Raw genomic sequence first — 124,548 nt, forward strand, 5'->3', positions numbered from 1 at the left:
AGATCAGATGAAACCAAAAAGCACAGAAATACACATGCTCCACTGTTGAAGCAGGAAAAAAACACAGTGAACACTTTCATAAGAAGAGAGTTGGTGGGGTTGGACTTGTGGCTTGAATGTTTGTTTGTGCTTATTTGCATCTTGATTGAGAGAGAGAAAGAGAGAGAAACAAGTTACAAACAAGTGCATAGGCCTAAAAGTAAGAGAGTGATTGAATTAAAAAATTGATAGTGCTTGACTTTTTTTTTTCAGTTTTATCCAGGCAATGATTTCACACACACAAGGCATTGTTGGTAGGATATTGGGATTAGATATCTTAATTAATCCAATATTAGTTTCAAAAAGTTGAAAGTTAGTTAGTTTTCAACTTTGCATTCAATTAAATTAATATTTCATAGACCTTTGTTCTCTTCTTTTTTTTCTTTTCTTTTCTTCTCTTTTTCTTTTTTCTCATCCCTATATTCTTTAAGCAATAATTGTATATTTGTATGGGTGGTGCTTTAATTTATATCTAAGAGGAATGATTAATAATTAGTAATTACACATCAAGTTAAATTTGATGTATTAAGAACGTTTTGATGGGGTAGTTAACTATGAAGATTAGTTATATCACAAGTAGATACAGACATCATAAGCTTAAAAATAAATAAATTACACTACATGATTTTACATGTTTTTATTTTAGACACACACAAACATGTATTGTATAAGTAGGTCCCAAAAAAAAAAGTTTTGTATTAATAAAGAGTAAACTACCATTTGTACCCACGAAAGTTGAAAACGCTGACATATCTACCTATAAAAAAAGAAAATTACTATTTGTACCCATGAAAAATGATTTTTACAAGCAAAATTATCCAAACCCTAAAAAATTATCTAAAATCCCTAAATTACCCTTATCTTCACCACCACACCACCTCCTTCACCCAAACTCCTTTCTAACCCTAACCCTCTTCACCCAACCACCACCCCTCTTTTCCTTTCTAACACACTCTCACCATTACTTCCCACTCAGTCTCCACCGCTGCTTCAATGGCTCCTTGCCACACCCTCCTCTCTTTTATCCTCACAGTCACAGCAACACTTGCTGCCGCTTCCCCGGAGAAGAAGAGCACCTTCATGGTGCAAGTACACCATGAAGCCAAGCCCTCCATCTTCCCAACCCACAAGCACTGGTACGCTCCCCACTAACCACTTCATCATCCTCATCTACTCATCACCTTACCACCACCACCACCACTACTAACCCCAAATTGCCTCTGTTTCCGTTCTTGCAACCTCCAGTGTCAGTGTCAGTGACCACCCCTCCTTCTCTCCTTCCCTGTCTCGCTCTTGTCGAACAGAGGACCTTCGCACCCACCCCGCCCCTGCTTTGCCGCCGCTAGCAACCCTAGAGCCCAGTGCCCCTTCTCCTCTTTTCACCGCCAAACCACCCTCACCTACCGAGGCTACCTTCTCCTCATCACCGAACCAGTGCCTCTGACGGGCCACCGCGCCATCCGCCACCACCGCGGTCTCCTTTGCGAACCAAATTCGCGGTGAGCTCTCTCTCTCTCTTTCTGTCTCTTTCACCATTTTTCTTTTCTCCCAGAAAAAGTGAATCCAAATACATGAGGCTTCTGTATTTGATTGTTCGGATTTGATCCTCTCTCCTCACTCTCTTCTCACCTTGGATCTGTGTTCTTTTTCGCCCTATTTCTATTAGCTTTCTCCATGACACCCTTTTCAATGTTTTGTTCCCTCAAACAACTTCAGATTCAGCTGAAACCAAGATCCAATTTTGACTCTCACCCATCGTCATCCATTTCAAATTCTTCTCTGGGGTGATTTTGATTCCTCCAAAGGTGAAGGTTATGGTGATGAGGAGTGGCAATGAGGTGGTTTGTGGCAGAGGTGGTTTGTGGCAGAGAAATGGAGGTTAGATCGGAGAGTGTTCATGTGATGCGAAGAGAGAGATGGGGGATGATGGTAGCAGTGGTAATGATAAGGGTATTTTGGGATTTTTAGATAATCTTTTAGGGTTTGGATAATTTTGCTTGTAAAAATCATTTTCCATGGATACAAATGGTAATTTCCTTTTTCTATGGGTAGATATGTCAACGTTTTCAACTTTCGTGGGTACAAATGGTAGTTTACTCATTTATAAATCTTTTAATTAAATGAAAAAGGTTTAATTACATACTCTAGGTTCTCAATTATAGTTTCACTTTTTAATTTTCAATTGATTTTATATAGTTTATAAGGTTTTAATCAAATTTTACGGTGCAATTTTTTTTCTTTCAATAAATCTTTATTTCTATCTACCGTCACAATAAAAAGTTAAATTAGAGAATTGAAGTTGTTATGACCATTTATATCCAACAAATTTCATATCTCATTCAATAACATCAATTGCAACATTCCAATTTCCATCGTTAAGGAAAAAATTAAATTAAATTAAAAAGTAAATATACAACATATATTTTACTGTGAAAGAGCAAAAAAATATGTATAGTTCTCTACGAATATTTTAGCAATGTACTATAGTTGCCTAGTTGGGGGCAGTAAATTTATGAAATATTCAATCTTTATTATGGCGCTTTGTCATGATTGACAAAAATATTGAGAAGGTTTTGCTTATATAAAAAATTGAATAATATATTGAAAATTAAGTAAAATTATAATAATATAATTCCTACGTAATAATTAAACCAGAGATTTATTTCTTTAATATTATATTATTTTAAATTACAAGATGATGAACTATACTTTTAATTTTTCAAATTAGTACTTAAAAGTCAAATATTCACGCACAGCCAATAATTTCCTACTAGGTCTATGCATATAGGAAAAAAAAATCATTAATTAGATAAATTTGTTAAATGAATATAATTATCACAAAAGATCAACTAATTATTAACACATTTTAAAATAAATAAATTTAATTTGAAAATACATGCGTAAAATTAAAAAAAAAAAAAGTGGAAAAGAATTTTGAGTTCTTTATGCATATGATCTTAATTTTGATGAAGCAAACCACCAGCAACATATTTTAGGACATTGCTGAAATGATTGTGACAAACTTCAACATTAGGGTAGACATATATTGATTAACAAATCAATCAACAGCAATATCACCTTTAAAATTATTGACTCTTTTTCTTACTTTTGTTTATATATGTCACTTATTATTGTAGGAGCGTCTACGGATTTTTCTTGGATATTTTTTTTTGAGTGAAGCTTATGTCGTTTTTGACTTTTTTTCCCAGCTACATCAATTGCTTTTATTAGTAGGGTATGCTTTTAACGGTATATTATTTTGTGAGCCTAGTAATTATTTTCTTTTACCCCTTTTTTTCACGAGCTAGTTTCTCATTGAATTAATCCATTGATATTTAGGAACTTTGTGTAGGACTAATTACTAACCAATAATGTTTGATAGCTCCATAGAGCCATTTTTTTTCTTTAAATCCATGTATAATTAACCAAATTAATTAAAGAGATTAAGAAACTGGGTAGTTAGGAAAAATCAAGGGGTAAGATGCACATGGCTATCCATTTTGTTTGGTAACCAAAGAAAATCAGCCAAAAACAGGCATAACTTACCTTATTTAGCATTTATTAATTGTTGCGACAATTAATGAATGCTAAATAAGGCAAGTTCTGGCTGTTTTTTTTTGTCTACCTAGCATTACTCTTTTGAAGAAGTGTCCCCATCATAGATGAAACCACAAGATTTGGTTAGTTTTTTCAAAATTCAGTGTGTGAGTCTACTCTATACCTTTTGCTTTATTATCTCTACCATAAACCATGAAAACAACATTGTCGATTGTGACCAAGCATGGCCATGGTACTAGCTACACTAAAATCACACAATACGATTCCCATCTGTCGGTGATTTTAATTACTCAATATTTTTTGCTAAAAAATATTTAATTACAAAGCTCATGGAAAGTTGGAAACTTATTATTAAACTGTTATTCTTTTAGTAAGAGTAATATTTTAATAAGAATAATACTCTAAATCAATTTTTAATAATACTTCTTATACTATATTTTGACACTATTTTACTGAATAGAATATCATGATAAATTACTAATCTACATTAATTTGATCATAATTTTATGTGATGTCTACAATCTACATGACAGTTTTTAATAATTGTTAGACAGTGTCAACATGAGATTTTTTTTGTCATTATCAAACTAAACAGGGAATGAAGATATAAAAAGAAAATCAACAGTGTTAAGGGCTAGCAGTTTTTTAGATTTTGGGCCATCAAGTAATCAGCATAGGTATTTCAAATAAAGGGATGGAGAAGAGAATTGATGGTTAAATGATTTTACACGTGAAAAAAAATTTTGCTGGTTAAGTGGCTAGAATTTTATCAAAATTGATGGTTCTGGAGACTTTTCGAAAGACTATTACTAGAGAGACTAATAGACTTATGTTTGTAACTTAGGATTTAATCAAATCAAACATTTTCTTTATATTTGTAAGAGTTAATTCATTTATTTAGTTGCATTTTACTCCTTAAACAAAGAAAAAGAACCCACACTTGGAACCTTTTACAATAATGTGGGGTAAGTGACAAGTTTAGTCCTGGACCTTCTGGGATCTGAATTCTTCACTATTAAAAAAAAAAAGTTAAAGGAGATAATAATTAGGGTAAGATAGAATAAAGAGTAATTTTGTTATTTTTTCAGTTTGAATGGTGATCACTGACCACCACGTACGTCGCAAACAAGCTAAGTATTGTATTGAAATAATGACATCCTGTATAATATAATATTTATTTATATGGCCTCCCTTCATCACTCAATTATCAACAAACCCTGTCTTATAATAATAGATAATATCTTCATATGAATATAAAATAAAGCGTGAAAGTGCCAAAAGCAATATGCAAATTAAACTCCACTGCCGAGTTGATAGGGAAATTGAACAACAATCAAATGAGCAAAAATAAGTAATGGTGTGTTCTCAGAGAAAGTGTGCTATAGAGTGATCAAATAGACCACTATGAAAACAATAATGAACTAAAAGAAGTCGAGGTGTTCTCCACAGAAGCTTTCGTTGTTGGATGGAGTTGTCATATGATATGTTCTTCTCTGTAGAAGGCAGAAAAAATAAGTTAAAGAAAGTAACACATATATATGAGTTGAGCCACGTGACCTTGTATCCACTGCTATACTTTCTTTAATTTTTTTTTCTTCTTTATTTTTTTATAATCACAAACCAACTCAATTGAAGAAAAAAAAAAAGGAACAAATTACACATAAAAAAAGGAAAAATATTGCATAACACTTAGTCTGCAAAAGAAATGAGAGTTACTGTACCTTACTTTAATAGAAAGATATTATTCTATTTTGGAGTGATATTTCTTTGCCATCTCTTCTTCGGTATTTGCTCTACAACACTGACAAAATCGATAACATAAAATTAATTGTGGTGATTCTAGATATTGTAGCTTTTACAATAATACGCATTGTGGTTTATGTCGTAAAGTTTTCTTTTCTTGTAATTTGAATTTGAATATATTTGCAGTCTATTGCAACTCTATTTATTATAATATGTTTGAAGTTATAATATATATACAATTACATACAGTAACATGCATAGCATGGTTTCAATATGATAATCACCAAATCAACAATAACATTAGGTTTTGTTAGAAAACTAACTTTTTTCCAACTAATAATCAATCAATAAAGTAAAAAAAAAAGGTAGAATTAAAAAAAAAACACTAAAATATTAATTGATTGTTGCAACTACAATTATAATTATAATAGGAGATCATATATTAAAACAAACTCAATTATAATATGAAAAGTAAGCTGTTCAAGAAATAGAAATTTCTTCGGGTATAATCAAAAGCTTAGCTAATATAATTGGACAACTTACCAGTAATTTTTGGAACCACGATGTAAATCTACTCTTTCTTTGGTTTTCTGTTTTCTTACTCTGCGATAAGAATATAATTCCTCATAATCCCCCACATTTGATACATTATTACTATGATACGATAATTAACCACACAAATAACAACATACTATGATATAAAATTGACAACACATCATGAACAAAAATACCAATATGCGAAAGGAGGTCACTCAGATAAAGACGCCTAAAATATCTTTTTTTAAAGATGTTTTTATGTTGTGTTTTAATTGGTTTCTGTATAATTTATTCGGTATTCCTCACCACATATTATTAAATTTCTCAAAAGATTTTCTTTCCAAAAACAATAAAAAATATTTAATTTGGACTAAAACAAAAAAGGTAATAGATTAACTATTAGATTTTTTTTAAAAGATTATTTACATAAAAAAATATATCACATTCATTATATACGGTAATTCTATAAATAATTATATACGGTAAACACCATGAAAATTATTTTAATCATATATACTTATTTTAAACCATGAAAACACCGTTTATTTTTAATTATATATAATTAAAAAATAATTAAATAAATATATTCGATAAAAATTAATATTATTAAAAAATAAAATTTATTTTAAAATTAAAAATAAAGTTTATTTAAAAATAAAATTAAAAATCATGATTTTTTTTTCTTTTTTCCAAAATTTATCTACGAGTAATTCTATAAATATTTTATGATGAATAAAAATATTAAACTCGTACTAAAATTTATTCTAATAAAATTTATTTTTATTTTACTAAACGTTAAATAAACTATTGAAAAGAATTTTGTTTTCTCCATTAGAGAAGAATGATAAATTTCCATACTTCTATTATGTTATAGCAATAATTTGGCCTGTTCTTTTTTAATGTACATAATAATAATAATAATAATAATAATAATAATAATAATAATAATAATAATAATAATAATAATAATAATAAACAAGTATGTATATCACAGTAGAAAAAGAAGCACGTCACCAAATAATTTATCATCCGAATTATATATGAAAATCAAATTGATAATATGAGGGCTAACACTACAAAAATCGATAACAAGGTTAGGGATTTACAAAACCTTTCTTAAGATTATAGAAAAAAATGTTTATATTTGTGTGATATATAAAACAATTATCATATTATTATTATTATTACATTATATATATATATATATATATGAGCAAAAAAAGTCTAACTGTTTTAAAGTAAAATTTTCTTTTAATATTTGATTAAATGTTCTTGTATTTAGTACTTTTTTTTTTTTGCACTTTCTCTTAGTTAAAAATATAATCATTATAATTTTTTAGTTATTATTGCTAGGGGTGTTTACAGATGGGATATGGCTGAAATTTCGATCCAATCCGCACTAAACTCATTAGATCAAATTCGATATTTGCACTTTTTATGTTTGGATCAGATATCAAATATATCCATAAAATAAAAAATATTAAAAATTTTTATTTTTATAAAAAAAGTCAATAATTTTTTTGCTTACTTTTTAAAACATATTTACTTCTATCTGATTAGAGTGTGGATCCGATTCGATCCAATCCGATCATCTTATAATACTTATTGGTTTTTGAAATTATGTTCGTATCTCAATCTATAGTTGTAAAAATCGAACTGGATTGGCTGGTTCGACCGAAAAATTAGTGAACCATACTAGAATCGGAACCGGACTAGATTTACTCTTTGGACCGTTTAAGGAATGAAATCGGTGTGAACCGATAAAAACCGGTCTAACCAAACTGGTTTGCTTGAAAAAAATTTTAAAATGTTTCCAGAAGGTCTCGAACCAAGAACCCTGGAACAAAAGCAACCTCTACTTGCCACTTAGCCATTGCACTTTTAAGTATTATATTTGACAAATACTAATTATAAAGTATACATAAATATCTAATTTAATTTAATTTTTATTTTTTCTATTTTTAAAATTAATTATATTTTAATTATATACCATTATTAATATAAATATAAATTTTACTAAAAATTTATTAATTTACTTGATCTATTTTATTGCTAGTATTGTGATTAAAGTTATTTGTTTTGGTGTTAGTGTTAAAATCTACTGATATTATAGTTAGATGATAGGCTTTGTGAATTAATTATTTTTTTTATTGTGTCAAAATAAGATACTATTGTAGTATTAAAATTTTATGATTTTTTTTTATATTAGTTATTTTTAGAAGTTGAGACTTGATTCTTCATAAAATGTTAGTGAAGATATGTATTTCAAATTTTAATTTTAAGTTTTTAACTATTTTATATTTTATATTTTATATTTACGTGAGATCGGTTTTATCGGTTCAACTAGTGATTTATTGGTTGAACCAATAAACCAGTGAACTAGTAGCTTGACCAGTTCGATCACTGGTTCGGTTCTAAAAATTATGTTTCAATCTAATTTCAAAAATTTCGATTTACTCAATTTAGTCTCCCAATTTAATAGTTATGACTCACATTGGTTCCTAATCTTATTTTTGTCACTGTCTCACAAAATCGTTAACGACATGCTGAGATGGACTAACGACTGCTACATTATATATTTTAGCGACTATTTGATGTGACAATTGAAATTTTTTTTACCTTATTTTTTTTCCAACTAAACACTTAAAACCCTAATATGAGTCACGGATACCTAAGTTAAAAAATCAAACTAAGTAAATTGAAACTTTAAAAATCATATTAAAGCTCAAATATAATTTCAAAACAGAACTTTAACTTATATAGTGATTAATTTAAATGAGAATCAAATAAATCAAAATTCAACATAATTTTTATCAATGTTTTCAAATTCGAAATTTCTATACCAAAATTAACTAGAATTTTTTTTAAATTAAAAATTTAATGAAATAGTGACTTTAATTATCTTAACCAATGTCCTAATTAATTACTTTTATGTTTTAAAAAAATTGTATATGAGAAAAAAATAATTAATTTGTCTATTTTAATAAATAGTTATTTTACTAAAATGAAAGAAACTATTTTTTTAAAATTTTTTAAGAACTAATTAATATTATATATATATTTTGTTACATTACATTTAGTTATAAAAATTTTATTTATTTCTAATGCTTATATTAAAAATAAAAAGAAAATTTAAATTAGTAAATCTTAATCTATAATATAATAATAATATAATAATTATTTTATATATTGTACGAATATAAATTAATTATTTTTTTATTTATAAAAATTTTAAAAGACTTGAGCTTGTTATATATATATATATATTTTTTTTTTTTTGATGAATGTGATATATTTTTTTTATGTAAATAATCTTTTAAAAAAAATCTAATAGTTAATCTATTACCTTTTTTGTTTTAGTTTAAATTAAATATTTTTTATTGTTTTTGGAAAGAAAATCTTTTGAGGAATTTAATAATATGTGATGAGAAACACCGAATAAATTATACAGAAACCAATTAAAACACAACATGAAAACATCTTTAAAAAAAGACGTTTTAGGCGTCTTTATCTGAGTGGCCTCCTATGCGAAAATATTTTATTTCAGATTTTGTATATTCATAAATAGTATAACTTTTGCAAAGTGCTGTATTAGACTATTAGTTTGGTAGCTTTGACGTTTTTAAGGTTGAAGTTTTTTTTTATGTTAGTGATAAGTCATTATTATTATCATTTGTGTGATTTAAATTTATTGAGAAAGTGAAACACTTGCTGTGCAACAACAAATGTTAACATGTCGATTTATAATTAGTAAAGAGCATAGTAAACCTTCATTTTTGTAATTCTTGCAGTGACTTTTGCAAGGTATATATATCTATAAAATTGAAGCAAAGAAGCTTTGTGTAAGAGAAACAATAAAAAATTATAGCTAGGTTGTGCAGAAGAAATAAAAAGAAAATTCAAGCACGTAGATAATTCAACTCTGTGTTTTCATTTACTACCGTTATAAATATGCCAAAATCAATTTAGAATGATTTAATTTTTGTTGTGGATCTCTAGACTAAACAATTCACAATACAACAATAATGTGTGAAATCTACTAACATTAGTATTAGAAGCATTACCTCAATGTCCTCCAACTCCAAGCTAACAGATTCATCTTCCAACTCCAACTCATCAGATTCATCCTCCACCTCCAAGTCATGAGATTCATATCCCTCATGAGTGGCATTAGGATTAATCTCTCCTTCACCATTGACATGGACATGCATCCAACGGATTCCACACCCCTTTATCACTACTTCCTCATTATCTTCTGTATTTGCATAGAACTCAAATTTAAGCATAGTATTGCAAGAGGTGCCTTTTCTTCTCTCTTTGATTGCTTCCGTTATCTTCTTGGAAGGCTCTCCATGATACCATACTACCTTATGATCTGATACCATTTCCAATTGATCAATCACATCATCCGGAACATAGCAGCTGCCGGTCAAGAGTTTTCTAGTGTCAAAAGTTGTGATCCATTCCCACTCGTTGCAACCCTTTCCCAGGTAGCATTTCCATCCAAATATCACTTCTTTCTCGACAAGCTTGCAAGATTGGTATTGAGAAATCAAGATGCAGCCAACAAGATAAGAAGAAATCTTGTAATCTGGAGCAACTTCAACAATGATGGAAGCTTCTGTAGAGTAGTAGTCAGGGAACCACTCATTAATTATGCTCTCTTTACTTGGTAAATAGTAGTAGAAGAATGGACTATCATTGTTTGCTTCATTATGCGGATATCCATCATTATTTGCCACAAGTTCTATCTTGGATTTCAAGTCTTTCAAAACTGCTTCATATGCATCATCATCCAACTTTGTGCAGTTATGGAATCCAAACCATGCATAGTCTTTTTTGGGTGGTTCACTGGTTAAACTTGAGACTTCCTTCAAGGATTTGCAATTTACTGCATTAAAGATTATAATAGATGGGGGAAGTGGAGGTACGTATTGAAGCAGTTCACAATTATTGATCAGAAGTGTCATGAGCTGTTGAAGAATCTTAATGCTTTTTGGCAAACTTGTAATGACATGACAACTTTCCACTCGTAAACTTTGTAATGATTGTAAGACATGAATGTTGTCTGGGAGTTTAGATAAGCTCTTACATTTGTAGAAATCTAATTCCTTGAGAGACAAGAAGGCAGGGGTGGGCAATATTCTACTTAACACGGTGCATGTGTCGTCTTCATGTTTTATTGGATCCGTGAGCACAATTCTGGAGGCAAAGTTTAGAGGAAGTTTTTGAAGAGAGTAACTGATGTTAGAACAGAACACTTCAAGATTTTTGAGATGCATAATAGTGGATGGCACATCAGTCAAAGCCGTTGATGGTAAAGATAACTCGATTATGGAATGATCAGCCATCATGGGGATTGAGAACTCTTCCAAATTGGAGCAACCAGTGGCCAACAAGAAATGGAGAGAGGGAGAACAATAGTCACCGCAAAGCCTCTTCAGCGCCGTGCAAAAGTTCACATATAGTTTTTCAATCTTGGGGAGAGAGAAAATAGATGGATGAACATCTTGTAAGCTTTCACAGCCACAGAGTGATATTTCTTTGAGATTCGTGGCACCTGTTAAATTTGGGCACTCTATCAAGCGTTTGCAGCCATCGAGGTCAAGAAACTCCAAACTTGGTAGATTCTGTCAATCCCAACAAACATGTTAACACACGTATATGACTAGTGGAGGAAAAAAGTGTTGTTTATTGTTTAATGCGTTACAATCTCACTTATTTTAATTTGACTATATACATCAAAATCAGCCCACCAAGATAAAATATATATTAGAATATAAATATATATTAAAAATAAATTAAATTACATATATATTTATATATAAATATATTGATAATTAATTTTATTGTAAAAATAATATTTTTTACTTTAATTTTATATTCAATCCCATTAGATTGGTTTAACCGATAATAAATTAATAATTATTTTTATATTATACTCTATATTAATTAATTATAATTAATTAGTGATTATTTAAATTTTATTTTTAAAAATTATAAAATTAATAATTATTAATTACAGTTATTTAAAGTTGGTTGATTAAAAATTATTTACTTATATCTTTTTTTACAAATTATTATACATCTCAAAATTTTGTTTTTTATACTAACTAATTTTTATAATATGTCCGTTTTTATTTTAGTATCTAACAAAAGTATTAAAAAAGTATAAAGAGAAATATAATCATGATCCTACCTATGTTGTATCCCAAAAGTTTTTCAACATTGCTATCTCGCATGGAAAGCTGAACAAGTTTTTGAGGCCAACAAATAGACGGCACAAATTTAAGTGGGCATTTATTCCACTCAATATATCTTAAGTCATTAGGAAGTTGAAAATCCTCTACAAGCACTCTGTTCCATTCAAGATCCATGTTGATATTTCCTTTTAAAGCAAGTAACCTTAACTTTGGCATCTTCCTTAATGCAACGATGATTATACGTGGATCTATTGTAATTTCATTCATATCCACAATCATGCTTTCAACTCCATGAATATTCTGTAAAATTGATGAGCATTGCAATACAATGTTATTATTATGTTGTTGTGAGCAATATTTTGATATATACATACACTCATCTTGAAGACCAAGCCATAAAAGCATGATTCCCTTACTCTTTCATCTTGGAATATATTGCAGACTTCTTCGGTATTCCACAGTCTTGTTTGTTGACCACTATTTTTACTATATTCTTCATGAATGATTTTCCAACACATTTCCTGTATCAAGCTATGTATTTTTATGTATTTGTCCTTATTATATGAATAAATACTTACAAGAGACTTGTCCAATAAGCCTTTTATCCCTATGTCTGCAAAGAAACCACAAGAATTTAATATTCTTGTTACCATGTCCATTTCATACTCGTGAAAAAAGCACGCAATATCTAACAGGATGTTTTTTTCATCATCATCTAATGCATCATAACTCAATCTCAACACTTGCTGAATATCTGCATTGGGATACTTTCGTAATTTTCTCAATGCACTATCCCATTCACTTTTTCCTTTGGTCCGAAGAAATGATCCCAAAATTTTTAATGCTAATGGTATTCCTTTGGCATAATCCGCTACGACTCTTGTTGATAGCTCATAATAATTCTCTTTAGGATGAGAACCACTAAAGGCATTATAGCTAAAAAGTGTAAGAGAGTCCTCAAAATTCATTTCCTTTACTTCATGGATTTCTTCAACTCCTCCACTTGTAAGTACATTTCTATCTCTTGTTGTCAAAATAATTTTGCTACCAGAACTCATACAACTACGAAAGAGTTGAATTAAATCAGCTACAATTTGTGAATTAGTCACATCATCTAGCACAACAAAAACCTTCCTATGCTTGATTTTACGGATAATACTAGAGTGTATTACTCGAATATTATCGATACGAAGATCTTGATTTAACAATTGAGAAAGAAGTTTAGCGCATACGTGATTAATACCTTTTCCTTCTAAATTTTTTGAAAAGGCTAAGAAGCAATGACCTTCGTATTCTGAGGAGCACTCATGAAAAAGAGTAGTAGCAATTGTTGTCTTGCCAATTCCAGGCATACCCCAAATTCCAATCACAAGAACTTTCTCCGACTTAAATTTCAATAAAGATTTAACAGAAGTATAATTTCTGTTACAAATAAAGGGACTTTTGAGTTCATCTCTATAGCAATTGTTATTCAAATTTAAAAAAATTGCTTCCACAATTTCATCGATCAACTCTGCTTCTTACCTAACAGCAAATAAATATTACATTAGAAATAAATAATAGATGCCTAACCAGATAAAGGTGAAAATGGATACATATAATTCCTAATTAGTATATGGACTTGAATGATAACTGATTTCAATGAAAAATCATTATATGTTATTTATTACAAGGCAGGATCAAGCCTTTATTTGTTGGGCTTGTTATGGTTAAACCAAATTCTAGATAACCAAAGATCTTATTAGATTTTTCTTTTAATGAGGTATAATAAAAGTGTATGACATTGAAACTATATATATTCATGTGGTGACGAATGATATTTTTGTTTAAAAAATTAGAGTTTATTATCATTTAATTATTAAAAAAAAAAGAAGTAAATAAGTAAATTACATATATTACTATATTACCCAAAGTACTTTGGTAACAAAAAAAAAATTGTTTAAAAGGATACTAACTCTTTCAGTTTAAAAATAATATTTGTTATATATTTATATATTGAACCAATTTTTTTGGTGACATATATTTAACCAATTGAACCACCACTAAAATGTATCACCTAATATTCTGTGATTGCAATTAAAACTAAATTATTCCTGCTGATTTTGCTCCATTCCTCTTGTAAGTGCCACTGCCAATGTTAAGAACAAGAACAAGAATAGAAGAAAAAAGAAGGTGCTAGGCAGAAAAGATATGAAACCAAGAAATTAAATAATGTTAGGAAGTTGAAAGTGAATGACTGATGAATGGAGCACCCTTTGTCACAAGCATGGTGTCTTTTTTCATAATTTAATTTCTTAGCACAAGTAAATTAAGAGTGTTATTGATCAAATTAAGTGTTCATTTAGGTTGATTTTTAAGTAAAAAAGTATTGTTTTTGTTCGGTAGATCAGGTACCGGACGGGTAGGGTTGATATTCTAACCAAAGAAGGGGAAGTCGTCTGGTCATATGTCCTCGGGTTGGGGATAGGCGAGGTCCCGAGCTCTTCGAATACAAAAGGGGGGTGTCACCTGTAAAGACACTCCGACGCCCAAGTCAGTGAAGTGTGCAGGTGAGTAGAGAGTGAGTGGTATGTGACGTACCTTGGGGGAAGGGTAGGTCCTTCCCCATATATACCGTGTCAGAAGTGGGCCCTACAGGGACAGGCCTACCCTCTCCGAGGCCTCCCTAGCACAGCTGTAATGAAGCTGTCAGGGACGTGCGTCAGGGACGCGTGTCCGGGTCGGCATCTGAACGACTCGAACCCGACCGTTCGGGTCGGGTTCTGCTCGGGTCGGGCCGGCCCGTAGATTGTTTGGCTAGGTCGTAACAGTGCCCCCGATGTGCCAGCAACGACCGTGAGGATCGTTAGTGGCGCGTCATCTCCCCTTTCGTGTGTTGTCGTCAGGTCGGCCGTCCGTGGGATAAACATGCCTCCTGCGCGCGTGTCCGTTCGTTGTTGGAATGACCGTTTGTCGCCTCGTTCTTTGCGCAGGGTATTTAATGCTCATAATGGGTTGGAAAACCCAATGTTCGCAAAGACTATTTTGCCCCCAGGTCTTTCGCGCTTCCTGGGTGGCAGTTTTAAACAGTTTGCTTTAATTTTTTCCCTTTACACTCCTGTTCCTTCTATCTCCCTGCTATCTCCCTCTTCTTCCTTCAAAAAATCTCAGAGCGTCGTTGTAGCATCCTCGTGCATTTTCCCTTCTTCCTTCTCAGTTTTTGCAACAAATTCGGGTAATCTTTAGTCCTTTCTCTTTTCTGCTTTGTTGTTGTACGTTGGTTGCTTGTATCTGCTTTGCATTTTTGCTGTCTTGTTTGATTTTTGTTGCTAGATGGCTTTCTAGTACCAATTAGATGCGTTAGGGGAGGGGTACCATTCCAGGGTAGGCTTTTAGGTAGCTTGCATGATAAATAGCTTCAGCCGTGCTTGATCTTGACTGTTGAATAGGATGGACATAGTTTCTGGGTTTCTCCTGGACTCCCGACCTCATAGACTAACGGAGTGGTACCCCCACTGTAGGTATGCCTCGCGTCGTTTCCTGGGCTTCTCCTTCCGTCGTGAACTACGACCCCTATGCCTGGGTGACCTCCAATGTGAAGGACTCGCCGAATCAGATGGAGCTGGAGGAGTTGACGGAATTCCAGCAGGCCGAGTATCTGTGCGGGGGGACAGACGAGGAGGCCAATTATGACGTCTTCGTTCCTGCCCCCATGAGCGGCTGTATGAGATTAATCTTCACTCCCCCCGGGTTGCTGACTGGATTTGGTTTTACAAAGCCATGTTCACCCAGATGGGCGTTCGCATACCGTTTTTCGACTTCCAGATGTCGCTTCTTAATCGGATATCCGTGTCACCGTCGCAACTTCATCCAAACAGCTGGGCTTCTATCCACTGTTTCGAGATGGTTTGTGAATATCTCGAGCTGCCGGTGTTGGTGGATGTCTTTCTCTTCTTCTTCAACCTTACCAACCCTTCCAATCAGGGGAAAGTGAAGAAAGGGTTCTTGTCTTTCCGATCTGCCCAAGGTCGGAGGATATTTGGCCTGTTCAAGGACTCCTACCATGGTTCAAGGACAAATATTTCAAGGTTCGTCCTGTCAAAGGTCGCCATCCCTTTTGGTTGTCGTTAGAGGGAGAACGCCTCATCCCGACGTATTGGAGTTTCGGGGCGGGGTCCAACACCTTCATTAAAGTGACCTACAAGGGGATGTCCCCTGTAAATAAGAGAATCGCCGACGTGTTGTTTGCGGTTTTTGGGAAGAACCATGTGAACCCCCACCTCCTTATGGGTGAACGGGAGGCCGCCAGGAATTATATTTGTGAGCTGTTTTGTCTTGTACTTTTGTGTTGTTTATCATTGTTTGTTATTCCCGACTTCACGACTTAACTGTTTGTTTGTTTGTTGCAGTGGAGATGTCTGCTTCAGTAACCGGGCTTGAAGGTTTGGTTAAGACCTTTTTAAAGGATAGTGACGAGGAGAAGACGGACGAGAAGGTCGACGGGAAGTCGGAAGACCCTGCCGAGGAGAAGAAAGATCAAGCTGTGCCCTCTCCTCAAGACACCGTGATGTCCGACAAGAATTCCGCTGGGATGCAGGCTTCTCCTATTCCCGAGGAGATGGCCGGTATTGGGCAGTCATCCTCCACCCAGCGGGAGTATGATGATTTCAAGCTTGTCTTTGCTTCCAAAAGGCAGAGGGCCTCTTCCAGCCCGGAAGGAACTCTCACCGTGATGGAGAGGAATTTCGATGCCAGCGCATTTATAGACAATCAGCTGATTCCTGGTACGGAAGACTACTTTCTTGGTACCGAGCCCGCGAGCCAGGCGAGGTGGATGTATCGCACCCTTCTTCGCGGACTTGTGATAGCTCGGAAGGCCGAGTTCGAGTTGTCGGGCATGCAGGCGTTGCGAAGGAAACTCGATACCGCTGCCGAAGCCAATAACGAATTCAAGGCCTAGGTCGAAAAGCTTCAGGAACAGCTGTCCGCGGCGGAGAAAGGGCGCAAGGGTGCCAAGGAGAGGGCTGCGTCTTTCGAGGAAAAAATGAAGGCCTCTGATGCCACCGTCTCCTGTTTGACCGAGCGAGAGATGAATCTGGAGAGCCAGCTCAACGCCGCGCAAGGTCAAGTAGTCGCTGTGGAGAAGGAGTGCGACCAGGCCGTTTCGTCGGCTAAGGCTGCCCGAGCCGAAGTTGAAGAGCTTAAGAAGAAGCACAAGGCGACTAAAGAGCAAGAAAAGAACACGATCTTCATGACTGAGGAGGCTCTTAAGGCTCAGGTGAAGATCGTGGTTCCAGACTTCGACACGTCGGCTATTGGAGTTTTCAAAACGATTCAGAACGGCAAGATTGTTGATATGCCCCGAAAGTGAACTCTTGTAACTTGTGCTTTTGTATGGCTTTGTAAAATACTTTGTTGCAACTGTTAAGACCTTTGTTACGCTTTAATGGTCGCCTGGTCGGCTTCTAATTATCGTCTTTATCTTGCTTGTTATTATGTTTTTTGTTACCATTTTTCTGGTGTGGACTTATTGCTTGTGTCCGTTTTGCCGTTCACATTGGTAACATGGTTGAGACCGTCTTGGTCATTATTGCAGCCGTTAGTTATGGCTATGATCCGACTGGCTCCCGGGGTGATCAGTCCCGGGTTGCCGTTGAAGAACGCGATTGTGTGGGGTACGTATTAGAGAATAGTAGATGGAAGAATTCAGACAGGTAAAAATTAGTCGTTAGCTAAACAAATTCATGAACATGGTAGGCATTTGATAAAAGTAGATCAATTAACATTTGATAAGAGTAAACATCTATCTAGCTCGTCAGGCCGCTTGGCTGATGTGCCCGAGCTATGAATAGAACCTCCTCAGGTTACCTGCATTTCACGTTCTTGGGATTTCTTTGCCGTCGAGTCTTTCCAGCTTGTAGGCACCTTTGCCAAGCACTTCTTTGATTCTGTAGGGGCCTTCCCAGTTTGCCGCCAGCTTTCCTTCTCCCGGGGTCGGTATCCTGACGTCGTTGCGTCGCAGGACGAGGTCTCTTTCCTCAAATTCCCTTCTGAGGACCTTAGTGTTGTAGCGTAGGGCTATTCTTTGTTTCAGCGCTACCTCTGACAAGTGGGCCATCTCTCTGACCTCGTCTACCAGATCTTTGTCCACTGCTTTTTCTACTCCTGCGAGAAGTAACCACGGGCTCGGCTCGCCGATCTCCACGGGTATCACCGCGTCGACTCCATATGTAAGGCGAAAGGGGGGTTTCCCCTGTGGAGCTTTGCTCGGTTGTGCGGTAGGACCAGAGGACCGAGGCGAGCTCGTCGGCCCATGCGCCTTTTTTGCTGTCTAGACGCTTCTTGAGACCTAATAAGATGACCTTATTTGCGGACTCCACTTGTCCGTTTGTCTGGGGATGTTCAACCGAGGAGAACTTCTGTTTTATCTCCAAGCTAGTGAGAAATTCTGCGAACTTCTTGTCAGTGAATTGCGTCCCATTATCCGATATGACAACCTCCGGGATGCCGAACCAGGTTATCACCTGCCTCCACATGAACTTTCTACAATTGGATGAGGATATGCTGGCCAGTGGTTCAGCCTCTATCTATTTGGTGTAGTAGTCGATGGCAACTATGAGATACTTGACTTGTCCCGGGCCGACTGGGAAGGGTCCCAAGAGGTCGACTTCCCATTGTGCGAAAGGTCGGGTAGACGTCAGTAGGCTTAGTTCGGAAGCTGGCGCTTTGTGGAAGTTGGCGTTCTATTGACACTTCGTACATTTTTTCACGAATTCTCTGGAGTCATTCATCATTGTTGGCCATTAGTATCCAGCTCGGATGAGCTTCCTTGCTAGGGCTTTGCCCCCGATGTGATGGCCGCAGCACCCCTCATGGACTTCTCTGAGTACGTAGTCCGTCTGGTCGGGGTGTAAGCACTTCAGCAGAGGTTGGCTGAGTCCCTTTTTGAATAGCTGGTTCTGTATGACCGTGTATTTGGCGGCCTCTCTTCTTAACGCCTTGGCTTCCTTCTCGTCCTCAGGGAGTTTGCCGCTTTCCTAGAAGTTAGTGATGGGGTCCATCCAAGAAGGGCTTATTTTGGTCAGGTGGAGGGCAACTGCCGGCTCTTTCGTGATGCCTTGAATGAGGGAGCGGTTGCTGGTTCTAGGTTTTGTGCTGGCCAGCTTGGATAGGAGGTCTGCCCGTGTGTTCCTTTCCCTTGGAACGTGTTGGACCGTGACCTCCTCAAATTGTTTGCTCAGTCTTTGACCCTTTCCAAGTATTTTTGCAACAGCGAGTCTCTGGCTTGGTAGCTTCCATTTACCTGCGCGATGACGACCTGCGAGTCGCTGCACACTTCCAGCCTTGTTGCCCCGACTTCTCGAGCTAGAACCAAGCCCCCCGGGAGGGCTTTGTATTCTGCTTGGTTGTTTGATACGGGGAACTCGAACTTAACTGATTGTTCGTAGATGAATCCGGCCGGGCTTTCTAGGACGATCCTGGCGCCCCCAGACGTCTGGTTGGAGGCTCCGTCTACATGGAGCTTCCACCGTATGTCCGCGACTTCGGTTGGGTACCCGGTTACTTCCACCAGGAAGTCTGCCATTGCTTGCGCCTTGATCGCATGTCGGGGTTCGTAGTTTAAGTCATATTGGGACAATTCGATGGCCCAGGTTATCATCCTTCCTGCCAGATCAGGTTTTTGGAGCACCTGGCAAATCCCCTGATCCGTTCTCACGACCACTTGGTGACTCTGGAAGTATTGTCGTAGTCGGCGGGAGGAGACCAGGAGCGCCAATGCCAGCTTCTCCAGCTTACTGTATCTAAGTTTTGCCCCTTGCAGTGCTCTACTCACAAAGTAGATTGGTTGCTGGGCCTTCCCTTCTTTCCGCACCAACACCGCCGCTCCTTCTGTTATGGCTAGGTACAGATAGAGTGGTTCTCCGTCCTTGGGCTTTCCGAGCACCGGGGGTGCTGCTAGAATCTCTTTGAAGTGGTTGAAAGCTTCTTCGCACGCCGGGGTCCACTCAAACGCTATTCCCTTCTTCATCAACCCGAAGAAGGGTAGGGCCTTTGCTGCCGATGCACCGAGGAAACGAGACAACACGGTGAGCCTTCCCGTCATCCGCTGAACATCTTTGATGCAGCCCGGACTCCTCATCTGGAGTATTGCTTGGCACTTTTCAGGGTTAGCCTCCACTCCCCTCTGGGTTATCATGAACCCCAGGAACTTTCCGGCCTCCATGGCAAAGGCACACTTAAGCGGGTTGAGCCTCATGCCGTGTCATCGGAGGGATGCGAACACGTTCTCCAGGTCGCTTATGAGATCGTCAGGCTGGGTGGTCTTTGCGAGGATATCATCCACGTAGACTTCCACCGTCTTGCCAATGAGGTCGCTGAATATTTTGTTCATCAGTCTCTGGTAAGTTTCCCCCGCGTTCTTCAGGCCAAACGGCATCACCCTGTAGCAGTAGGTCCCCCCTGGCGTTATGAACGCCGTTTTATCCTCGTCTGGACGGTGCATCTGTATCTGGTTGTAGCCGGAGTAGGCATCCATGAAGCTCAGATACCGGTATCCCGCAGCCGCGTCGACGAGTGCATCAATGTTGGGGAGGGGGTAGCAGTCCTTGGGACATGCCTTGTTGAGATCAGAGTAGTCCACACACATCCTCCATTTCCCATTGTGCTTTTTTACCAGGACCACGTTTGACAACCAGGTCGAATAGTCGAGCTTCCGGATGAACCCCGCTTCGAGGAGGCTGGCCGTTTGCCTGGCCATTTCCTCCGCCCTTTCCTGAGACATTTTTCTCCTCATTTGAGCCACTGGTTTGGCTTCCGGCCTGATGGCTAGGTGGTGTGACATGAGACCGGAGTCTATACCCGGCATGTCGGCAGGCGTCCAGGCAAACAAATCGCCATTGGCTCTGATCATTTCCATCAAAGGCTCTTTCAACCTATGGAGGAGGTTCCTATTCACGCATGCAAACTTTTCCTCCGAGTTCCCGACCCTAAACTTTTCCAGCTCCCCTTCGGGTTCGGGTCTGGGTTTGTCGTCAATTCTGGCATCCAAGTCGGCGAGGAATACTCCCAATGCTTCTTTAGACTTCCTTCTCAATGAGAGACTGGCGTTGTCACAAGCGACTGCCGTTTCCAGGTCTCCCCTCACAGACCCTACTGACCCCTCTTCAGTTATGAACTTCATTATCAACATCCTTGTGCTGATGACTCCTCCTAGGTCGTTGATGGTCTTTCTCCCCAGGATGATGTTATAAGCGGTGGAGTCTCGTAGGATCACGAACTCAGCCATTATCGTTCTTCTCCCTTGGCCTTGTCCCAACGAGGTCGACAGAGATTATGCCATCCGGCTTGATAAAATGGTCGCCGTGCTGGTGAGTCTGTAGGTCGGCGTCCCTTAGGCCTAAAGCGTCAAACACATTGCGGAACATGATGTTCGAGTCTGCCCCCGTGTCTACAAGGATTCTCTTGACGAGACCGGTTCCTACTCTAGCCGTTATGACCATGGGAGGGCTTTCTCCGGCTTCGTCAAACCACTGATCTTCTGGGCCAAACGAAATGGGCGGGAGCTTCCTCTTGCTTCGCGTAGAGGATGAGGAGACCGCTAGGACTTTTGCGTCTTTCCTTTGTGCCGACTTTGATCTAGGTGCCGCGTTCCTAGCTGTTACCACGTTCACTATGGTGAGGCCCCGGTCATCTTCCTCCGGCTCTTGGCGTCGCTTGGATGCCCGGGTCCTATCCTCGCCGTTGTGGTCACAATTCTATCGTCTCGGCTCCCTAATGAGGTGGGAGAATTCAGCTAGCTTCCCGTCCCTAATCGTTTGTTCTAATGTGTCCTTCAGGTCGAAGCAATCCTGTGTTTTGTGCCCATAGCCTTTGTGGTAGTCGTAGTAGAGGCTTCGATTTCCCCCTGTTCGTTCCTTCAGTGGTCGGGGTTTCGACAAGATCCCTTTTTCGGCAATTTGTTGATAAACCTCCATGATTGGTGCGGTGAGGGGAGTGTAATTGGTGAACTTCCCGACCCGAGGGAACGGTCTGGGCGCCTTGCTCGGACCGCCGTCCTTGGCGTGTTCTTTTTGTCCTTCTCTGCTCCCGCGGTGACGGTCTTGGTGGTAAGAGGGCTGCCGTTTATTGGCGGCCATGACTTGGCTCACTTCTTCGTCGTTGATGTACTCCTTGGCTACACATTGGATCTCCTGCATGGTCCACACCGGCTTCGTGGTGAGGTGCTTTCTGAAGTCCTCGTTCAGCAGTCCGTTCGTCAGGCACAAGCTTGCAACTGAGTCCGTCAGCCCGTCGATTTCCAGGCACTCGTCGTTGAATCTGTCTAGGTATTTCCTGGTCGGCTCGTCGGGTCGCTGAGTCACCCCAAGCAGGTTGATTGTGCGCTTCGCTTTTGCGATCCTAGTTGTGAATTGGGCTAAGAAGGCATGGCTGATGTCCGCGAAACCGGTCACTGAGCTCTGCGGGAGGTTATTGAACCACCGTATTGCAGGTCCCGCCAGAGTGACCGGGAAAGCGCGGCACCTTACCTCATCTCCCACTCCCTCCAGGTTCATCCTGGCTTCAAAGGTCGTGAGGTGTTCCAGCGGGTCCTGCATTCCGTCATACCTCATGTCCGTCGGCTTGTCAAAGTATTTTGGCAGCCGGACCTCGAGTATGGAACGATGAAATGGGGTCGCTCCCATTATCACGGGTCCTCGCGTTCTCGTCGTTCTTCCTTCGTTGTCCCCCCGACGAGCGTCTTCATGTCTGCGATCTGTAGTACGCCGCCTCTCATGTCTGGCATAAATGACGGGGTCATGGCGTCTTCTCGCGCGTCCTCTTTGCCCGGCGCTCTCAGATGTAGCCTGGGGGCTGGGCGTGCGTCTGGAGTGGCTCCTGGAGTGAGAGCGGGAGTGACTTTGTTCTGGCGTGTGCTGGTCGTGCTCTCTGTCTGCTAGCCAGCGTTCCAAGTCTTGCATCCTGTGGCATAGTTCTTGCATTATTCTGACGTGGTTGTCGCCAGTTCCCCCCGAAGGGGCGTCTCTCGTGAGATTGTGTTGTGTGCCTTGGAGGGGATCTTGTACGCTGGCGGGAAGCAGTCGCGGCGGCATCCTCTCCGGGCTCGGCCTCGCGGCCTGTTCCACCTTGGACCAGTACGAAGTCCATGGACCTTCCCCACAGACGACGCCAATGTTCGGTAGGTCGGGTACTGGATGGGTAGGGTTGATATCCTAACCAAAGAAGGGGAAGTCGTCTGGTCGTATATCTCCGGGTTGGGGATAGGCGAGGTCCTGAGCTCTTCGAATACAAAAGGGGGTGTCACCTACAAAGACACTCCGACGCCCAAGTCAGTGAAGTGTGCAGGCGAGTAGAGAGTGAGTGGTATGTGACGTACCTTGGGGGAAGGGTAGGTCCTTCCCCATATATACCGTGTCAGAGGTGGGCACTACAGGGACAGGCCCACCCTCTCCGAGGCCTCCCTAGCACAGCTGTAATGAAGCTGTCAGGGACGCGCGTCAGGGACGCGTGTCCGGGTCGGCATCTGAACGACTCGAACCCGACCGTTCGGTTCGGGTTCTGCTCGGGTCGGGCCGGCCCGTAGATTATTTGGGCCAGGCCGTAACAGTTTTAAAATAAATTTTTTTATTTAATTTTAAAATTATTTAGATACTACATATTTTAAGAAAAGTACCATTGTTAAAAAAAATAAACAAAGATACTTTTTTAAAAATAAATTATTTGCTTGTTCTAAACGTTAATAATATTTTATTTGAAAAAAATAAAAGAGTTTTAAGAAACATTTTTAATATCTAAAAAATCTTTTTAAACAAGGGTTAAGTACGATTTTAGTCCCTAAGGTAGGGGCTGAAAATTTATTTCATCTCTAACCTTTTTTCTGCTACAAAATAGTCCCAAAAGTTTAACTTAGTTTTAAACTCGTCTTTTTTATCAAATGTTTAATTTTTATTCCGAAAATATTCTTAATAAAAAATTTAAAAAAAGAAAAGAAAAGAAAAAAAAAACGGGTTAAGAAAAATGAGGGAGGGTATCAGCTGGAGGGGGGTTGGGTCTTGGTTCAGGGAGAAGAGGGGGAAGGGAAGGGAATGGAAGGGGAAAGGCCATCGCCGCTGCTCTTCGCCGCTACCGCTCCTGCTCCTCATCGTTTAGTCCTCACCGCTGGATCTCACCGTGTAGGTGCACGTCTGCTCCTCCTCCTCGCCCTCGCCGATGTCATCGCCCCGCCTTTGCTGTCATCATTGCCTTGTCGTCGCCCTCGTCTCGCCGCACCTCCTCCTCGCCGTTGCACCTCATCTCGCTGCACCTCTTCCTCGCCATCGCACCTCATCTCGTCGTTTGTTTTGGTAATTATATTTATGGATTTTTTGTTCTTGTAATTGAAGATGAATTTAAAAATTTTTTATTATTGTAATTGCATCTGAGTTTTGTTAATAAAAGAGGAAGAATTTTAGTTTTGAGTTTTGTTGATGGTTCTGAATTTTGATTGTTCTGATTTCTGAGTTTTGGGTGGGGGTGGTGGTGGTGAGTTCTAAGTTTTGTTGTTCTTCTGATGATGATGATGATGACCATGATGATAATTGTGGTAGTGGTGATGGGTTCTGGTTCAGCTTGGGCTTCTGTTCTACTCCTGGTTGATTTTGGAAAAGTTCTGATGATGATGATGATGACCATGATGATAATGGTGGTGGTAGTGGTGATGGGTTCTGGTTTAGCTTGGGTTTCTGTTCTGCTTCTGGTTGATTTTGGTTGATTTTGGAGATGATGATGATGACCATGATGATAATGGTGCTGGTAGTGGTGGTGGGTTCTGGTTCAACTTGGGCTTCTGTTGATTTTGGGGAAGAAGGGAAAATGGTATTTTCGTCCAAATGACAATTTTAAAACTTAATTAAACCTTCGGGACTATTTTGTAGCGAAAAAAGGCAGGGGACAAAATAAATGTTTGACCCCTACTTTATGGACCAAAATCGTACTTAACCCTTTAAACAATCTATCTAATAAACATAAAATAACTTTTTTCTATTAAAAAATCGTTTAAAATAGATAAAAAATATTTTTTTTTCTAAAAGTCAATCCAATTAGAAATACAATTATTTTGAAATATCATTTTTTTACAAATATTTTACGAGGTATATATATATATATATATATATGAAAATTATTAAAACTTACATTCATACATGTAAAATTCTTACTTTTAAAATATATCTAAAGAGTCAAATATATAAATTTAAATAATACGACAGAAATCAGTTATTACATATAGTGTCCAACGATAGCAAGAAAAAGGCCGTGCAGAAGAAGGCGGTGATAGCGGCTAAGAGAGGAGGCAAGACGGTTGCTTCGTCGAAGGCGTCAGCATCAGCTTCAGCTATTTTCTGCTTCAACAGAGGTAGCACAATGGTTTTTGTTCTGTGAGCTACTACACCGTCACACTGTATTCGCCATGACACCTTATTTTGGTACAGCTTCAATGGGTCCAATTTTAGGAGGAGACCTTGCTTTGCTGTCTCTCCTTCTTCCTGGGATTCTGCTAAGAAGGATTGGCGTGGTCGTAGTATGATTGTTGTAGCTAGCCCTCCCACCGAAGATGTTGTGGTTAATCCTTCTTAGTAGAATCCCAGGAAGAAGGAGAGACAGCAAAGCAAGGTCTCCTCCTAAAATTGGACCCATCGAAGCTGTGTCGAAAAAAGGTGTCATGGCGAATATAGTGTGACGGTGTAGTAGCTCGTGAAACGAAAACCATTGTGCTACCTCTGTTGAAGCAGAAAATAGCTGAAGCTGTTGTTGACGCCTTCGACGAAGCAGCCGCCTTGCTGCTTCTCTTAGCCGCTATCACCGCCTTCTTCTGCGCAGCCTTTTTCTTGCTAGCGTTGGACACCGTATGTAATAACTGATTTCTGAAAATAGCATCAACAAATCGAATCCAGTGAGTAATCAATAGCAAATAAGGCAGCAAGCAAAGCTAGAAAAATTAAAAAATGAAAAATATTAGATGCAAACCTTGGATCTGATATTCGAGAAGATAAGAATAGATCAAGTTGGTGTGTTGTATAATCGGAAGAAGAGTGAAAGAGTAGTGGAGGGAACTCGAGCTGGTGCTTAGGGTTCGAAGCGGCAATGGAACAGCGGCACTAGGATGGCGGCGGCAACACAGCTTAAAGAAGAGAGAAGAGATGGAGACTTAAAGCTTTCTGGGTCTGGGTCACGAGGAGGAGATGAGGAAGACGAAGACGACGGTAGCCAAGCTTGACAGAAGCACAATGAATCTCTGGGGTTAGGGTTGGAGGTGCGATGGGGTTAGGGTTGGAGACTTGGAGGCGCCATGGGGTTAGGGTTGGAGGTATGCAATGAAGACGCTCTGGCTGAAGTAGTGTTTGTGTTAGAGTGATGAAAAACGTTAAGCGTCCGTGTTTAGTGTTACAAGTGAAGTGTTTTTGCTTTCAATAGTTTTACGTAGCTTTTTGGCACGCTTTAAAAATGTCACGGTAACGTAATTCTCTTGGCATGCTTTAAAAGTGTGTCTGTTGTTCTTTATGGCTATGTTTTTTAAGCATGGCAAAAAAAAGCGTACCTAAATCTCTAATCAATTGCCATCCTCATAAAAGCGTGGCTATAGGCCTCTTTCGCCACGTTTTTTAAGCGTAGCAAAAAAAATGTGACCAAATCTCTAAACAATCGCCACCCTCATAAAAACGTGACTATAGACCACTTTTAGCTACGCTTTTTAAGCATGACAAGAAAAAAGTGTGGCCATGGACTTTTTTTTCTTGTAGTGTATGGATAATCGATCGGATTTTCTTGGTTATAATAAGCCACAAATATAATTGGCTGCGCTCTTCTATCAATACCACAATTAAACATATACACATTGAAGCGCAATAAATTGTTTACATTTTTATATATTTTTTTAGAAGAAAAATATTATTATAATTTAAACTGAAGTTGCAAAAAAAAAAAAAAGTTATGTATGTAAATCAATAATTCCAAAATAAAAAACACACATTTCTGGATCTTTCAATAAAAAGTTTAAAATCAAACCTACATTAAAAGCAAAAAATGAATAAGTAATAATTAATTTTTATTTAATATTTACTTTTAAAATTTAAGATTTAAACTTTAAAATTTAAAATTCAAAATTTAAGATTTAACATTAAGTTATATACTTTATTTAAGATTTAAAATTAATATCTCAATTTATTATATTTAAGATTTAGTATTTATCTCTTAATTTTAATCTCTCAATCTAAGTCTTCTTTTCAAATGTAGTCTAATACTTGTTAAACTCTAAAAAAAAAGGTATCATTTGAAATTTCAGCCAAAATATAATAACATAAACAAAAATTGTAATAGCAATATAAAAAAGTTTTTAACTCTTCAACTACATTTTGGTAAAATCTGATCAAGGATAGTATCCATTTATCACAATCTGATTCAAGCATTTATCTCTAATATATTGTTGTTGAAATTTAAGAATGTTGGAGTGGTTTACCTGTGGTGATCGCATTGGAAGCCAGAAAGATTGGCAGCTTCAAAGAGTGCAGTCCTCCATTGCTGCACATGTTTACGGTCGGTGGATCTCTCATGCTCATCAAATGCTCTGCGATAACTTCCAGTCTGCTTGCGAACATGTGTGGGTTGTATTCTGTAGAACACTGGAATCACAATCACATTTTCATTCTTCTTCTTGCATTCTATGATCTCCACCAGCTCTCTCAAGCACCACTTAGAGGAAGCATAGTTCTCAGAGAAGATAACAAGAAACAAGTTTGAGTCTCTGATGGCCTCAACAAGTTCGTTCCAGATGCCTCCTCCTTTCTGGATTCTGTAATCTATGAACGTCTCAATCCGGTTTCTGCGGAGAGCAGAATGAAGATGGCTGGTGAAGCCGTTACGCGTGTCCTCACCTCTGAAGCTGATAAAGACATCGTATTGATGAGTGACAGATGCTTGAGAATAAGCAGAAGAAACAGCAGCAGTAACTGAAAGTGCCATGCCTCTATGTTGGGGGGGAGGGGGGGGGGGGATGAATCAAGCAGTTAATTATATAAGAAAGGAAATACTTTGTTCGCATCTCACATATTCACGAAAAGCAAACAATAATAATGATATCTTGTATTAATCTGTGGACTATATGTGATAAAGACTTGGTCTACGTCAACGAAGAAATTACCATGTGAGTGGAAGTGTCATCTGTTCAGCAGACTTAATTGGGGTTGTATACATGTAATTATATTGAAACGCTCATCACGAAGTTAATTACCGAGCGGTTTCCCTTGCTCTTTCTTAGCTTTTATTAGAAATTTTAATTTGTTCCGATCAACAAGCATCAAGGTAATATACTAATATCGATAGTGTTGATCTTAATCATGTGACGCATGATTTTGTCCCTTTATCAGTATTAACTTTGAACAAGTTAACAACTTGTATTATGAATAATATAGTTAGCAAATTAAAATATTTAGTTGTTTACATCAACGAACTAATACGCGTTTTCTAATTCCGTTATTTATTCTGACTTTGTCCAAGTCCCAACTACCTTCTTCCCTAACAACTTCAAAATGGATGCTAGATAATCTTTGTTTTGTTTATTATTAGCTGCAGAAGCACTTCTTATAAATCTGGTAAATAAAATCTTTTAAGTTTCAATAAACAAAATAAATTTATTTTAATTGTTAATGCATTAAATATGTTAAGATGATGATGAGTACTTTCGTTTTTCACATTTTTAGTATAGGGGCTAGCAATTGTTTAATTTTTGGGTGAGCAAATAATCAGTATTAGTATTTTTCTACAACAAAAAAAAATCCAAATATATATAAAGAGCGTGAGTACATGCTGGCTGCTGAATGATGGTTAGAATTTGTTATATTTGTTGGTATGTGAGACTTTCCGTTTTAATATTACTTTAAAGACATTTGTTAATTAAATCATAATCATAATTGTTCTTGCATAAGTTAGTCATTGTATAGCGCGTTTGCCAATGAATAACTGTAGACTTTCTGTTGGAATGAGTTATACTTCGGCAATAGGAGAACAAGGAGTACCCGCAAATAAAAGACACTTCGATACTCAAGTTAGTGAGTGAATTATAAGTTTTGCAAGTTGCAATATGTCTAAATATTTTTTTTTACCTTCCTTTTATATTTGGAATGAGATGTATTTGGTTACATTTCCGAAAAATCTCACTTAAATGAGAAATAATAATGTTTGAGAACATTATTATACGTTTTGGTATTTTCATAACCAAACTATAGTGTTTATTGTCGAGTTATAACGTTTTAACCGAGTTATAACGATCAAATCATAGCCTGATGATATTTTGATAAAACAAATTGAACTTTTTGAGTTATAACTTGGCGATGTTATAAGTATAGAGTCCCAGATCAACTTACTTTATTAAAATAAAATAATTTAAAAATGGGAGATGATTGATTTTTTTTTTTATTAAAAATAGGAGACTCAAACCGATAACCTCTTAATTGAGTATGAGGAGATGATTGAAGTTAACGTGTATAGAAAAGTATAATAATCTTTTTATTAATTATACCCATTTTCCAAGGCGATCTGATCTGTTGATGTGGAAAGAAAGTAATCGTCAAGAGTTTTTTATAGAACCGAATAGTTTCATTAAATATGGTATTTTGAGTTCGTTCTTATTGAAATTATGAGAGGATTCATAAAAGCAGCTTTACTTTCTCTGAAGCGTTTTATAAAGTCATACACAACTATGGGTAAAAGAAGTTAGTTTACTTTATTTATTTTTCTGTTCTATCATTTCTTCTTTTTTATTTTTTTTTAAAAAAAATTATGGGCGAAAAAAAAAAAGCAATGTTTACGATTGATCTTAGTTTTGGCTCTAAGACTAATCTCAGCCCTTGATTTGAAACAGAAAGGAAGAGCTCCTTTCTCTTTTTTTTTTTTTTTCGAATTGAACAACATTAAAAAAATAGTTTCAACAAGTTAAAATAATTACATATAAACGAAACTAAAAAATTATAATTAATTTATTTCTGAATAAACATTTGATTTGATCTTTTCTTACAATTTCAATATTTGATTTTTTCTCTTTTTTTTTTCTTTTTGATATTTGATGTTAAAGATTACCTTTTTCATTTTGTTGAACCTAATTTGAGATATCTTCATTTATTTACAATGTTGATTTTTTTTTCTTTGGTTTTTGATCAGCACCTTCGACGCAATGGTTGGTGCAAAGGAGAATGCTTCCATTTAGCTTGGATCCTTTCTTGGCTGCAAATTACTTGGGCCTACAAACCATTTTCAACCCAAATACTAAATGCTTGTGATTATTAAAATATTATTAATTTTTTAAACTCAACAAATTTGATTTTATCTCTTAGCTTCAATTTTTGACTTTTCTCTTTCTTTCTTTTTTAATGCTTGTGTTAAGTCTAAGTTAATTTTAGGTTTTATAAATGATGACAAACATTTTTTGGATTGAAAGTCCAATACTATTTAATGAGTGTTTTAATTGTTACAGGTCCAATTGTCCAAGTTCATGCTGCATAAGCCCAAACCAGCATAAACTTCAGCAAATCAACATGCTAAAGCTCCAACACTTAGTGCTCATTTGCTCCTTAGTACTCCAAGAGTAATAAACAAGCCTAATGCTTTTCAGAGCACCGCTCAGCAAATTAAATGGTCATATATTTGCTAAATTCAATAAGAGGACAGCTGAATCATGCAAGGACAGGTGTGACTCAAATAAAGTAAGAAGGATACAAGAACACCCCACTAACCTATGACCTATGAACATCATCAGAGCAATACTTGGATCGTGGTTGAGCAAAAACACAAACTTGCATAGAGCAGTAGTAGCAGAAAAATGGAGCAAAATGAAAAAGGAGTGCATGCCTTGGAAGAAAGCCAAGTAAAAGACAACAGCGGTGGTGGACGGACTCCTCAACCAGCAGAGCTAGTGGAGTATGATGAAGAAAGGACTGCATGCCGCCAGTGACAGTTCCAACGAGCAGCTGGTACAAGAAAATGAAAGAGGCAGAAATGAAGGCAAATAGAAGACATATAAGAAGCCTCATTCCATCATTTCAAAGCAAGAAAAAGAGAGCACACATTAAGAGCACCATCTCAAACATTGAGCTGGAATCTTTTTTTTCTACTCAAGCTTAATTTCTGATCTTTGTGTTATGGCTGTCTTGTGTCATTTTCTGTTTTTGAGAAAAGGCTGATCTTGAGAGGTTGAAAAACCAAGAGAGAAAAGGCATGAGTGATGCATAATAGCCACTGATTTCTGATGTATTGAGTTGTTGAACTAAGATTAGTTTCCCTTGCCAAGTTGGGTTAGCACTTGGTGAATTTGAATCTGTTTAGATTCCTGTTTCTAGTTGGGACATCACTATGGGAAGCTAAACTTTGGTGAAGAAAATTTAGGAGTAGATATTAGTTGAATTAGGGAGTAATTCAATAGTATTGGTGTATGTAATATGTGAATTTTAGTGAAAATTTTACTATGATTTGTGGTGGAGACTGAATGTAGGATTCATTGCACAAAAAATCCGAACCAGGATACATGCTAACATTTATCTTCTCTTCCCTACTCTTTACTTGTATTGCGCACGAGACAAAATGAAATAATCTCCTGCAACTTTAGCTTTCGCTGAAATAGAGTTTGAAACTCTGAATTTTAAGCCAATCAGCTTGAACTTGGTTATTCACTTTTTTATTTAGCTTAAACCCACTTATGAACATGCCTTTTTATTTCTTCTTTTTGAAACATCTAACTGATCTAATCAAACTTGGATTGTGAGTGTAGCATGCTAGTCATGGACCAGACGAAAAAAGAGGATATTGCCAAAGGACTTTGGCACTTTTGTTATGGGCGAGACGATAGAATAATTACTGGCTCTTGCAGTTGGACCTGTTTTAAAGACATTTTATTTTATATACAATAAATACATACATTACAAACACTTTTGGACTTTTGAATCCAATATTATAATATTAATTATCATTAAATTATTATTGTTATTTTTCTCAAACTCAACACAATCAAATGAGCGAAAATAAGTAATGGTGTGTTCTCAAGAAGAGTGCTATAAAGTGAGCAAATAGACAACTATTACAACAATAATGAACTAAAGCAAGTATAGGTATTACCCACAGAAGCTTTCCTCTTGGAGCTCTCATATTATATGTTCTTCTCTGTAGAAGGGAGAAAAAATAAGTTAAAAGAAAGAAACACATATATATATGAGTGGAGACACCTGAAATTGCATTTTGCATCCCACTTCTATACTTTCTTTCTCATTTCCTCTCTTTAATTTTTTGTTTTTTTAGAAGTTACAAAACGATATCAACTCGGTTAAAAAGAAACAAGGAAGAAAATACAGACTAATAAAAATAATATTCCACAACACATAATCTCCAAAAGAACGAGTCACTGTACCTCAATTTAATAGGAAAATATTACACTATTTTTGGAGACTTGGAGTAATCTTCATTATATCTCTTCTTTAGTCTCTGTTCTCCACCACTGTTATTAAAATTGACAACATAAAATAAATTGTGATGATTCCTATTGTTGTAGCTTTTACAATAAGCATTGTGGTTCTTAGTATCATTTTCTTTTTTTTGTTGGAATTTGAATTTTAATATATTATATAATTATTTATGTATCTTATTTTGTGAATTAAAATTTTTAGAAAGAATGATTTCATCTCAAAATATATTTCAGATTTTAGCCCATTGCAACTCTATTTATTATATCATATTTGAAGCATGTTACAATTACATTGAAGTCAAATTATGTAAACTGGTGGTATATACGGGAGTTTCCATCTAATTACAACTTTATCAACAATTGGTTTTATTAGGGAACTAATCTTTTTCTAATCAATAATCTGCCAATGGAATAAAAATGAGTATAGAAAAGAGATGGAAAATAAAATTTAAAAATAAAAAAGAAAAATATTAACTTATTGTTGATAAAACAAATTAATTTACAATTCTTTTAATTTCTAACTGATAGAAACAAGAGAGAAATCTAAGAAAAGTGTTTTATATATGATTTAGGTTGATGAAAAGTACAATGTACAAGGGGTATATATAGGTGACAGAAGAATCAAAGTAATAAAAACATAGAATCCTACAATTAATACACAGATACACTATATAAATATAAACGATACTAACTGATCTAAACAGTGCTAATGGATACTAAACAGTGCTCTGCTAGGGTTTTGACTCAAGAGGACGACCTAATGCAGCGAAGTACGAAAAAAGTGAAGACGCGAGGAGAGGTGGATCTAAATCAACCGTCCGACGGTATGGAGATTGTCCCAGTTGAGGAAAACCCCATACCAGGCGTAAAAAGCTCATACAAAGATACTCTACTGACCGGCCCTGGCCTTGAAAGCGACCAGGAAGAACCTTTGAACATGGATGATCATGAGCCTAACCCTGAAGACAAGTGGTATCAGGATGATCAGAATGGGGAGGATGTGGAGGAACCTTTCAACCCCTGCCCGACGATTCCAGTATCAAAGGAGGAATTTGAAGAATGGTGCAAACCATGGAAGAATGCGCTCATGGTTAAGGTTTTGGGGAAACGTGTTACTTTCACGTTCATGGAACAACGTCTCTGTCGAGATTGGGAAAGCAAAGGTAAGATCCATGTCATTGATATGAATCGTGACTACTTTTTGGTTCATTTTTCAGATGAGGAAGACTACACACATGCGCTCATGGAAGGGCCCTGGATGATCGCCGGCCACTATCTCATCGTCCAGAGATGGAGACCTTTTTTCCTAGCAGATTCCACAGAAGTGAGGAAAATTGCTGCCTGGATCCGGATCCCGAATCTTCCGATTGAACTCTACAACCAACGTTTTCTTTGGAGAGTAGGATCTGCTATTGGTCATATGCTAAAAGTTGACCGCACTACCTCAATCCACTCGAGGGGGAAGTTTGCCCGTATATGTGTTGAGATTGACCTGGCAAAACAGCTGGTACCCCGTATCTCGGTCCTTGGGTGTGAACTCCACCTTGAGTACGAGGGCTTGCATCAAATCTGCTTTTCTTGCGGCAAGTATGGACATAGATCTGAACAATGCATGGAGAACATCACATCTGGAGACAACCGGATGAAAGACAATAACGCCGGAGATAATATTCCGGTGGAAGAACCGGCTGGAAAGGAGGGTAACCAGAATGGAAAGTCCGAATCCCCTCAAAATCAGACTAATCACATTAATGGACAATCTAGCGCAAATTTCGGACCTTGGATGTTGGTAAAAAGATATGCAAGGAAAGCTCAATCACATCCCAAGAAATCTCAGACCAATCTGATGCCGATTCCTAGCTATATTGCTAAAAAGGATGGGTCTCCAACAGGAAAGGATTCTGCGCAGGGATCCCGCTTTGATATTCTAAATGAGGAAAATTTGGGGAACGCACAAGTTAGTATGGAAGGTTCGGATAAGGTCCAAGAGGAGACAGAACAAATTGGGCCACAACAACCCAAGGACCAAGAAGTTTTTGTTAGGACCCATTCTCTAAAACGGGTCCCCAAAGCCGGTGCAGGCAAAAACCCTCAAATTAAAAAAAAACCCGTATCTACATCCAGAGCTTTACTAGAGCAGGGGGATAAACCAAACCAAAATAGGAATACGACAAAGAATTCAGAGAATGCTCTAGCCAACCCTAATGGGGTGGAATCACCAACGCGAGCCATGAAAGGGAAAGAAAAGGATCCAGAGTTGGAAGGTATGGAGTTGGTTGTCAAAGATTATATGAGGAGAATGGAGAAGGAAAAATGGGAGGCTTTCAATTCGGCGAAGGATGGCCGGATGAACCTAGACCAACATGCGGTCCGCGATAACATGCTGTTCAGGTCAGACAAAAACTCAAAGCCGCTAGGAACACGATTGGGGACCCCCGATCCGAAGGGTAACCTAAGGTTACAAGCGGAGAGCTCCATGGTGGAAGCTGGAGACAGGGGCCGAAAGGGAGTCTCGCTGGCCAGAGATCAGGTCGCTACGGAGTCATGGGCTTCTGCCCATCGATAAAGCAAACCTCTGATGGGTTTTACCTCTCTAGTTTTATTATGATGAACATCATGAGTTGGAATTGCAGGGGGACCGGCAATAAAGCATTTCCGTCGACTATTCGTGATCTTCGCCAAGAGTATGGGGCAAATCTGGTTTTTCTGTTAGAAACCCACATCAGTGGTACCCGAGGTAAACAGATCAGGGATAAAATCGGGTTTGATAAGGCTTTTATTGTGGAAGCTGATGGTCGTGCTGGAGGCATTTGGTGCCTTTGGGACTCTTCGGTCTGGACAGTTGACATATTGGAACACGATAAGCAGTATATTCACCTCAGAGTCTCTGGCGCTGGCAATTTTTCATCCCCTTGGATTATCACAGCAGTCTATGGCAGCCCCCAAAGGACGACCAGAAAAATCCTGTGGTCATCTATTAAAACTTTTGCGAGTAATGTTAATCTCCCTTGGTGCCTTTTGGGTGATTTCAATGCCTTGCTGCATAACCATGAAAAGCGTGGAGGGACTACTAACAGCCACCAAAATGCCAGCAAGGATTTTCAAGAATGCGTCTCGTCAAGTGGCCTTATTGATCTGGGATATTCTGGATGGCCGTTCACCTGGAAAAGAGGTAATCTTGCGGAAAGGTTGGACAGGGGGCTTTGTAACGTGGAATGGCAAATTGCATTCCCTGAGGCTTATATAAAACACTTACCCATGCTCAAATCCGATCACTCCCCGATCTGTTTACAACTATCTAACGTTATGGCTCCGAATAAAGGAAGAAGGCCTTTCCGCTTTCTTGCAGCCTGGTTAACCCATCCTGATTTCAAGAACCTTGTTGATACTGCTTGGAATGTGAATACGTCCTGGACTGAGGGTCTTTCCAGTCTAATAGATAAGCTTAAGGATTGGAATAACTCGGTGTTTGGCAACATCTTTAAACGAAAACAGAAACTTCTCAGAAGACTTCAAGGGATTACCAATAGGTTGGGCTACACTCATAACCCTTTCTTGGATAAACTACAGAAGGACTTGTGGCGGGAATACGAACACATCCTCATCCAAGAAGAAATCCTTTGGTTCCAAAAAGCAAGGTGCAAATGGCTTGAGTTTGGAGATCGAAACACTAAGTATTTCCACGGCTCGACAATGATTAGAAGACGCAAGAACAAGATCTCCACCCTGCAGAATGATAATGGTGATTGGGTTAATGATAAGGCAACTTTGGAGAATATGGCTACCATTTTCTTTAATAACCTCTATACGGACACCCCTGACAACCCCCCTTTTATCCTCCATAACATGTTCCCACCCTTGAATAGCCTCGAGAAGAACTCTTTGGGGCAGAGGGTGACAAATGAGGAAATAAAGGACGCTATGTTTGGTATTGGAAGCTGGAAGGCGCCTGGCAGAGATGGCCTTCAAGCCATCTTCTACCAAAGCCAGTGGACCAAAGTGGGTATGGATGTCTGCAATCTCATCAAGAGCTTTTTCCAGGATCCAAGTAAGATCTCAGAGGTTAACGAGACCCTTATTACTCTCATTCCCAAGATTGAACCCGTTTCTCATCTCAAACAGTTACGACCCATCAGTCTTTGTAATGTTTCTTATAAGGTGGTAACAAAAATTCTCGCAAATCGTCTGCGCAGAGTTATGGATAAATTGGTTATGCCGAACCAGTGTAGCTTTGTCCCCGGAAGACATAGTTCCGACAACGTTATCATCACGCAAGAGGTTATTCACTCTATGAGACAAAAGAAAGGGAAAAAAGGGTGGATGACCATTAAGATTGACCTGGAAAAAGCGTACGACAGGTTAAAATGGGAGTTTATCAAGGACACTCTCGTAGATATTGGGTTCCCCCAGGCTTTTATCAATCTCATCCTCTCCTGTATCTCGACAGCTAAGATGAGGGTCCTTTGGAATGGAGAAGAACTTGATGAATTCTCACCTTCCAGAGGTATTAGACAAGGAGACCCCATCTCCCCATACATCTTTGTGCTATGTATTGAGAGATTGTCCCAGCTCATTAATACGGCAGTAGAACATGGCTTCTGGAAACCAATTCTCCTCAAAAAGGATGGCCCCCCTATCTCACATCTGTGTTTCGCGGATGATATTATCCTTTTCGCTGAGGCCAACCTGGACCAAGCACATATTATCAATAAATGCCTTGAGGCGTTCTGCGAGAGCTCCGGTCAGAAGGTCAATAAAGAAAAAACAAGGATTTTCTTCTCAAAAAATGTGGGATACCATGTCCGAACTGAAGTGAGTGATGCATTGCAATTTGCTAGAACTGAAGACTTAGGGAAATACCTGGGCGTCCCTATTCTGCACTCTAAAGTATGTAAACATACATTTCAGGAGATTATAAATAAACTCCATGCCAGACTCAACACTTGGAAAGCATCCTCTTTATCTCTTGCTGGGAGATTAACTCTGGTGAAATCTGTCCTATCATCTATTCCTTTATATCAAATGCAATCTGCTGTTTTGCCTGTTGCTACCTGTAATACTATTGACCGTGTCTGCAGGAATTTCCTCTGGGGAGACACGGAACATACAAAGAAGATCCACCTTCTTAATTGGAGGAAAGTCTGCGCCCCAAAGAAATTCGGAGGCCTAGGCATTAGACACGCAAGCCAAATGAATCAAGCTTTCATGATGAAGGCCGGGTGGGGCCTTATAGAAAGAAGAGATGCTCTCTGGGTTAAAGTCCTCAGGGCTAAGTATGGCAGTGGCACTGATCTCATTCCTAAGGTGGAAAGGAAGCGTGTTTCCTCAAACCTTTGGAAAGGAATCTGTTCTACGTGGAAAAATGTTAATCAAAGCTCAATTTGGAGAATTGGAGATGGCTCCCAAATCCGCTTCTGGGATCATTGCTGGATTCCCGGAGTGGGTCGGTTAAGCGAAAGCACAAGCCAGGTAAGCAGATTTGCAAATAATTCCGATTTGGTGACAGATTTTCTAAATGTTTCAGGGCAATGGGACGTTGGGAAGCTTCAGGGCATGCTGCCACAAAGCATTATCAACAAAATTGTTGCTATCTCTCCCCCGTCACCGTGGAAAGAAGCTGATGTTATTGCCTGGCGTCACTCTCCGGATGGATCCTTCAGCTTAAAATCAGCCTATCAATCCCTCATGGAAATCCCTGACTCTACCAATAAAAATTTCCCTTTGGTGTGGCACTGGCAAGGCCCGGAACGTATCAGAACCTTCCTCTGGCTAGTAGCCCACAATGCCATCCTCACGAACGTAGAAAGAAAAAGACGTCACCTGACCACTGAAGAGGCCTGCCCTCGGTGCAGGATTCAGGAGGAATCTACCAGCCATGTCTTGAGAGATTGTTACTATGCAAGAAGTATATGGCACAATTTTGACCCCCCCAATGGCAGCAACTCCTTTTTTAGCACAGATTTAAATGAGTGGCTGTTCCAAAACCTCACTTCAAACAACAGCTGGGCTTGTCTCTTTGGTGTTACAGTAGCCTCCCTTTGGTACTTTCGAAACAAACTTGTTTTCGACGGTGAATCTGTTACGACTAATAATGCCCTTCACCAAATCCGAGCCCGGGCTGAGGAATTCCTCAAGGGAGCAATTAAGGACCTAAATCCGAGAAGCAGCCAAGCTGCCAGTGCCTGCCTTGTAAGATGGTCTCCCCCCAATGGTGACGAGGTAAAATTAAATGTTGATGGCTCCTGGTTCTCTGATAGAAGCAATGCCGCTTGTGGGGGAGTATTCAGAGATTCGATGGGAAGATTTTTAAAAAGGCTACTCCTGTAACCTGGGCAACTGCTCAATCATGCACGCAGAACTTTGGGCAATTATCCACGGGATGAATATTGCCACTAGGAACGGATATCAACACCTGGTTGTGGAGTCTGATTCTGCTGCTGCTATCAGTTTCATTAACCATGGTTGCTCTCCAGCACATTCTTGTGCACCTCTGACTCAAGATGTCCGTATCCTAGCCTCGCGTTTTCATCATATTATTTGGAAACATGGCCTTCGTGAAGCAAATACTGTGGCGGATCTGCTTGCCAAGAAAGGGCATGATCTGGACCTTGGCTTACACCTCTTTGATAATGCCCCTTCGAACATTAGGTATGCCCTGCTCAGTGACAGTATAGGGACCCTTAGAATTAGAGGGACTTAGTCCTTTGTGCTTTATTTTTCTTTTCTGGTTCGGCTTTTGCCTTGTTTCTTTGTTCTTTTGTTTGCTGGGGTGTTTAACCCCCCGTAGATCACCAAAAAAAAAAAAAATTGATCTAAAATGATTCTAATGATTCTCTAATGACTCTCTAACACCAACAAAAATATTACGATTACTACAAGTACAATTATAATCACAGGCCATATACTAAAACAAATAAACTCAATTATACTATGAAATGAAAATCAAGCTGCTCAAGAAATAGTAATTTCATCAAATACAGACAAAAGCTTAGCTAATATAATTGGGCAATGTAACTTACCAACAATCTTTTGAACCAATTGACAATATCCAATGCACAACAATGTACATCCACTCTTTTTCCAGTTCTCTGCAACAACAATATAATAGCTCATTTTGGGACCAGGCACGTACACAACTCATAAACTGTGTTCCGTTCACCATTATATATATATACCAAGATCAATTTTGAATGATTTAATTTTTATTCTGGATCCTACCCTAAACAGTTCAGAATACAACAAGAATATGTGAAGATAGACTACAGAGATTAGCATTAGAAGCATTACCTGAAGGTCCTCCAACTCCAAGTGATCATATTCATGGCCCTCATCAATAATGACATCAGGAATAATCTCTCCTTCATCAATGACATCTGGATTAATCTCTTCTTCATCATTGACATGCATCCAACGGATCCCACACCCCTTTATCACTACTTCTTCATTATCCTCTGGTTGATGAGCATAGAACTCAAATTTAAGGATAGGATTGCAAGTGGTGCCTCTCTTTCTCTCTTTGATTGCTTCCATTATCTTGTTCGAATACTCTCCATCATACCATAATATCATATGATCTGATATCATTTCAAATTGATTCACAGAGAACGTATGATCGGTCAAGTGTACTGTTTTGCCAGAAGTTGCTATCCATTCCCATTCGTTGCAACCCTTTTCTAAGTAGCATTCACACCTGAATGTCAAATGTTTGTTGCTAAAGTCGCGAGATTGGAATTGAGAAAACAACATGCAGACAACAAGACAAGAAGAAATCTTGTGATCTGGAGGAACTTCCACAGTGATTGAAGTTTCTGTAGAGTAGTAGTGAGGGAACCAATCATTAAGTATGCTCTCTTTACTTGGTAAATAGTAGAAGGATATATTCGAACATTCATTACTTGCCGCAAGTTCTATCCTGGATTTCAAGTCTTTCAAAACTGCTTCATATGCATCATCATCCAACTTTGTGCAGTTATAGAATTTAAAGGATGCCCAGTGTGTTTTGGGTGGTTCACTTGTTAAACTTGAGATTGTCTTCAAAGATTTGCAATTTCTTGCAGCAAAGTATATAATAGATGGGGGAAGTGGAGGTACATATTGAAGCATTTTACAATCATCGATGAAGAGTTGTATGAGCTTTTGAAGATTCTTAATGCTTTCTGGCAAACTTGTAATGGCATGACAACTCTCCAATGATAATTCCTGTAATGATTGTAAGACATGAATGTTGTCTGGGAGTTTAGACAAACTCTTACAATGCTCGAAAGATAATCGCTTGAGAGACAAGAAGACAGGGGTGGGCAATATTCTACTTAAAATAATGCATGTGTCATCTTCATGTTTTATTGGATCCATCAGTGCAATTGTGCGCGCAAAGTTTTGAGGAAGTTTTTCAATAGAGTAACTGATGTTAATACCGAACGTGGTAAGATTTTTGAGATGCATAATAGTAGATGACTCTTCACTCAAAGCTGAGGACGATAAATATAAGCTTTTAGAATGATCCCCTATCATTGGGATTGAGAACTCTTCCAAATTCGAGCAACCAATAGTCCACAGGTAACTGAGAGAGGGTGAACAATAATCACTGTAAAGCCTTTTCAGCTTCTTGCAATAATCCAAATATATGTCTTCAATCTTGGAGAGAGAGAAAATAGATGGATGAACATCTTGTAAGTTTTCACAGCCATAAAATGATATTTTTTTGAGATTCGTGGCACCTGTTAAATTTGGACACTCTATCAAATCTTTGCATCTACCGAGATCAATCATCTCCAAACTTGGTAGCATCTGTAACATTTTATAATGTCAGGCCCGAAAACATATTAACACATGTACATGTGTAGTGGGGAAAAAAATGTGTTATTTTATTTATTATTTAATGTGTTGCGTTCTCACCTATTTTAATTTTATAAATTATTATACATTTAATATCTAATATTAAGTGATAATAACTTTTCCATATTTTGAGAATAATTAACTATATTTTTTAATAATTTCTTTTTTTTTCTCTTATTCTTAGACATAAATAGAAATATGTTTCCAGCATGCAGTATACAACTAATTATTTTTTCTGCATTTGATATCTTAAATTCTAAATTTTACATTCTAACAGTATAAAAATAAAGTATTAGTTCAAAATATTATCTAACATTGATAAAAATTGTTGACTCCTAATATTTTTTTATTTTAGAAATAAAAAAATGTTAAAAAAAACATGAAGAAAAATGAATACCTGTTTTGTATCCCAAAGTTTTTTAATATTGCTACCTCGCATAGAAAGTTGAACAAGTTTTTGAGGCCAACAAATAGACGGCAGAAACTTAAGTGGGCATTTATTCCACTCAATATACCTTAAGTCATTCGAAAGTTGAAAATCCTTTACAAACACTATGTTCCATTCAAGATCTAAATTGATATTTCCTCTTAAAGCAAGCAATCTTAACTTTGGCATCTTCCTTAATGCAATGATGATTATACGTGGATCTATTGTAATTTCATTCATATCCACAATCATACTTTCAACTCCATGAATATCCTGAAAAATTGATAAGCATTGTAATACAGTGTTAGTATTATGTTGCTGTAAGCAATATTTCGATATATATACATATACTCATCTTGAAGACCAAACCATTAAAGCATGATTTCCTTACTCTTTCATGTTGAAATATATTGCAGACTTCTTCGGCATTCCACAGTCTTGTTTGTTGACCGCAATTTTCGTTAGATTCTTCATGAATGATTTTCCAACACATTTTCTGTATCAAGCTATGCATTTTTATGCAATCATCTGAAGCAACACTTATAAGAGCCTTGTCCAATAGGCTTTTTATTCCTATGTCTGCAAAGAAACCACAAGAATTTAATATTCTTGTTACTTCTTCCATTTTATACCTGTGAAAAAAGCATGCAACATCTAGAAGGATGTTTTTTTCATCATTATCTAATGCATCATAACTCAGTCTCAACACTTGCTGAATATCTGCATTGGGATACTTTTTTAGTTTTCTCAATGCACTCTCCCATTCACTTTTTCTTTTGATAGCCCGAAAAAATGATCCCAGAATTTTTAATGTTAATGGTATTCCTTTGGCATAATCTGCTACGACTCTTGTTGATAGCTCATAATAATCTTCTTTAGGATGAGAATCATTAAAGGCATTATGGCTAAAAACTTTAAGGGAGTCTTCAAAATTCATTTCCTTCACCTCATGAATTGCTTCAACTCCTCCACTTGATAGCACATTTCTGTCTCTTGTTGTCAAAATGATTCTACTACCAGAATTTAAACAATTACAAAGCAGTTGAATCAAATCAGTTGCAATTTGTGAATCAGCCACATCATCTAACACAATGAAAGCCCTCATATGCTTGAGTTTACGGATAATAGTGTATTACTCGAATATTATCAATACAAAGATCTTGATTTAGTAATTGAGAAAGAAGTTTAGTGCATATGTGACTAGCACCTTTTCTTTCTAATTTTTTTGAAAAGACTAAGAAACAATGATCTTTGTACTCTGAAGAGTACTCATGAAAAAGAGTAGTAGCAATAGTTGTTTTACCAATACTGCCCATACCCCAAATTCCAATCACAAGAATTTTCTCCAACTTGAATTTCAGTAAGGATTTAACAGAGGTATAATTTCTGTTGCTGATAAAAGGACTTCTGAGTTCATCTCTATAGCAATTATAATTCAAATTTGGAAAAATTGCTTCTATAATTTCATCGATCAACTCTGCTTCATGCCTAGCAGCAAGTAAAAATCACATTAGAAGTAAACAATATATGCATAATCAGATAAAATAAAAATGGATAAATATAATTAGCATCTCCAATGTATCTTGAATGGTAATTGATGCGAAATCAATCAATCATTATATGTTAGGTAGAAGGCGAGATCAAGCCTATGTTGGGATTGTTATCTTAGATCAAACTCTAGATAACAAAAAATCTTACTAGATTTTTCTTTTCTTGGGGTATAATATTAAGGAAGATATTTATTAGTTTATTTAATACTATTTTATTTATTAATAATTTCCTCCTTTTGTGTATAGTATTCTTTTCATTTTAAAATAAAAATAACCATATTAAAAAATAATAAATAAAATTTGATAATGTTTAAAATTGTGTAAGTAGAAAAAATTATCCTTAAACAATGAATTTTACTAATTAATAAACTTAAGAAGGTCAGGGCCTTTTACCTGTGGTGATTGCAAGTGAAGCCAGAGAGATCCGAAGCTTCAGTGAGTGCCGTCCTCCATTGCTGCACATGTTTACGGTTGGAGGATCTCTCATGCTCATCAAAGGCTCTGCGGTAACTTCCACTCTGCTTGCGAATATGTGTGGGCTCTATTTTATAGAACACTGGAATCACAATAACTTGTTCATTCTTTTTCTTGCACTCCATGATCTCAACCAGCTCTCTTAAGCACCAGCTAGAGGAAGCATAGTTTTCGGATAAGATAACAACAAACAACTTTGAATCTCTGATGGCTTCAACAAGTTCGTTCCAGACGACACCTCCTTTGGGGATTCTATAATCTATGAACGTGTGGATCTGGTTTCTGAGGAGAGCAGCATGAAGATGGCTGGTATAGCCATTACGCGTGTCCTCGCCTCTGAAACTGATAAAAACATCATATCGAGTAGTGGGAGGTGAGGAAGAAGAAGAAGCAGCAGCAAGGGAAAGTGCCATATGTTGAGCACATACAGTTAATTGGGATTTACGTAGTGAGTTAATTAGAGAAAGAAATGATCCTCTATTCAGGTATATATCATATAATTATACTTGAAACACTCATCGTCATCAAGTAGTTACCCAGTGGCTTCCCTCTCTTGGTCTAAGCTCTTCATCAAGTCTTGCCCGTAATTAACAGTCACTAATTCAGAAATTTTAAGAAACACATAATATATAAAAATAATAAAAAATTATAAATATATCAAAATATATCAAAATATATAATATGAAAATATTAAATATTAAATATTTTTTTATTTATTCATTATAAATATTGATAAGTAATAATGTGATTATTAATTTATTTTTTTAAAATTAAATATAATAATAATAATAAATAAAATTAATTAAGATGATAAATAGATTATCTTTTAATCAATAATAAAAGTAAAATATATTTTTTTATAAATTATGTATGATAAATAGTATTTTAGAAAAAACATTATGCACTAAATCTCTCGTATCCTTATTATATATTTTATAGATTATTTAATAATTATTCAATCATTTAATAAAAAACACAGAAAATTAGTTTCAAATAATAATATAATAATAATAAAATTTGCTAATTAGATAGATAAAAGTATAAAATGTGTTATTGTTTTAATTAATTTTTAAATATTTTTGAATCCAATATATATTTAAGAATTAATTATCAAAATATATGTCCATACAAAATTATAGTAAACATTAAAGTTGAGTAAAGAAAATTAAGGATGTAAATTTTAACTAAATAAATTCATTAATTAAATAATACTACAATAATATTTTATTTTTTATTAAATTGATTTAATATATATTTATCTTATACTTTTAAATATAAATTAGAGTTTAATTTTGATATACTGACAATATAAAATATCTTACAATTATTTAATTATGTCTATTTTTTTGGAGAATCATTTACATAAATCTAATTAATATAAGAGATAGTAATTTTTTACGATATAGTCTTACATAATTAAATACGTATGTAAAACTATTTTACACTAACAATGTATTAAAATTTAATTCTAAAAGTTAAGAGATATATATATATATATAATAAATATTTTAACGCAAAATTTTTTTTTAATATAGGGACAAATATAATTTTTTAATGAAAATACATATATACTTTTTTATATTTTTCAAAATATTTGTAGGAGAACTTGCCCCCACAAAATACAACATGAATCCATTTCTACCTGTAAAGTTCTTTATAGTAAATTACAAAGGTTATATAAAAATATTTTTAAAAATATTTAAACAAAGAGCTAATATATACTTATCAAAAATTTAAAATTTAATATAATTTTATATATTAATAAATATTTAAATTTAATAATCATCAATATATTTATATTTATTATAATTTATTTAAATTTTAAAAATTATTTTAATAAATATAATTATTATTACTTATATTTATTAAAAATTAATTTTAAATGTAAATGTTATTGCATGTATTTAAAAGGTTATCTTTTAAAAACTAATTTTGATAAATTATTTTTAAAAATAAATATTTTGCCAACCCAACCGTAAATGGACGCTATGTAGAAAATTATAGTTTGTAGTTTATTTGCTACCACAAGCAATCAAGCATCAAGATAATATATTAATAGTATTGATCTTAATCATCCGAGGCGCATTTTGTCCCTTTAATTATCAGTTACCACTAACCTCTTGCATTTGTACATTCCAATCCCATAATTTGTTCCCAGGCAAATATCCATTATTATATTTTATCCAAAACTAACGCGGTCGTCATACTCTCACACTAGGGACAAATCAACAAATTGTTTTTCCATGAATAATTTGCAAATTAATTGGGCAATGCTTACATCAATATCAACTAATACACGTCTTCTAAATTAGTTGTTTATTCTCGTTTTGTCCCTGGCTATTACTTCTTTCCTAACAACTAAGGTTAAAAATGAGTTGAGCTCTGATCTATATAAGACAATCTAAGCTCAAACTTGGCTTAGTAAAATTGAGCTCAATTTAATCCAATTATAAAGTTTAATTTTATTTTTTTTAACAAAAAACTTCAACATACATATTGAGTGGAAGCAACAAAATCAGAGAACAGAAACACAAAGGAACAAACAATATGACTATAATTTATAAAAATTATAATTTTCATATAAAAATATCAATTATATATATTATCTCTAATATATGTCTTTTTTTTTTTTTTTATCAAAGATAGGGAGAGTCGAACCTACGACTTCTTAGGTGAGTATAAAGAGACTATGTCATTTGTGCTATAATTCATTGGCCTCTAATATATGTCCTTTATCATAAGAATTATATAAATATATAATATAATTTTATATCAAAATTTTAACACAGACACCTTAATAATATTATAAATTAAATGTATAAGATGAATAATATATGTAGTAATGAAAATGTTTAATATATAATTATGATTACAACTATAAATAGAATTTAATTAATTTGTGTTCTAAGATCATATTTTAACAGTATAATAACATAAATTTTTGAAATTTTTAATATATTTCACGTATTGAAAATATAAAAAAATTGTATTTTGAATAAATTTTAATTTTTTTATAATATTTTAGAGCATCTATCAACAATATATATAAAAGTTTAATATGTATTTTTATGGTGCATAATAAATTTATTATTAATAAAAAAATTTATATATTTTTATTTAATAAATATAAAATAAATATATTAAAAATTTAAATTTTTTTTATATTTTTAATAAAAAAATTTTAAATTTATAAATTTAACATGTATCTTTAAAATATATGATAAATAAACCCTACAAATAATCGAGTGAGCATAGAATTTATTGAGCTCAAACTGCCTGACATATTTAATATGTGAGTATAAATCCAAGGTAATGTTAATAATATTGAACTTAATCATCTGACGCATGATTTTGTTCGTTACCAAATAGCAACTACCACTAACTTTCCAATAAAAAAATTACCACTAACTTTAATTTGCATTTAGTCCATTTTATTCCCATAACTTTTTTCTCAAATAACAATTATTATAGTAAGAATTTCGTGGGTAACCAACACTTAATTAGTCAACTATTAATTAATTTGTCATTGACTTGATAATTTTAATTTTTTAAATGATCATTAATTAGTGTGTCTAGTGATTATTTAAATTTTATTTTTTAAAAAATAGATTATTTAAATTTTATTTTTTAAAAAATATATAATTAATAACTATTAATTACAGTTATTTAAAATTGACTGCTTAAAAGTTATTTACATATACTTTTTCTATTAATAAACATTAATTTGATGATAATTTTATCTGATGTCTACATCTGCTAAACAATGTTAATATGATATTTTTTTTATCATTATTAAACCAAACAGAGAATAAAGATATAAAAAAAATTGCTAGAGACTAATAGACTTATGTCTTATAACTTAGGATTTAATCAAATCAAACATTACATTTTTCTTTATATTATTTGTAAGAGTTAATTCATTTATTAATTACGTTTTACTCCTTAAACAAAGAAAAAGAAACCACACACACTAGGAACCTTTTAAATAATAATGAGGCAAGTGGCAAGTTGAGTCCTGGACCTTTTGGGATTTGAATTCTTCACCATTAAAAATAGAGAAAATGAGATAATAATTAGGTATTAAGATAGAATGAAGTGTAATTTTGTTATTGTTCAGTTTGAATGGTGACCACACCTACGTCGCAAATAAGCCAAGTATTGTATCAAAATAATGACATCCTGAATGATATAACATTTATTTATATAGCCTCCCTTCATGACTCAATTATCATCAAAACCCGTCTTCTAATAATAGATAATATCTTATTATGAATATAAAACAGAGCGTAAAAGTGCAAAAAACAATATGCAAATTAAACTGCACACTGCCAAATTGACAGAAAAATTGAACAATAATCAAATGAACAAAAATAAGTAATGATATGTTCTGAGAGAAAGTGTGCTATAAAGTGACCAAATAGATAACTGCTATTACAACAATAATAAACAAAAGGAAGTACAGGTGTTCCCCAGAGAAGCTTTTCTTGTTGGATGGAGTTCTCATATGATATGTTCTTCTCTGTAGAAGGAAGACAAAATAAGTTAAAAGAAAGTAACACATATATATGAGTTGACTAGTTGAGCCAGCATCCACTGCTATACTTTCTTTAATTTCTTTTCTCTTCTTTATTTTTTTATAATCACAAACCAACTCAATTGAAGAGAAAAAAAAGGAACAAAGTACACATAAAAAAAGGAAAGATATTGCATAACACAGTCTTCAAAAGAAATGAGAGTTACTGTACTTTAATTTAAGAAAAAGATATTATTCTGTTTTGGAGTGATATTTCTTTGTATCTCTTCGGTATTTGCTCTACAACACATACAGTTATAAAATCGATAACATAAAATTAATCGTGGTGATTCTAGATATTGTGACTTTTACAATAATACCCATTGTAGTTTATGTCGTATATTTTTCTTTTTCTTGCAATTTGAATTTGAATATATTTGCAGCCTATTGTAACTCTATTTATTATAGTATGTTTGAAGTTATGATATATATACAATTACATACGGTAACATAGCACGGTTTTAATATGATAATCACCAAATTAAAAAAAAAACATTGGGTTTTGTTAGAAAATTAAGAATGTGTTTAGTTTGTATTTTTATTTTTTATTTTCATTTTTAATATTTTTCTGTTTTTTGAATTTTGTGAAGGAAAAAATAAGAACAGAAAGTAAAAGCAGAAAATATTAAAAATAAAAATAAAAAATAAAAACGTAAATCAAACGTACCATAACTTTCTTTGAACTAATAATCAATTAATAAAGTAAAAAAAGGTAAAAAAGAAATAAAAAGTAGAATTATAAAAAAACTAAAATATTGATTGATTGTTGCGACTATAATTACAATTATAATAGGAGACCATATATTAAAACAAACTCAATTATAATATGAAAAGTAAGCTGCTCAAGAAATATAGTAATTTCATCAAGTATAATCAAAAGCTTAGTTAATACGTAAATCCACTCTTTCTTCGGTTCTCTATTCTCTTACTCTGCGACAAGAATATAATTCCTCATGATCTCCTACATTTAATACATTATTACTACGATACGATAATTAACCACACAAATAAGGACGATATCAAACAACATACTATGGTATAAAATTGACAACACATCATGAACATAAACATCAATATGCCAAAATATTTTATTTCAAATTTTTGTCTATTCATAAATAGTATAACTTTTGCAAACTGATGTATTAATTTAGTAGCTTTGAGGTTTTCGAGGTCTAAAATTTTTTTAAAAGTTAGTAATAAATCATTATTATCATTTTTGTTATTTAAATTTATTGAAAAAGTGAAACACTTGTTGTACAACAACAAATGTTAAGATGTCCATTTATAATAATTAAAGAGCATAGTAAACCTTGATTTTTGTAATTCTTGTAGTGACTTTTACAAGATATATATGATATATTTATAAAATTGAAGCAAAGAAGCTTTGTGTAAGAGAAACATTAAAAAATTATAGCTAAGTTGTGCAGAAGAAATAAAAAGAAAACTCAAGCACGTAGATAATTCATCAAAGGTGTGTTTTCGTTTACTACCATTATATATATACCAAAATCAATTTAGAATGATTTAATTTTTGTTGTGGATCTCTAGACTAAACAATTGAGAATACAACAATAATGTGTGAAAACTACTGCCATTAGTATTAGAATTTAAAAGCATTACCTCAACGTCATGAGATTCATAGCCCTCATCATGAGTGGCATCTGGAGTAATCTCTCCTTCATGATTAACATGGACATGCATCCAACGGATCCCACACCCCTTTATGACTACTTCCTCATTATCTTCTGTATTTGCATAGAACTCAAATTTAAGCATAGCATTACAACTGGTGTCCCTCTTTCTCTCTTTGATTGCTTCCGTTATCTTGTTGGAACACTCTCCATCATACCACACTACCTTATGATCTGATACTGTTTCCCATTGAGGAATCCAAACATCGGGAACATAGGTGACCAAGACTATCCTCTTGGCAAGAGTTGCTATCCATTCCCATTCGTTGCAACCCTTTCCCAAGTAGCATTCCCATCTAAATATCACTTCTTTCCCGGTAAGGATGCATGATGAGTATTTAGAAATCAAGATGCAGACAACAAGACAAGAAGAAATCTTGTGATCTGGAGCAACTTCAATAGTGATCGAAGCTTCTCTACAGTAGTCAGGAAACCAGTCATTAATTATGCTCTCTTTACTTGGTAAATAATATAAGAAGAATATATTACCATTGTTTGCTTCATTATGCAGATATCCATCATTATTTACCACAAGTTGTATCTTGGATTTCAAGTCTTTCAAAACGGCTTCATATGCATCATCATCCAACTTTGTGCAGTTATGGAATATAAACCATGCATAGTGTTCTCTGGGTGGTTCACTTGTTAAACTTGAGACTGCCTCCAAAGATTTGCAGTTTTCTGCTTGAAAGTATATAATAGATGGGGGAAGTGGAGGAATGTATTGAAGCATTACACAATCAACGATCTGAAGATGTAAGAGCTGTTGAAGATTTTTAATGCTTTTTGGCAAACTTGTAATGACATGACAACTTCGCAGTTGTAATACTTGTAATGATTGTAAGACATGAATGTTGTCTGGGAGTTTAGACAACCTCTTACATTCGAAGAAAATTAATTGCTTGAGAGACAAGAAGGCAGGGGTGGGCAATATTCTACTTAAGATGATGCATGTGTCATCTTCATGTTTTATTGGATCCATGAGTGCAATTCCGAAGGCAAAGTTTTGAGGAAGTTTCTCAAGAGAGTAACTGATGTTAGAAAAAAAACACTCAAGATTTTTGAGATGCATAATAGTAGATGGCACTTCATTCAAAGCCGTTGATGGTAAACATAGGTTGATTTCGGAATGATGAGTCATCATGGGGATTGAGAACTCTTCCAAATTGGAGCAATAAATGGCCGACAAACTATGGAGAGAGGGAGAACAATAGTCACTGCAAAGTCTCTTTAACGATGTGCAATAGCTCACATATAGTTTTTCAATCTTGGGGAGAGAGAAAATAGATGGATGAACATCTTGTAAGCTTTCACAGCCAGAGAGTAATATTGATTTGAGATTCGTGTTACCTGCTAAATTTGGGCACTCTATCAAGCGTTTGCAGCCCTGGAGGTCAATAAACTCCAAATTTGGTAGATTCTGTCAATCCAAAAAACATGTTAACACATAGGCTTTTGTTAGATAAACAATGACATTTTTAAATAATGTGGACAATAAATTTTAGAATTGATCCAATAAAATAAAAAAAATACTTCACCCTAAATTACCTCCTAAATCTTAATATTAGAATAATTATCTGCATACCTAGTAAATTGAACATTTAATATATCCATTATTCACATTGTTTAATATTTTCATTGTCTATATATATTTTTTCTATCAGATGGGTTGTTTTATCCGATACATGACTAGCGAATGAAAAAAAGTGTTGTTTTATTGTTTAATGTGTTACACTCTCACTTATTTTAATTTTATAAATTATTATACATCTAATATCAAATATTAAATGATGGAAATATATAAATAATTATTGGGTGTATGTAGTCTAATATTTCTCCCTTTTATATATATGTCATTTGAATCTAAGTCATGTACTTTATTATTATTTTCTTCTAATAATATATTGTTTGTTCTCTCATCAAAACTTATTTAATTATTCTGTGATATTATAGTTACTTTTTTTTTAATAAAAATTTATTCTCAATGTTCTAAAATATTTTAGTGTGATATTTTAGAGGAATGTTAGAAGACCAGCAAATTTTGTTATTTGTAACTATCAATTAGCCATTATAAATGTTTTTAATAGTGTGAGATTATATTTAATGATGTGGAATTACTCATTTTTCTTTTGATGGTTAAGTACTGGCCAAATTTGAATAAAAGTACTTGTTCCCTAAATTTTCTGTGATATTTTATTCTCACAAAAGTTTATATAGAAAAAATTCTCTTGAATAAATGATAAAAATATAACTTTTTAAAAAATAATTAGCATGCAAGAACATTTTACAATATATAAAAATAAATTAATCTTACATAATAGAGTAAGTTTATAAATTATAAATCTTGAAATAAACGCTCCATAATTAATATTACTTATATGAAAACTACTCTATTTTTTGTTCTTTTAAAATTTCGCTTTTTATACTAACTAATTTCTATAATATATCAATCTTTATTTTAGTATCTAACAAAAGTATCAAAAAAGCGTAAAAAGAAATATAAACATGATCCTACCTGTGGTGTATCCCAAAGTTTTTCAACATTGCTATCTCGCATAGAAAGCTGAACAAGTTTTTGAGGCCAACAAATAGGCGGCACAAAGTTAAGTGGGCAGTTATTCCACTCAATATACCTTAAGTCATTAGGAAGTTGAAAATCCTCTACAAGCACTCTGTTCCATTCAAGATTCATGTTGACATTTCCTCCTAAAACAAGTAACCTTAACTTTGGCATCCTCCTTAATGCAATGATGATTATACGTGGATCTATTGTAATTTCATTCATATCCACAATCATGCTTTCAACTCCATGAATATCCTGAAAAATTGAAAAGCATTGCAATATGATGTTAGTACCACGTTGCTGTGAGCAATATTTTGATACATACATATATACACTCATCTTGAACACCAAACCATTAAAGCATGATTTCCTTACTCTTTCATCTTGGAAAATATCGCAGACTTCTTCGGTAAACCACAATCTTCTTTGTTGACCACCATTTTTGCTATAATCTTCATAAATGATTTTCCAACACATTTCCTGTATCAAACTATGCATTTGGATATATTTATCATTACCATTTGAATAAATACTTACAAGAGACTTGTCCAATAGGCTTTTTATCCCTATATCTGCAAAGAAATCACAAGAATTTAATATTCTTGTTATTTCCTCCATTTTATGCCCATGGAAAAAGCATGCAACATCTAAAAGGATGTTTTTTTCATCATCATCTAATGCATCATAACTCAACCTCAACGCTTTCTGAATATCTGCATTGGGATACCTCCATAATTTTTTCAGTGCACTATCCCATTCAGCTACACTTTTGCCGTGAAAAAATGATCCCAAAATTTTCAAAGCCAATGGAATGCCGTTAGCATAATCTATGACTCTAGCTGTTAGCTCACCATACCCTGCTTTGGGATGGGGATCAGAAAAGGCATATTGGCTAAAAAGTTTATAGGAGTCTCCATTACTCATTTGCTTGATTTCATGAATTTGTTCAACTCCTCCACTTGTAAGCACGCTCCTGTCCCTTGTTGTCAAAATGACAATGCTACCAGAACATAGGCAAGTACGCAAACCTGGAACCAAATCAGTTGCAATTGGCGAATCAACCACATCATCCAGTACAATCAAAGCCCTCTTCTGCTTGAGTTTACTTAAAATGCGAGGGTCTAGTACTCCAATATTGGTAGTATGAAGATCTTGGTTTAATAATTGGGAAAGAAGTCTGCTGCATATGTCACTGAGACATGGATTTTCTAATTCTCTTGAATTTGACAAGAAGCAAGAGCCTTCATATTGAGAAGAGTACTTATTGAAGAGAGCCTGAGCAATGGTTGACTTACCAATACCGCCCATACCCCAAATTCCAATCACAAGAACCTTTTCCATCTTGCGTCTCATCAAAGATTCAACGCGGATATAGTTTGCGTTACAAATAAAAGGTCTGTTGAGTCCATCTATGAAGCACTTGTTCTTCAGACAATGTGGCAAAATTACTTTTACAATGTCACTAATTAGCTTCGCTTCATCATCCCTGGCAACGGTAAATAATATTACATTATTAGAAACTGATAACCACAGTGGAAGTGAAAATGGATAAACAATTAAGATGAATACTATTACGAAGATTTTATAATTGTTTTTTTATCATCAGATCATAAATTGTATAATTTGATTTTGATGTGTTATAAAAGTAATTTTTTTTTAAGTGTGACTAAACAAATAAAATACACTTTTAACACAAGAATCTTTATAAAAAATATTTTTAACATTTTTATTTGAGTAGGTGACAATAATTCAACATATATAGTTCCTTACAATCCACTACTTAAATTGAAACATAATAATACTCTTTTTAAGTTAGTCAAGTAAATTTGTGTATATATCTTAAAAAAAAAAAAGGTGATATCTTGAACAATATACCTGATTTTAATGTAAAATCATAATGAATGTTACGATTTCCAAAGATCTTATTATTAAATTTTTATGTTTATTTTTATATTTTTTTTGCCATTCTTATATCATTGAAATTGACATTGATGTGTTTTTTCTTTAGACAAAAAAAAATTATATTTTTACATAAAAAAATATTAAATAATATTTATTTTATTTAATATTTATTAATTTTATAATAATAAATAAATATTAAATAAAACAAGTTATGACTGCTTTTTATTAATTTTTTTTTATTAGCAAACATTTTCACTTGAGTTTCCACCTCGGCTAAACCCAATATATATTACCTGTGGTCATGAAAGGGGATGCCAGAAAGATTGGCAGCATGAGTGAGTGCAGTCCTCCATTGTTGCACATGGCAACGGTCCTCCGGAGATCTCTCATGCTTATCAAAAGCTCTGCGGTAACTTCCACTCTGCTTGCGAACATGTGTGGGCTCTATTCCGTAGAACACTGGAATCACTACATTATTGTTATTGTTCTTGTTCTTGCGTTCCATGATCTCAACCAGCTCTTTCAAGCACCACCTAGAGGATGCATAGTTTTCGGAGAAGATAACAAGAAACAAGTTTGCGTTTCTGATGGCCTCGACAAGTTCGTCCCAGATGACACCTCCTTTCTCCATGCCGTCGTCTCTGAATGTTTTTATTTGGTTTTGGCGGAGAGCGGCTTGAAGATGGCTGAGGAATCCTTTACGCGTGTCCTCCCCTCTAAAGCTGATGAAGACATCGTATCGATGAGTGGCCGGTGCTTGAGAAGAAGAAGAAGAAGAAGAAGAAGCAGCTGCAACTGAAAGGGGCATGTCTCTGTGATGGTAATGAACTGAGTGCACTCGGCATAAGAAAGATCTTATGGTAAATCAGTTACGCGTGGGAGTTCGGAGTGGTGTGGCGATGAGTTGTGATCTCTTTATTTTGAGTGAAGGAAAAACAAAAGGAAAGTGGTAACAGATCTTACCTTCGTGGATCCGCGTTTCTACTTTCGTTGACTGAAGTCAACTAAGTAAACAAGCGGCTTTCCTTGAGAAAAACATCTTACTTTCGGTGCATCTGCTATTGTGCTCCTTCTTTCTCTTCCGTGTGGGTCCAAAATGATGAAAATATAGGGGAGCCTCCAAATTACCGCAACTCATATTGTGTTTTTCAGTTGAAATTACTGCAACTCATATGCGCTTTTACTTTATTTCTCCGTGTGGGTCCAAAAGAATAATAATGAAGGAGCCATGAAATTGTTATGATATGACCATGTGTTTTTCAGTTGAATTGACAAAAGTAGCAGAAATGGTTTAAGTAACAGTAAATTGTTGGTCAGTGATAATGATGTAATGAACCGTCAGCCTTTAGCCGACATGAAATGTGTGTTCCATGGGATTCCCATAGTTAATTAGATCTCTGTATTTTTGCATTGAAACATGTTCTAACTGAACATGAGTTTCCTTATTTGCTAAATTCATTAATATTGTTGGTGAGTGTGATAAGGACAATAGAGACAGAAAGTCCATCCCAAGAAGGAAATGTGTCAAAGAAGAGAAATAACAGAGAATAGAATATGGAACCTGAATGAAGTTGTGTTATTGATGAGTAGAAATAATGTTAGTTACAAAAGAAAGGCTTCAACATTATTAGTTACAAAAGTATGATGTGAACTATCATTTTATAATTATTTATAGAGAGTAGAAACTCAATTTTTTACCCTCGACAACATCTCGTTTGAACTTCCAAGTGGCAAACATAACTTTTGGAAAAAGAAAAAAAAAAAAAAAAAAAAAAAAACAGAAGCAGCAGCATATTGTTCATTCTTCTATCACAAGCAAACCTTCATATTCATATATATAGATGTCACAAATGTAAAATTCAAACTCACTTTTGAGGGCTTTTTCTCTGTAGGGGCACTCCACATCCACATCCACATGGACTAGAAACCAACACACCTTTTATGATCAATGAAAAAAAAAGTACATTTTAACCCTAACATATGCATTTGACATGTAAAGAAGTCTAAATCATGGCTGTAGTGTGTGATTTAAATAGAAGCATTCTGAAGACAAGAAATAAAACACACCAAAATAGCAGCATTTAAGATTCCCATTAGCATTGCATACAATTATTCTTCAGTTTGAACAGTAAACACACCTACTTTGCAACAAGCTAAGAATTTACAAAATGACACATCCTATATAATATATTTTCATATGGCAGTAGTAAGAAGATTACCATCAAATCGCATCTACTACTACTATAATATACAGTGTGAAAGTAGTACTACTATATATAGTGTGCAAGTCTTAAAAACAGGTGCATACTACCATGAAGATTTTATTATTGTTTTCATATGAAGATGTTTCTTTTTTACCATTAGATGATGAAATGTATGGTTTGATTTTGATGTGTTACAAAAGTGTTTTTTTTAAAGTGTGGCTAAACAAAGTACACTTTTAACACAAGAATCTTCATAAAAAGATGTTTTTAGCATCTTCATTTGAGTAGTTGCCTAAAAATAATGTGAATACTAAGTTTAATAACAAGTATGTTCACAGAAAAATTGAACAACAATCAAATAAGCAAATCAATAGTGTTGTGTTCTAACAAAAATTGCATTATAAAGTGACCAAATAGAATACAGTAGTGTAGCACTATTAGAACAATAATGAACTAAAAGAAAGTTCAGAAGTTTCCCACATAAGCTTTTTTTCTCCTCCTCTTTTGAGTTCTCATATGATATCATCTTCTCTGCAGAGGAAAAAAAAATTCCAGAAAGAAACATTTATGTTAGTGGAGGCATGTGACCTTGCCTTTTTTGTTTAATCATAAAACAAATTCAACTCAATTGAAGATAAAATACACGCGAAGAAAAAGAGTACCACAACACATAGTCTGCAACAGAATGAGACACCACATATTAAAATTGACAACATAAAATTAGTTGAGGTAATTACAAATATTGTAGCTTTTACAATTGTGGTTGTTGTGGTATAGTTTCTTTTTCTTACATTTCAAATTTGAATATACTGCAACCTGTTACAATCCTATTATAGCATGTTTCAAGTTATGATACAATTATATTGTAATAAAATTATGTAAATTAGTATCAAAATAAATTCAGACTTATAATAATTATAACACCAATATTGCAACTACAATTGTAATTGTAGACCATAATCGAAACCAACTACTTAGCTATAATATGAAAATCAAACTACTCACTAAAAATAGTAATATCATCAATTATAAATAAAAGCTTACTTTACATAAATGGATAACTTACTAATAATCTTTGGAGCCATCTGGAAATATAGAAAGCAAAACAATATACAAAAAATCTTCGAAGCCATTTGACAATATCCAAGGCCCAGCAATATGCATTCACTCTTTCTCCAGTTCTCTGCCACAAGAATATAATTTTTTTCATTATCCAACTGTCTTACACATTTGGTACATTTTTACTATGACATAATAATTAACCACAGAAACAATGATGTCAACTAGAGGACTGTATTATAAAATTAGGATTGATACTCTAAATTAATTGGTCCTAAGAAATTTTCGGTCAAACACTTACGTCTCTAATAAAATTGATGGCCAAAGACGTCTATAAGAATCACTCTTGTTAGTCAATTAAGTCTCTTCGTTAATTCACTCCATTATCAAATAATGGAATTGTTTTAGGTGGCTGGTTTTTAGTACAATGACGGTCACGTAAGAGTTTTATTAATCGTCAACAATGTGAACTAACAAAAGGATCACTCTAAAGTTTACAATATAAGGGATCAATCTAAAGTTTACAATACATTATGAATACAAAAGCGTTGTTTCAAATTTTTTTCCCTGTACATAAATAGTAAAACTTTTGCAAATCGATGTATTAGTTTATTAAGTTTTGAAATTATCCATCTCTAAAGTCTTTCACTTAATAAATAAATCATATATTTATTGTGAAAAAAATACTTCCAATATAATAACAAATGTTAACATGTTCGTTTATCTATAATTAGAGAACATCATAGAGAACTTTAATATGATGCAACATCAAAAAATTAATTCCTCTAGCTTATTTTGAAGCTAATGCTAGGGGTCAATACTTATAGTGTAAAAAAAGTAATTTAAATATAAAGCTAAATTAAGAAAAAAGTTTTGATAACTTGGAAATTAAAAAAAAAAATGCATATTACAAAGTGCTGCACTTTGCAAGATATATTTATAAAATTGAAGCAAAGAAGCTTTGTTTACATTTACAGAGTAAGAGAAACTATCAAGAACTATTTGGGAAAAGGAATGTATGTAGCTAGATTGTGGACAGGAAATATAAAGAAAGTGCAAGAAAATAACGGTGATAATAGCAAGTACTACATAGTTCATCAACTGTGTTTTCGTTCACCTTTATATATATATACCAAAATCAATTTTGAATGATTTAATTTTTGTTGTGGATCTCTAGACTAAACAATTCACAACACAACAATAACGTGTGAAAAGTGAAAACTACTGAGATTATTAGTATTAGAAGCATTACCTCAATGTCCTCTATCTCCAAGCCATCAGATTCATCCTCCAACTCCCAGTCATGAGATTCATAGCCCTCATCATGAGTGGCATCTGGAGTAATCTGTCCTTCATGATTGACATGGACATGGATCCAACGGATCCCACACCCCTTTATCACTACTTCCTCATTATCTTCTGTATGAGCATAGAACTTAAATTTAAGGATAGGATTGCAAGCGGTGTCCCTCTTTCTCTCTTTGATTGCTTCCATTATCTTGTTGGAACCCTCTCCATCATACCATACTACGTTATGATCTGATACCATTTCCAATTGAATAATGTTATAGAGAACATAACCGGTGAAGAGTCCTCTACTGCCAGAAGTTGCTATCCATTCCCATTCGTTGCAACCCTTTTCCAAGTAGCATTCCCATCCAAATATCACTGTTTTCCCGATAAGATTGCAAGATTGGTATTGAGAAATCAACATACAGCCAACAAGACAAGAAGAAATCTTGTGATCTGGAGCAACTTCAACAGTGATCGAAGCTTCTCTAGAATAGTAGTCAGCGAACCACTCATTAATTATGCTCTCTTTACTTGGTAAATAATATAAGAAGAATATATTACCATTTTTTGTTTCATTATGCGGATATCCATCATTATTTGCCACAAGTTCTATCCTGGATTTCAACTCTTTCAAAGCTGCTTCATATGCATCATCATCCAACTTTATGCAGTTATAGAATTCAATCCATGCATAGTGTTTTCTTGGTGGTTCACTGGTTAGACTTGAGATTGCCTCCAAAGATTTGCAGTCTCCTACTTTAAAGTATATAATAGATGGGGGAAGTGGAGGTATGTATTGAAGCATTTCACAATTAGTGATAGTAAGATCTACAAGCTGTTGAAGATTCTTAATGCTTTGTGGCAAACTTGTAAGGACATGACAACTTTCCACTTCTAATGCTTGTAATGATTGTAAGACATGAATGTTCTCTGGGAGTTTAGACAAGCTCTTACAACCGAAGAAAAATAATTCCTTGACACATAGAAAGGCAGGGGCGGGGAATATTTTACTTAAGATGATGCATGTATCGTCTTCATGTTTTATTGGATCCATGAATGCAATTTTGGGAGCAAAGTTTAGAGGAAGTTTTTGAAGAGAGTAACTGATATTAAAACCAAAATACTCAAGATTTTTGAGATGCATAATAGTGGACGGCACTTCACTCAAAGCCGTTGATAGTAAATATAACTCGAGTAGTTTGGAATGATGAGTCATAATGGGGATTGAGAACTCTTCCAAATTGGAGCAACCAACGGCCCACAAGCCACGGAGAGAGGGTGAACAATAATCACTGCAAAGCCTCTTTAGTGATGTGCAAAAGTTCAGATATAGTAGTTCAATATTGGGGAGAGAGAAAATAGATGGATGAACATCTTGTAAGCTTTCACAAGCAAGGAATGATATTAATTTCAGATTCGTGGCACCTGCCAAATTTGGACACTCTATCAAGTGTTTGCAGTCACTGAGATCAATTATCTCCAAACTTGGTAGATTCTGTCAACCCCAACAAACACATGTACATGACTAGTGAGAAAAAAAAAAGTCTTATTTTATTATTTAATGTATTGCACTCTCACTTATTTTAATTTTATAAATTATTATACATCTAACATCTAATATCAAATATTAAAGGACAATAAGGTTTTTACAATAAGGTTTTTTCATATTTTGAGAATAATTAACTATATTTTTTAACATTTTTTTTTTGGCAAAACACTCAAATAAACTAAAGTCATACCAAAATTACACAAATCATCCAAAACAAAAAATGTTACGTATATCTCCTTAATAGATATTTCTATATAAATCGATACCGCTATATTCGATTTAGCAATATTGATACTATATCGAATCAGCCTTATTCGAATTAGTAGGTATACATATAAATTGAAAGGGATTAATTCGATTTATACGTGATTGTTTATATCTCATAGTAAATCGAATGAGGTCAATTCGATTTACATGCACATGCACGTAACCTTAACTCGACACATTCCAATTCGATTTATTGTGTATATGTATATAAATGAATGTATGTTAACTCGATTTACTATGGTGCACGTATATAAAGAATACAATAAAAAATAAATTTAATACAAAAATGTTATTTGCATCCTAAAATTAGTCTCTAAAATTAGCCACTAATGTATTTGTATATAAATACATATGTGATTTAATTTATTTTAAATATGTATTTGTATTCCAATATGTATTTTATACTGGTAGTTGATTTTAGTGTACACGTAACATTACTCCATTTAATAATACCCATAATTAATATAAAAAAGAGTACATTCAATAATAAATTAAAAAAATAATAATTATAAATATTTTCTATAAATTATTAAAAACTTTCATTATAAAACATAAATAATTATTTATAATTTTGTTGATCTTTTAGCATTCTTAAGAAAAATACTAAGGGTTACCTTTTTTATAAATAATTATTTACAATTTATAATGAAATTTTTTAATAATTTATAAAAAATATTTATAATTATTTTTTTTATATAATTTATTATTCAAAGTTCTCTTTATTGTATTTATTATGGGTATTATTAAATGTACCATGGTAAATCGAAATAACTTTCGTCCATTTATATAAGTTCGTGTATTCATACTAAATCAAATTGAATTGGGTAGTTTTATTCATTGGCTTCCTTCCATGTAAATCAAAACAACTACAGTCGATTTATTTTTTTTATTGGCATGAATAAATCAAATTTGTCTCAGTCGATCTATTAGAGATATAAATAAATCGAATCAGTCTCTTTCTCTTTCGATTTACACTTGTACGGATAGGACTAATTCCATTGATGCTCATTTAATTTAGTACCAGTATGGCTAATTCGATTATACCTGTGTTGATTTATATAAAAATGTTCATTTAGAACATGTGCATAACATATAAAAATGTCTATTTCGTATTTTTATTTTGGTGATTTGCATAATTTTTTTATGTCTATAGTTTATACGAGTGATTTGCCTTTTTTTTTATTTTTCTTCGCTTATTCTTACACCTATATAAAAAAATGTTTCTAGCTAATCAATACAACTAATTAAATATTTTTAGAATAGATATAAAATACATTTAAAATTTAATTTAGTTAAAAACATATTGAGCATATGAATTTTTTTAGTCGTCCATTACAATATTAAAATAATAGATAATTTATTCGAAACTTAGAATAATATGGAACTTGATTTGATTAGTATTTAGTAGATATATTGTTGGTTAATTCAAATTAAACATCATCAAAAATACAATTCATAGGAGTGAAATTTGGGGCGAAAATTTTTTGAAAGTGAAAATGCTTTGATGTGGTTGATTATTACTTTTATTCTCTCTTTTTGATGAAGAAAGCATTGCATCATGACAATTGTAAATTAATATGATGGCAAAACAAGAAAATATTAAGGGCAAATTACGAAAATAAAATATTTGGGTTCTAAAATTATGGAAATACAATTTTTGTAATTTAAATACAAAAATGTAAATTTTTAGAAATTTATGTAAATCGTTGATGGAGTCCCACGGTTTCTAAATACAAATAAATCGTGGGTAGGGTTCTATGGTTTACGTTCAAAGTTTGTTTGCATAGAAACCGTGGTAAAAGTTTTACGGTTTCTGTTGGTAGTGAAAATGAGCATAAATCGTGAAAGGGGTCCAGCGGTTTATGCTCTGCTATAAATACGCAGAAGGGATGCAGCGGATTATTCATTTTGAGACACTTCCAAATCCTTAGAAAGAGAAAGTGATGTTCTAGAGAGAGGGGAAAGAGGAAAAGTGTGGTGATTCGGATTTTTCTTGGGCCGGGATCATGGTAGAAGAACGCAGTCTTTACCGTCTCAACGGCGTTGCGCACATAGCTAGCAGCATCAACGAAGAGGTAAGCCTGCTATCTTTTATTTATTGTATTTCATATAATAGAGAAATTTAGTATTTGGTATTTTATTGTTAGAACGCATAATTTAGGATTAGGATTTTGAAGTTAGGAAATAGGTCAAAATGTTTAAGTAGAATGATGTTCCTCTTGTATTTGAGACATAGGGTTCAAATTGTAGTGTTGTTGTTTAAGCGGTCATGTTTGAAAAATAAGTTTTGAATTTTGAACTTTTAAACATGTAAGTTTAAATTCAAGTATTATAGTCTTGGTTGTTAAGATTTTGAAACCTTACAGAGTAAATTTTGTAAATTGAACCTAACTAGTGGCTTGCAATGCCTAAATGCCTCAATGCATGGAGGGAATGTCCAAAAAAGACGATGAAAGTACCTTAGACTTGTCAACTTGATCACCAACACGCACCGGAGAAGTTTTCAACAATGCCACGGTTCCGTCCATCGTGGCTTGTACCCCTAGGATCTAACATGGCAACTCGGCATATGACTCCTCCCAATTCCCGTATATCTGTGCAACTGCCTTCTATTTTACCATCCACACCTTCCAATAACTAGGCCTGAATCTATAGGTTGCCTCAGTAGCTTCTTGCAACACTTTTATCGTAACAGCTGCATCCGCCCTAACCAATGAAAAGATTCTCGCACAAATTACATGGTGATCGAGCTGTCGGTGGTCACTCGAAATTGAAGTGGCCAAGCAAGTGTGAGGTCCGTTGTACCTTCTAACCTCCCAATTACCCTTACGCTGCCGAAGTGTGATGCGAATCAACCACGTGCAGCCATTCCCAAACTCCTTGCATCTCCCATGAAACTTCAGATGATCTGACTCCATCACCCGATACTGAATTCTACGACGGATGCTATAATCCTTAACACTCAACACATCTTTCCCCTTAGTCTAGAAAGATTGGCCAATATGAAATTCTCTAGAAGGATTTCCCTCATGTAACCCCTGGCCTCCAGAGGTGGGATCCATGTCCAGCTGCTGGCCGATTGCTTCCAAGTTCAATGTTGAGAAATGTGGCGGTTGTTAGCCTGAACCAGAAGTGGATGGCCTTCGACGTGCTGGTGGTGTCCTAGGAGTATCCTCCTCGCTGTCTCCCAATATGTGATCTGGCTCATCGTCCAGATCATCCTCTCGCATCGCATTCTCAACATAATTCGGCTCTCCCTCACCAAAAAGTGCAGGAATCAAACCAAGTTACCAAGTTGCCGCTAGTGGAACAGATGGAGGTTCAGCCAAAAGACCACTAGCTGCAATGACCGGCATCGAAGTTGATGCACCCTCCACCGTCATCACTGAGGATTCGGCGCTGATGTACCAGAACTGTTAAAATCATCTTCCAATTTGGCATACAACTCATGTATTCTCACCTCCGAAAAACTGCGCTGACAATGAAATAAAACCTGCATGTCTTCGTCCGACCCTATCACAAATGTTTCATACTGCACACCATTTGAAACAATCGCAATCGGAATCTTGTAGAACACCTTCTTCACTCACTTGGGCCCACACAGCCCTGCTTTTGCAATATGCTCATCTTTAGTTTTGACAAAATATTTGTCGAACGGATAAAAACACTGATCGGTTCTTTGTCAGTGAACTTAACACCGTGCCTTTTGCTTTTTTTTTTTTCAGAGCAGTTGACTAGGACCAAAAAACTCTCCTCACTCATTTGTGAGGATGTGAAAATGACTCTCTACATCACACCACTTCTCCTTGGTGGGTATTTATAGGCGAAATAGGTCCAGACATAAACCGCTGAACCCTTGTCGCGGTTTATGCCTAATTGCACACTCCACATAAATTGCGAGACCCCTACCGTGATTTACGTATATTTGGAATCCATGGGACCTCTACCAAATTTACATAGATTATTAGAAAGTTGTATTTTAGTATCTATTTTATAAAAGTTGTATTTCAGTAATATTAAAACTCAAATGTTTTATTTTGATAAATTGTCCAAATATTAAATTACAAGAAACGACTGATAACCAATTATGTTCTTAGTTTTAATTTAAAAAATTATTATGGATATATATAAATAATTATTGGGTGTAGTCTAATATTTATTTATCTCTTTTATATTTCATTTAAATCTAAGTCATGTATTTAATTATCATTTTTCTTTATAAAATACTCTTTGTTATCTCATCAAAACTTATTTAATTATTCTGTGATATCATAGTTACTTTTTTTAATGAAAGTTTATTCTCACTGTTTTGAAATATTTTAGTGTGATGTTTTATTCTCACAAAATTTATATAAAACAAAATCTCTTGATTAATTAAATGATAAAATTATGCATGACTTTTCAAAAGATAATTAGCACGCGAGATTATGTTACCATATATAGAAATAAATTAATCTTATATAATAGACTAATAGAGTAAGTTTATAAATTATAAATCTTGAAAAAAAAATGCCCCATAATTAATATTGAAGGGTGTTAGGGACTAGTAACTTTTATATTTTGTAACCATCAATTGGCCATCAATAGTATTTTTAATGGTGTGAGATTACATCTAATGATAAAAAATCACTCACTTTTCTTGATGATTAAGTACTGGCCACAAAATACAAAAGTTGCTGGCTCCCTAGACTTTTTTATTAATATTATATCAAAACTACTCTCATTTTTTATTCTTTTAAAATTTTGCCTTTTATACTACCTAATTCCTATAATATCAATCTTTATTTTAGTATTCAATGAAAACGTCAAAAAAGCATAAAGACTAAAAAGAAATGAAACAAGCTAAGATTATACCTGAACTGTATTCCAAAGTTTTTGAACATTACTTTCTCGCATGGAAAGCTGAACAAGTTTTTGAGGCCAACAAATAGACGGCACAAAATTAAGTGGGCATTTATTCCACTCAATATACCTTAAGTCATTAGGAAGTTGAAAATCCTCTAGAAGCACTCTGTTCCATTCATGATCTATGTTGATATTTCCTCTTAAAGCAAGTAACCTTAACTTTGGCATCTTCCTTAACGAAATGATTATTATAAGTGGATCTATTGTAATTTCATTCATATCCACAACCATACTTTCAACTCCATGAATATCCTGCAAAATTGATAAGTATTGCAGCTGTAAGCAATATTTTGATACATACATACACTCACTTTGAAGACCAAACCATTAAAGTATAAATTTCTTACTCTTTCATGTTGGAATATATTGCATATTTCTTCGGCGTTCCACAGTCTTGTTTGTTGACCGCGATTTTCGCTAGATTCTTCATGAATGATTTTCCAACACATTTCCTGTATCAAGCTATGCATTTTTATGTATTTTTTATGATTATATGAATTAATACTCATAAGAGACTTGTTCAATAGACTTTTTATCCCTATGTCTGCAAAGTAACCACAAGAAATTAATATTCTTGTTACGTTCTCCATTTCTTGTCCGTGGAAAAAGCATGCAACATCTAAAAGAATGTTTTTTTCATCATCATCTAATGCATCATAACTCAACCTCAACACTTGCTGAATATCGGCATTGGGATACTTTCTTAGCTTATTCAATGCACTATCCCATTCACTTTCTTCTTTGGTTCGAAGAAATGATCCCAAAATTTTTAGTGCTAATGGTATTCCTTTGGCATAATCTGCTACGACTCTTGTTGATAGCTCATAATAATCCTCTTTAGGATGAGAATCACTAAAGGCATTATGGCTAAAAAGTTTAAGAGAGTCCTCAAAATTCATTTCTTTCACTTCATGGATTTCTTCAACTCCTCCACTTGTAAGCACATTTTTATCCCTTGTTGTCAAAATGATTCTACTATCAGAACTCAGACAATTACGAAAGAGTTGAATTAAATCGGCTGTAATTTGTGAATTAGTCACATCATCTAGCACAACAAAAATCCTCCTATGCTCGATTTTACGGATAATACTAGAGTGTATTACTCGAATATTATCGATACGAAGATCTTGATTTAACAACCGAGAAAGAAGTTTAACTCATATGTGGTTAAGACCCTTTTCTTCTAATTTTTTTGAAAAGGTTAAGAAACAATGACCTTCGTATTCTGAAGAACACTCATGAAAGAGAGTAGTAGCAATAGTTGTCTTGCCAATACCGGCCATGCCCCAAATTCCAATCACAAGAACTTTTTCCGACTTGAATTTCAATAAGGATTTAACATAAGTATAGTTTCTATTACAAATAAAAGGACTTTTGAGTTCATCTCTATAGCAATTGTTATTCAGATTTGGAAAAATTGCTTCCACAATTTTATCAATCAACTCTGCTTCTTACCTAACATGCAAGTAAAGATTTCATTAGAAATAAAACAATAAACACATAATCAGATAAAAGGTGAAAATGGATACATATAATTCCTTATTAGCATCTCAAATGTATCTTGAATGATAATTTATTTCAATGCGAAATTAATCAATCATTATATGTTGGGTAGAAGACAAGATCAAGCCTATGTTGGGATTCTTATGTTAGACCAAATTCTAGATAACCAAAATCTTACTAGATTTTTCTTTTGTTGGGATGTAATATTGAAGATATTTATAAATTATTTTGGAATTAATAATTTGAAGATATTTATTAGTATTTATTTATTTAATATGATTTTATTTCTTTAATAATTTTCTCCTTTTTGTGTAAACTACTCTTTTCATTTCAAAATAAAAATAACCATATTAAAATAATAAATAAAATTTGATAATGCTTAAAATTGTATAAGTAGAAAAAATTTTCCTTAAGCAATTAATTTGCGTAATGAATATTATTCATGAATATTTTACAATTTTAGAGTGTTATTGACTAAATTATATCCTAAAATTTTTATAAAGTAATTTCTGTATAAAATAAAATACAAATACAATTAAATAGGGTAATTACTAATTTGGTAGTCGAAAGTTCACATTACTGATAAAAATAATTCCAAAAAATACAAATAACAAATAAGTTCTTAAAAGATTATATTTAAAAATACGATAAAATTAACTAATTATTAAATATTTATTTTAAAAAAATTTAGAGATCTATTTTTTGAAATGATTTTTGTAATATTATTAGAAAAGTAAAATCTTTTCATATTTAAAATTTGCTAATTTTATATCAACCAATTTTTTTAAAAATTTTTTTACTGTGAATGACCGAGTTCTTTTGAAAAACAAATTTAGGGATCAAATTTTTCTACATGCACTTTTTAATAATTATTTAAATGTCTCAACAAAAATTCATAACAAATAATGAATAATTTATTTGTTAATTATAATTTTTTTGCTACTTATAAACCATATAATATATATTGGTAATTTTTATCACGTTTTAAAATTTTTTAATAAACTTATTTATTGTTCATCTTTTTAATAGTTATTTTTGTCAACATCATAAACTTTTAAATATTATTTTAGTTGTTTATCTAAATAAGTGATAAGAACAATATTTAAACATATATTTGTATTAATAAAAAGAGTTACTTGACAACAAATCAATTCATGACACAAACCTATCTTTAATAGTTACTGTAGTATGTGAAAATTAGGCTTTATGTGATAACATAATAATAATAATAATAATAATAATAATAATAATAATAATAATAATAATAATAATAATAAATATTATATACGAAAATATTAAAATTAATAATAATTGTAAATGTAGACTATAAAATTAGTTGCTCAATATATATATGCACACCGTGAGCTAATTCTTAATAAGTAAGTGATTCTATAAAATTATGAATACAATTACAAAAGACTGTTTAAGGTATATTGAAGCAATAATTGTTAAATATAATCAAACAAATTTAAGTACTAAATAAATGCGTTAAACCCTAAAACTTTAGCTTTGACCGAAAGTCTTACACCTTAATTTTTTTATAAATGAATAATTAATAGTATACATAAGTTACAAAATATATTAAAATAAAAAAATAAGTATATAATATTGTATACCAATAATCACTATAATTATCTAAAGGATATAAATGATAAATTTACTTTATTAATTTTTAGAAAGCTTATAAAAAATAATTTTTATATGTATTAGTTAAACTAAACCGAAATATATTATTGTTTTTAGAAACTTAAGAAGGTTAGGGCCCTTTACCTGTGGTGATCGCAAGGGAAGCCAGAGAGATTCGAAGCTTGAGTGAGTGCCGTCCTCCATTGGTGCACATGTTTACGGTTGGAGGATCTCTCATGCTCATCAAAGGCTCTGCGGTAACTTCCACTCTGCTTGCGAACATGTGTGGCCTCTATCTTATAGAACACTGGAATCACAATAACTTGTTCATTCTTTTTCTTGCACTCCATGATCTCAACCAGCTCTCTCAAGCACCAGCTAGACGAAGCATAGTTTTCGGAGAAGATAACAACAAACAACTTTGAGTCTCTGATGGCTTCAACAAGTTCGTTCCAGACGACACCTCCTTTGGGGATTCTGTAATCTATGAACGTCTCGATCTGATTTCTGAGGAGAGCAGAATGAAGATGGCTGGTAAAACCATTACGCGTGTCCTCGCCTCTGAAACTGATAAAAACATCATATCGAGTAGTGAGAGGTGAGGAAGAAGAAGAAGCAGCCGCATGGGAAAGTGCCATCTGTTCAGCACAGTTAATTGGGATTGGCTTATGAGTTAATTAGAAAAGGAAATGCTCCTCTTTCAGGTATATATAAGGAAAAGATTGCTTTCCACTCTCTTTAATTTTTAATTAATTAACTCCAAATTAACTACATCATAGTTGATCTCTTAGATTTTTTTGTATAATTATACTTAAAACTTACAGCGGACTAATACTTTATTGAATTGCTATGTTAGCATGACGAACACATTTTAAATAAGATATTCATTGACATTCGTTCGACACGTTTATTTGTGGTATTCAATTATGTTTTACTAAAAAATTAAAATTCTTTTTTTATACGCTTCAACACACTTAAATACTATCACGTATTAACGTGTTTAGCTTTATTGTTAACATGTATTATTGAAATAAATTTAAAAATAGTATATATTATTATTTATTAAAATAAAAAATATTTTAAATATTTTATATAATTAAAATAAATATTAAAAAATTAATTTATATTTTAATATTAATAAAATATCAAAATATCATTATTATTTTTAAAAAAAATACTTTATATTTTACATATAAACATATTTTCGTATTTTATAAAATTTTAAAATTCATGTCAATATATCTCGTATTATATATATGTATCCTATATTTATGTCGGTATCTGTTCATCATAACTTAAAACACTCGTCATTACCAAGTAGTTACCCAATGGCTTCCCTCCCTTTGTCTTGCTCTTTCATCAAGGCTCTTGCCTGTAAAGCTCTATACAGTAAATTAAAAAGATTATATAAAAATATTTAAAGAAGAGCTAATAATATATACTTATCAAAATTTAAAAAATTTAATATAACTTTATTATATATATAAATTTAATAATTATTAATATATTTATGTATATTATAATTTATTTAAAATTTAAAATTATTTAATTAAATATAATTATAATTATTTATATTTATTAAAAATTAGTTTTTAATTTAATTAAATAAGTATAAATGTTATCGCATTTAAAAAATTATTTTTTAAAAATTAATTTATTAACCAACCTGAAATAGACGCCATATATAAAAAATTTATAGTTTGTAGTTTATTTGCTAACACAAGCACGCCGCATCAAGGTAATATTAATAGTAAAGGAAATATAGAAAAGCAATGGAGTATAATGTGTATAATGAGAGTTTAGAGATGTTCGATTTAATAGGATATTAGATGTTTATTATTTTTGATATTTTGGTATTTAGATGGTTATTTTGGATAGTATAAATATATTGTATTTAAAAAATTAGTAATATTTTATCTTAAATGTTCATTTTTTAACTTATATTAGACTAAATAAATAGTTTATTATACACATTATACAAATACTCCATTAATTCTCTAGCAGATTCTAAATAGTATTGATCCTAGTCATCTGAGGCAGATTTTGTCCCTTTAATTATCAGTTACCACTAACCTCTTGCATTTGTACATTTCAATCCCATAATTTGTTCTCAAATATCAGTTATTATATTTGATCCAAAACTAACGCGGTCGTGTGACTCACACTAGGGACAAATCAACAAATTATTTTTGATGAATAATTTGCAAACTAGTTGGACAGTGCTTACATCATTATCAAGGAATACACGTCTTCTAAATCAGTTATTTATTCTCGTTTTGTCCCTATTACTTCTTTCCTAACAACTAAGGTTGAAAATGAGTTAGTTGAGCTCTATATGAACCAATCTAAACTCAAACTTGGCTTAGTAAAATTGAGCTCAATTTAGTGGAATCTAATTGTAAACTTTAATCCAAGGTAATGTTAATAATATTGATCTTAATCATCTGACGCATGATTTTGTCCGTTTAACAATTAGCAATTACCACTAACTTTGCATTTAGTCCATTTCATCCCCATAACTTGTTCTTAAAAAAATATCAATTATTATAGTTAATCCAAAACTAACGCGGATCACTGTCACACTAATACAACTTCCGACAAATCAACAAATTGTATTGCATGGATAATTAGCAAATAAATTGGCCAATAGTTACAATGTCGCACTAATAGGCGTTTTCTAATTCGGTTATTTATTCTTATTCGTCCAACTACTACTTTCCAAGCAACTTCATCAAAATAGATAATTTTTAATGCTGCTTTTACTAATAACTGTTCGAAAAATATTAGAATCGAATAGTCAATCAGATGGATTAAATTATTAGATTCAGCAATTCTACGCAAGTACACAAACTAAACCTTTTAGGAGGATAGTCTTATAAAGAGGCCGAAACGTCTTTTTATAGAGACACTTATGTGTCGCATTATTAGCATTATTATTGAACGTATTAATAAATTGGTTATTTTTTAATTTTTTAATAAATTAGAATAAAGTCGATTTTTTTATAACAAATAAACTCAATTATTATCAGATCCGGTCGAACCAACTAATTTACATAACCCAATAGATTATGATTTTTTTTTAAAAACAAAAATCAGGGATATATTTATCTTTTTATCAAGAAATTTAAACATATTCGATTTTAGATTGTGTAAATCGATCAGATCAAATTGGGTCTAATAATTATAGTACGGACAATTAGATTTATTATTGTTGCTATAATAAACCGATTTTATTCTGATTTATTAAAAAATAAATTATTAACCGATTTAATAAAAATGTTCAATAATATTATGACATATATAAACATCTATCTTTAAAAAAAAATATTTTTAATATCTTTATCGAAGTGGTATCCAACCTTTTACGTAACTAATCTAACTAAATTATTAATTTATTATACATAAATATTTTTTTTCTTTTTTTGTTTCTCCTCTTCCTTTTCATTCTCTTTTCTTTTTTTTATTTAATTTTTTTTTCTTTTTCTCTCTTTTTCTCTTTCCATTATCATCATCGTTATCATGACATCGTTTTTTGTATATGTTTTTGCTTTTTACTTTTATTATCTTCTAAATTTGTTTATGTATTTTTAAAAATTTTATAAAGAAAAAGAATAAAAAAAATAGAATACAAAATATAACGAGAATGATGATAAAAAAGAAAAAAATAATACCAAATTTTTTTATATAAAATACAAAAATAAAATAAAAATAATGCCGAATTTATTATATAAAATACAAATTTTACCATGATAATTATAGAATTTGAATTGATATTCACACCATATTGTAAAATTTTTTTTTGATAATTTTGTATCACCATTAAAACATTTTGGTGTTAAAATTCATAAATTTCTTGTGTCAAACTTAAAAATTTTTTATACTATTTTTTTGATAAGTTATGCACAATTTAAAATTTTTATTTTTCTCTTTTTTATTATCAACATCATCTTCTCTTCTTTTTCTTTTTCATCTTCTCATTTTTGTTTCACCTTTTTATAATTTTTTTTTGTTTTTATTTTTGTAAGAAAAATAAAAATAAAAAAAGTATATAAAAATTTTGTAATAACATCAGAAGCAGGAAGAAGAAAAGAAATTTTATAGTTTAAAATTATATATATCTACATTAATAATGAATAAATTTAAAATAAATAGAACAATAAATACATACATATATAACATAATTTGAATTTAGAAATGTTTAATAAAACTATATTTTAAGATATTTTCTTAATGATAAAATACATACTATACTCATCAAATAAGAAAATAAATAAAAGTTAAAGTGTTTTCTGTTAAAATAAAATAAAATAAGTATATAAATTATCATTTAATTAACAACTTTATCCAATAATAAACTATGATTATTAACACATCTAATCACAACAATTGGTTTGGCATAGTGCTAGGTGGGTGAGAGTCTAGGAACTAATCTTTCAGGGATCTTAGTTTGAATCTCACCACCAGAATTATTGGACCGGTTCACCAATTTCCTTGCCGAACCCGTTCCGGTTTTAATAGCCAATGCGAGAAACGCTATCCTGGTCGAACCAGTTGCTTTTGATTGTGATACTTCACATTACATGACTTGCATTATTGTTGAAAGTAGTGGATCTCTTCTCATCATTGATCTCTTCTCCTTCTCTCCGTCTAATTTAGAAACATCATACCATATTTGTGCCTCAATGTCACCACACCATTGTGCTTGATAAAGAACAATGAAGAAAAGGAAACCAACTAGATTGGAATTTGAAGAAGGCACTTCAACATTGATCGAAGCTTGCGCAGAGCGGACATGAAACAAGTCACCAAGTTTATTGCCTCTAACAGGCAAGAAATAACAAATCTCACTAACAATCACGATCAACAGCAATGCATGCATCTTCTGGGATTTCAAGTAGTTCTGTTTCTGATAGTGATTTTGGATCAAGTTCTGTCCTAACAACAACATCTTTCAAAATGGTATTGTATGAATCTTCATCCAAATTTATGCAGTTTAGGAATATGAAAGTAGCCTCATCAGATCTTTCGACTGGTTCGCTTATTGTACTTAACAGTTAACACTGTCTTCAGAAACTTGTATTAATCCCACACCGACCCTAAGGCGTTTAAGGGAAGGTGTAAGCACAGGTATGAGTTGTAGGCAGTGGCAGAGCTTGAACAAATTAAAATGATTGAGGGGCAAAAATTTTAACATAAAATTATATAATGTTATTTATATTAATTATTTTTAAGTTTGTTACTAGAATGACAAAAAATAAGTAAAAAAAATTATAATTGTAAAAAATTTAGAATATTATAAGGGGTGAAGTATGTAAAAAAAATTATAGTTAGAGCAATAAATATTATAAATTATAATATTCATTGAATATTTAAATACATTTTTTTAGAAAAAATTCAATTAAAAAACTAATAAAATAATACTAAATTTAATAGATAAAAGATTATTCAATTTATTAAAGACTTGCAAATTCTCTATTAGTTTATTTGAATACAATTAAATTAATATTTATTCATTTATTTTTATATTTTGTTTAATGTAAAAGAAATAAATTTAAAAAACCAATAAAGTCTAGAATAGCACAAACTTATATAAAAAAAAAACTGAATAAATAAGTTTGTAGTTATATTCAAATAGTTTTCTTTTCATCAAAGTGGTGAGTAGTAATATATAAGATTATGTTAATATTATATATGGGTTTATTAAGTTGTTAAGTCCATCCCAGTATTGTTCATTATTAGTCCAATATACATATTATGTTTGAAATAAAAATATGTCGAATGAATAGTAAAACATGAGAATCGAACATGAGTAATTAGTTCAACAGATAGACATGTTGTGTTTGAAATAAAAATATGTGGTAAAACATGAGAATTGAATATGAATAATTGTGGTAGGAAAAACATAATGCTAACCAATTAAACTAATTTTATTTTTTGCTTATATGCTACTAATGCTTTTATAAGTGAGAACAGAGAACATAGAACTCTTGGAGATTATGACAACCATATGCAACTAGGGAATGAAGAGATGGGGAACAATTGTTGCTAGAAAGGCTTGTAAGTGATGTCCATGCATACACAAACAAACACTCAAGCTTTTGAAGAGAGAAAACAGAAGGGTGAACTTGAGTCAAGCCTTTACACCCAACCAGCCATAATTGTTTTAGATTTGACCATTTTTAAAATTAAATTCTACCAAACATAAATAAAAAAAGAAGCATATACCTGTGCTCCATCCCAAAGTTTTTCAGCTTCACTGAATGGCATAGAGAGCTCAACAAACATATTAGGCCAGCAATGAGATGGTAGAGATTTCAATGGACATCCATCCCACTGAATATATCTCAGGCTATCAGGAAATTCAAGGTTTGTTGGAACTGAAAGCCTAATCTTAAGTGTTCTTTTTTTCTTTTCATCCTCTTTTATTATTATTAGAGAAAATGACAAATAGGTTTCTGACCTTTTACTCTGCGGATATTTTTGTTCCTAACAATTGAAAAATACTTTTAAGTACTTGACCATCACAAAACTTGGACGGATCAGTCCCTGACTGACGAAGACATTTGGACGGATTAGTCCCTGACAGAGGCATTTGGACGGAGGGACTGATCCGTCCAAATTTTGTGAAGGTCAGGGACTTAAAAGTATTTTTTAATGGTTAGGGACAAAAATGTCCGCATAACAAAAGGTCAGAGACCTATTTGTGCTTTTCTATTATTATTATTATTATTATTATCGTCGTCGTCGTCTTCATTTTTTTTATAAATATTAAAATTAGAGTATAAAAATTTTAATACATAACACATAAATTTTTATGCACAGTATATAAATTTTAGTATATAATACAATTTTTTTTAAAAATTACATGCTCAAAATATTGACACTCAATTAATAAAAGGGAAATGCTAGTTGTACAATATTAATCAGTCTTTAATCAGATTTAAATAATATTTAATTATTTTTTTAGTGTAACATGTTCCTAGATACATATCTATAATTAATTTTAATTTAAATTTAAACTTTAAAACCCACCCACTTCATTGGTGGTTACTATGACTTTGCTTTACTTTCGTAACTTCACGTAACAGATACAGTTTTTTAAATTCCTTGTTCTATGGGACATTCACACGCATTAGTGAATCCCAAATCAAAAAGGACGCTGCCAGCTGAATTCTCCATCTCGTCTTCATTAGTGAAGACCATCACCACCTTCCAGCACTCTCTCATTTTGCATTGATGAAAGGTATCATTATTTTCCACACATGTGTTTATGTAATTTGTTAAGAAATATCATGTTCAACATTTTTAATTATATTTTAATTTAAACATAAAAACACTCTACTGATTTAATTAGAACAAGGTTGATCTTATTTAATTTTATTAATAAAGTTGTTGCAAATAAAGTACTTTCTACGTAAGTAGTTTGAGCAAAAAAGCAAAAAAAAATCTGGAGTTTAAGAGAAAAGATGTAGTTAATATGGTCATAAAAATTCTGTTGTTATTTATCAATTATAACACATGATAGTATGATATTTTATTCAAAATATTTTTAAAACACATCCAAAATCAGGCTAACTTTAAATATTTAAATTTAAACGTTAATAATACAATTAATCTTTTGATTTTTTATTCGATCAAATGAATATAATATTTATTATTTAAATTATCAGTTAAATTTTTTTCGATACTTATTAGTTTTCAAAATTATTATAATCAACAATTAATTTAAAATTGTGTTGTTATTTTTCAATTATAACACATCTGATAGTATGATATTTTATACAAAATATTTTTAAAACACATCTAAAATCAGTCAACTTTAATAATACAATATAAATGTTTTTTTTTGTGACTATACAATATAAATGTTAATAATACAATTATGAATGGTCGAATATAATTATATACATAAACTAAAATATTTTCAATTGTAGTTTCTTTTTCAATTGTAACACATCTAAAATATTAAATTATACAAAAAATATTTTTAAAACACATCCAAAATCATAAATCTAAAATTTAAATTTAAACATTAAAAAATAATTGTAACACATCTAAAATTATAAAGTTATACAGAAAATATAAAATCATAAATCTAAAATCTAAATTTAAACATTAAAAAATAATTGTAACACATCTAAAATTATGAAGTTATATAGAAAATATTTTTAAAACACATCCAAAATCATAAATCTAAAATCTAAATTTAAACATTAAAAAATAATTGTAACACATCTAAAATTATGAAGTTATACAGAAAATATTTTTAAAACACATCCAAAATCATAAATCTAAAATTTAAATTTAAACATTAAAAAGACAGCGTTGTAAATGAGCGCCGAAAAGGAGGAAGGCAGCGTTGAGGATGAGCGTGGAAGAGGAAGGTGGCATGGATGAACGACAGCAGAGGATGACTACTCGATGTGCACCTCTGAGTTTTCCATGTGCGCCTCTGGATTTTTGACATGGCGCAAACGTGATTTCTCTCCTTCTTTGAGTGTTTTGTACGAGTTTAATTAATAATTTGATAGTTTAAGGTTTATTTTATAATTTTAAAATCAAAATTTTAAATTTTGAATAATTTGATTTTTAGATATGTATTTAAATTATAATATATTAATAATTAAATATATTAAATCTCAAACAGAAATTTAAAATTTAAATTTAAAATTTCAGTTTTTTTAGATTATATTTTGAATGTGTATTTAATTTTAAAAAGACAGTAAATCTATTCATAATTTTTAGTTGTGTTTGTTTTAATTTTTTTTAATTATTATAATAAAAGGGTGAATGTTGTACTATTTTTAAAGGATACCTAGTTGAACCGTTAATGAAATATAGGTGTACAATACATAAATTTTAATGTACAACACAAAAATCTTGATACATAACACTGTCTGTACAACACACAAATTTTTGAAAGACTGTATATTCAAAGCATTAACTCACCCAACAAACAAAATATATTCATAGCAAAATTTGTGTACTATGTATAAAATTTGTTGTGCTATGTACAAAAATTTGTGTACTATATGCAAATATTTATGTGTTATATGCAAAAATTTGTATACTATATCAATGAAAAAATATGCACAACACATAAAATTTGGTGTATAACACAAAAATCTTAATGCATAACACATAAATTTTGATATGCACAACACATTAATTCATCCAACTAACAAAATACATCCGCAGCAAAGATTTCTGTATAATGTATAAAAATTTGTGTGCTAAATACAAAAATTAGTATATTTTATCGATAAATTTATTATGTGTAAAATTTTGTGTTTTATATTTCAAAACTTTGTGTGCAGTAGAAAGCAAGAAACTGAGAAATAGTACGGGGCTTGTATTTTTTTTACTGGATTATTTACACCAACTTAATTGAACTTAATTACAAAAATATTAGGAAAATAAATCTTTTCATTTTTTTCGATTCTTTTATAAATTAAAGTATAATTTTTTATTATTTAATATCTTTTCTCACATGTTTTTTTTGTTCCACTTAAAGAATATTGTTCATACCCTGACCCAATAAATAGGGCCCAGGATCCAAGCAAAGAAGCCCAACCCAAAGGGGTTGGCCCTCTCCCAGTACCGGCCTTCATCCCCCGAAGTCGGTACTGAACACGACCTGCTCCAAAGAAGTCGGATACGAGGGTTAGCTGGCAGATAACACTCATTCGAATGAGTAACCGCCCCTAGAAACTCTCTAACCACTTCATAGAGCCATATCTTAACTTCCCTAAGATATGGGAACGGTTATCCACCTAAAAAGGTGGCACTACTTCAGCGGTGGTTATTGGTTCACCACTATAAATACCCTGACATCCCTCAGGTATCACTAAGTCCCAATACATTCTCAACTTGCTCACACTCTCGCTAACTTAGGCATTGGAGTGTCTTTGCAGGTACCACCCCCATCCTTCCACACGCACGAGTCGGACGGAGGAACACCGAGTTTCAGGTTCACTCGATAGTCGCCTCCCTCACGCGTTTGGGCCAACCAACGTCATCCGGCCCACTAATCTCTGCCGTAACAAATATATAATAAAAAATTATACTTTAATTTACAAAAAAAATGAAAGAAAAGATTAAGAGAATTTATTTTCGTACATATAGCTAGCATCACTCAAAAGTGAGGTGAAAAATTTTCCTAAGTGAACTCTACCCTTAGTTATTAAAGGCAATTGTAATTATAACATTATTGTGTTGGAATTATATACGCAATGGTTTCCACATGCAATTTGAAGGCCATGAACTGTATTAAAGTTAAAGCCATGAACTGTGACTAGTTGCAATAATTGTAATAAATTCAAGTTAATTGTATGGATATAGCCTGTGATAATATATCACGAAAGTCAAGTATTCGCAATTACGACGGTCATAACCATGATGATATTTATAAATAATGCAGCTGCAATTTAAACTCTAATAATAGAATCCATCCAAATTAGCTACACTATCTTTAGAAATATAATTGGGAGAAAAATAGAAAATAACAAATAGAAAGAGAGAATGGTATCTTTAGAAATATAATTGGAAAGAACTGATTAAAAAAAAACTGGGAAGGACCCATTTTGATGGCATTGAACTATTGAAGGCACTGGAAGCTCTTATTTGGCATTCAAGTGTATGTACCCAACTTCAGCAATAATAATGATGTGCATTGCTATATCTTTTTATAATGTATAAAAGTTTATACTAATTTTTTTCACAATAAATTTAAGCTATTTTTGTTTTGTAACTTGACAAATGATGAAAATCAATCAATTACCTTTAGTAAAATATTTTTAAAAAATTAAAATAAAAAACTCTTATAAAAAAACATACATTCAAAGTGTTATAATAATAATAATTATAAAAAATTTCAGTTAGAAATATTCAAATTCTACCATTTATATATATTAAGACTCTTACTATTCTTTATTTCTTAATCTCTCATACAACTTATCAAAAATTTATTCAAATAAGTTTAAATTTTAGCAGATCTTCTTATTCAATACATTCAAATATATCATGATTATGAAGTTAATTAAAAATTTAATATAATATTTTTTTATGTTTTTCATTCTCATTCATTATTTTTTTTTAATTATTTACAAACAAAAAGAAAATCTCATGAAAAGATAGAATATAGCAATTAAAACAAATCTAAAAATAAAAACAAAAAATAAAAATATAGCTTTGTATAATTCTAATATAAATAATTTATGTCTTTTATAAAAATAAATAAATTCAAAATCTTAGAACAATATGTTCTATAAAATATTTTTTATATAACACTGATTAAAATATACTATATATTATAAATAATTTATCTCTTTGTGCATCGCGCGAGTTTAACTCTAACTTCTGTTACTAATACTATGTTAATAAAAAGAAGAGAAAAGAAAAAACTCCAATAACAACAAAATGGTAGAAGGAATATATATATATATATATATATATATATAAAGAAGATACTAACATGATACAATATTAGCTAAGAATATGCAGTCTTAGGTTATTAATAAAAGGAATATAATCAAAATATGTAGCTTCAAACTGAAATTGCTCATAAGAACTAATTGCAAATGGACTACACATTGTACCCCAATTTGATCTCCGCGCTAATAAGAGAGCCTCCATCAAATTGAATGTGCAAAAATTGTTCCAGTTTTTTCCTGTTCATTTTTTTGTTTTAAAGAGGAAAATATTATTAGCATATCTTGGCTAAAGCATGCATAAATTAAACTAAACTGATTAACACTCCGTTATAGTAACCAATTAATTAAAAGATTACCTCAAGTTTTCTACTGATTCAACTTCCATTAAGCTATGCTTAAATTTCTTTGCTGGAGGAACTAGTTCTTCCCCTTCATCATCAGATTCGAACCCCTTTTCTTTATGTGGAGATGCAATGGCTTCTAACTCAAAAACATCCCTGCTTCTCTTGAATCTGCACCTTCTTGATTCCTCCTCCATATTTGGGTATATCCAACGGATGCCGCACGCTTTTATCGCCACTTGCTCCTTGTTTGGTAGCCGAGCTAAGAACTTAACTTCCAGATTTGCATTCTTGTCATCATCATCATCAATGGCCTTTCTTCCTCTAACTATTTCCATTATCTCCTTACAGCATTGAAAATCATACCACAATAGCACATGATCCGACAAAAGATTCATCTGAAATCCAATGGAAACACAGTTTCTCCACCTCAGTGAGGACGAACTTGCTTTATGGATCCTCTGACCCCAACTTGTTTCCAAGTAACATTCAAAGCCAAAACTCATTTCAATGTCACCCTTATCACATGGTTGTATCCGAGGAACAACCAAGTAGAAAATGAAACCAGAGAAATTGGAACTTAGTGGCAATTGAATGCTGATGGAATTTTGTGAAGAGCAATGATGGAACAAGTCATCAAGTTTACTTCCTCTAATTGGCAAGAAATAACAAACCTTGCCAACACTGACGTCATGCTCACTAAGAAAAAGATCACCGTCATCAACAATGAATTCTTCATTTCTGTTTTCTTCTAATCTTGATGATAGTTGTTGTGCTTCAGCCCTAACAATGGCATCCTTCAAAATGGTAAAGCATGACTCTTCCTCCAACTTCACACAGTTCAGGAATGCAAATGTAGTACCCTGCTGTCTTTTTAATTGTTCTCTCGAACTTGACACTGTCCTCAAAGATCTGCAGTCCCAGGCCTTAAAAGCTTGAAGGGAAGGTGGAAGCTCTGGTACAAGTTGTAACCTTTCACAGTGACGAATAAAAAGAAGTTTGAGCCGAGGAAGATTCTTAATGCTTTCTGGAAAGGTCATGATATTAGTGTCATGAATGGTTATCAACAACAATGATGATAACAAAGAGATGTTGTCTGGGAGTTCAGTTAAACTTTGACATCTCTTGTCCTATTCAACCATATTTTGATAAAATAAATAAATAAAAATGAGAGAAACTTGTCAGATAAGTTTAGAAAAATCTGAATAGAATTAGATATCAGTATGTTTAATCTTATATTATTAGCAAGATACTCACTTATAAATAAAGTGTTGTTAGTTCTATTGAGAGATTATTATATATATTTTTTGTGACTAATTATTATGTTCTTTTGAAATATATTCAATGTGAATATGAAGTCTTGTAGATAAAAAAATATATATTCACTTAAAAATTGCAATAATTTTCTGATCATGGCATACTAAAAAAATTCCTAGTTCACTATGGGTAATAATTGGTAGTATGAACATAATTTCATCATTTTCACCGTAATAAATGAATCCAAAATTAGTTTTTTTTTCCCTCTGAATATATACTTATTGTAAATAAATGTCAACATATCATCACCAGTACTTTAATTTAGTTTTTTACCGAAGCTCCCATAGAACAAAAGCCTCTTAACATTTAAGGTGGATTAAAAGAAAGACAAGCCAATAACCATATCAATATATAGCATTTTATGCCAGCCCCATATCCACACCTAACAACAACGCAATAGTTAGATGACAAGAAATAAAACCCCCAAAATGAGTACCATTTAAGTTTCTCATTAACACTGCATATGTTGCAACACTAAAAATATGTTGCAACACTAAAAACGAACCACCACATACACAATAATTTAACTGGAAAATATTATTCTGATTTTGGAGTGAGTTTTCTTGTTCTCTTTTCTTCAGTGTCTGTTCTCCACCACTGTTATAGAATTGACAATAAATTAATCGTGGTGATTGCAGATACTGTAGCTAAGCATTGTGGTTGTTATAGTATAATGTTTTTCTTGTAATTTGAATTGGAATATATACTGCAACCTATTATAGCATGTTTGAAGGTATGATACAATTATATTGCAAGCAAATTATGTAAATTTCTATCACACTTAATTTCAGTCTGATAACAATTATCAGCAATATTGCAACTACAATAATTATAACTGTAGACCATAATTTAAAATTAACTTAGCTATAATGTGAAAATTAAACTGTTCGAGAAAAAACAGCAATATCATCAAATAATATAAGTAAAAGCTTAGTTTACATAATGAGGCAACTTACTAATAATCTTTGGAGCCATTTGCCAATATAGAAAGCAAAACAATATACAAAAAATCTTCGGAGCCATTTGATAATATCCGAATCCCAACAATATGCATCCACTCTTTCTCCAATTCTCTAAGACAACAATATAAATTTTTCATTATCCAACTGTCGTAAATATACACATTTAATAGATTTTTATTATGATACAATAATTAACCACACAAACAAACGATGTCAACTATAGGACTGCATTATAAAATTAAACTGATACTCTTAATTGGTCTTAAAAAATTTTTAGTCATCTATAATATTCTCTGTGATTTATATTTATTGTTAAAGTGAAAATACTCCCAATACAATAAAAAATGTTAATATGTTCATTTATATATAATTAGACAAGAGTATGGAGAACTTTAATATCATACAACATTAAAATTAAATCCTTTAACTTATTTTGATATTAAAAAGGATGAATATTACAAAGTGCCACACTTTTGAAAGATATATTTATAAAAGTGAAGCAGAGAAGCTTGGTCAACCTTTACAGAGTAAGAAACTATGAAGAACTATTTAAGAAAAGGAAAGTACGTGAAAGTTGTGCTGAAAAAAATGAGGAAAAAAATAAAAAGAAAATAACGAGATATTAATGAAGGGATTATCGATGGCTTGGTATGCAAGGCAAGCATGAAAAACAGAACAAGAAGGAATGTGATCTCTAAATATTGGAGCTTTGAGTATTGTATCAAATTGTTCACTAATGGATCCACACCCTTTTATCACTACTTCCTCTTTATCCACTGTTTGAGCAGCGAACTCAAACATAAGGAAAGGATTGCAAGTGGTTTCCCTCTTTGTCTCTTTGATTGCTTCCATTATCTTGTTGGAATATTCTCCCCATCATCCAATACTATCATATGATCTGACACCATTTTGAATACAACCATCATGTGTGGTCTATTGTGAGAAGTTGTTATCCATTCTCATTTGTTGCAACCCTTTTCCATGTTGCATTCACATCCAAATATCATATGCTTATTCCAATGGTTGCTATATTGGTATTGTGAACAGTAGCATGCAGACAACAAGGCAAGAAGAAAGCTTCTGATTTGGAGGAACTTCAACAATGATCGAAGCTTCTGTAGAGTAGTAGTGAGGAACCAATTATTAAGTATGCTCTCTTTACTAGGTAAATGGTAGAAGGAGATATTATCATTTTTTTCTTCATTATTCGGATATCCATCATTATTTGCAATAATTTCTATGCTAGATTTCAAGTCTCTCAAAATGATTTCATATGCATGATCATCCAACTTTGGGAAGTTATGGAAACTAATGAATGCCTTGTCTTTTCTGGGTGGTTTACTGATTAAACTTGAGACTGTCTCCACAGATTTGCAGTTGTTTACACAAAAGAACATGATAGACGGGGGAAGTGGAGTAGGTATGTATTAAAGCATTTTACAGATTAAAAGAGTTATGAGCTTCTGAAGATTCCCAATGCTTTCTTGCAAACTTGTAATGACATCACAATTCTGTAATGATAATATTTGTAATAATGGTAAGACATGAATGTTGTCTGAAAGTTTAGAGAACTTTACATTACAATAAAGTTAATTCCTTGGCAGACAAGAAGGCAGGGGTGTATATGTCGTGTTCATGTTTTGGCTCCTTGAGTACCATTGTGTTGGCAAAGTTTTGAGGAATCTTCTCAAGAGAGTAAATGATGTTAAAACCGAATCATTCAAGACTTTTGAGATGCATAATGGTTACCACACCTACGTCGCAAACAAGTTAAGTATTGTATTGAAATAATGACATCCTGAATGATATAACATTTATTTATACGGTCTCCCTTCATGACTCAATTATCATCAAAACCCGTCTTCTAATAATAGATAATATCTTATTATGAATATAAAACAAAGCATGAAAGTGGCAAAAACAATATGCAAATTAAACTGCACTGCCAAATTGACAGGGAAAATTGAACAACGATAAAATGAGCAAAAATAAGTAATGATGTGTTCTCAGAGAAAGTGTGCTATAAAGTGACCAAATAGACCACTATTATAACAATAATGAACTAAAGGAAGTACAACTGTTCCCCACAGAAGCTTTCGTGTTGGATGGAGTTGTCATATGATATGTTCTTCTCTGTAAAAGGCAGAAAAAATAAGTTAAAAGAAAGAAACACATATATATGAGTTGAGCCAGCATCCACTGCTATACTTTCTTTAATTTCTTTTCTCTTCTTTATTTTTTTGATAATCACAAACCAACTCAATTAAAGAGAAAAAAGGAACAAGTACACAAGAAAAAAAGGAAAGATATTGCATAACACTTAGTCTGCAAAAGAAATGAGAGTTACTGTACCTTAATTTAACAGAAAGATATTATTCTGTTTTGGAGTGATATTTCTCTATATCTCTTCCTCGGTATTTGCTTTATAACACTGTTATAAAATCGATAACATAAAAATTAATTGTGGTGATTTTAGATATTATAGCTTTTACAATAACACGCATTGTGGTTTATGTCGTATAATTTTCTTTTTCTTGCAATTTGAATTTGAATATATTTGAAGCCTATTGCAACTCTATTTATAATATTTTGAAGTTATGATACATATACCATTACATACAGTAACATAGCACGGTTTCAATATGATAATCACCAAATTAACAATAACATTCGGTTTTGTTAGAAAACTAACTTTCTACCAGCTAATAATCAATCAATAAAGTAAAAAAAAAAAAAGGTAAAAAAGAAATAAAAAAAAAAACTAAAATATTGATTGATTGTTGCGACTACAATTATAATGATAATAGCAGAAACAAACTCAATTATAATATGAATAGTAAGCTGCTCAAGAAAGTAATTTCATCAAGTATAATCAAAAGCTTAGCTAACATAATTGGGCAACTTACCAGTAATCTTTGAAACCACGACGTAAATCCACTCTTTCTCTGATTCTCTGTTCTCTGACTCTGCGACAAGAATATAATTTCTCATGATGCCCCACATTTGATACATTATTACTACGACACCATAATTAACCATACAAACAAGGACGATATAAACAACATACTATGGTATAAAATTGACAACACATCATGAACAAAAACATCAATATGCGAAAATGTTTTATTTCAAATTTTTGTCTATTCATAAATAGTATAATTTTTGCAAAGTGATGTATTAGTTTGGTAGCTTTGACGTTTTTGAGGTCTAAAGATTTTTTTGTTAGTAATAAATCATTATTATCATTTGTGTGATTTAAATTTGTTGAGAAAGTGAAACACTTGATGTGCAACAACAAATGTTAAGATGTCCATTTATAATAAGTAAAGAGCATAGTAAACCTTGATTTTTTTACAAGATATATATGATATATCTATAAAATTGAAGCAAAGAAGCTTTGTGTAAGAGAAACAATAAAAAATTATAGCTAGGTTGTACAGAAGAAATAAAAAGAAAATTCAAGCAAGTAGATAATTCACCAACTCTGTGTTTTCGTTTACTACCATTATATATATACCAAAATCAATTTTGAACGATTTAATTTTTGTTGTGGATCTCTAGACTAAACAATAATAATTGAGAATACAACAATAATGTGTGAAAACTACTGACATTAGTATTAGAATTTAGAAGCATTACCTCGACGTCATGAGTGGCATCTGGACTAATCTCTCCTTGATGATTGACATGGACATGCATCCAACGGATCCCACACCCCTTTATTACTACTTCCTCATTATTATCTCGTGTTTGAGCAAAGAACTTAAATTGAAGGAAAGGATTACAAGTGGTGCCTTTCTTTCTCTCTTTGATTGCTTCCGTTATCTTGTTGCAACCCTCTCCATCATACCATACTACCTTATGATCTGATACCATTTCGAATGGAATCTTATTGACGGGATAAAAACCAGTCAAGAGTGTTCTAGTGGCAGAAGTTGCGATCCATTCCCACTTGTTGCAACCCTTTCCCAAATAGCATTCCCATCCAAATATCACTTCTTTCTCGGAAAGGTTGCAATATTGGTATTGAGAAATCAAGATGCAGCCAACAAGACAAGAAGAAATCTTGTGATCTGGAGCAACTTCAACAATGATCGAAGCTTCTCTCGAGTAGTAGTCAGGGAACCACTCATTAATTATGCTCTCTTTTCTTGGTAAATAGTAGAAGAATCTATGCGGATATCCATCATTATTTGCCACAGGTTCTATCCTGGATTTCAAGTCTTTCAAAACTGCTTCATATGCATCATCATCCAACTTTGTGCAGTTATGGAATCCAAACCATGCATGATATTTTCTGGGTGGTTCACTGGTTAGACTTGAGACTGCCTCCAAAGATTTGCAGTTTACTACATTAGAGTATATAATAGATGGGGGAAGTGGAGGAACATATTGAAGCATTTCACAATCAACGATCAGAAGCTTTATGAGCTGTTGAAGATTCTTAATGCTTTTTGGCAAACTTGTAATGACATGACAACTTTCCACGTGTAATAGTTGTAATGATTGTAAGACATGAATGTTGTCTGGGAGTTTAGACAACCTCTTACATTTGTATAAAGTTAATTCCTTGACAGACAAAAAGGCAGGGGTGGGCAATATTCTACTTAAGATGATGCATGTGTCATCTTCATGTTTTATTGGATCCGTGAGTGCAATTCTGGAGGTAAATTTTTTAGGAAGTTTCTGAAGGGAGTAACTGATGTTAAAACCGAACCACTCAAGATTTTTGAGATGCATAATAGTGGATGGCACTTCACTCAAAGCCGTTGATGGTAAATATAACTTGAGTTTGGAATGATGAGTCATAATGGGGATTGAGAACTCTTCCAAATTGGAGCAACCATTGGCCCACAAGCCCCACAGAGAGGGTGAACAATAGTCACTGCAAAGCCTCTTTAGCGATGTGCAATAGTTCACATATAGTTCTTCAATCTTGGGGAGAGAGAAAATAGATGGATGAACATCTTGCAAGCTTTCACAGCCAACGAGTATTATTAATTTGAGATTCGTGGCACCTGCTAAATTTGGGCACTCTATCAAGCGTTTGCAGCCATGGAGGTCAATAAACTCCAAACTTGGTAGATTCTGGCATTCCCAACAAACATGTTAATACATGTACATGGCTAGTTTATTGTCTAATGCGTTACTTTCTCACTTATTGTAATTGGGGAATGCTAGGAAAACAATGATCATCTTGAACAACATGACACTACACTCTAATTTAATGCTATTAATTAAATTTACTTTTTTAATCCTATTAATTCACATTGTTTACACATTGTTCAAAAAAATTGTTGGTTACCTATACTTTTCCATTGTAATTTTATAAATTATTATACATCTAATATCAAATATTAAATGACAATAAGTTTTTCATATTTTTAGAATAATTAACTATATTTTTTGAACAATTTTTTTCTTCTCTTATTCTTACACGTATATAAAAAAGTGTTTCCAGCTAATCAATACAACTAAATATTTTTAGAATAGATATAAAATACATTTAAAATTTAATTTTATTAAAAACATATTGAGCATATGAACTTTTTTAGTTGTCCATTACAATATTAAAATAATACATAATTTATTCGAATCTTGGAATATGGAACTTGATTTGATTAGTATTTAGTATATATATTGTTGGTCAATTCAAATTAAACATCATCTATATACAATTCATAGGAGTGAAAAATCTGTTTGGGCGGAAATTTTTCGAAAATGAAAACCCTTTGATGTGGTTGATTATTACTTTCATCCTTTCTTTTTGATGAAGAAAGCATTGCATGATGACATATAGTAAATTAATATGATGTAGCAAAACAAGAAAATGTTAAATGACAAGAAACTATTTATAATCAATTATGTTCTTTGTTTTAATTTAAAAAATTATGATGGATATATATAAATAATTATTGGGTGTAGTCTAATATTTATCTCTTTTATATCTCATTTAATTTGAATCTAAGTCATGTACTTGATTATCATTTTTTTATTTAATTATTCTGTTGGTCTTTATAGTTTTATTAAATTTTTAATTAGATCTTCATATTTTTTATCCTTTTAATTGAATTTCTACAATATTTTTATTTTTATTATTAAGTTCTTTCTAGTTTATAAAATACTATCTTTTTATAAAATACTCTTTATTCTCTCATCAAAACTTATTTAATTATTCTGTGATATTATAGTTATTTTTTTAATAAAAGTTTATTCTTAATATTTTGAAATATTTTAGTGTGATATTTTAATATTTTCACAAAATAAAGTTTATATAGAAAAAAAATCTCTTGATTAAATGATGAAAACAAGACTTTTTAAAAATAATTAGCACGCGAGAATATTTTACAATATATAAAAATAAATTAATCTTACATAATAGAGTAAGTTTATAAATTATAAATCTTGAAATAAACGTTCCATATATAAAAATAAATTAACCTTGCATAATAGAGTAAGTTTATAAATTATAAATCTTGAAATAAATGCCCCATAATTAATATTATATCAAAACTACTCTAGTTTTTATTCTTTCAAATTTCGCTTTTTATACTAATTAATTTCTATAATATCAATCTTTATTTTAGTATTCGATGAAAGTGAAAAAAAAAACATAAAAGAGAAATGAAAACATGATCCTACCTGAACTGTATCCCAAAGTTTTTGAACATTGCTATCTCGCATGGAAAGCTGAACAAGTTTTTGAGGCCAACAAATAGAGGGAACAAACTTAAGTGGACATTTATTCCATTCAATATACCTCAAGTCATTAGGAAGTTGAAAATTTTCTAAAAGCACTCTGTTCCGTTCAAGATCTATGTTGACATTTCCTCTTAAAGCAAGTAACCTTAATTTTGCCATCTTCCTTAATGCAATGATGATTATACATGGATCTATTGTAATTTGATTCATATCCACAATCATGCTTTCAACTCCATGAATATCCTGCAAAATTGATAAGCATTGGAATACAATGTTAGTACCATGTTGCTGTAAGCAATATTTTGATACATACATGCATAGACTCATCTTGAAGACCAAACCTTTAAATCATAATTTCCTTACTCTTTCATCTTGGAAAATATTGCAGACTTCTTCGGTATTCCACAACCTTGTTTGTTGACCACCATTTTTGCTATATTCTTCATGAATGATTTTCCAACACATTTCCTGTATCAAACTATGCATTTGGATGTATTTATAATCACCATTTGAATAAATACTTATAAGAGACTTGTCCAATAGACTTTTTATTCCTATATCTGCAAAGAAATCACAAGAATTTAATATTCTTGTTATTTCCTCCATTTTATGTCCATGGAAAAAGCATGCAACATCTAAAAGGATGCTTTTTTCAACATCATCTAATGCATTATAACTCAACCTCAACACCTTCTGAATATCTGCATTGGGATACTTCCTTAATTTTTTCAATGCACTATCCCATTCACCTACACTTTTGCCGCGAAGAAATGATCCCAAAATTTTCAAAGCCAATGGAATGCCCTTAGCATAATCTATGACTCTAGCTGTTACCTCACCATACTCTGCTTTGGGATGGGGATCAGAAAAGGCATAATGGCTAAAAAGTTTATAGGAGTCTCCATTACTCATTTGCTTGATTTCATGAATTTGTTCAACTCCTCCACTTGTAAGTACACTCCTGTCCCTTGTTGTCAAAATGACAATGCTACCAGAACATAGGCAAGTACGCAAACCTGGAACCAAATCAGTTGCAATTGGCGAATCAACCACATCATCCAGTACAATCAAAGCCCTCTTCTTCTTGAGTTTACTTTGAGTGCGAGAGTCTAGTACTCCAATATTGGTATTATGAAGATCTTGGTTTAATAATTGGGAGAGAAGTCTGCTGCATATGTCACTGAGACATGGCTTTCCTAATTCTCTTGAATTTGACAAGAAGCAAGAGCCTTCATATTGAGAAGAGTAATTATTGAAGAGAGCCTGAGCAATGGTTGACTTACCAATACCGCCCATACCCCACATTCCAATCACAAGAACCTTCTCCATCTTGAGTCTCATGAAAGATTCAACGCGGGTATAGTTTGTGTTACAAATAAAAGGTCTGTTGAGTCCATCTATGAAGCACTTGTTCTTCAGACAATGTGGCAAAATTGCTTTTACGATGTCACTAATTAGCTTAGCTTCATCATCCCTGGCAAAAGATAACCACAGCATAGATCGAAGTGAAAATGGATAAACATATATAGTTCCTTACAATCCATTATTTAAATTGGAGTATAATAATACTCTACTCTTTAAGTTAGTCAAGTAAATTTGTATATATATCTTGAACAACATACCTGATTTCAATGTTACGATTTCCGAAGATCTTATTATTAGATTTGTAAGTTTTTATATTCTTTTGCCATTGCTATAGCATTGAAGTTGACATTGAGGTGTTTCTTCTTTAGACAAAAAATGATATTTTCACATTAAAGATACTAATTTAAATATTATTATTATTATCCTTGAGAAAGCAATTACAAAATCCTGAAGGTCAAGCTGAGTTCATGAGAATAAACAACAAAACAAACACAACAATAGACTGTATTCAAGTTTAACAAGAAGGTAACAACTAATAACAACAACACAAACAAATAATAGATTAAATATAGTTGATTATTTAGTATTTGTAACTTGAATCCAAAACTATTAAGGAAGAAGAATGTAATTAATTAGTACCTGCGGCTTCAACAATTAATTGAATATATAGATCTATTTCTTTGACCAATAACCTTAATCACTTATTGCCTAAATCTAATATACAATGCTTGTTTGGGCGTGATTAACTCAATAAAAAAAAGATTTTTTTTTTATTTTTTAACTTATTTAACAAAATTTTAATAATAAAAATAAAAATACTAAAAAAATAAAAATATATTTTCTTACAAATTCAGCAAAACAAGGTCATATTACCTGTGATCATCAAAGGTGATTCCAGAAAGATTGGCAGCATGAGTGAGTGCAGTCCTCCATTGTTGCACATGGCAACGATCCTCCGAAGATCTCTCATGCTTATCAAAAGCGCTGCGGTAACTTCCAGTCTGCTTGCGAACATGTGTGGGCTCTATTCCGTAGAACACTGGAATCACTACATTATTGTTATTGTTCTTGCGTTCCATGATCTCCACCAGCTCTTTCAAGCACCACCTAGAGGATGCATAGTTTTCGGAGAAGATAACAAGATACAAGTTTGCGTTTCTGATGGCGTGAAGAAGTTCGTCCCAGATGAGACCTCCTTTGTCCATGCCGTCATCGTCTCTGAATGTTTGGATTTGGTTTTGGCGGAGAGCGGCTTGAAGATGGCTGAGGAATCCTTTGCGCGTGTCTTCCCCTCTGAAGCTGATGAAGACATCGTATCGATGAGTGGGAGGTGCTTGAGAAGAAGAAGAAAGTGACATGTGTGTATGATGGTAATGAGGTGATGAGTGCAGTGGAGTCCAACCATTGGAGAAGAAAAAAGGAGACTTCCAGCGTGCTTTTCAAGAGAAGAGAGTCCTCTAAGCAGAGATTTTCATCATCCAATAATAATTTGCTATACTTTCATCATCTAATAATAATTTGTTACGTGACAAGTTATTATAAAAATAAATAATCATATAAATTTATAATTAATAAATATTTATATTAAATAATTATATTTTTATTTAATTTAATTTATATTAATTATCTAATAAAATTATTTAAATAATAATTAATTAAATAATTATATTAAATAATTAAATTATATTTAATATATTAATAATTATAATAATTAATTATATTTTTTTATATTAAGTAATTTTATAAATTAATGTAATTTTTAATTTTAAATTATATATTGTGTATTATTTTTATATATAATTTTTTTAATTATATTTTTTAACTATAGAGTTTAATTATATTTTTTTTGTATTAAGTAATTTTACAAATTAGTGTAATCTCGAATTATATATTGTATATTATTGTTATATATAAATTTATTTAATATTAATATCTTTTAATAATGAATTATTTTTAAATTTAAATTTTTAAATTATATTATTAAAAAAAATTAATTACATTAATTTCAAGTATTTTAATTAATTAATTAAATGGGATCACAACAAGGACTAAAGTTAATTCCTCCTAATGGAGAAGATAGAGATGTTTTGAGTTTCTATTTACTGTTTATGACACAAAAGCTGATGTGGAGTTATTTTTTATGGCAGGTGAATCATAAATAGAAATTGGGATGACTTCTCTGTCGAAGAGATAGTCTAAGAGGGGAATAATTAATAAGAAAGCAACTCTTTCTTATCTCACGCACTGCAAATGCATGTGAAGTGGTCGAGAAAGTCAGAGGAACCATCCTTTGAATTTCCGCGTTATGATCACGAAGCTACCTCCATCGGGCTCTCACCACTATACTCAAATCAAATGTATGTATGTGTGTCTACTCCATCGTAGCTAATTCTTTGTAACCGTAGTTGCGGGACTTAGTGGGGAGAATAAAGATTATTAAAATGATCGCTGAACAGAGACTTGTATTGATTTTTAAAATTAAAATATTGAATTAATGTTAATTAACTTCTTATTTTTTTTCAATTAAAAATATTGATATTTTAGTATTTTCAGTCAATTAATACTACTGCTTACATAATACTACAATTGTCAAGACTCAAGAGCACAAAGTTGAGAGAAAAGGACCTTTAGCTTATTTCTTTTCCGTGTGGGTCCAAAACAATATACAAAGAAGGAAAGGAGCCTTGAAATTACATTGCTACTCACAAAAGAGGATTGTATAAATGGTTTGGGGTACTATCTCTCACCAAGATAACAGTATGTCAGTATCTTCAAATTGAAATTGCATTTCTGAAAACTTTCTTAGTTAATAATATAACTTTCATTCTGATAAAAATGGAAATATCTGAATAAATAATTATAATTTGAAAATATATTTTAACAAATTTTAGTGAAAGAAAATAAAGCCATATATATTGGCTTATAATGCATCTCTCTTCTTTTTCAACATATATATAACCCGCGTCATAGAAATGATTGTAAACATTTTCAAAAAATTAAATAAGGCAGAACGTTTAGCTGTGTCCTCGTTTTCTCCAACCAGTACATATTTAAAATTAAATGTACTCGTGAAATTAGTTTAGATCTTAAAATTCTCTTAAGAATATTTTTCTTATTCTTTTGGTTTACCAAAAATCTTATGTTAGTATTTTTTTATCATTTTGATCAGCACAATATCAACAAAAAAAATACATAAGCAAATCGTAATAACTCATGTGTGTAATGGTAACATTATTGGTATATTAGTACATTGATTGTGTATACTTTTTTATTTTTTGAACAATTGTTATGTAAAAGTGAATATTTATATTAATTAAATAATAATAAATTTTTTAAAAAATTAACTAAAAATTAAATTTTAAAAAACAAATAGTATTTTTCTGAAGCAAAATAACAATTAGTCTACGTCATCGAAGAAGTTACTGTTAGCATGTGACTATGTGAGTTGCTATCGATACGTATAAAAGATGAGAGAGCAAATGCTTGGGCAGCGATGGAGAAAGACAAAGGAACCGATCCTTTCAATTTGGGTGTCACTTTGTGATCATGAAGCCACGTCTTATTATACCAGTATAGTGAAATCAAATGTGTGTCACTTTGTCTACTAGTATTAGGTGATTTTTTTTCTCAATTGTTAATGATATCTTTGTAACCGTAGTTGGGGAGGGAGAATGAAGATGATGAAAAAGATGAACATGAGTTGTATTGTTTTTGTTATCAAAAGGTACCTACTTATTTTTTAAAATATTTGATAACTATAGCAAAACAGTCATAACTTGTCTTATTTAGTATATATTAATTGTTGTTGTCTATTTTTTTTTTTGTTTCCCTAATATTTTCGCTTATTTTTTACCAAGTCATGGATAATTTAAAATAGACAACCCTTAAAATTGGAGCAAAGAAAAATGGAGTCAATCAACACAACAGTGAAGAACACACAAGGCTGAGGAAAAGGACCTTACCTGTTTGTTTTTCCGTGTGGGTCCAAAACAATGTACAAGGAAGGAGCCTTGAAATTGCATTGTTATATACAAAAGACGATAGTCGAAATGGTTTGACTGATGAAGGCTAATGATGATGAGCCTTCGTCAGAAATGAAATTTTTATGTGTGTCCCATATTTATCAAGCAAGATCATTCTTTCATGTGACATTCAGATTCCATGATACTCTTTTTTATTTGTATTTTATTCAATAAAAACAAATATTTTTTATATCAATTGAATTGGAATATATACTGCAACCTATTATAGCATGTTTGAAGGTATGATACGATTATATTGCAAGAAAATTATGTAAATTTGTATCACACTTAATTTCAGTCTGATAACAATTATCAGCAATATTGCAACTACGATAATTATAACTGTAGACCATAATTTAAAACCAACTTAGCTATAATATAAAAATTAAACTATTCGAGAAAAAACAGCAATATCATCAAATATAAGTAAAAGCTTAGTTTACATAATGAGACAATTTACCCATAATCTTTGGAGCCATTTGACAATATAGAAAGCAAAACAATATATATACCAAAAATCTTTGGAGCCAATTGACAATATCCAAATCCCAACAGTATGCATCCACTCTTTCTCCAATTCTCCAAGACAACAATATAAAATTTTCATTATCCAACTGTCTTAAGAATACACATTTGATAGATTTTTACTATGATACAATAATTAACCACACAAATAAACGATGTCAACTATAGGACTGCATTATAAAATTAAACTGATACTCTTAATTGGTCTTAAAAAATTTAGTCATATATAATAATCTCTGTGATTTATATTTATTGTTAAAGTGCAAATACTTTCGATACAATAACAAATGTTAATATGTTCATTTATATATAATTAGACAAGAATATGGAGAACTTTAATATGATACAACATTAAAATTAAATCCTTTAACTTATTTTGATATTAAAAAGGATGAATATTACAAAATGCCACACTTTTGCAAGACACAACTATAAAAGTGAAGCAAAGAAGCTTGGTTAACCTTTACAGAGTAAGAAACTATGAAGAACTATTTAGGAAAAGGAAAGTATGTGTAAGTTGTGTAGAAAAAAAAAAGGAAAATGAAAATAACGAGATATTAGTAAGAGATTATCGTTGGCTTGGTATGCAAGGCAAGCATGGCAAACAGAATCAGAAGAAATGTGATCTCTGAATGTTGGAGCTTTGAGTATTTTATCAAATTGTTCACTAATGAATCCAATGGATCCCACACCCTTTTATCACTACTTTCTCTCTATCCACTGTTTGAGTAGAGAACTCAAACTTAAGAATAGGATTGCAAGTGGTTTCCCTCTTTAATTTGTCTCTTTGATTGCTTTCATTATCTTGTTGGAATATATACTCTCCATCATACAATACTATCATATGATCTGACACCATTTTCAATACAACCATCATGCATGGTCTATTGTCAGCAGTTGCTATCCATTCTCATTTGTTGCATCCCTTTTCCATGTTGCATTCACATCCAAATATCATATGCTTATTCCAAAGGTTGCAGTGTTGGTATTGTGAAAGCAGCATGCAGACAACAAGGCAAGAAGAAAGCTTCTGATTTGGAGGAACTTCAACAATGATCGAAGCTTTTGTAGAGTAGTAATGAGGGAACCAATCATTAAGTATGCCCTCTTTACTTGGTAAATGGTAGAAGGATATATTATCATTCTTTTTTTCATTATTCTGATATCCATCATTATTTGCAATAATTAGAGATTTATACTATAAATAGGAATATGATGCAATAATATAGTTTGACATGATGTAGTTGGAAATTATTCCACTTTTTCTCTTTGGTCTTAGTCCGAGAGATTTCTATTTTATTATCTCTAAATTTCTATTTAATAATTCTCTATTCTTTGATATAAATTTGTATTAGTCTATCAATACCTTTCTTTTATAGTAGCTTTTTATTTTCATTTAATAAAATTCAATAATTTATAAAAACGTAGCACATTTAGTACACACAAAGTTGCTGTCCTCAAGGAAAGTGTGCTATAAAGTGAGCAAATAGACAACTATTACAACAATAATGAACTAAAAGAAGTTTAGGTGTTCCCGACAGAAGCTTTCCTCTTCGATTTCTCATATGATAAAATGATATTCTTCACTGTAGAAGGGAAAAAATATTTAAAAAAAGAAACACATATATGAGTTGAAACACGTGACCTTGCATTCACTGCTATACTTTCTTCAATTTGTTTTCTCTTCTTTATTTTTTTTATAATCACAAAACAAATATCAACACAATTGAAGAGAAACAAGGAACAAAGTACACATTAAAAAAAAAAAAGGAAAAGATATTGCATAAGTCTGCAAAAGAAACGAGAGTTACTGTACCTTAATTTAAAAGAAAGATATTATTCTGTTTTTGGAGTGATATTTCTTTGTATCTCTTCTTCTGTATTTGCTCTACATACAGCACTGTATGTTATAAGATCGACAACATAAAATTAATTTTGGTGATTCCAGATATTGCAGCGTTTACAACAATACGCATTGTAGTTTATGTAGTATAAATTTTTTTCTTGCAATTTGAATTTGAATATATTTGCAGCCTATAGCAACTCTATTTATTATATGTTTGAAGTTATGATATATATACAATTACATACAGTAACATGGAACAGTTTCAATATGATAATTACCAAATTAAAAATAACGTTGGGTTTTGTTAGAAGACTAACTTCTTCCAACTAATAATCAATCAATAAAGGTAAAAAAGAGATAAAAAGTGGAATTAAAAAAGAAACTAAAATATTGATCGATTGTGGCGACTACAATTACAATAATTAAATAGCAGACCATATATTAAAACAAACTCAATTATAATATGAAAACTAAGCTGCTCAAGAAATAGTAATTTCACCAAGTATAATCAAAAGATTAGCTAACATAATTGGGCAACTTACCAGTAATCTTTGGAACCACGACGCAAATATACTCTTTTTCGGGTTTTCTGTTCTCTGTCTCTGCAACAAGAATATAATTCCTCATGATCCCCCACATTTAATACATTATTACTACAATACAATAATTAATCACACAAATAAGGACGATATCAAACAACATACTATGGTATAAAATTGACAACACATCATGAACATAAACATGAATATGCCAAATGTTTTATTTCAAATTTTTGTCTATTCATAAATAGTATAACTTTTGCAAAGTGATGTATTAGTTTGGTAGCTTTGACGTTCTCGAGGTCTAAAGTTTTTTATGTTAGTAATAAATCATTATTATCATTTGTGTGATTTAAATTTATTGAGAAAGTGAAACACTTGTTGTGCAACAACAAATGTTAACATGTCCGATCCATTTTTAATTAGTAAAGAGCATAATAAACCTTGATTTTTATAATTCTTGTAGTGACTTTTGCAAGATATATATCTATAATATTGAAGCAAAGAAGCTTTCTGTAAGAGAAACAATAAAAAATTATAGCTAGTTTGTGTAGAAGAAATAAAAAGAAAATTCAAGCACTTAGATAATTCATCTATCAACTGTGTGTTTTCGTTTACTACCATTATATATATTATTCCAAAATCAATTTTGAATGATTTAATTTTTGTTGTGGATCTCTAGACTAAACAATTCACAGTACAACAATAATGTGTGAAAACTACTAACATTAATAATAGAAGCATTACCTCAACGTCATGAGATTCATAGCCCTCATGAGTGGCATCTGGACTAATCTGTCCTTCATGATTGACATGGACATGCATCCAACGGATTCCACACCCTTTTATCACTACTTCCTCATTGTCTTCTATATTTGCATAGAACTCAAATTTAAGCATAGTATTACAACTGCTGTCCCTCTTTCTCTCTTTGATTGCTTCCATTATCTTGTTGGAAGGCTCTCCATCATACCATACTACCTTATGATCTGATACCATTTTCAATACAATCTTAGGGCGATTAGAGCCGGTCAAGCGTCCTCTATTGGCAGAAGTTGCTATCCATTCCCACTCGTTGCAACCCTTTCCCAAGTAGCATTTCCATCCAAATATCACTTTTTTCTTGCCAAGTTTGCAATATTGGTATTGAGAAATCAAGATGCAGCCAACAAGACAAGAAGAAATCTTGTGATCTGGAGCAACTTCAACAATGATCGAAGCTTCTCTAGAGTAGTAGTCAGGGAACCACTCATTAATTATGCTCTCTTTACTTGGTAAATAATACAAGAATGTATTACCATTGTTTGCTTCATTATGCGGATATTCATCATTATTTGCCACAAGTTCTATCCTGGATTTCAAGTCTTTCAAAACTGCTTCATATGCATCATCATCCAACTTTGTGCAGTTATGGAATGCAAACCATACATTGTGTTTTGTGGGTGGTTCACTGGTTAAACTTGAGACTTCATTCAAGGATTTGCAGTTTCTTGCTTTAAAGCCTATAATAGATGGGGGAAGTGGAGGTACGTGTTTTAGCATTTTACAACTAGCGATGCAAAGATATATGAGCTGTTGAAGATTCTTAATGCTTTTTGGCAAACTTGTAATGACATGACAATGATGCAGTTTTAATTCTTGTAATGATTGTAAGACATGAATATTGTGTGGAAGTTTAGACATGCTCTTACATTTGTAGAAAGTTAATACCTTGAGAGACAAGAAGACAGGGGTAGACAATATTCTACTTAAGATGATGCATGTGTCGTCTTCATGTTTTATTGGATCCATGAGTGTAATTTTGGAGGTAAAGTTTTGAGGAAGTTTCTCAAGAGAGTAACTAATGTTAAAACTGAACCACTTAAGATCTTTGAGATGCATAATAGTGGATGGCACTTCACTCAATGCCGTTGATGGTAAACACAACTTGATTTTGGAATGATCAGCCGTCATGGAGATTGAGAACTCTTTCAAATTGGAGCAACCAATGGCCCACAAGCCACAGAGAGAGGGCGAACAATAATCACTGCAAAGCCTCTTTAGCGATGTGCAATAGCTCACATATAGTTCTTCAATCTTGGGGAGAGAGAAAACAGATGGATCAACATCTTGTAAGTTTTTACAGCCATCGAGTCTTACGAATTTGAGATTCGGGGCACCTGCCAAATTTGGGCACTCTATCAAGCGTTTGCAGCAATGGAGGTCAATAAACTCCAAACTTGATAGATTCTGTCAATCCCAACAAACATATTAAGTTATTAATACATGTACATGACTAGTGGAGGAAAAAAGTGTTGTTTTATTGTTTAATGCGTTACACTCTCACTTATTTTAATTTTATAAATTATTATACATCTAATATGGACGGAAGTTGATTTGATTAGAATTTAGTATATACTAGAACTAGACCCGCACTATGCACATATGGTAAATTAATAATAGTATATAATAAATTAGAAAAGTCTAAGAATTAGTAATTTTATTAAATTTTGTCCAACATGTAATTAGTAAAAGAAAAGTGAGTAATTCTATACTATTTGATAAAATCTCACACTATTAAAAACATCATTGATAGTTATTTGATGTCTACAAATCACAAAAGTTATGCTAGCCTCTATTAAATATTAAAAATAGCTATGTTTTGTAGAATTAAATTAAATATGGGTAAACTAAAATTAAATTTAAAAGGTATTTTGTTTAAAATAATTTGTGGTACAAAAGATTTAGATGTTGGAGTTGGAGTTGTACAAAGTGACATTTTTATTTGGTGGTTTGATTTTTGCATTTGTTTTAATTAATAGTCTTAGTCTTATTATGTGACGCTCGTCCTCATTCTTCTTTATTGGTTATTGTTAGAGTTGTTGCTTTCTTCTTTTTGTCGTAGATTCTTATGAAGGCATGTTCTTTATGAATTATTGAGTTGTAGCACTTTCTATTATGTTGTTTGTTCCATCTTTTCATATATGTTCTTCTTCTAATAAAGATGTGTCTTGAATTTATATGATTTTCTTTCTCTTTAATTTTTTGATATGCATGTATTTTTTCAATAACATCTACAATAAAAAGAATAAAAATGTGTAGATTTTTTTTGAATAAGTTGTTTTTAATAAGAATAATTAAAATAGTATAAAGTGAAATTATCTGTTAATATTTTTTTTGACCAACTCTGTCAGACAATGTCTCAAGTGATGCAAATTTAAAATAATATTAAAAAATGTTCAAAATTAAATCTTTAATTTCTTTCACAATTGTTGTGAGTAAAATATTTGTTTTCATTGTACATTTAATTGGTCTATACAAATCATTTGCATCTTTTATTTTTAAATTTTTTGTAGTATAGACTTTTAATTTCTTTCTTATAACAAATGTTTGAATTTATTCATCATATTTCTCTTCACAATTACATGAAGAAATATTCCCTGCAGTGTTAGTAAATCATAGTTAATAATTAGTTAAAAAAAATTGACTACATTTATTTTTTTTAAGTTATTAGAAAAGAAACAATGAATAGCATATTGAAAGACGTATAATTTTAACTATATTAAAATACAATTATATATAAAGTATTATAAAATAATATAAAAAGTAAAAATAATTAAAGAATTTTTTCGTAAATCCAATTTAAAAATACAATAAATATGTTTGTTTTGTACCTTTTCATCTAATATATCATTTCTAAGCAAGGAGACTCTTATTCATTTGTGGGTGTTAATGTTTTTCATAGACGAATCACGCGAACTTTGATAAACCAATTGTCTATTTGTTTGGTGATATTGTCCAAAAAATGATGCTCCATTGAGTAAGTTTGAGATGTGTTGTAGTGCGAAAACAAATTTTTTGTACTAAATTTGATGTTATTTGAAGAAATAGTGATAAGAGACTTATATAAGTAGTTCAAATAGTATGTAATTTAAATATTTGTAACGTGGAATTTATTATGATTAATAGATTATTATGACATTTTTAATATGGATGTTTATTATATTTAATGAGTTATTTATAGAAATAAATAAATTAATTATTGTGGTTATAAATTTATTGTATTATTTATAACGGTAAAATATAATAAATATAGGAATATGGATTCTTGTAGGTTACAAATTTGGTTAGACACTGTTAATTTTTAATTATTATCATTGGTAATTTTGTAGCCTAATTTGCATATATTTCTATTATATATTTTTTTGTATATTTTATTTTTTTTGCTGATTTGGAAATAATAGTTGATTCGGCGAAAATTGGGTGGTCGATTTTAAAATTTTGTCAAGTAAGCGATGTTATTAATATGACATTAGTAGGAGAAGAAAAATGTCTTAAAATTAATATGAATAAACTTATCCATCTATTTTTATATATTAAGAATAGATATTGTTGGTTAATTCAAATTAAACATCATCTATATACAATTCATGGGAGTGAAAAACCTGTTTGGGGCGAAAATTTTTTGAAACTAAAAACCCTTTTGATGTGGTTGATTATTACTTTTATTCTCTTTTTGATGAAGAAAGCATTGCATCATGACATATAGTAAAATAATATGATGTAGCAAAACAAGAAAATGTTAAATGACAAAAAACAATTGGGAACCAATTATGTTCTTTGTTTTAATTTAAAAAATTATGATGGCTATATATAAATAATTATTGGGTGTAGTCTAATATTTATTTTTTTTTTATTAGTTTTATATATATGTCATTTGAATCTAAGTCATGTATTTTATTATCATTTTCTTCTTATAAAATACTCTTTGTTCTCTCATCAAAACTTCTTTAATTATTCTGTGATATTATAATTTTTTTTGTAATAAAAATTTATTCTCAATGTTCTAAAATATTTTAGTGTGATATTTTATTCTCACAAAAGTTTCTAAGAAATAATTAGCATGCAAGAATATTTTACAATATATAGGAATAAATTAATCTTACATAATAGAATAAGTTTATAAATTAAAAATTTTCAAATAAACGCCCATAATTAATATTACTTATATCAACATTATTCTATCTTTTGTTCTTTTAAAATTTCGCTATTTATACTAACTAATTTCTATAATATATTAATCTTTATTTTAGTATCTAATAAAAGTATTAAAAAAGCATAAAGAGAAATATAAACATATCCTACCTGTGCTGTATTCCAAAGTTTTTCGACATTGCTATGTGGCATGGAAAGCTGAACAAGTTTTTGAGGCCAACAAATAGACGGCACAAGCTTAAGCGGGTATTTGTTCCACTCAATATATACCTCAAGTCATTAGGAAGTTGAAAATCCTCTACAAGTACTCTGTTCCATTCAAGATCCATGTTGATATTTCCTCTTAAAGCAAGTAACCTTAACTTTGGCATCTTCCTTAATGCAACGATGATTATACGTGGATCTATTGTAATTTCATTCATATCCACAATCATGCTTCTAACTCCATGAATATCCTGCAAAATTGATGAGCATTGCAATACAATGTTAGTACTATGTTGCTGTAAGCAATATTTTGATATATACATACACACACTCATCTTGAAGACCAAGCCATTAAAACATGATTCCCTTACCCTTTCATCTTGGAATATATTGCAGACTTCTTCTGTATTCCACAATCTTGTTTGTTGACCACCATTTTTGTTATATTCTTCATGAATGATTTTCCAACACATTTTTTGTATTAAGCTATGCATTTTTATGTATTTATTATCACCTATCAGAGAAATACTTATAAGAGACTTGTCCAATAGACTTTTTATCCCTATATCTGCAAAGAAATCACAAGAATTTAATATTCTTGTTATTTTCTCCATTTTATGCATGTGGAAAAAACATGCAACATCTAAAAGGATGTTTTTTTCAGCATCATCTAATGCATCATAACTCAACCTCAATACTTTCTGAATATCTGTATTGGGATACTTCCTTAATTTTTTCAATGCACTATCCCATTCAACTACACTTTTGCCGCGAAGAAATGATCCCAAAATTTTCAAAGCTAATGGAATGCCGTTAGCATAATCTATGACTCTAGCTGATAGCTCACCATACCCTGCTTTGGGATGTGGATCAGAAAAGGCATAATGGTTAAAAAGTTTATGGGAGTCTCCATTACTCATTTGCTTGATTTCATGAATTTGTTCAACTCCTCCACTTGTAAGTACACTCCTGTCCCTTGTTGTCAAAATGACAATGCTACCAGAATATAGGCAAGTACGCAAACCTGGAACCAAATCAGTTGCAATTGGCGAATCAACCACATCATCCAGTACAATCAAAACCCTCTTCTGCTTGAGTTTACTTTCAATGCGAGGGTCTAGTACTCCAATATTGGTAGTATGAAGATCTTGGTTTAATAATTGGGAAAGAAGTCTGCTGCAAATGTCACTGAGACATGGCTTTCCTAATTCTCTTGAATTTGACAAGAAGCAAGAACGTTCATATTGAGAAGAGTAATTATTGAAGAGAGCCTCAGCAATGGTTGACTTACCAATACCGCCCATACCCCAAATTCCAATCACAAGAACCTCCTCCATCTTGTGTCTCATGAAAGATTCAACGCGGGTATAGTTTGTGTTACAAATAAAAGGTCTGTTGAGTCCATCTATGAAGCACTTGTTATTCAGACAATGTGGCAAAATTGCTTTTACAATGTCACTAATTAGCTTAGCTTCATCATCCCTGAAAAAAGATAACCACAGCATAGATGGAAGTGAAAATGGATAAACATATATAGTTCCTTACAATTCATTATTTAAATTGGAGTATAATAATACCCTCTTTAAGTTAGTCAAGTAAATTTGTGTATATATCTTGAAAAAAATATCGTGTAACACCAATATATCTTGAACAACATACCTGATTTCAACGTAAAATCATAATGAATGTTACGATTTCCGAAGATCTTATTATTAGATTTTTATGTTTTCATATTCTTTTGCCATTGCTATAGCATTGAAGTTGACATTGAGGTGTTTCTTTTTTAGACAAAAAAAATGATATTTTCACATTAAAGATACTAATTTAAATATTATTATTATTATTATTATCCTTGAGAAAGCAATTACAAACCGTAGACAAAATCCTGAAGGTCAAGCTGAGTTCATGAGAAAAAAACAACAAAACAAACACAACAATAGACTACTGTATTCAAGTTTAACAAGAAGAAGGTAAACGACTAATAACAACAACAAAAACAAATAATAGATTAAATATAGTTGATTATTTAGTATTTATAATTTGAATCCAAAACGTTATCAACTCTGGACTGAATTGGTTAGTTCGACTGAAAAATCGATAAATCGAGTCGGATTAATATTTTAACTGGACAAACAAATGAACTGGTTAAATCTGATCTAAATTGAGGATCGAACCAAACTGGTTGGCCGTCACGCATCACTCAAATTTCAAAAAATTAGAGTGAGACTCGCGTAATGCGCAGAGAGGTAGATTATTTATACTATATAGTATATTTTAATAAATGTTATATTACAAATATTTTAGAGAACATATTATAAATAGATTTTGAATTTATTTATTTTTAAAAAAGACATAGATTATTTATATTAGAGTTATACAAAACTATATTTTCATTTTTTTTTCATTTTTCGATTTGCATTAATGGCTACACTTTGTCTTTTCTTGCGATTTTTTTTGTTTGTAAATAATTTAAAAAATAAATGAATGAGAATGAAAAACATATAAAAATGTTATATTAAATTTAAGGAATTTTTGACAATTAGTATGAGAGATTAAAAAATGAAGAGTAGTAGTAAGAGTCTTAATATGTATAAGTTGTAGAATTTGAATATTTGTAACTGAAATTTTTTATAATTATTATTATTATGACACTTTTAATGTATGTTTATTGCATTTAATTAGTACTTAATGTTTCAATTGAATAATAATATATAAGAGTTTTTGTTTTAATTTTTTTAAAAGATTTTCCTTAATAGTGATTGGTTGATTTTTATCTTTTGTTAAATCATTAAAATTACTAATGTTGTATCATTAGCAAAAAAAAAGATGGCTTAAATTCATTGTGAAGAGAGTTGATATCAACTTTTATATATTATAAATAGATAAATAGATTGAAGGATATGCTAGGTTGGGTTCAAACTTGAGACCTGAATAGAGTCTGGTAACTACTACACTAAGTTTACTCTTTGTAAGGTAGGGTATCTTTTTATAAATATATTATTAATTTTTAGACATATCATAATTAATAACTTTATGTATTAATTTTTAGTCATATAAATCTAAAATATTTTTTATCTTTTTATTCTAATTAATAGTGTTTATATTAATTTAATTTATTTTTTATTTTATATTTATTCTTTTTTAAATTAATTATTTTTTAATTATATATAATTAAAACTTTGTTAAATTAAATATCTATAAATTAAAAAAAAATAAACAAAAATATTTTATTAATCATAACATATTTTTGTTATTGATAATTATATAACATCTATTAATATTAATATTTTTTAACATATATTTGAATAATGTAATAGATACTAATTAATTAATGAATTAGGAAATAAGTTAATTTAATATAAAAATTAAATTTTATAAAATTATTTAATTATGACCAAGTTAACCAATTTAACCTGTGATTCACCGGTTGAATCAATGATCCATTAATATAACTATGCAATTAAGGAAAAAGAATGTAATTAATTAGTACATGTGGCTTCAAAAATTAATTGAAGGTGAAAACTCAGGTATAGTCAATTTCAGTTAAATAATCATTTAATAACTCTGAGTTATCAACTTCACTGAGTTTCCACCTTAATTGAATATATAGATCTATTTCTTTGACCAATGACCTAATCTAATATACAATGCTTGTTTGGATGTGATTAACTTAATAATTTTTTTTTATTTTTTAAATTATTTAATAAATTTTTAGTAATAAAAATAAAAATATTAAAAAATAAAAAATAACATTTTTTTTAAAAAATTTATAATATATTTTTTAATTTTTTTAAATTTTTACATAATAAATAAATAAATAAATATTTTTATATTATTATATCTAAATATAATTGATAAATAAAAATATTTGTTATATAAAATATTCAAATATAAAATTACTTGTATTTTTTTTGTTAATTGAAAAAAAACTTAAAAATAAATATTTTCTTACAAATTCATATTACCTGTGGTGATCAAAGGTGATGCCAGAAAGATTGGCAGCATGAGTGAGTGCAGTCCTCCATTGTTGCACATGGCAACGGTCCTCCGGAGATCTCTCATGCTTTACAAAAGCTCTGCGGTAACTTCCAGTCTGCTTGCGAACATGTGTGGGCTCTATTCCGTAGAACACTGGAATCACTACATTATTGTTATTGTTCTTGCGTTCCATGATCTCCACCAGCTCTTTCAAGCACCACGTAGAGGATGCATAGTTTTCGGAGAAGATAACAAGAAACAAGTTTGCGTTTCTGATGGCGTGAAGAAGTTCGTCCCAGATGAGACCTCCTTTGTCCATGCCGTCATCGTCTCTGAATGTTTGGATTTGGTTTTGGCGGAGAGCGGCTTGAAGATGGCTGAGGAATCCTTTGCGCGTGTCTTCCCCTCTGAAGCTGATGAAGACATCGTATGGATGAGTGGGAGGTGCTTGAGAAGAAGAAGAAAGTGACATGTGTGTATGATGGTAATGAAGTGATGAGTGCAGTGGGCATAAGAGGGGATCGGAATAATTTAGCACTTAATTAATAAGAAACCAACTCTGTCTCAGGTCAGGACTGCTAATAATCATATCTTGTATTAATGTGTAGATTATATGCGACGAAGATTCCACTTGGTCAACGTCAACCGAGAAATTAACATGTGAGTGGTTTTACAAAAATGAGAGAGCAATTGCATCTGGAGTGATCGAGAAAGTCACAGGAATTCATTCTTTCAATTTCTGCGTGGGTCTATAAAAAATTATTATCTTTATTATAACCGTAATTCGGGACTTAACGGAAAAAATAAAGATGATTAAAATGTTTGCTGAATAGAGAGTTGTATTCGTTTTTAAAATTAAAATATTGAATTAATGTTAATTAATTCTTATTTTTTCTATTAAAAATATGGTGGTTTTGCTATTTTATGTTCTAATGCTGTAATGCATTAGTTAAACATACTATAAGAAATATATATATATATATATATATATATATATTTTAATATTTTTGATATATTTAATATAATAAAAACGTAAATAAATTTATTTTTATAATAAATAACACTAAAATATTTTTTATAATATGTTTAATCAATACTCTTAAGAGACGTAATAGCAAAATCTTAAAACTATATATTGATATTTTAGTATTTTCAATCAATTAATACTGCTGCTTAGTACTTACATATAAGGATATATATAAAATAAATATTTTGACATAAAAATAGATTTTTTGTTAATGTGAAAACAAATATAATTTTTTAATTAAGACACACACATATATACTTTTTTATATTTTTTAAAATGTTAGTGGGGTACTTGTCCCTACAAGCACAAAATACAACATATGCATCTGGTCCTGCCTAAAAAGCTCTTTATAGTAAATTAAAAAGATTATACAAAAATATTTTTAAAAATATTTAAAGGAAGAGTTAATATATACTTATTAAAATTTTAAAATTTAATATAATTTTATATATTAATAAATATTTAAATTTAATAACTATCATTATATTTATATTTATATTTATATTTATTATAATTTATTTAAATTTTAAAAATTATTTTACTAAATATAATTATTATTTATGTTTATTAAAAATTATTTTTAATTTTATTTATTAAATGTAAATGTTACTGTATTTAAAAGGTTATTTTTTTAAGAACTAATTTTGATAAATTATTTTTAAAAATAAATATTTTGCCAACCCAACCATAAATGGACGCTATATAGAAAATTATAGTTTGTTGTCTATTTGCTACCACAAGCAATCAAGCATCAAGATAATATATTAATAGTATTGATCTTAATCATCCGAGGCGGATTTTGTCCCTTTATCAGTTACCACTAACCTCTTGTATTTGTACATTTCAATCCCATAATTTGTTCCCAAATATCCATTATTATATTTGATCCAAAACTAACGCGGTCGTCACGCTCACTAGGGACAAATGAACAAATTGTTTTTCGTGAATAATTTGCAAATTAATTGGGCAATGCTTACATCATTATCAACTAATACACGTCTTCTAAATCAGTTATTTATTCTCGTTTTGGCCCTAGCTTTTTCTTCTTTCTTAACAACTAAGGTTGAAAATGGGTTGAGCTCTGTATGAGCCGGTCTAAGCTCAAACTTGGCTTAGTAAAATTGAGCTCAATTTAGTGGAATCTAATTGTAAACTTTAATCCAAGGTAATGTTAATAATATTGATCTTAATCATCTGACGCATGATTTTGTCCGTTTAACAATTAGCAATTACCACTAACTTTGCATTTAGTCCATTTATTATAGTTAATCTAAAACTAACGCGGTTGTCACGGTCACTAATACAACTTCCGACGAATCAACAAATTGTATTGCATGGATAATTGGCAAATTAATTGGTCAATAGCACTATACTCACACCCTACTCTACTCGCTGCAAATCGAGTTGGTAATTCTACTTGATTAGGTAGGGTCGGATTGAGTGTCCGCAGATAGAGTGTATGTTTCATTTCTACTACACATCTAAATATTTTTGACAATCAAGTCCAATCAAGTTGGTTTAAATCCAACAAAAATTAACTCCGTTTCACTTTGCGTTTGTTATTCGTATACTGCCTCTTCCTTCTTTTGTTGGTGATGTTGCTGCGTTTTGTTTTTATTTCTCCTTCTCCTCTTCTTTTTCATGTTATTGCAGTCATTTATTTTTTTATTTGATATTTTTTTTCTCTCTTTCTTGTATTTGTTCCTCTCAAGAGAATAAATCAAGAAAAATTTTGAGAAAATGAAATAAGAAGGAGAAAATGAAGAAAAAAAGATGAAAAAGAAGAAGAAGACGAAGTGAAGGATGAGGAGGAAACGGACTAAATTTTTTATATAGTGTTTTACTTTAAGTAATTATTTTTTTAAGGATAGTATTTAAATGGCAAATAAAATAATAAAAAGATTCGCATTAGTTATAAAAATTAATGTCATCTTTATAGTACGATCACATTATTTCAAAACATACAAATAAAATAATAAATTATAGTTTAATTAATATGCATAATAAAGCAAACGTGAAACTTATATAATAGCAGTCAAATATGAAAAGTAATAACATTATATTCTAAGGTATTATATTAAATTGTAACTTAAATTTATAATTATTAGTTAAAAACTTACAATAATATACTATTTTTATTATATTAGTTAAAATTAATATATTTTGATATTATTTTTTAGAATTACTAACATTAAATTAAATTTTGATAATTTGAACAAAATTTTTTAATGCTTTATGTCTTAAATTTTTTACTAAAAGAGCAATAAAATTACTTAACATGCACGTCAATAAAAAATTATTATTTTTATACATCTAGATATTTAAAAGAGATAAAAACGAATTCTTTTAATAATACTTTAACAACTCATAAAGTTAACATAATGGATGGTTATAGATTAAAGTGATAGATCAGATTGAAAATTGTAACAATAATACTTGGTGATAATTAATTACAATCGAATGAAAAAAAAGTGGGAGGAAAAACAAAAAAGAACAAGGTAATATAACAGTTGTGTTGAGACAATAACAGATATGTGTATAGAGAATAATAGTAAGAAAAATAATAATGTGTGATATAATGAAAGAATATAATAAAAGTATAAATTAATAATTTGAAAAAAGTAATAAAATTAAAGATAATTTAATAAATTGAATATAAAATTTAGAATTATTCATGAAGATAAAGAATGTTTTGAATATAATGTTTTATCTTTGCTTCATAGCTCAAATGACATAGTCTTTCCATCCTCACCTAAAGGTTTTAGATTCGAGTCTCAATCCTAACTGTTGAAACAATAAATAAATAAAGTTATATAATGTTTATAAATAATTACTTTATAAATGTTTATCTTGATTTTGTTACACATAATAATGATATAATAAATTTTTTAATATTTTATTTAATTTAAATTTAAAAATTTTATAAGTTCTAAAATTTAAATAATTTATAAACTTTTATATTTAATTTTAAATATTATTTATAAAGAGGCTGGACACTTCAAATCTGATTGTCCAAGACTGAAGAAGGAGGACAAGCCGAAAAAGGGAAAGAAGAAAGGTCTCATGGCTTCTTGGGAAGATATGGAAAATGACTCTGATGAAGATGATGAAACCGAAACCAAGTCTCAAACATGCCTCATGGCCGACATAGTTGACGAGGTAATATTTCATGAACCCTCAACTTAAGACCTTCATCTCATGATTGATCATCTTTCTGAAAAAATTAAATGTTTCCTAAGTGAAAACCAAGATCTTAATTCTCAAATAGAAATACTGAAGGCAGAAAATGGTTTTCTAAAAGAAAAATTGAGAGGCTAAAATCGCTGTTGATCTTGTTGAAAAAACAAAGCGGTTGAAAGTTGAAATAAAAGCTTGTGAAAAACAGCATTTTGTAGTTTCATATCTTAACTGTTTTGAAGAAAATGAAAAGTTGCTTAAAGAGGTAAAAAGACTTAAAGAGGACTTAGCCACCTTTGCTCAAAGTTCTGAAAACTTAAATCAACTTTTGGCTAGTCAAAAACTTCTTTACGATAAAGCTGGTTTGGGTTTTCATAAAACTGCAAAAATTGTTGAAAAACCTTCCTTTACCAATATGGCATCATCTTCTAATGACATAAGGTTTCAAAACCCAACAAGCTTTAGAAAAACAGCAACTCAAAGATTTTGTGGATTTTGCAATCGGAATGGTCATTTTCCTATTCAGTGCTTCTTTAATGAAAGAATGATTGGAAACAAGGTTTACAAAATTGTTTGTGATTATAATGGCTTGGGACAAAGGAGATGGTTTGACATCAAAGGATCCAAAAAGATTTGGATACCTAAGGTCACTTGAGCTTGTTTTTTAGGTTTGCCTAGCATCCAAAAGAAAAGGACAACATGTGGTATATGGATAGTGGGTGCTCTAGGCATATGCCCGAAAAGACAACATTCTTCATCAAGTTTGATGAGTATGATGGAGGCTTTGTTACTTTCGGTGATAACGGAAAAGGTAAAATAGTGGCCTTAGGTAAAGTTGGTAAGAACTTCTCTTCTTTTATTAATGATGTTTTGCTTGTTGATGGTTTGAAACATAATTTACTAAGCATTATCCAATTGTGTAATATTGGTTATTGGGTTGTTTTTAGACAATTGAATTGCTTGGTTATATGTGAAAAAATCGGTAAAATTTTGTTTGAGGCTAAAAGGTGCAATAATGTGTATGGATTAACTCTAGAGGACTTAAAGGATCAAAAAGTAAAATGTTTTACATCTTTTGAATCTGAAAAATGGCTTTGGCATAAGAAATTGGGTCATGCAAGTATGTACCAAATTTCTAAACTTCTTAAGAAAAACTTGGTGAGAGGAATTTCTAACATTAAAGGATATTACTTGTGATGCTTGTCAATTAGGCAAACAAGTAAAATCCTCTTTTAAACCAAAAGATGGAATCTCCACTAAAAGGCCATTAGAAATGTTGCATATTGATCTTTTTGGTCCAACTAGAACTCAAAGTTTAGGAGGTAAACGTTATGGTTTAGTGGTGGTGGATGACTACTCTAGATTCGGTTGGGTTCTCTTCCTAGCTCATAAGAATGATGCTTTTCATGCTTTTTCCACTCTTTGCAAAAAGATTCAAAATGAAAAGGATTTGAAAATAGCCCATTTGAGAAGTGATCATGGAAAAGAATTTGAAAATCAAGATTTTGAAAAATTTTGTGATGATTTTGGTATTGCACATAACTTCTCATGTCCTAGAACTCCTTAACAAAATGGGATAGTTGAAAGAAGAATAGAAGCCTTCAAGAAATGACTAGGACAATGCTTTGTGAAAATAATGTACCAAAATTTTTGTGGGCTAAAGCTGTAAATAGAGCTTGTTATATTTTGAATAGAACCATCATTCGGAAAGGATTAAAGAAGACTCCATATGAGCTTTGGAAAGGAACCCCACCTAATCTTAAGTATTTCCATGTTTTTGAATGTAAATGCTTTGTACTTAACAATAAAAAAAATCTTAGAAAATTTGATCCAAAATCCTATGAAGGAATGTTTGTTGGATACTCCACCACTAGCAAAGCATTTTGGATTTACCTCAAGGAACATAGCACCATAGAAGAATCCATACATGTGTCCTTTTGTGATACTAATTCAATTTCCAGTGCCTCTTTAGATGATGATGCAGGAAGTGAAGCCGATATGAACCATCAACCAAGCCAAGACAATCCCAAAACTGTCCCAAGTGATGAACCTGTCCGTCCAGAAATATCTCATCAGGATGGAAGAGACATTTCTGTTTTGTCTCTTGAACCAGCCAGAGAATCCAGAACAGAACAGTCTACTGAAACTCATCAAGATAGAACCTTACTTCAAAGGCTAAGAGAATGGAAGTTTCTGAAAGGCTACCCTCATGATTTCATCATTGGTGACCCATCGCAAGGCATAACTACAAGATTCTCAAGCAAGAAGCAAGTTTATCAAAGCAATGTTGCTTTATTGTTCCAATTGGAGCCTCTCAACGTGAAGCAAGCTCTTGGTGACCCCTCATGGGTCAAAGCCATGGAAGAAGAGCTAGCTCAATTTGAAAAGAATGAGGTTTGGACACTTGTACCAAATCTGAATGGTAAGAAGGTAATCGGTACAAAGTGGATCTTTAAAAATAAACTAGTGTTATTCGTAACAAGGCTAGATTAGTGGCCCAAGGTTACGATCAAGAAGAAGAAATTGATTTTGATGAGTCATTTGCCCCGGTAGCTAGAATGGAAGCAATTAGGTTGCTTCTTGCCTATACTGCCCATAAGGGTTTTAAGATGTTCCAAATGGATGTTAAATATGCTTTCCTTAATGGCTTTATAGATAGAGAAGTATTTGTGGCTCAACCCCCCGATTTTGAAAGTAAAGAATTTCCAAATCATATTTTTAAACTCTCAAAGGCTCTTTATGGCCTTAGGCAAGCTCCAAGAGCTTGGTATGAAAGGCTTAGCACTGCCTTCTTGTTGGAAAATCATTTTTAAAGGGGAACCACCGATACAACTTTATTTATAAAAGTATCTAATGATGATATTCTTCTTGTTCAAGTTTATGTGGATGATATTGTGTTTGGTTCGGCCAATAAAACCTTGTGTGAAGAGTTTGGAAAACTTATGACTAGTGAGTTTGAAATGAGTTTGATGGGTGAATTAACCTTTTTCTTGGTCTTCAAATTAAACAAACTCCTAGTGGTATTTTTATTCACCAAGGTAAATATGCAAAAGAATTAGTCAAGAAATTTGGCCTTGAAAATACTAAACTTGATAAAAATGAAAATGGCAAAGATGTGGATGAAACACGGTAAAGAGGAATGGTAGGCTCACTCATGTATCTTACATCCTCTAGACCGGATATTGTTCAAAGTGTGGGTGTATGTTCAAGGTTTCAATCTCACCTAAAAGAATCCTATCTTTCAGCTGTTAAGAGAATCATTAGATACATTAAGGGAACATGTGATTTTGGCTTATGATATCCTAAATCTGATGAGTTTTGTATAGTAGGGTTTTGTGATGCAGATTATGCGGGTGATCGAGTGGATAGAGGAAGTACATCCAGAATGTGTTGCTTCCTTGGAAGCTCACTCAACATGTGGTCAAGCAAGAAACAAGCCACTGTTGCACTGTCCACAGCTGAAGCTGAATACATATCTGCCGCTACTTGTTGTTCTCAATTAATTTGGTTAAAAACTCAATTAGAGGATTATAAATTAAAGATCAATAGTATACCTTTATTTTGTGATAATATGAGTGCAATAAATATTTCTAAAAATCCTGTTCTGTACTCTAGAACTAAGCACATTGAAGTTAGATATCATTTTATTAGAGAACATGTGCAAAAAGGTACTATTGATATTCAATTTGTGAAATCCGAAGAACAACTGGCTGACATATTCACTAAACCTTTGTGTGAAGATAGGTTATGTTCATTAAGGAATAGTTTGGGAATGTTAGATTTGAGTTCTGTTGAAAAATTGTGATTTAAATGATTCTGTTTGTTTTTGTCTCGTAGGAAGCAAGGAGACAAATTTGGGTATGTGATAAACAAGCCATGAAACAGGGGGAGACTGAACCTTGGCGTCATTAAACTTGAGCCCAACCAAACTCTTTTAGACCCACTCCATGATTCTGGCCCGTTTCATTTTTCATATTTTCATTAAAATAATATTTTTGGGAGGTTATCACATCATATCTTTATAGGAGGAGTTCATATCAAATCAAAATCTTTTTCCTTATTCTCTCCCACATTTCAAGGAAAAGATCTTTCAGTTACTTATTTAATTTTTAAAATTTCTTTGATTGATAACCGCTCCATTAAATGTTCATTATTTGAATGATCTTCTCTCTACTTAGCATTTAATGTGGCTGTAACTTCTCCACATTCCAACCTCTTCGGCCATCTCTTCACCTTCTCACTCTCTACCTCATCCTTTTCATCATGAGAAAGAAGTTGGCCACTAAAAGAAGCAATTGAACTCCATTTGTCAAAAAAACCTCCATCCTCCTCTTCTCCTCAAACACACACCCATATCCATATACACTCTACTTCATCCTTATCACCATCGTCTCACTCAACCGGTTCAATGAGAAAGAAAGTGATTCATCCAAGAACCTCTTCACGCAAGAAAAATGCAAAGAAAAAGGGGCCAATGCCCGAAGAAGAAGAAGCGTCTCAGTCCTCACCACCACCTTCACCTCCACGGCGCTCAACACCCCATCCTTCCGGCCGAACTGCTCCCTCTTAGTGTTCAAAGCGCTACATCCTCCACAATACTCGAAAGCCACCAAACTTGGACTCACTAGACTTTAAAAATAAGTTTGATAAAAATCATTCTCATTTTGATCCTGCTCGGTTCATATCCTGTGCTGCATTTGAATTCCATTCTCAAGTTTTAGTGAACCGCCATTTGTGTGCCTCATATGTTGTTAATCTGGAGAATCTGTCTGAAAATGGTATTGATTTTACTACATTCTTTGACAAACTCAAATGGACTCCACTCTTTAAGATTCACAAACCTATTTACCCTAACCTGGTTCGTGAGTTCTATGCAAACATGATGTATCATGATGGTGCACTACACTCCTATGTCAAAACGGTGCATCTTACCTTGAACAGAGAGACTGTGAGCGCAACCTTGGGGTATGTAGACGAAGACGCCTGGGCTTACATGTCAGAAAAATGGGACAATCATTTTGGGATTACCCTCCAAGTGGCTCTTACCCTTGTGAAAATTTTTCTGCACTTGAAGGAACTAATCTCACCCACAAAGCTCTAGGCCCTGTGAGAGCTCTGCTTCACCACATCATCAACCATGTTCTCATGCCTCAAAGCAGCTCCTATCAAAGGGTTACAGTTTGTGACACTCTTGTGCTTTTTGCTATTCTCAACTCTGCATCTATCTCTTTTGCATATCTCATGGTGCGACACATGTGGGATTGTGTTCGCAGCGATAAGAAAGCTAATTTGCCCTATGAAATTTTTCTGACATGCATATTTGAATACTTTAATGTTGATTTGATCAATGAGCCTGTAGAGAATAGGGTTTCTACCATAAAGGGAGGTGGAGTTCCTGAATCCATGAAAGATAAAAAGGGAAAAAGTTCAATGGCATCCATGCTCTCTGATAGTGAAAGTGAATATCTTCCTTCTAAATCTTCTAAACTTTCAGACTCTGTCAAGGATGCATTAAATGAGTTCTCTCACATGTCTAATCTGATGGTCAAGTCTTACAAAGAGGCCAGGAAACAAGCATATGAAAACAAAATTAAAAGACCTAGACTAAGTGCAATGAGAGGATCAACCTGTTGATCAAGAGCTTAGAAAAAGACATGGCCCAGTCGGATGAAGAAGATGATCAACTCGGCTCGGATATAAATCTTTCTGATGCTTGACTGATGCGTTCTTTGCTTCTCATTACTTTGAACTCTGTCTATTTTATTGTTCTTTTGATTTAGTGTTTTATGAACTATTGGATGACTGTATAAGATACTTTAACTCCTTTCTTTTGGTTTTTAAACAATTATTCTGCATTATTAGCATGCTGTTCTTCAACTGTTTTGCAAGTCCCTCCTTGATGACGAAAAGGGGGAGAAATTAAAAAGAAAAAAAAAACAGAGAAACAGGGCGGAAAAATGGAAAAACAGGGCTGAAATTTGTTAAAACATGTGCTATAAATTTTTGATTTCTTTCTGATCATTATTGTTTCATGCTCTGTTTTTATGGATATACAGGATGTATGTTTTAGTTTGATATATTGCTTTGTTAGGCAGGAAATTGTTTTGAACATGTTGATATAAAGTATGATGAGTCTTGGTTATTTGTTGCAACGTACTCTGAAAGTACTCAGGCATACTGTGTTTTATTTTGTGAGCAGAAAGTTATCTAAAAGGATAACAAATCAAGTTTTGATTATCATTATACATCTACTCAAAAATCAAGTTGTTCAACATGTTTTTTTTTTAATGTTCCATATGTTGAATACATTAATTTTTTTTGGAACTATTTTAAGCATGTTTTGAGCATGTAACAGGTACTGCTTCCACTGAAAAATGTACATATTAAGGGGGAGCTGTATGATAAATGGAAAGGGGGAGGATTTAAAATCTTCAAGGGAGTTCTCTTAATCCTTAATCCTTTTCCTATTCTATTTTTAATAATGTTTGTCATCAATGGGGAAATTGTTGAGTTTGAAAAACTTTAAATTATTGTGATTATCAAACATTATTAAAAATATTAATTAGAAATTATTAATTTAATTTTAGCTTCAAATTATTTGTTTAATAATTTCTGTTTTGAGTGCAGATTTTGAATCATTGGGCATAAGCAACATAAAGCCCAATATGTTGAGAAAATATAAGCATTATGGTTGAAGTATTTTGCGAAGGTAATTTGGGCCAAGTATAAAGAGAATAGCCCAAATTAATTTTGTTATGAGACCAACAAGCCTTGGTCTGAAACAAAAGAAGAAGAGAAAGAAAATGGAGCATGATGAGTTCGGTTACCCACTTCCCCTTTGGAATGGAATTCAAAGTTAATTCAATTGGTTTAATTGCATGCATTGGTAACAGAAAAGAGAAAATTCAAAATTGATTTGATTGCATTAATTGATTTCATACGTTACTATGCATAGGGGAATGGTGGTGGAAATTAACTCATTTTAATTTCATTCATTACTTCCATTGAAAGTTTCCTTTTCTCTTCTCTCTCTTCTCTCTCTTGTTTTTTGCTTGTCACTTCAGCAGAAAAGAAGAAAATGCAAGCTATCAGAGAAAATCACAGAGAAGCTAGGAAGAAGCAAGCGGCCAAGGTGATGATGGTCCTTGCAAAAAGAAGATCTACAGTATGGCGTGGCTGAGATCTTTTTCACTAAAGGTAAGATGTGGAGAGGAAGCTTCAAGATCTCCATGCCTAAAGTAGAAGCAATCCGTTTCGGTCAGAGAAGAAGATCTCTGAGGCGAAGCTCGTTTCCACTTTTTTTTCATCCATCACAGAAGGTAGCTACTGTAGCTATGTGGAGGAAGAAGCAAAAATGGAACAGATGGAATTATCAAGGATCAAGAGTTCATCAAGGGTCAGAAATCCTTCTTAGGGACCAAGTCAAGATGGAAGGCTCAGATTGATAAAGCTTGATGGAAAGGGATGAGAGAGAGGTACATGCATGTTGATTTGCTTTTGGTTTTTCCTCTCTCTTCTCTCTGTCCGAACCGGTTTTGTTGTTGAAGAAGAAGAAGTTGGCTCGGTTGAACCGTTTCAACCTTGGAAGCTTCCCCTTCTATAATAAGGGTGAACGGCCAAGGCTTGAGACAAAGAGAGTAATCACAGAGTTCTCATAGCTACCCAAACTAACAGAAGTTCTTCTCCTTCAATGTGTTTCATTTTGTATTTCTTTTCTTTAGTTTTGTCTGTCTAAGTCTCATGGTGAAAAAGGCAAACAGTGTGAGGTTTGTAAGAAAAAGCCAATGCGAGGTAAAAGACAGAGTGTACAAAATTAAAGAAAAAGCCATAGATGTTCTAGAGGTTCTTTGTACATCTATATGTTGTGTATCATGATTCTGGTGGGAATCCCCTTGCAAGTTGGGTTAGCACTTAGCAGTTGAAAGCTTGGTAGGTGACCAAATCAAGTTCAATTTTGGGGATAGATTATGGACTTGTCCCGGATAGGAAGGGTAGTTCCTAGGGAGAATTAGTGTATGTAATTAGATGATTATAGTGAAATTTTATCACTGTTGTGATGGAGACTGGATGTAGGCTGCATTGTACCTAGCAGCTGAACTAGGATACATCTTGGTGTAATTCTCTCTTTCTCTTCTACTCCATTTCTATTTCTGCTACATATAGGAGACAAAATTGAAAAATATCTCCTCGGTTACGAGACAAAAAGAAAATATCTCTAGACAAAAAGTAGAAATATCTCCTAAAGCATTCTAAAAGGACAGAAAGTGTTACTCTGCAAAAGGGACTAAGATTCAACCCCCACTTCTCTTAACCATTGATAACCATCAGAAATGATTGTAAACATTTTCAAAAAATTAAATAAGGCAGAACATTTAGCTGTCCTCGTTTTCTCCAACCAGTACATATTTAATTGGGTTATGTTAGATAACTAATAATTTTTTTGAACAACATAAATAACCACCAATTAAATAAAATTAAAACACATTATACCTCCAAATTATTCACTTAAATCTTAATATTAGAATAATCATCTGTACACCTAGTGAAATGAACATCTGATATATCTATTATTTATATTGTTTACTATTTTCATTATCTACCTATACTTTTCCTAAAATCAAATGTACTCGTGAAACTAGTTTAGATCTTAAATTTCTCTTAAGAATATTTTTCTTATTCTTTTGGTTTACAGAAAATCTTAGGCTAGTATATTTTACCAATTTTGATAAACACAAATATCAAATTATCTTTAATATTAATTCATATGTACAAATTCATATGTACAAATTCTAATGAACACATATGCAACTTGCAAACTACGGCAACATTGCTGGCATATTAGTACATTGATTGGCATGAGTACAAGAGTTTATATTTAAAAAAATAACATTTTTAATTAGTCTATGTCATCGAAGAAGTTACTGTTAGCATGTGACTATGTGAGTTGTAAAAGATCAGAGAGCAAATGCTTGTGCAGCAATCGAGAAAGACAAAGGAACTGATCCTTTCAATTTGGGTGTATCTACTTTGTTACCTTCAATTTTCGGCGTGGGTCCAAACAAAACAAAATAATGAAGAATTATGATTATGAAGCTACGTCTCATTACACCAGTATAGTGAAATTAAATTATGTGTGTCACTTTGTCTACTAGTATTAGCTGATTATTTTTTTTCCAATTGTTAATGATGTCTTTGTAATCGTAATTGGGGAGTTGGCAGGGAGAATGAAGATGGGGAAAAAGATGAACAAGAGTTGTATTGTATATTAAAGAATACAATAGTGAAGGTATTATCTTATTTTTTACTAAGTCATGGATAAATTAAAGAATACTTACCAGGTATGATCTGATTTCTATGGTATCATTTCTAATGGATAATTTTAAATAGACAACCCTTAAAATTGGAGCAAAGAAAAATGAAGTCAATTAACACAATAGTGAAGAGCACAAGGTTGAGATAAAGGACCTTCGTCAGAAATGAAATTTTTATGTCTGTCCCACATCTATGAAGCAAGATCATTCTTTGATGACTTGTGACATTCAGATTCCATGATACTCTTTTTTATTTGTATTTTATTCAATAAAAACAAATATTATCTATATCAAAATTTTAATTTAGAGAGCAAATAAATACAGTTTTCTTTCTTTGAGTTGCACACAAAATTTACGGTAATATTAGCAAACTTGCAAACAAGCATACAACTTGATAAAAATGGAGCAATAATAATCATTAAACAACTAACAACAACAAACTCAAAAAAGAATTGCAACTTGTATTTAATATGTGCAAGAAAAATAATACACGTAACTCTGAAGCAGCTAAAATATAAATAACAAGAATAATAATATTAGAGACACAATATCCTAAAATTTATTTATTTACTTTAATATTTATAATTTTATATATATAATATTTATATTTATATGGTTATTATATTTAAAATTACTTATTTATTTCAGTAATAACTAATGAGTATAAAATAAAGAAAAGTAAAGTGCAGAAATGATTAAACTTGAATAACCCCAAGTATATATTCACTTGCAGCACTAGGAATTCATCCTTCCGTTTTTCATCAATGTAGAATATATATACATACGTTTTTGTGACAATAGATATTCTTTGATTTCATCTCTTGTCCTATGCAACTATATTTCATCTCTTCCATTAGCACTGCATAAAATTGTTCCTGTCAGTTTGAAAATCAACACAAATATGTTGCAACAAGCTAAAAACGAACCAACACATACACATTCATTTAACAGGAAAATATTACTCTGATTTTGGAATGATCTCTTCTTCAGTGTCTGTTCTCCACCACTGTTATAAAATTGACAATAAATTAATTGTGGTGATGATAGATATTGTTGCTAGGCATTGTGGTTGTTATAGTATAATGTTTTTCTTGTATTTTGAATTTGAATATATACTGCAACCTATTATAGCATGTCTTAAAACCAACTTAGTTATAATATGAAAATTAAACTCTTCAAGAAAAACAGTAATGTCATCAAATATAAGTAAAAGCTTAGTTTACATAATGAGGCAACTTACCAATAATCTTCGGAGCCATTTGATAATATCCAAATCCCAACAATATGCATACAATCTTTCTCCAGTTCTCTATGACAACAACATAATTTTTTCATTATCCAATCGTCTTACACATTTGATACATTTTTATTATGATACAATAATTAACTACACAAACAGACGATGTCAACTATATGACTGCATTATAAAATTAAACTGCTACTCTTAATTTGTCTTAAGAAATTTTGAGTCATATATAATAATCTTTGTGATTTATATTTATTGTTAAAGTGCAAATACTTTCGATACAATAACAAATGTTAATATGTTCATTTATATATAATTAGACAAGAGTATGGAGAACTTTAATATCATACAACATTAAAATGAAATCCTTTAACTTATTTTGATATTAAAAAGGATGAAAATTACAAAGTGCCACACTTTTGAAAGATATATTTATAAAAGTGAAGCAGGGAAGCTTAGTTAACCTTTACAGAGTAAGAAACTATGAAGAACTATTTAGGAAAAGGAAAGTTTGTGTAAGTTGTGCTGAAAAAAAAGAGGGGAAAAAACAAAAAGAAAATAACGAGATATTAATGAAGGGATTATCGATGGCTTGGTATGCAAGGCAAGCATGAAAAACAGAATAAGAAGAAATGTGATCTCTAAATATTATTGGAGCTTTGAGTATTGTATCAAATTGTTCACTAATGGATCCAACGGATCCCACACCCTTTTATGACTACTTCCTCTTTATCTACTGTTTGAGCAGAGAACTCAAACTTAAGGTTAGGATTGCAAGTGGTTTCCCTCTTTCTCTCTTTGATTGCACCCATTATATCTTGTTGGAATATATACTCTCCATCATATAATACTATCATATATTCATATGATCTGACACCATTTTGAATACAACCATCATGCGTGGTCTATTGTCAGAAGTTGCTATCCATTCTCATTTGTTGCAACCCTTTTCCATTTAGCATTCACATTCAAATATCATATGCTTATTCCAAAGGTTGCAATATTGGTATTGTGAAAGCAGCATGCAGACAACAAGGCAAGAAGAAAGCTTGTGATTTGGAGGAACTTCAACAACGATCGAAGCTTCTGTAGAGTAGTAGTGAGGGAACCAATCATTAAGTATGCTCTCTTTACTTGGTAAATGGTAGAAGGATATATTTCATAGCAGTTTCCAGAAGAAGAAATGTAAATCCTACTCCATATGTGATATGGAAAACATGAATCAATCTATCTATTTAGACCCACCATAGAATCTGATATCAAGTCCTCCTTCCTTTCATGCTTCCAATCATTCTTTTCTTCATTATTAGGATATTGATGAGTTTGTGATGGTTTCAGTGGCTAAGAGAAGGGGGGTTGAATCTTAGCCCCCTTTTTATGTTGCTAACACTTGCTGAACTCAGAGGAGACTTTTCTGTTTTTGCTCGTCACTGGACACGAGCAACTTTGTTTTGTCTCGTCCCTAGCCACGAGACTTTTCTTTTTGTCTCGTCACTTGGCACGAGATAATATTAGTTTTTGCTCCTGTGCAGTAGAAATAGAAATGTAGGAGAGAAGAGTTGAAGATTACACCCAGATATATCCTGGTTCAGCTGCTAAGTGCAGTGCAGCCTACATCCAGTCTCCATCACAAACATGATGGAATTTCACTATAATCAATCTGATTACAACTTGTAAAGTGCTAACCCAACTTACAAGGGGATTCCCACAGAATCATGAAACACAACATAGATGAACAAAGGAACTCTAAGACATCTATGGCTTTTTCTTTTAATTTTGCGCTCTCTGCCTTTTTCCGCTCTATGGCTTTTTTTAAACAAACCTCACTGTTTGCCTTTTTCCATGAGACTCAAGACATGACAAAATTAAACAGAAAAATACAAAACAGAATACATTGAAGGAGAAGAGAAAACTGTTAGCTCAGGTAGCTCTGAGAACACTGTGCCTTGCACTCTCAAATTTTCTCCTTGCTTCAAACAGTGGCTGTCCACCCTTAATATAGAAGAGGGGAGCCTCCACTTATTGAAGCCAAAACCGAACCAACTTCTTCCTCCTTCAACAAAACCGGTTCGGCCACAAAGAGAGAGAAGAGATAACCATGCATTAACCAACATGCAATTACCTCTAGTCCTTTCTTGATCATCACCCTTCATCAATCCGAGCTCTCCATCCTTGGCTTGCTCTCCAAGATGGAATTCTGGCCCTTGATGCTTCATGATGATGATGACTTCATCTGCTTCAATCTCTGCCTTCAACCATCACTTCGCCACTCTAGCTACTCCCTGTGGTGGTTGAGCAGAATCAAAGACAAGCCATGCTTCAAGAATCTCCCTTGCTGGCCGAGATCTTCTTCTTCCTTTTTGAGCATGCAAAGCTCAAGATAACCTCAACAAATCTGACCACATTTGGTAAGTATCTTAGCCACAGCTCATTTTTATTTTAGTATGTTTTCTTACCATCATTAGCTTGATGGTCTTGATGCATGCAACTTCATTTCGGTAGCTCCATGTAGCTTCCATGGCTTTCTTTGTTTTCTGGATATTGACCGAAAAGAAGAGAGAGATGAGAGAAAATAAACAGCTTGAAGCAAAAGCAATTCAAATGTAATAAACCAATTAGTTGGT

The 124,548-nt window shown here is 32.3% G+C and overlaps 7 protein-coding genes across 11 annotated transcripts; all 7 read right to left on the bottom strand.

The window, feature by feature from the left end:
- Positions 1–983: 983 nt before the first annotated feature.
- LOC107614875 (disease resistance protein Roq1-like) lies at positions 984–13,138 on the bottom strand. The gene is made up of 4 exons (XM_088498618.1): positions 12,659–13,138; positions 12,234–12,380; positions 9,942–11,507; positions 984–1,115 (listed from the first exon to the last, which is right to left on the bottom strand). The coding sequence occupies exons 1-4, from the start codon at positions 13,136–13,138 to the stop codon at positions 984–986; spliced, it is 2,325 nt and encodes a 774-aa protein (XP_088354744.1).
- A 260-nt stretch (positions 13,139–13,398) lies between these two features.
- LOC107616986 (TMV resistance protein N) lies at positions 13,399–28,061 on the bottom strand. 2 transcript variants are annotated; one of them, XM_016318831.3, is made up of 2 exons: positions 27,550–28,061; positions 13,399–13,604 (listed from the first exon to the last, which is right to left on the bottom strand). In XM_016318831.3, the coding sequence occupies exons 1-2, from the start codon at positions 28,050–28,052 to the stop codon at positions 13,601–13,603; spliced, it is 507 nt and encodes a 168-aa protein (XP_016174317.2). In that variant the 5' UTR covers positions 28,053–28,061; the 3' UTR covers positions 13,399–13,600. The 2 variants fall into 2 exon arrangements, with proteins under 2 accessions (XP_016174317.2, XP_088356384.1); XM_088500258.1 differs by lacking the exon at positions 13,399–13,604 and adding an exon at positions 14,135–14,208.
- An 11,297-nt stretch (positions 28,062–39,358) lies between these two features.
- Positions 39,359–44,234, bottom strand: LOC107614873 (disease resistance protein RPV1-like). Its single transcript, XM_088498619.1, has 7 exons — positions 43,741–44,234; positions 43,005–43,285; positions 42,189–42,880; positions 41,768–42,070; positions 39,823–41,322; positions 39,555–39,623; positions 39,359–39,439 (listed from the first exon to the last, which is right to left on the bottom strand). Exons 1-7 carry the CDS (start codon positions 44,232–44,234, stop codon positions 39,359–39,361), a joined length of 3,420 nt encoding a protein of 1,139 aa, XP_088354745.1.
- A 3,894-nt stretch (positions 44,235–48,128) lies between these two features.
- LOC107614872 (disease resistance protein Roq1-like) lies at positions 48,129–55,960 on the bottom strand. 2 transcript variants are annotated; one of them, XR_015899951.1, is made up of 6 exons: positions 54,844–55,960; positions 53,024–54,134; positions 52,601–52,903; positions 50,575–51,505; positions 50,015–50,501; positions 48,129–48,340 (listed from the first exon to the last, which is right to left on the bottom strand). XR_015899951.1 is itself a non-coding variant. In XM_021110485.2 (5 exons), the coding sequence occupies exons 1-5, from the start codon at positions 55,356–55,358 to the stop codon at positions 48,224–48,226; spliced, it is 3,537 nt and encodes a 1,178-aa protein (XP_020966144.1). In that variant the 5' UTR covers positions 55,359–55,960; the 3' UTR covers positions 48,129–48,223. The 2 variants fall into 2 exon arrangements, 1 of the variants encoding a protein (XP_020966144.1); XM_021110485.2 differs by having other exon boundaries at positions 50,015–51,505.
- Positions 55,961–59,099: 3,139 nt separating this feature from the next.
- On the bottom strand, positions 59,100–92,555 carry LOC107614869 (TMV resistance protein N-like). Of its 3 annotated transcripts, XM_088499994.1 has the most exons (7): positions 91,949–92,555; positions 90,074–91,184; positions 89,651–89,953; positions 86,648–88,096; positions 85,915–85,974; positions 85,361–85,439; positions 84,478–85,141 (listed from the first exon to the last, which is right to left on the bottom strand). In XM_088499994.1, the coding sequence occupies exons 1-6, from the start codon at positions 92,431–92,433 to the stop codon at positions 85,407–85,409; spliced, it is 3,441 nt and encodes a 1,146-aa protein (XP_088356120.1). In that variant the 5' UTR covers positions 92,434–92,555; the 3' UTR covers positions 84,478–85,141; positions 85,361–85,406. The 3 variants fall into 3 exon arrangements, with proteins under 3 accessions (XP_088356121.1, XP_088356119.1, XP_088356120.1); XM_088499993.1 differs by lacking the exons at positions 84,478–85,141; positions 85,361–85,439; positions 85,915–85,974 and adding exons at positions 80,541–80,625; positions 80,745–81,842 and having other exon boundaries at positions 87,552–88,096; XM_088499995.1 differs by lacking the exons at positions 84,478–85,141; positions 85,361–85,439; positions 85,915–85,974 and adding an exon at positions 59,100–59,481 and having other exon boundaries at positions 87,005–88,096.
- Positions 63,532–69,594, bottom strand: LOC107614870 (disease resistance protein RPV1-like). The gene is made up of 6 exons (XM_088497929.1): positions 69,101–69,594; positions 67,044–67,180; positions 66,409–66,953; positions 65,895–66,079; positions 64,222–64,321; positions 63,532–63,906 (listed from the first exon to the last, which is right to left on the bottom strand). Exons 1-6 carry the CDS (start codon positions 69,592–69,594, stop codon positions 63,532–63,534), a joined length of 1,836 nt encoding a protein of 611 aa, XP_088354055.1.
- A 3,977-nt stretch (positions 92,556–96,532) lies between the features above and the next one.
- LOC148543660 (uncharacterized) lies at positions 96,533–107,654 on the bottom strand. Its single transcript, XM_088498620.1, has 6 exons — positions 107,151–107,654; positions 104,410–104,667; positions 102,752–102,785; positions 98,755–100,236; positions 98,011–98,070; positions 96,533–96,781 (listed from the first exon to the last, which is right to left on the bottom strand). The coding sequence occupies exons 1-6, from the start codon at positions 107,633–107,635 to the stop codon at positions 96,533–96,535; spliced, it is 2,568 nt and encodes an 855-aa protein (XP_088354746.1). The 5' UTR covers positions 107,636–107,654.
- Between the last annotated feature and the right edge of the window lie 16,894 nt (positions 107,655–124,548).

This window comes from Arachis ipaensis, chromosome B9, assembly GCF_059453495.1.
Source record: "Arachis ipaensis isolate K30076 ecotype BB chromosome B9, ASM5945349v1, whole genome shotgun sequence".
NCBI lineage: Eukaryota > Viridiplantae > Streptophyta > Magnoliopsida > Fabales > Fabaceae > Arachis > Arachis ipaensis.

Excerpts from the sequence above, each read along its gene's own strand:
- LOC107614875 (XM_088498618.1), bottom strand. The coding sequence starts at position 13,138 with ATGAGTTCTGGTAGCAAAATTATTTTGACAACAAGAGATAGAAATGTA. Across the intron at positions 12,381-12,658 it reads GCTTATTGGACAAGTCTCTT|AATATTCATGGAGTTGAAAG; the intron begins GTAAGTATTTAT and ends TCAATTTTACAG. Across the intron at positions 1,116-9,941 it reads TGGAGTTGGAGGACATTGAG|GTGCTCTTCTTCTCCGGGGA; the intron begins GTAATGCTTCTA and ends TGCACCATGAAG.
- LOC107616986 (XM_088500258.1), bottom strand. The coding sequence starts at position 28,052 with ATGGCACTTTCAGTTACTGCTGCTGTTTCTTCTGCTTATTCTCAAGCA. Across the intron at positions 14,209-27,549 it reads TTCCAATGCGATCACCACAG|TGGCACTTACAAGAGGAATG; the intron begins GTAAACCACTCC and ends TAACATTGGCAG.
- LOC107614873 (XM_088498619.1), bottom strand. The coding sequence starts at position 44,234 with ATGGCACTTTCCCTTGCTGCTGCTTCTTCTTCTTCCTCACCTCCCACT. Across the intron at positions 43,286-43,740 it reads TTCACTTGCAATCACCACAG|GCATGAAGCAGAGTTGATCG; the intron begins GTAAAAGGCCCT and ends ACTTGCTGCTAG. Across the intron at positions 42,881-43,004 it reads AAAAAAATTAGAAAGAAAAG|ATGATGTGGCTGATTCACAA; the intron begins GTGCTAGTCACA and ends TCATTGTGTTAG.
- LOC107614872 (XM_021110485.2), bottom strand. The coding sequence starts at position 55,358 with ATGCCCCTTTCAGTTGCAGCTGCTTCTTCTTCTTCTTCTTCTTCTTCT. Across the intron at positions 51,506-52,600 it reads AACTTTGGGATACACCACAG|AATCTACCAAATTTGGAGTT; the intron begins GTAGGATCATGT and ends TTGGATTGACAG. Across the intron at positions 48,341-50,014 it reads ATGAATCTCATGACGTTGAG|AGAAGAACATATCATATGAG; the intron begins GTAATGCTTTTA and ends TTCCTTCTACAG.
- LOC107614870 (XM_088497929.1), bottom strand. The coding sequence starts at position 69,594 with ATGGCACTTTCCCATGCGGCTGCTTCTTCTTCTTCCTCACCTCTCACT. Across the intron at positions 66,954-67,043 it reads GTGTTCTTCAGAATACGAAG|ATCTTCGTATCGATAATATT; the intron begins GTCATTGTTTCT and ends TGTTAAATCAAG. Across the intron at positions 66,080-66,408 it reads ACGGACAAGAAATGGAGAAC|GATATTCATGGAGTTGAAAG; the intron begins GTAACAAGAATA and ends TCAATTTTGCAG.
- LOC107614869 (XM_088499993.1), bottom strand. The coding sequence starts at position 92,433 with ATGTCACTTTCTTCTTCTTCTCAAGCACCTCCCACTCATCGATACGAT. Across the intron at positions 81,843-87,551 it reads ACTTTATACAAATGTAAGAG|TTTAACTGAACTCCCAGACA; the intron begins GTTGTCTAAACT and ends GAGATGTCAAAG. Across the intron at positions 80,626-80,744 it reads GAATCAGTAGAAAACTTGAG|GAAAAAACTGGAACAATTTT; the intron begins GTAATCTTTTAA and ends AAAAATGAACAG.
- LOC148543660 (XM_088498620.1), bottom strand. The coding sequence starts at position 107,635 with ATGTCACTTTCTTCTTCTTCTCAAGCACCTCCCACTCATCCATACGAT. Across the intron at positions 100,237-102,751 it reads TTTTGATGAGAGAACAAAGA|AATCTATCAAGTTTGGAGTT; the intron begins GTATTTTATAAG and ends TGGGATTGACAG. Across the intron at positions 96,782-98,010 it reads CGTGGTTCCAAAGATTACTG|AATAATGAAAAAAAGAATGA; the intron begins GTAAGTTGCCCA and ends GATGGATATCAG.